The 121,896-nt window shown below is 41.3% G+C and overlaps 1 protein-coding gene across 6 annotated transcripts; it reads right to left on the reverse strand.

The window, feature by feature from the left end:
* Positions 1-22,962: 22,962 nt before the first annotated feature.
* Positions 22,963-114,550, reverse strand: LOC122698568 (nuclear body protein SP140-like protein). Of its 6 annotated transcripts, none has more exons than XM_043909742.1 (22): positions 114,365-114,548; positions 82,891-83,053; positions 81,326-81,494; positions 79,221-79,304; positions 77,710-77,760; positions 77,370-77,441; positions 73,319-73,462; positions 72,717-72,800; positions 70,495-70,641; positions 69,703-69,786; positions 64,659-64,712; positions 63,954-64,037; positions 57,591-57,644; positions 44,698-44,745; positions 43,331-43,435; positions 40,591-40,733; positions 38,043-38,081; positions 31,446-31,561; positions 25,793-25,913; positions 25,431-25,502; positions 24,778-24,921; positions 22,963-23,256 (listed from the first exon to the last, which is right to left on the reverse strand). In XM_043909742.1, the coding sequence occupies exons 1-22, from the start codon at positions 114,394-114,396 to the stop codon at positions 23,155-23,157; spliced, it is 2,112 nt and encodes a 703-aa protein (XP_043765677.1). In that variant the 5' UTR covers positions 114,397-114,548; the 3' UTR covers positions 22,963-23,154. The 6 variants fall into 6 exon arrangements, with proteins under 6 accessions (XP_043765677.1, XP_043765675.1, XP_043765679.1 ...); XM_043909740.1 differs by having other exon boundaries at positions 73,319-73,468; positions 114,365-114,546; XM_043909744.1 differs by lacking the exon at positions 72,717-72,800 and having other exon boundaries at positions 73,319-73,468; positions 114,365-114,549.
* Positions 114,551-121,896: the final 7,346 nt, after the last annotated feature.

Below are 121,896 nucleotides of genomic sequence, written 5' to 3' on the forward strand. Positions count from 1 at the left end.
AGGGAGGCCTGGCGTGCTGTGGTCCATGGGGTCACAAAGAGTCGGACACGACTGACTGACTGAACTGAACAGAACTGAGAACATTCAAGGCTAGGACGTTGGGTAAAGTCAGAGAGTATCTAGGGTGCAGAATTTAAGTGAGGGGATAAATTAGGAGTTTGGGATGAACACAGACATCCTATGATATATAAAACAAGCAACAGGGTTCTGTTGTATAGCACAGGGAACTGCCTTCAATATCTGTAATAGCTTATAATGGAAAAGAATCTAAAAAAGAAAAGATGCATATATTACTGAATCACTTTGTTGTACACCTGCAACACTGTGTATAATACTTCCATAGAATAAACAAATAGAAACATAAGGAAGCATTCACTCTCCTTCTTGTCTCTTGCCTTATTCTAGTCCTCACCTTAAGGAAATATCAAATAGCCAGGAAAAAAATCTAATGAAAGTTACTTAAGATTTACATAGTGAATATACTGAACATTACTGAGAGAATTTAAAGAAGGACAAAAGTGAAGATCTCTACCCTGGTGATGGATTAAAAGACAAAATATTTTATAAAGTTAAATATGACAGTTCTTTCTAAATCCCAGTAACAATCCTAGCTGGTTACTTTGTGGTAATTGGATGATGATTTGAAATTTGTGTGGAAATTAAAATAATTTAGAATAGCCAAGGAAATTCTGGGCTTCCCAGGTGGCCCTAGTGGTAAAGAACCTGCCTGCCAGTGCAGGAGACATAAGAGACATGGGTTTGATCCCAGGGTTGGGAAGTTCCCTTGGAGAAGGAAATGGCAACCCATTCCAGTATTCTTGCCTAGAGAATCCCATGACAGAGGAACCTGGTGGGCTAAAGTCCATAGGGTTGCACAGAGTCGGATACGACTGAAGTGACTTAGCACACAAGCAAGGAAATTCTGAATAAAAACAAAGATGGAAGATATGTTACCTGATTTCAAGACTTACTATGAAGCTACAACAATTAAGACAGTCTGGTGGTGGCGCAAGAATGGACAAACAGATTGACAGAATAGAAAAGACAATCAAGAAACTGTCCTGGACTTCCCTCGTGGTCTAGTGGCTAAGACTTCATGCAGTTTTCTCAGTGCAGGGGTCTGGTGTTTGATCCCTGGTCAGGGAACTAAGATCTCTCATGCTGCAACTAAAAACTGGTGCAACCAAATAAATAAATAATAAAAATATTTTAAAAAATAAAATTGGACTTAAAAAATACTGTCATCACATATGTGGTTCTTGATTCATGGCAAAAACTCCATGGTAATTCAGTAAAGAAAGAATTTTGTCAATAAATGATATGCATCAATTGAATGGTGAAAAAATTATCCTGACCCTTACCTCACACAATATATTAATTAGTTTAAGATGGATCACTGTCCTTAAAGTGAAAGCTGAAAACAATAAGTGTGATGGCATTGCTTGACCTTGGTGGTGGTATATGATGGCATAATTTGTTATATGTTTGTCCACTTCATGACAATTCATCCACCCAGATATGTGTGTTTTATGCTCTTCTAATCATTGAATTATAGTCCACAATAAAATTAAAGTAGAAGCAAAAGAACTAAAAAATGATTACATTTTACTGTGAGTAAATCACACTTTAATAGGAAAATAAAAAGGCAAAGTAAGTCAGGGCTGATCAGAGCTCGCGTCCGTGACACTGGTCAGTCACCAAGTCCAACCTGATGAACAGTGCATCATGTGAGCCCCACCCCATGTACAATTCATCCCATTCCGAGGGCGGTGTAAGAGGAAGTGGAGGGTTCAGTAGACAGGAAGAAGTCAGAAGAGTGGTGTGATGAGTATCTGACTCTATTTAGATTCAGTTTCAAGATCTGATGAGCATGCAGAAGGGAATGGAAAAACCCCAAGGCCTCCTGTCCCCAGGTTCTAGACAGGAAGCTCAGCGATGAGTACATCCAGAGCACCAGTGTGACTGATGTGTTGACTGGATAAGTTGCAAGGTGCCATTTTGTCCCCTCATGACAACTCAAACCTGCTCTTTGAGATCGTCTTTTTTTTTTTTCTGGTCTCTTGGTTTGCCTCTCCCCAGAAACAGACTCTGAGACAGAATTTGAGTGCAAGCTGTTCATATGGAGACCATCCCAGAACACACAGGTAGGAGGAGTGAGGAGGTGAGACAGGAAAGGGAATGAGCCAGTGAAGAGTGACTTTTCTGGCCAGGGATCACAGAGCCACGCCGACTGTGGGGCTTGGTACTTAACCAACAGCCTCCTGCTCCCCGCTGGCTGAGGACTGCTTCCAGATACGTGAGTTCTGTGGCTCGTCCGGTTTGCCTTGCTCAAGGCTTGGATAAAAGCCTTCAGCCAGAGTTTCAGGTATTGGCAACACGGCCTTCCTGCACAGGGTGATACCCAAGGGGTATGGGCATGAGCGTCCACTAGAACGGGTTAATATCTAGGGACGGTCCACAGTTTTTCCAGGCCTTTGTAGTCACAAGAGAAGACTCCTCTTAACGGTCAAAAAAAGCCTCATCGTATTTGATACTTTATTGTCCTTAAATCCTTCCTGTGCCATTAGCTGAGGCCTGCCGTGGTCTGGACACCAGCAGGAAAATGACCTGACTGTCTTTCTGTCTCCATCTTTTTCCTCCTTTACCAGCTGCTCTGGTTGGTCTCTGCAGGGCGGCAGTAGAGGAGGAGATGAAAGGGGCAGGGAAGGTGTGACCTGACTAGCTCCCTTGTAATTTGGCTCTGGCGGTCTCTGCATGGGGGAGATGTCAGTTGCTAGGACTAGTTTTCTCAGGGAGCATTTTTTTTGGCGGGGAGGGAGGTTGCTTTTCAGGGATTCTACCCTTGCTGGGTGTCTCACACCTGCAGTTCCCTTGAAGTGGGCAATGGCTCCCCCTGCTGGCCAACTGATTATCAGTAGGTGCCCCCTCCACCCCCACTCCCAACCTCCACTTTCTGTTTCAATCTCCTGCTGTACTTCGCTGTGGTTCTCTGGGCAGACTCTCTCTCCAGAAGACCTGGTCCAGCTCCCTTCAGCAAGTCCGGCTCTGGCCTCTGGGAGATGCACACGCATCTTTGTCCCGTCAGGCTCTCCAAGTTATAGTCATTCCTATTTCCACTCTGGTCATGCCTCTTCCTGCAAGCTGCCAGCTTCCTACGACTCACAGGGGGAGTTCAGCGACAACCTCCAATCTTTAGAATCTGTGGATGTTGATGCCAGCCCTGTGTTTTTCGTATCTAGCTTTCCAAAGGTCTCTCTTAAAGCCCCCCTCGGTGGCTTGAGGTGGTTCGTACTGTCTTGCGATGCCAGCTTGTCAGCTAGAAGCTTTGGGTTGAGAGGAATGCAAAATCCAAGTCACAGTGGCTTAAATGATGACGCTTCTAAATTGCAAGATAAGAGTGTTTCAGGGCAGACTGATCTTGTGGTTTAAAGATCTCTCCAAAGACCCAGGGGCTTTGCATTTCTCTGCTTTGTAGCTTACCCTCTTGGCTGCGTCTGAAGATGACTGTGGCAGATGCAATTTAGGTTTCCTGTTTTCTGCTTCACATCGAGCAGTTTATCTCCTTCTCCAGAGATCTCTCTGTCCCACCATTCTAAGGGAGGATGCTGGGAGTCATTCTGATTGGCCCAGTTTAAGACACCTGTTCATGAACCAGGGACTTACAGGTGAGGGAAGGGAAGATGCTGATTGTCCAAGCCTCTCAGGGTCTGACTTGGTAGGTACTGGAGACATATCAGTTCCTCTGCAGTACATGGTTGGTGTGAAGAAGGGGTGAATACGCAAATGAAAACTAAGTGTGGTTAGAAAGAGGGTGATGGGTGCTGAGTAGTCAACTGTATTCGTTTCTTAGGGCTGCTGCTACAAAGCACTCTGAACTGGATGGCTTAAGACAACAGAAATTCACTGTCTCACAGTTCTAGGTGTCTGAATCAAGAGGTTGGCAGGGGGAGCTCCCTGGTGGTCCAGTGGTTAAGACTCCACGTTCTCACCACTGAGGGCTTGGGTTCAGTCCTTGGTTGGGGAACTAAGATCGCAGAAGCGTGTGGTGTGACCAAAAAATGTTGGCCCGGACTTGCTGTCTCTGACAACTGTAGGAGAGGAGTCTTCTAGCTTCTGGCGTTTGCTGGTAACCCTTGACATTCCTTGGCTTGTAGATACGTCACTGTAGTCACATCGCTGTTCTCTTCCTGTGCATCTTCATGTTGTTTTCTGAGTGTTTTTGTGTTCACAAGAGGCTCTCTTCTCTTACAAAGACACCAGTAAGACTGGATTAAAAACCCACTCTACTAGTGTATGACTTCACTTTAACTTGCAATGACCCTATTTCCAAGTAGGGTCACCATCTGAGATACTGAGGATTAAGGCCTCAACATACCTTTTTGGGGGGCACCATTCAACTCATAATAACAACAAACATTTATGTAAAACTATTTTCACACACAAGTATTTAATTTGATTATATAACTTACTCATCACACTTGAATCAAAATGACATTTGTTTATTTCTCATAAGCAATTTCACTTCAAAGAAGAAAGCAAGAAGAAATATTAACCCTCTTGGAAGTTATTCAAAAGTTCATGCTATCTATTCTGAAGATAAACTCCAAAGAGGATTATCAAAAATATTTTTTACTGGCAATATCATTAGCATATCGGCAGAGCCTTCAAAGAATGGTATTGTGGCCACTCACTCATTTGGATAAGTACTTTCTGGTGAATTTGGGGGACAGTCACTGTCTTTATTTCCCTCTGAAAGGAACCTGGAAAAAGGTCAGAAGAAAATCTCTGTGGAGTGATTTCATTAGCTGCTCACTAAGAGCTTCTTGGGCTTGCCTGGTGGTTCAGACAGTAAAGAATCTGCCTGCAATACAGGAGACCTGGGTTCAATCCCTAGGCTGGGAAGATCCCCTGGAGAAGGGAATGGCAACTTACTCCAGTATTCCTGTCTGGATAATTCCATTGACAGAGGGGCCGGGTGGGGGGGGGGTGGGGGTACAGTCCATGGGGACGCAAAGAATCAGACATGACTGAGTGACTAACACACTTCTAAGAGCTTCTTAATTTATCTGCTTCCCTGTGGTTACCCTGAATGTCTTGTATATATCCATCTCTTCCTCTCTCATATTATCCATCTATCTATCATCTATGTTTCTGTCCAATCTATACATATTTAACCATTTAATTACATAAATAAATCATGTTTACTATAGAACAGTGGGGGTGTGGGTCGGTGGGGATATAATTTTTCTCTCCAAGGGATACTGAGCAATGTCTGGAGACCTTCTGGTTGTATTGGCATCTAGTGGGTAGAGGCCAGTAATGTTGCTAAACATCCTATAAGACACAAGACAGCCCCCACAATAAAGAATTGTCTTGCCCCAAATGTCAATAATGCTAAGTTTGAAACATCCTTTGTAGAACAATAGAAACGTTGAATAAACAAATGCAAAAATAGTATCTACTGGGGATTTTTACAATGAACATTTTGGCCAGATTCTTCCAGATTTTTTAAATGCACATAGATACATTTGGAAGTAATTACAGATGCATGAAGAAATACGATTATCATAAACATCCTGTTTTATAACCTTTTTCACATAATATCACTCCATTTTTAATGTCTGTCACATCATTTTTCTCATTAAAAAATAAACTTCAAGAAACAAAAGTTTTACATTCACACAGTTAAAAATGAGAATTGCAGAAGTGTGTTAAGTAAAAAAAGTTCTTCCACAGTGGTTATGTAGAACTTAATACATGTGAATTCTTTAAACACCGCAAATTGGATTATGCAATAGTACTGCTGTGTACTCTGCCTTCATTGCTTAATAATATATCTTAGCACAATTTCCACATCCACATATATAGATCTACCTTGTTCTAAGAAACAGGTAATATGGCTGCATTTTGTTGTTATTCAGTTGTCAATTCGTGTCTGACTCTTTGGGCCCCCATGGACTGCAGTATGCCAGGCTCCCCTGCCTCTCATCATCTGCTGGAGTTTGCCCAAGTTCATGCCCATTGAATCGGTGATGCCCACCTTTGGATGAAATGTTCCTTTGATATCTCCAGTTTTCTTGAAGAGATCTCTAGTCTTTTCCCTTTGATTGTTTTCCTCTACTTTTTTTTAGCATTGTTCATTGAAGAAGGCCTTCTTTTCTCTCCTCGCAATTCTCTGGAACTCCGTGTTTAGTTGGGAGTAGCTTTCCCTTTCTCCTTTGCTTTTTGCTTCTCTTCTTTTCTCAGCTATTTGTCCAACACTGCTGCATTGTGTGACCTGTGGTGTGGGTGGGCCTCATCCAATCAGCTGAAGGCCTGAATAACACAAAAGACTGACCTCTCTCAGGCAGGAAGAAGTTCTGCCAGAAAATGATCTCTGAACTTGAACCATAGCATTGGCTCTTCCCTGGGTCCCCAGCCTCCAACCCACTCTCCAGATTTTGGACTTGCCAGCTCCATAATTACATCAGTAATTCCTTGAAATGAAGTCTTTCTCTCTGTATACACACACACACAGCCTCTGTTCTATTTCTCTAGAGAACCCTGATTAAGACGTCAGGTCTCTGGTCTCAACAACACCTATAACTGATGGGAAGTTTAAGTTATATTATCCTCACACATATTATTTTAAGGAAAAGAAAAGTAGAAGAATATCTTGGTTATGTCTCCAAGAGTAAATGGTGGGAGAGGATTTTCCTGTTGAGCTCAGGGGCAGTGTTGATCCAACATACAGTTGGCAAAGATAGACTTCTCCAGAAGGAACACTACTGCAGAGGTCAGGCAGATAGCTCCAGCTTACAGTGGTCTAATCAGAGGGGCCGTGTTAGTCTCCTGGAGCTGCTATAACAAACCACCACACATTGAGTGGCTTAAAACAATGCTTGTTTTATCTCAAAGTTCCGTTGGTCAGAAATCTCAGCTGGGCTCAACAGGGACCTCTGCTGAGGGCCTCTTAAGACTGAAAGCAGGGTACTGGCAAGCTGTGTTCTTACTGGGAGGCTCTGGGAAGAATCTGCTTCCTTGCTCATTCAGGTCGTGGGCAGAATGCACTTCCTTGTGGTTGCAAGACTGAGGCCCCCATGTCCTCATTGGTTGTCAGCTGGAGGAGCTTCTCAGCTTCCAGAAGCTGCCTGCATCCCTTGACTTGTGGCCCTTCTTCTGTCCTCAAAGCCAACAGTGATGTTGAGTGATGTTGATGTGTTGAGTCCTTCTCAAATCCCAAATATCTCTGACTTCTTCTGTTTTCACGGGTTCATGTGGTCACACTGGGTCCACCTGGACAATTCAGCTTATCTCACTATTTTAAGGGCAGTTGCTTAATAGCCTTGAGTACATCTACAAATTCCCTTTTGTCATGTAAGGCAAAATAATTGAGGTTGTGACACCAGAGTGTGAAGGTCATAGGGGCCAAAATTCTGCCTACCTCAGTGACCTTGGAGGTAGGTTTTTCCCAGACTAGAGGACAGGCATGGTCCAAAAGTATGTTCAAGTCTTACTTCCAGGCTTCCCAGGTGGCTCAGTGGGTAAAGAATCTGCCTGCAATGCAGGAGACACAGGAGACGTGTGTTCAATCCCTGGGTCAGGACGATCCCCTAGAGAAGGGCATGGCAACCCACCCCAGTATTCTTGCCTGGAGAATCTCATGGACAGAGGAGGCTGGGGGGCTACGGTCCATGAGGTCGCAAAGAGTCGAACATGACTGAAGTGACTGAGTATGACCTTACTTTCTGGGAGATGGAAAAATGCTTCTCAATTTCAATGCACAATTTTCCCAACTTGGAGGGATCAAGGACTGTAGTCTCTGGCCCTTCCTCTGCTTAGAGCAATTTCTGCAAGAAGCAGGCTTCTTCTTGGTGCAGAGCCCGGGACAGGCTGGGTGTGATGTCATCAGAGAACTCATGGCTCCCGGGGCTCCTCAAACATGCTGATGCCTTTCCCCTGTGTCGTGATCCCAGGGTCACACCAACAGTGTGACTTGAACTTGCGAACTGCACGAGACGCTGAATGCATTTGCCATCAGGAGTTTATATCTGGATTTTTTTTTTTTCTGGTAGAATACCTTTGATCCAAAATGTCAGAGACAGAGTCACACTTCAGAAGGCTCACTGTTGTGTATGCTGGCAAGCAGCATGGCTCAAAGCCTCTGAATGGTAAATACTAGCAGAGAAGAGCAGTGATGACTGGGAGGGATCCAGACCAAGGGAGAAGCCAGAGAACCAATGAGGATGATGGGAGAAGGTTTACAGGGTACCTAGCAGAAGAAAGTTCAGTGAGCAGAGAGGCTGAGACTGAAGGGAGGCAGAGAGGAGCTGGGATGGAGTGAACCACCCTAGGAAAGGAGAGACGGAAGGAAAGAACTTGAGAGAAAGAAGAAATGAGAAATGTAAGAGGGAGAGAGAGAAGAGATTCTGGAGGTGAAAGGAAAATTTACTTCCCATGAATATGATACAGAACATGAAACTTTTCAACGAAAATCATCCAACACAGTCCATCAATTTCACATTCAAGCAAAGCCCCAAAACAGCCTCCCAGGCCCTCCGCCATCTGTCTATCTGCCTCCTCTCTGAGGCCACCTCACCAGCTCCCTCTTCCTTCACTGCCCTCCGGTCACATTGGTCTCTACCGTGGGGCCTTTGCACCAAGGCAAGTGGCAGACCCAGGGGCGAAGGTCAGGATAAAAGACCTAGGGGGCAGAAACAGAAAGATAAGAAAATATGGGGCAAGAGGAATATTTGAAAGAAAATGGCCAGGAATAGCATTTAACTGAAGTTTTCAGACGTTTGATGTCCATGGCCTTCAACCATCAGAGGCTGGTGGGGGCTCACAGCCAATCTGTGAGTCCCTCTTCCTGCCTGATGGAGGCTGAGGAAGATGGTCCAGCATCTCACAGCTTCCTCCCCACTCTCCTGGCCTCTCCCTTGTCTGCCTGAGGGATTTCTGGGACATTGTGGGAGCTGGCTGGACTGCAAGCAGCAAGTCTTGGAAATTCCGAGCTTTATTGTCCCCGGGAGCAATCAATGCATGGAGAACAGGAGTCAGCCCGTGGAGCTGCCATCTGCTCCCTTCATGAGCTGGTTCAGAAGCGTGGGCCATAGTTTCTCAGAGAGTTCTGTGGGGGACAGAGCCCCTGATGTCCATACTTCAAAAACGGGCCATTTGTTCTGTCTTTCCCTCCCCTGGGCAGTCTCTCATGTGTGTGTCCTAGTCCACTTCTCAAATAAATGATCTGCTCCCGGTCCTCAGAGGGGACACTTTAGCTCTACTCATCTTAAGTTTCCAATGGGGGATCTAATAAAAAGACAGATTAACAAAAGAAAAATGGTTTATTAACTCAACCAGGATGTGGGAGAAACCACCAGAAAAAGTAACTCAAAGTGGAGGCTTACAACCCTGGCTTATTAGCATCTTCAACAAAGATAAAAAACCTGCAGAGAAGCTAGAGGACAGGGGAAAGCAGGTTTAGGCTTCCTAGGGCGACAAACTGTGATAAGGTAAATAAATACATGGGAGGAAGCTGATGTTGTAAAGTTTGCTTGCAGATTCCACTGGGGCTGGTAACAGTCTGTGACCAGCCCAAGGATAATTTATATTCTATCTTTAGGCAGAAAGGGACTTCCTAGATGGCACTAGTGGTAAAGAATCTGCCTGCGGTGCAGGAGACCCGGGTTCGATCCCTGGGTCGGGAAGATCCCCTGGAGGAGGAAATGACAACCCACTCCAGTATCCTTGCCTGGAGAAGTCCATGGACAGAGCAACCTGGCAGGTTACAGTCCATAAGCTCACACAGAGTTGGACGTGACTGAAGCGACTCAGCACGCATGCATTTAGGCAGAAAAGCAGAGGGTAGAGAGAGCTTTTCTTGTGTTTGCTGCTTGTTAATTGCCTTCAGCTCAAAATAATTTTAATGGCAAAGAGGCATATTTGCAGGAACATATTCTGGTTCCCTTCACCTGCTCTGGGGAAACTTGAACTAGTATCTGGCCATTGGTTCCCAACTCTTTGCAAAACTTCTTACAATACAAGCAGATCTTAGAATGAATCTAGGACTGTCATGGAAGTCCAGGGAGAGGACGCTTTAGACTGGTTTGATGACCTTAGCTTTTACCCTGAGCAAGCTAGCAAGGACTGAGAATTTTAAGCAAGGGAGTGACAGCATCCAACTCATCCTTTAAAGGTTCATTCTAGCTCCAGGCATGCTCACTCACTCAGTTGTGTCTGACTCTTTGAGGTGCCATGGACTGTACCCTGCCAGGCCCCTCTGTCCCTGGGATTTCCCAAGCCAGAATACTGGAGTGGGTTTCCATTTCCTCCTGCAGGGGATCTTCCCGACCCAGGGACTGAACCCACATCTCCTGCATGGCAGCCAGATTCTTTACCACTTGAGCCATCGGGGAAGTCGCTGCCTATTTAACATCTCCTCCTGGAGCTCAGAGAGAGGAGCCTGGCGGGCTTCAGTGCATGGGGTCTCAAAGAGTCAGACATGACTAAGTGACTACACACGTACATGCATACATACATACCCACATATATTCAAATAAGCTCAGGTGAGACATTTGGCTAGGTACTGTGTTTGAGGATCATCTGCTCAGAGATGGTATTGAAAGCTGTGAGGCTAGGTGAGATCTCTGAGGAATAGTTAGGAAAGGGATGAAATCCAAGAATTGAACCCTGGGCCATGTCCTCACTTAGAGGCCAGGGAGATGTGGAGAAACCAGCAAGAGACTGGGAGAAAGCAGTCCTGGAGGAAGTCCACGAGAGAGTCAAGTCTCTGAAGCCAAGAGCAAGTGTAATAAGGAGGGAGTGGCTGGCTGTGTCAAACGCTGCCAGAAGTTTCAGTTAGATTAAGGATGAAGGTTGACCATTGGATTCAGCAACCTAAAGTTGGCTCATGACCTTGACAATGAGCCATGTTGGCGAGTGGTGGGACCAAGAGCCCTGCCGCACTGGTTCAAGAGAGAAGGGAGACGAGGAAGTGGAGAGAGTGAACAGAGACCTCTCTCTGTAGCATTTTGCTGAAAAGGCAAAGACAGAAATGGGGCAGTGGGTGGAGGGGCTAACGGGACAGGAAATGCTGATTTTAGGGAAAGAGATAATAGTGAGAGTCCCTTGGACTGTGAGTAGATCCAACCTGTCCATCCTAAAGGAAATCAGTCCTGAATATTCATTGGAAGGACTGATGCTGAAGCTGAAACTCCAATACTTTGGCCACTTGATGCGAAGAACTGACTTCTTGGAAAAGACCCTGATGCTGGGAAAGATTGAAGGCAGGAGGAGAAGGGGACGACAGAGGATGAGATGGTTGGATGGCATCACTGACTCGATGGACATGAGTTTGAGCAAGCTTCGGGTGTTCGTGATGGACAGGGAAGCCTGGCGTGCTGCAGTCCATGGGGTCGCAAAGAGTCACACACGACTGAGTGACTGAACTGATAATAGTGTGTTCCGATGCTGTTGGGAAAGAGCCAGAAATAGTGGAAAACCTGACGATGCAGGAGGTGGAGGGTAGGATGGAAGAAGAGATGCCCTTGAAGAGGTAAATAGGGTCCAGTGTGCCAGTGAGGGATGTAGCCTTAATTGAGGCACACGTGAATCATCCATGGTAACTTTGTAGGCAAGATAAATTATCACATGTGACAGCCCCACAGTAGACATTATAACAGGGTGCCAGGAAGGGACTGAAGCGGTTATCAGAACCGTTCCCTCCATGGATGACGCCACTGTGTCTGGATGATCTTGTACACGAAAATTTAGATCACAGGACAAGTGTTCCCTCCTCACAGTGCTGTGCTGTGTGTATTCAGTCGTGTCTGACTCTTTTGTGATCCCATGGACTTTAGCCCGCCAGGTTCCTTCGTCCATAGGGTTTTTCCAGGCAAGAATACTGGAGTGGGTTGCCATTTCCTATGCCAGGGGATCTTCCTGACCCAGGGATGGAACCCACGTCTCCTGAGTCTCCTGCACTGGTAGGCAGATTCTTTTCCACTGCGCCACCTAAGCTCCCAGTCTATAAAATCACTCTGTTCTATTTTCCTCATAGTCTTTTTTTTTTCCATTTATTTTTATTAGTTGGAGGCTAATTACTTTACAATATTGTGGTTTGTGCCATACATTGACATGAATCACCATGGATTTACATGTGTTCCCCATCCCGATCCCTCCTCCTGCCTCCCTCCCCATCCCATCCCTCTGGGTCTTCCCAGTGCACCAGCCCGGAGCACTTGTCTCGTGCACCCAACCTGGGCTGGTGATCTGTTTCGTCCTTGATAGTATACTTGTTTCAATGCTATTCTCTCAGAACATCCCACCCTCGCCTTCTCCCACAGAGTCCAAAAGTCTGTTCTGTACATCTGTGTCTCTTTTTCTGTTTTGCATATAGGGTTATCGTTACCATCTTTTTAAATTCCATATATATGCATTAGTATACTGTATTGGTGTTTATCTTTCTGGCTTCCTTCACTCTGTATAGTGGGCTCCAGTTTCTCCTCATAGTCTTATTCCTTGTTCTCTGTAACAACTCTTATTTCATTGATTAGTAACCACTGAGACTGCTTCTTTAAAAATTATTTACATGGAGAATTATTTACAGGAGATAGCCAGCATCATGGAAGGTATCTATAACCATTCTTGTAATTGATAAAATTATAAATATAATAATTTACAATATTTTGCATGAGATGTACAGCTAAATGATTCAGTTATATACACATATAACTGTTATGTACATACATACTGGCTTCCCAGATGGTGCAGTGGTAAAAAGTCTGCCTGCCAATACAGGAGATGTAAGAGACTTGGGTTTGATCCCTGAATCCAGAAGATCCCCTGGAGAAGGAAATGGCAACCAGATCCAGTATTCTTGCTTGGAAAATTCCCTGGACAGAGGAGCCTGATGGGCTACAGTCTATAGGGTTTCAAAGTATCAGACATGATTAAGCAAGCCTGCACACGCACAAACACACACACGCACACAGAGACAGACATACATACATTGTTGTTCAGTCACTCAGTAATGTCTGATTCTTTGCAACCCCGTGGACTGCAGCACTCCAGGATTTCCTGTCCTTCACTATCTCCTGTAGTTTGCTCAGACTCATGTCCATGATCAATGATGCCATCCAACCATCACATTCTGTGTCGTCCCCTTCTCTTTTTGCCCTCCATCATTCCCAGCATCAGGGTCTTTTCCAATGAGTCAGCTCTTCGCATCAGGTGTTCAAAGTATTGGAGCTTCAGCATCAGCCCTTCCAATGAATATTCAGGACTGATTTCCTTTAGGATTGACTGGTTTGATCTCTTTACTCTTTAAGGGACTCTCAAGAGTCTTCTCCAGCACCACAATTCAAAACCATCACTTCTTATGTGTTCAGCCTTCTTTATGGTCCAACTCTCACATCTATACATGACTACTGGAAAAATCATAGCTTTGAATATACAGACCTTTGTCAGCAAAGTAATGTCTCTGCTTTATAATATGCTGTCTATGTTTGTCATAGCTTTTCTACCAAGAAGCAAATGTCTTCTAATTTCATGGCTACAGTCACCATCTGCAGTGAGTTTGGAACCCAAGAAAATAAAGCCTGTCACTGCTTCCACTTTTTTCCCCATGTATTTGTCATGAAGTGATGGGACTGGATGTCATGATTTTAGCTTTTTGAAAGTTGAGTTTTAAGCCAGCCTTTTCACTCTCCTCTTTCACCTTCATCAAGAGTCTCTTTAGTTCCTCTTCACTTTCTGCTATTAGGGTGGTGTCACCTGCATATCTGAGGTTATTGATATTTCTCTCGGCAATCTTGATTCCAGCTTATGATTCATCCCGCCTGGCATCTCTCATGATGTACTCTACATATAAGTTAAATAAGCAGGGTGACTATACAGTGTTGACTCACTCCTTTCTGAATTTAACCCATACTTTGTTCCAAGTAAGGTTCTAATTGTTGCTTCTTCTCATGCATACAGGTTTCTCAGAGGCAGGTAAGGTGGTCTGGTATTCCCATCTCCTTAAGAATTTTCCACAGTGTGTTGTAATCTACACAATCAACTGCTGTAGCATAGTCAATGAAGCAGAAGTAGACGTTTTTCTGGAATTCCCTTGCTTTTTCTGTGATCCATTGGACGTTGGCAATTTGACCTTTGGTTCCTCTGCCTTTTCTAAATCCAGCTTGTACATCTGGAAGTTCTCAGTTCACATCCTGTTGAACAGACTTTATTTTTATTTTATTTCAACTTTCAGGATTTGTGATGTGAAGTTCTTTTGCTTATGGAAACTGTTTTCCTTGTCACGAGACTGGGAAACGCTTATCTCCGAGCATGTTGCTCCTGCTTCAGTGTTTGCTTGTACCTGCCTGATGCTTTTTGTGGATACAATTTCCTGGGGCTGGAGCCATGATGCCATCTTAGTTATGACTGTCAGTTTGAGAAACCCACCCTGTTCTCTGTGTGGGACTCCTCATGAATGCACGAAGAGTTTGGTTCTGTCTGCCAACCACACACGTCACAGGGGGAGTTCTCACTGGAATATGACCTCTGGTGTGAAGCCACTTTTCTACACACATCACCTCCAGAGGTCACATCCTGCACATAAACTTGTGCTGGACAACAGTTATGATGGTGCACAGATGGAGCCCTCCCCAATACAATGTCCATCCATAGCAACCCACTTCTCATCTCCCCTTAAAAGACAGCTGCGGTTATGCTCACCTTAATACCCAGATCTTTCTTCTCTGTGCAAGTCACCATTGAGACTTCTCTTGTAAGAAGCATTCCCAGATTCAAAATCTGTAAGGCAAGCCAGTGGAAGTCAACAGGCTCTGTGCTGAGGTGGAGGCTGTCCAGATGAATATGCAGACGCCATGTCGCTGCTCTGCAGCTTCAGATACCCCTTGGTTCACTGCGGGAGTCCTCTGAGGGAAGCTCACCTCATGGCATTCCCAGCCTAAGGGGGAAGTCCGGAGGGCAGGAATGTCTGGTCCTTGAGGACTTCTAGGCCCAAGGACATTCTCATGGACAACTCAGAAGTAGGGGTGGAAAAGAGTCAAGGACATAGGATCCTCACAATTTGAGCTAAGACTTCTCTGTCTAGGTCTTGAATCCAATTATGGGCATATGAATTGCCAAACAGGAAAACTATCTCATGCACCAATTCCTTATATTATTTCACTCCCTTTTATTTAGAAGGAAATAATGTCACCTCTGGGCTTCCCTGATAGCTCAGTTGGTAAAGAATCCACCTGCAATTCAGGAGACCCCGGTTCAATTCCTGGGTGGGGAAGATCTGCTGGAGAAGGGATAGGCTATCCACTCCAGTATTCTTGGGCTTTTCTTGTAGCTCAGCTGGTAAAGAATCCGCCTGCAGTGTGGGAGACCCAGGTTCGATCCCTGGGTTGGGATCCCCTGGAGAAGGGAATGGCCACCCACTCCAGTATTCTGGCCTGGAGAATTCTATGGACTATATAGCCCAGGGAGTCGAAAAGAGTCGGACAACTAAGTGACTTTCACGATGTCACTTCTAGGGCTTCCCAGGTAGCTCACTGGTAAAGAATCCACCTACCACATAGGAGACATGGGCGATGTGGGTTCCATCCCTGGGTGGGGAAGATCCCCTGGAGAAGGAAATGGCAACCCACTCCAGATTCTTGTCTGGGAAACACCAAGGACAGAGGAAGCTGGTGGGATACAGCCCATGGGGATGGCAAAAGAGTTGGACAAGATTTGCAACTAAACAAAACATGTCACTTCTAACCTTGATTTTGAGATCTTTGTTTGGAGGATTAAAAAATGAGTTCTACTTTTTCAGGACCGACAACAGGATGAATTATGAGAGGAAAAGTTTTCAGACATTTCTAATTGGAAGGACTGATGTTGAAGCTGAAACTCCCAATACTTTGGCCACCTGATGCGAAGAGCTGACTCATTTGAAAAGACCCTGATGCTGGGAAAGATTGAGGGCAGGAGGAGAAGGGGAGGACAGAGGATGAGATGGTTGGATGGCATCACCGACTCAGTGGACATAGGTTTGGGTGGACTCCAGCAGTTGGTGATGGACAGGGAGGCCTGGCGTGCTGCAGTTCATGGGATCACAGAGTCAGACACGACTGAACAACTGAACTGAACTGAAAGGGGACTGCGCAATAGCAACATTCAGCCACCAGAGGGCAGTGTAGACGTTCTGAAGGTTCTGGAGAGGGGAACGGGGTAGAGAAAGAACCCTAAAGAATGAAAAAAAAAAAATTACTTTTAATGGAAGGATAATTGCTTTACAGTATTGTTATGGTTTCTACCACACATCAACATGAATCAGCCATAGGTCTACCCGCATCCAACCCTGAAAAAAATGCAGATTTAAAGCGAAGTTTCCTCTGCTAAAATTGGAATTTTAAAAAAGTGACCCCGGTAGCATGGCTCTCCTTTCATCTTGCTGCGTGCGCTCCTGATGAAAACAGACGCCGGCCGCAGTTTGCAGCAGGTTCCTGGAGGATCCGGGGCTGATTGGTTGCTGATTGGAGAGGTCTTGGCGGGTGGGGTGGTGTTTAGATATAAGATGAATGGCAAGGGCAGCAGGTAGTGGAGGGAGGCCCTTGAAGGGGCTCAGGACAGCGGTTATTTACCCACTGGGTCAAAACCGCGTTTGATTATGTGCATCGCTTTAGAGGAATGTCTTGGCTGACTTTTGCCCTAGAAGGGGGCGGGTGCTTTGGGAAAGCGCGTGGCTGGCTCCCAGGGGGCTGAGCTTGCGTCAGCCGCTGACTTCCAGTAAGCAAGCTTGTGCTGGCGGGGAAGTCCTGACCCGTCCCCCGACATCCGGTGTTTGCTGGGCGAAAACCGCTCCTGCCTGATCTTCTGTTACCCAAGCGCGGCTTCAGTCGCTCGTCCCTTATCTGGATCCGATCATGATTCCTTCCTTTGGGGACAGGAGTTCTTCCTCATCCTGAAGGTCTTCACTTTTGCCATTAAGTCCACCTTGGCCACACCTAGTTCACCCCAGGATGAAATTTAGGGAAAAGAGGAGGAGAGCCCCTGGAAGGCTCCCTTCAAGCGGAGACCCAGTGCTTTCTGCCGGCGCTTGTTTGGAGTTTGTTGAAACTAGCAGAATAGGAAGCTCAGGTGTAGCTCTGAGAAGTTTCTGATATTTGTCAAGGCCTGAGTGATCTGTTAGGATCTCACTCTTCACTCTCTATGAGACCTTGCTGGGTGCCTCCCACCCTTTGGCCAGTTTCTGCTGGTACAGCTGTTGTCTAAGTGGAGAGACAGACTTTGGCGCTTGACATTTTGCCATCTTTCCTGACTCCCCCTCCCATAATTAAGCCTCATAATAAAACTGTTGCTGCTGTTCAGTCGCTCAGTCGTGCCCAACTCTTTGCATGGCTGTGGCAGGCCAGGCTTCCCTGTCCTTCACTGTCTCCTGGAGTTTGCTCAAACTCGTTCATTGAGTCAATGATGCCATCCAACCATCTCATCCTCAGTCCTCGCCTTCTCTTCCTGTCCTCAGGCTTTCTCAGCATCAGGGTCTTTTCCAGTGAGTCAGCTTTTCACATCAGGTGGTCAAAGTATTGAAGCTTCAGTTTCAGCCTCAGCTGAAGATTGAGGGCAGGAGGAGAAGGGGACGACAGAGAATGAGATGGTTGGATGGCATCATTGATTCGATGGACATGGGTTTGGGTGGACTCCGGGAGTTGGTGATGGACAGGGAAGCCTGGTGTGCTGTGGTTCATGGGGTCCCCCCTTTCCTCTCCCTGCTGGTGAACACTAGTTTGTTCTCTTTAACTCTGAGTCTGTTTCTGTTTTGTTATACTCATTCATTTTATTTTTTATATTCATGAAACATATAAGTGATGACATACACTCAAATGTCTTTCTCTGTCTGACTTATTTCACTAACCATAATACCCTTCCATGTTGTTGCAATATGGCAGAATTAAATTATTTTTTATGGCTGAGTAGTATTCCATTATATACACACCACATTTTCTTTATTCATCCACCTATTGATGGACACTTAGATTGTTTCAATATGTGGCTATTGTAAACATTGCTGCTTTGAACATGGGGGTGCATGTATCTTTTTGAATTAGTGTTTTCATTTTCTTTGGATATATACCCAGGAGTGAAGTTGCTGGGTCACATGGTAGATCTATTTTCAGTTTTTTGAGGAATATAATCAAAATTAATCAAAAAGAATAAAATGCATAAGAATAAACTTAACCAAAGAGGCGAAATATCTGTACCCTTTGTTTTGATTGGAGCATTTGGCACATCCATTGACATATTAATTATTAATAGATATGTACTTATTACCATTTTCTTACTTGTTTTCTGGTTGTTTTTGTAGTTTGTCTCTGTTCTTTTTTCTTTTAGTTTCTGCTCTTGTGGTTTTATAATCTCCTTTAGTGGTTTATTTGTGTTTCTCTCTTTTTTGTGTATCTGTTGTTGGCTTTTTATTTGTAGTTACTGTGATGTTCATCTATGTTGACCTGTAATTATGTCTACTTGCTTTATTTTTATTTTATTTTTTTTTTTGTCTACTTGCTTTAAATTGGTAGTAATTTAAGTTCAAACACATTCTAAAAGCAAGATAATGCTCAAAGTCTTTCAAACTAGGCTTCAACAGCACATGAACTGAGAACTTCCAGATGTAGAAGCTGGGTTTAGAAAAGGAAGATGAAAAAAAGATCAAATTGATAACATCTGTTGGATCATAGAAAAAGCACGGGAATTTAAAAAAAAATCTACTTCTGCTTCATTGACTATGCTAAATCCTTTGACTGTGTGGATCACAACACATTGTGGAAAATTCTTGAAGAGACAGAAATACCAGACCACCTTACCTGTCTCCTTAGAAACCTGTATGCAGGATAAGAATCAACAGTTAGAACCCAACATGAAACAAAGGATTGGTTCCAAATTTGGAAAGGAGTACGTCAAGGCTATACATCATCACCCTGCTTATTTAACTTATATGCAGACTACATCATGAGAAATGCAGGGCTGGATGAATCACAAGCTGGAATCAAGATTGCCAGGAGAAATATCAATAGCCTCAGATATGCTGATGATACCACTCTAAAGGCAGAAAGTGAAGAGGAACTAAAGAGCCTTGAGATAAGGGTGAAAGAGGGGAGTGAAAAAGCTGGCTTAAACTCAACATTAAAAGAACTAAGATCATGGCATATCTGGTCCCATCACTTCATGGCAAATAGATGGTAAAACAATGGAAACAGTGACAGATTTTATTTTCTTGGGCTCCAAAATCACTGCAGACTATTACAGCAGCCATGAAATTACAAGACATTTGTTCCTTGGAAGAAAAGCTATGACAAACCTAGACAGTGTATCAGAAAGCAGAGACATCCCTTTGCTGACAGAGGTCTGTCTAGTCAAAGCTATGGTTTTTCTAGTAGTCATGTACAGATGTGAGAGTTGGACTATAAAGAAGGCTGATACTTTCAAATTATGGTGCTGGAGAAGACTCTTGAGAGTCCTTTGAACAGCAAGGAGATCAAAACAGTCAATCCTAAAGGAAACCAACTCTGAATATTCATTGGGAAGACTGATGCTGAAGCTGAAGCTCCAATACTTTGACACCTGATGCAAAGAGCCGACTCACTGGAAAAGCCCCTGATTCTGGAAGAGATTGAGGGTAGGAGGAGAAGATGGTGGCAGAGAGTGAGATGGTTGGATGGCATCACTGACTCAATGGACATGAAATTGAGCAAACTCTAGGAGATAGTGAAGGACAGTGAAGCCTGGCATGCTGCAGTCCATGGGGTTGCAAAGAGTCAGGCATAATTAGCGACTGAACAACAGCAACACATTCTAAAAGGTCTATATTTTTTACTATCCCCATTTATGTTTTAGATGTTATATTTTGCACTTTCATGTTTATCCCTTAACTGTTTATTATAGTTATAGTTCATTTGATAATTTTTGGATTTTTCATCTTTATTTAGCTCATTTAATTGGTTGATCCACAGCTTTTGAATGTAGGATTTTTTCTTTCCTCTAGATTTTTACTTAAGGTTGTAGTTTTTTCTTTTTATACTTAGAGAAGACTTTTTAAATGTTCTTTTAGGGTAGGTTTAGTATTGATGAACTCTTCTAGTTTTTGCTTGGGTTAAACTGGATTAAAGATTTACTGAGCATGGCTCTGCCCATCAGAACAAGATCCAGATTCCCCCATATCAGTCTCTCCCATCAGGAAGCTTCCACAAGCCTCTTATTCTTATCCATCAGAGGGCAGACAGAATGAAAACCACAATCACAGAAAACTAATGAAACTGATCTCATGGATCACAGCCTTGTCTAACTCAATGAAACTATGAGTCATGCCGGGTAGGGCCACCCAAGACGTGCAGGTCATGGTGGAGAGTTCTGACAAAATGTGGTCCACTGGAGAAGGGAATGGCAAACCACTTCAGTATTCTTGCCTTGAGAACCCCGTGAACAGTATGAAAAGGCAAAAAGATAGGACACTGAAAGATGAACTCCCCAGGTCAGTAGGTGCCCAATATGCTACTGGAGAAGAGTAGAGAAATAACTCCAGAAAGAATGACGAGACAGAGCCAAAGTGAAAACAACACCCAGTTGTGGATGTGACTGGTGATGGAAGTCAAGTCTGATGCTATAAAGAACAGTATTGCATAGGAACTTGGAATGTTAGGTCCATGAATCAAGGTAAATTGGAAGTGGTCAAATAGGAGATGGCAAGAGTGGACATCAACATTTTAGGAATCAGTGAACTAAAATGGACTGGAATGGGCAAATTTAATTCAGATGATCATTATATCTACTACTGTGGGCAAGAATCCCTTGAAAGAAATGGAGTAGCCTTCATAGTCAACAAAAGAGTCTGAAATGCAATACTTAGGTGCAATCTCAAAAATGACACAATGATTTCTGGTCATTTCCAAGGCAAACCATTCAATATCACGGTAATCCAAGTCCATGCCCCAACCAATAATGAAGAAAAAGCTAAAGCTGAATGAATGTTCTGTGGTGACCTACAAGACGTTCTAGAACTAACACCAAAAAAAGATGTTCTTTTCATTATAGGGGACTGAAATGAAAAAGCAGGAAGTCAAGAGATACCTGGAGTAACAGGCAATTTTGGCCTTGGATTACAAAATGAAGCAGGGCAAAGGCTACAGAGTTTTGCCAAGAGAACACACGGGTCATAACAAACACTCTCTTCCAACAACACAAGAGATGACTCTACTCATGGACATCACCAGATGGTCAACACCAAAATCAGATTGATTACATTCTCTGCAGCCAAAGATGGAGAAGCTCTATACAGTCAGCAAAAACATGATCAGGAGCTGACTGTGGTTCAGATTATGAACTCTTTATTGCAAAATTCAGACTTAAGTTGAAGAAAGTAGAGAAATTCACTAGGCCATTCAGGTATGGTCTAAATCAAATCCCTTATGATTATACAGTGAAAGTGACACATAGATTCAAGGGATTAGATCTGATAGACAAACAATTAAAAGTTATTCATAGCCTGAAGGACTATGAATGGAGGTTTGCAACATTGTACACGAGGCTGTGATCAGAACCATCCCTCAAAAAAAGAAATTCAAAAAGGCAAAATGGCTGTCTGAGAAGCCCTTATAAATAGCTGAGAAAATAAGAGAGGTGGAAGGCAAAGGAGACAAGGAAAGATACATCCATCTGAATGCAGAGTTCCAAAGAATAACTAGGAGAGATAAGAAAGCCTTCCTAAATGATCAGTGTAGCACAAGCTGGAATCATGACTGCCAAGGAGAAATATCAATAACCTCAGATATGCAGATGACACCACCCTTATGGCAGAAAGTGAAGAAGAACTAAAGAGCCTCTTGATGAAAGTGAAAGAGAAGAGTGAAAAAGTCACCTAAAACTCAACATTCAAAAAACTAAGATCATGGCATCTGGTTCCATCACTTCATGACAAATAGATGGGGAAACAGTGGAAACAGTGACAGATTTTAGTTTGGGGGGGGGGGTTCCAAAATCACTGTAGATGGTGACTGCGGCCATGAAATTAAAAGATGTATGCTCCTTGGATGAAAAGTTATGACCAACCTAGACAGCATATTAAAAAGTAGAGACATTACTTTGCCAACAAAACCCCATCTAGTCAAGGCTATGGTTTTTCCAGTGGTCATGTATGGATGTGAGAGTTGGACCATAAAGAAAGCTGAGCACCGAAGAATTGATGCTTTTGAACTGTGGTGTTGGAGAAGACTCTAGAGTCCCTTGGACTGCAAAGAGATCCAAACAGTCCATCCTAAAGGAAATCAGTCCTGAATATTCATTGGAAGGACTGATGTTGAAGCTGAAACTCCAATATTTTGGCCACCTGATGCGAAGAACTGACTCATTGGAAAAGACCCTGATTATGGGAAAGATTGAAGGCAGGAGAAGAAGGGTATGGCAGAGTATGAGATGGTTGGATGGTATCACCACCTACTCAATGGACATGAGTTTGAGTAAACTCTGGGAGTTGGCAATGGATAGGGAGGCCTGGTGTGCTGCAGTCCGTGGAGTCGCAAAGAGTCGGACACAACTGAGCAACTGAACTGAACTGAACTGAACTGAAAATAAGAAATGACTAAGTCCTATGTGGGCTTCCCTGGTGGCTCAGAGGTAAAGAATCTGCCTGCCAATGCCGGAGACGCAGATCCAATCCTGGGGTCAGGAAGATCCCCTGGAGGAGGAAATGGCAATCTACTCCAGTATTCTTGCTGGGAAATCCCATGGACAGAAGGAGCCTGGTGGGCTACAGTCTATGGGGCTGCAAAAGAGTCAGACACAATGACTAAACAATAGCAACAAGTCCTGTGTGGGGAGGAGAAAAGAAGAGAAAAGTTTACTTAAGAACCTAATAAAGATTTAAGTAAATGGAAGCACAAAATATGATCCTTTATAGAAAGACCTGACATTTTCTTTTGTGAATATCACCCCTTATTACCCAGTAAGAGAATCTGAAAATTTTAAATTTTATTTAGAAAAATAAATGAGCAGGAATGTCAACAACAACAAGTTTGAAAAAGAAGTGTGTTATTTGCACAGAAACGGGCAGATGGTCAGTGAGGCCACAGGCACAGTCTTATGTAGCTGCTGGAGGCTCTGAAGGGACAACTGGAAATGGGCTCCATTATAAAAGAACGGCTCAAACTAAGTGCTGTTTGTACTTATTTCCTGGATGCCAAAAATGTCTTTGAAATCGTCCTCAAATTTGGCCTCTAGTTGAAGTCCCAGATTGATGAATTTTTTGTTCTGAAAAAGCAAAGACAGAAACAATATTAGACATCTGATGTTTCGGTTAATCCGGAGCTTTATTTTAGACCCCCAAATGTCAAGTGAGAATTGATCCAGTTGAGAGTAGTTTATGTTCCCTGATAGCTGGATTGTTTCTTTTTATCTGGAAGACATAGGAGCAAAAATGGCACTGTATTACAATCTAATTCTTCACCAGAAATTTGTTGATTAATTAAATTCTAGCTATTTGATTTTGAACATAGCACATATTCCACGTGACAATATGAAAATACAGTAAGATCTAAGGTAAGTTTATGGTGTCTTCCTTTATTATTCATTCCCACCCCTTGAGATAATCCGTATTAACTTTTAGATACAGCAGTAGGAAATGCGAATGTAAAAAGATCCAAGATTTTTAAATTTGAGAAAAGTGGTCTGCTCTCTTCCTTTAGAGGAGAGAAGTGCAAGTTGCCTTTAAAACGTGCTTCTAGGAACATTCCTGGTGGTCCAGCGGTTAAGACTTTGCCTTCCAAGGCAGGGTGTGTAGGTTTGGTCCCTGGTTGGGGAACCAAGATCCTAGATGCCTTGAGGCCAAAAAATCAAAACACAAAACAGAAACAATATTGTAACAAATTCAATAAAAACTTTAAAAATGGTCCATGTGAAAAAACATCAAAAAAAAATTTGCTTCTTGCTGATGAGAGGCCTGACCCCACTTCTGTGTGAGCACCAAGGCCATGAGAGTTCTGCTTTCCATCCAGAAATGCTGGAAATAGGGAGATGCCCAGGTGTGGGGGGAGGCCCCTGTACACACATTTCTGAGGGCCTGGATGCCAGAGGGCAAGTGCACAGCGGCAAACTGCACATGGACCTACGATGCCTCAGCATTCAGACTCTCCAGGATGGTCTCCAAGTCTGGGATGAGTGAGGATAGAAGCCTAGGCCAATGGCAGGGACTTCTGAGGCACACACAGTACTGCCAGGTCCAGTAAAAAAAAAAAAAAAGTACTTCCATATCCTGTGGAAGCTACTGGGTCTGCAGTCCACTTTTGCTTGGGCTTCCCAGGTGGTGCCTTGGTAAAGAATCCGTCAGCTGATGCAGGAGACACAGGAGTCGCGGGTTTAATCCCTGGGTCAGGAAGATGCCCTGGAGTAGGAAATGGCAACCCACTACAGTATTCTTGCCTGGAAAATCTCATGGACAGAGGAGCCTGGCAGACTGCAGTCCATGGGGTCACAAAGAGTTGGACATGATTGAGCACAGCGCCAGTGTTCTTTATGGCAAACTGAAGAAGGAACTATGTGGAAGTAAGAAGAACTATGTAGAAGAAGTAAACTCTGAGGTCCAAGGGTAATGCTTCCAGCGATCCCTTCTGATCTGTTATTATGTTCCCTACCATTGCCCACAGGGCTTGTGGAATACTGCCAGAATTTTTACTTGTGTGAGCTTGAGGGAAATTGTAACATTTACTTGATACAGGAAGTTGAAAGGCAAAATAACTTAACTGAAGAAGAATAGAAGCAGGGAGAACCACTTACCCTGTAAACTACCTTGTGGTTCTGGAAAATGAGATGCATGTCCCGCACAAACTCCCCCACTGTGTAGTACAAGGTCATCGTCAGCTTGTCCTTGATTTTGTTTAACCACATGGGCTTCTCAATGTGCCGAGAAGTGACTGTAGTCTGTTGACAAACGTGACAAATGGTAGTCATGGTTTCAAGTTTCCCTTCTATCGATTCCCACTGTTAAGGACCGAGTGCTTGTATTCCCCCAAATTCATATGCTGAAATCCTCACCCCCACTGTGATGGTCTTAGGAGGTGGGACCACTGGGAGGTAATTAAGTAATTGTGAGGATGGGGCCCTCCAAATAGGATTAGTGCCTTTATACAAGGGATCCCAGGGACTTCTCTCTCCCTTTCCACCATATAAGGACATGATGAGAAGTGGTTGTGTGCAACCTGAAAGAAAGTCCTCACTATGGCCTGATCATGCTGGCACCGTGATCTTGACTTTTCAACCTCCAGCCACCCAGTCTATGGTAGTTTGTTGTAACAGCCTAAGCTTCTAAGGGCTGACTGAGCTAACTAAGACATCCATCAACAAGGCAAAGAGATTGGCAATGGGTGCCCGTTAATTTATATCACAAATTTGACAAATACCAGTTTGCAGTTTTTATTGCTGTTACTTACATAATGTGGTTTTGAGACAAAAAAGGAGCTTTTTGGAGAGCAATAGAACTTCAAGAGGAGAAATTCACATTTCTGCCAAAGATAGACAAGATTTTTAAGTGACAAGCAGCTTGGAAAGAATGAGATTTTACATATGCTTAGATCAATGCACAACCCCCCAAACCTGCAGACCTCCCCAAACAAACACAGAACGGGAATTTTCTGTGGCTTATGGATTTCGGTGTCAGGTAATGTGATCAGAACACATCACATCAAGGCACAGCAGTTTGCCTTGGGCACTCTTCCTCCTGCTCCCTGCAAGATGGTGCTCCTTCTCTTGTGTAAACAGCAAGGAGGGGGCTTAGGTTTACATTTCAACTCACCAACTGCTCTCTAGGCACCATCTGCTTCTGTAGGATCTCAGATTCTTGATAAATTGGCTGGCTTTCTGAGCAACATTTCTTAAGATCCTCTATCTGGCAGAAGGTGCAACTCCATGGGTTCCTGAGAGGTCAAATATAAGGTCAGCAAAGCTGGGTTCTCTGTGACTCAACCATTGTCTCCATAGCTGCTAAAGTCCTCTGTTAGGGAGTAACTGGAAGTTTCCACCTGTACCCAATTTCTCTCTGACACCCCTCTTGCACTGGAGCCCCATTTGGGCTCAACTGCCAAAAACAGCTCTCCCATCAATAATGGTAGAAGACTGACAGTCTCAGTGAAGTACCGCAGTGGGTCAGGACTCTCATTCTCTTCAAAACTTAGGGTTCCTGTCTGAGCTACTGTGAGTTTGGTCATGAACTCTGCCTTTTAGAAATAAGAACTAGAAATTGGTATGTTAAGCATTGGAATCTTGGACCTTGATGATCCATCAACTCACAATAAGAATCATGAAATTAAAAAAAATCATGAAATCAGCCCTTCTTGTCAGCTTTGCTGAATAAGCACAGAGCATAAGCGATAGGCATTATTTTTTCTTCCAGTCATTGCTATCTCTGTGTCTAGAATCTGCACTGCAGAAACTTCTTGAAAAGGAAATCTACCAAGAGAGGGCCAGATGTTTTTCATGTGCCCCTAGATTTGTTCTCTACTCTCCTCTACCATGTTCTCTGTCCTGGGGCACTCTTGATAATCTGAAAAGAAGAGACAGTGATCCAACCTAGAGATGTCATTTAGCATCTCTCCTGGGCCACCTCAGAGGTTGCTCAAGGGGACCCGTTACAGTGCCCATGGTGCAAGGGTGGCCTGCACTATACAGGAGCTCCACAGAAAAATGAATCCTTCTACCTCTGCAGAATGCCCAGTTGCAGATGTTTATGCTGAAATCCTGTCAGTTCAGTTCAGTTCAATCGCTTATTGTGTCCGACTCTTTGCAACCCAATGGACTGCAGAATGCCAGGCCTCCCTGTCCAACACAAACTCTCGGAGTTTACTCAAACTCATGTCCATTGAGTCGGTGATGCCATCCAACCATCTCATCCTCTGTTGTCCCCTTCTCCCACCTTCAATCTTTCCCATAATCAGGGTCTTTTCCAATGGGTCAGTTCTTCACATCAGGTGGCCAAAATATTGGAGTTTCAGCTTCAACATCAGTCCTTCCAATGAATATTCAGGACTGATTTCCTTTAGGATGGACTGGTTGGATCTCCTTGCAGTCCAAGGGACTCTCAAGAGTCTTCTCTAACCCCACAGTTCAAAAGCATCAATTCTTTGGTGCTCAGCTTTCTTCATAGTCCAACTCTCACATCCATACATGACTACTGGAAAAACCATAGCCTAGACTAGACAGATCTTTGTTGGCAAAGTAATGTCTCTGATTTTTAATATGCTGTCTAGGTTGGTCATAACTTTCCTTCCAAGGAATAAGCGTCTTTTAATTTCATGGCTTCAGTCACCATCTGCAGTGATTTTGGAGCCCAAGAAAATAAAGTCTGCCACTGTTTCCCCATCTATTTGCCATGAAGTGACAGGACTGGATGCCATGATCATAGTTTTCTGAATGTTGAGCTTTAAGCCAACATTTTCACTCTTCTCTTTCACTTTCATCAAGAGGCTCTTTAGTTCTTCTTCATTTTCTACCATAAGGGTGGTATCATCTGTATATCTGAGGTTACTGATATTTCTCCTGGCAATCTTGACTCCAGCTTGTGCTTCATCCAGCCTGGTGTTTCACATGATGTACTCTGCATATAAGTTAAATAAGCAGGGTGACAATATACAGCCTTGACGTACTCCTTTTCCTATTTGGAACCAGTCTGTTGTTCCATGTCTAGTTCTAACTGTTGCTTCCTGAACTGCATACAAGTTTCTCAAAAGGCAGGTCAGGTGGTCTGATATTCCTATCTCTTGAAGAATTTTCCACAGTTTGTTGTGATCCATACAGTCAAAAGCTTTGGCATAGTCAATAAAGCAGAAATAGACATTTTTCTGGAAGTCTCTTGCTTTTTCAATGATCCAGCAGATGTTGGCAATTTGATCTCTGCTTCCTCTGCCTTTTCTAAAACCAAATTGAACATCTGGAAGTTCACGGTTCATGTACTGTTGAAGCCTTGCTTGGAGAATCTTGAGCATTACTTTACTAGTGTGCGAGGTGAGTGTAATTGTGCAGTAGTTTGAGCATTCTTTGGCATTGCCTCTCTTTGCTGAATTCCTGAGGTGGCACAATCCCTGGGAGCTTCATGGGAGCAGATGAGCTATGTTAAATTCCTCCCATTTTGGAGGAAAAATGCTCTATCTTCATAGGGATGGACATAATCCTGGTAGAGATTCTCCTCCTTGGCCCCAGAAATTCTACTACTTCTAAAATGCCTTCTCCTTCTATATGTTATCTCACACGTCATCACCTCTGACCAAAGATACACTTTACCACAAAGGAAATGCAGTAGTGGACTCACACCCACAGAATTCAGGGATCTTATCCTGAACCCTGAGATTCAAGATCTTGATAAAACTGCGATGATCATCTTCTGAAAGCTCAGAACAGTCCCAGTTTTGTCAGCTTTGTGATAGTCCCATTTTGTTGTTGTTGTTCAGTCGCTCAGTCATGTCCAACTCTTTGCGACCCCTGGACTGTTGCATGCTAGGCTCCTCTGTCCATCACTATCTCCCGGAGTTTTCTCAAACTCAAGTCCATTGAGTTGATGATACCATCCAACCATCTCATCCTTTGTCATCCCTTTCTCCCCCTGCCTTCAATCTTTCCCAGCATCAGGGTCTTTTCCAATGAATTGGCTGTTTGCATCAGGTGGCCAAAGTATTGGAGCTTCAGCTTCAGCATCAGTCCTTGCAATGAATATTCAGGACTGATCTCCTTTAGGATTGACTGGTTTGATCTCCTTGCAGCCCAAGGGACTCTCAGGAGTCTTCTCCAGCACCACGATTCAAAAGAATCAATTCTTTAATGCTCAGTTTTCTTTATGGTTCAACTTTCACATCTGTACATGATTACAGGCAAAATCATAATTTTGACTATATGGACCTTTGTCAGCAAAGTGATATCTCTGCTTTTTAATATGATGTCTAGGTTTTTCATAGCTTTTCTTCCAAGGAGCAAGCATCTTTTAACTTCGTGGCTGCAGTCACCATCTGCAGTGATTTTGGATCCCAAGAAAATAAAATCTATCACTGTTTCCACTTTTTCCCCATCCATTTGCCATGAAGTGATGGGACCAGATGCCATGATCTTAGTTTTATGAATGTTGGGTTTTAAGTCACCTTTTCCACTCTCTTCTTTCCCCCCCATCAAGAGGCTCTTTAGTTCCTCTTTGATTTCTGCCATTAGAGTGGTATCATCTGCATAGCTAAGGTTGTTGATATTTCTCCTAGCAATCTTGATTCTAGTTCATGGTTTATCCAGTCCAGCATTTTCCATATGTACTCTGCATACAAGTTAAATAAAAAGAGTGACAATATACAACCTTGTAGGAATCCTTTCCCAATTTTAAACCAGTCAATTTTTCCATGTCCAGTTCTAACTGTTGCTTCTTGACCCGCATGCAGGTTTCTCAGGAGACAGATAAGGTGGTCTGGTATTCCCATCTCTTTAAGAATTTTCCAGTTATTTTTTGTGTGTGTGTGATCCACATAGTCAAAGGCTTTCGTGTCATCAATGAAGCAGAAGCAAATGCTTTTTTCTGGAACTCTCTTGCTTTTCCCACGATCCAATGAATGTTGGCAACTTCATTTCTTTTTCCTCTGCCTTTTGTAAATCCAGCTTGTACATGTGGAAGTTCTTGATTCATGTACTGCTGAAGCCTAGTTTGAAGTATTTTGAGCATTACCTTGCTAGCATGTGAAATGAACACAATTGTATAGTAGTTTGAACATTCTTTGACACTGGAATGAAAATTGACATTTTCCAGTCCTGTGGCCCCTGCTGAGTTTTCCAAATTGGTGGCCATGTTGAGTGCAGCAGTTTCACAATATCATCTTTTAGGATTTGAAATAGCTCAACTGGAATTCCCTCACCTCTGCTAGCTTTGTTCATATTAATGCTTCCTAAGGCCCACTTGACTTCACACTCTAGGATGTTTGGCTCTAGGTGAGTGACCACACCATGGTGGTTATTTGGTCATTAATATCTTTTTTGTATAGTTCTTCTGTGTATTCCTGCCACTTCTTTTTAATCTCTCCTCTTCTGTTAGGTCCTTACCATTTCTGTCCTTTATTGTGCCCATCCTTGCATGAAATGTTCCCTTAATATCTCCAATCTGTTTGAAGAAATCTCTAGTCTTTCCGATTCTATTGTTTTCCTCTATTTCTTTACATTATTCATTGAAGAAGACCTTCTTAGCCCTCACTGCTATTCTCTGAAACTCTGCTTTCAGTTGGGAATATCTTTCCTGTTCTCCTTTGCCTTTCACTTCTCTTGTTTCCCCAGCTGTTTGTAAGGCCTCCTCAGACAACCATTTTGCATTTTTGCATTTCTTTTTCTTTGGGATGATTTTGGTCACTGCCTCCTGTACAGTGTTACAAACCTTTGTCCATAGTTCTTCAGGCACTTTGCATACTGGATCTTATCCCTTGAATCAATTTGTTACCTCCACCGTATATTTGTAAGGGGTTTGATTTAGGTCATACCTGAATGGTCTAGTGGTTTTCCCTACTTTCTTCTATTTAAGCCCAAATTTATTCAGATAACCATTATATCTACCACTGTGAGCAAAATTCCTTTGGAAGAAATGGAGTGGGACTCACAGTCAATCAAAGGGTATAGAATACAATATTCGGTGCAATCTCAAAAACAACAGAATGTTCTTGGTTTTTTCCAAAGCAATCTATTCAATATCATAGTAATCCAAGTCTATGCCCAACCACTGATGCCAAAGAATCTGAAGCTGATTAGTTCTATGAAGACCTACAGCATCTAGAATGAACACCAAAAAGGGGTGTCCTTTTCATTGTAGTGGATTGGAATGCAAAATTAGGAAGTCAAGAGATACCTAGAATAACAGGCAAGTTTGGTCTTGGAGTACAAAATGAAGCACAGCAAAGCCTAACAGTCTTGTCAAGAGAACATGCTGGTCAAAGCAAACACCCTTTTCCAACAACCCAGGAGATGAATGCACACGGACATCACCAGATGGTCAATACTGAAATCAGATTATGTTCTTTGCAGCCAAAGATGCAGAAGCTTCTATTATATCTTCAGCAAAAGCAAGAGCTGGAGCTGACTGTGGCTCAGATCATCAGTTCTTTATCTCAAAATTCAGCCTCAGATTGATGTTTCCATAGCAGGTGGTATATGTTTTAAACCAGCAAACATCACCCCATCAAAATGCATGGGTCCGGGAATCAAGTGAGGGAAGTGAGGGTTATTCCTTTCTCTATTATACCTAATCACCACTTGAAAAGTTTTCTTCTCATTAATCTACTGCTACTAGCACTGTTAAACAGCTATGTATCTTTTTTCTGAATCCTGATACGTAAGAACTCTGCTTCTGAATCAAGACATACAACAAGAGACAACTTTGCAGTCTGAGTGTGCATGATGGGAGAAACATAAGAAGGAAGGGCAGGAGGGAGCCAGGTCTCACTCACTTGATAGCAACTTTGGGTGGAATGTGGCAGTTCTCATGAAAGAACCTTGGACACTTATCACAGGATAACAGCTTGTTCTTTTCACCACACACCTCGCATTTTTTTGAGTCTTCTGGCTAGAAGGGGAGAAGATGTAGACATCATTGGGATCAGCAAGACTCTGGAAAGTCAGCCCTGTGGTTGGCACTGTAGACACACAGCCTTTACTTGTACCTAGGCGATACTTGTAAACTATTCTCAAAATGGTTTACTAGAGTTCAGGAGAAGACTTTCTGGTCTGCAGTGAAGTTCAGGAGGAAGTGGCTATGTGTTAAACTTTCAAAGTTTTCTTTATAGAGACAGAGATTCTGACACATGAAGACTTTCAACAACCACAGAAAAGGATAAATTAAAGATAATCTGAGAAATTTATTATTCTGAAGGCAAAGTCTGTCTCAGGAATACAGTGTCTCATCTAGTTGTCTATACTGCATCATTTACATTGACTCATTGAAGAGTGATTTACTGAGAATTTTTTTTTTATGGTCCTTTGGCCATGTTGCATGACATGTGGGAATCTTCTCTGACCAGGGACTGAACCTGCACCGCCTACGCTGGTAGCAGTGTCATAACCATTGGACCACCAGGAAAGTCCCTACTGAGACTTTACATGATAGAATAAACATCTGAGAGATCACTGCATCCCATTTTCCTTGTTGTAAGTTCTCTGTGAATTGAAGGACTTGAGGAGACATTCCTGGGCTATGGATTTTGTGCTGGAGAGCCCCTGAGCCTGCAACAGTGCCTCTGGTTGGAAAGACGATGGGCACAGATAATCAGGTGAATGCCAGGGCAGACAGACCTCTCTGGATCTGAAGCCTAGGGAAAGCTATCCCATGACTTAACTTGGCATCTAGGTGTGGAGGTGCCACCTCTCAATGGCTGGGAACTGTGGTAACGGCAACCACTGGAGTTGAAGGCCAAGGTCTTACCCTAATCTTCTGAGCCCATGGAAGACCTGGTGCTTTGTCCTGTGTAAGGAAGATGAAAGGGCCCACAAAGTCAGTTGGTGCAGGATTTTTCACCAGTCTCAATATGTGGGGCCTTTCAGTTCAGTTCAGTTGCTCAGTCATGTCCGACTCTTTGCAACCCAATGGACTACAGCATGCCAGGCCTCCCTGTCCATCACCAACTCCTGAAGTCCTCCCAAATCATGTCCATTGAGTCAGTGATGCCATCCAACCATCTCATCCTCTGTTGTCCCCTTCCCCTCCCACCTTCAATCTTTCCCATCATCAGGGTCTTTTCCAATGAGTCAGCTCTTCACATCAGGTGTCCAAAGTATTGGAGTTTCAGCTTCAACATCAGTCCTTCCAGTGAACACCCAGGACTGATCTCCTTTAGGGTGGACTGGTTGAACTTCCTTGCAGTCGAAGGGACTCTCAAGAGTCTTCTCCAACACCACAGTTCAAAAGCATCAATTCTTTGACACTCAGCTTTTTTTATAGTCCAACTCTCACATCCATACATGACCACTGGAAAAACCATAGCCTTGACTAGATGGACCTTTGTTGACAAAGTAATGTCTCTGCTTTTTAATATGCTGTCTAGGTTGGTCATAACTTTCCTTCCAAGGAGTAACATCTTTTGATTTCATGGCTGTAATCACCATCTGCAGTGATTTTGGAGCCCAGAAAAATAAAGTCAGCCAGTTTCCACTGTTTCCCCATCTATTAGTCATGAAGTGATGGAACCAGATGCCGTGATCTTAGTTTTCTGAATGTTGAGCTTTAAGCCAAATTTTTCACTCTCCCCTTTCACTATCAGAGGCTCTTTAGTTTCTCTTTACTTTCTGCCATAAGGGTGGTGTCATTTGCATATCTGAGGTTATTGATATTTCTCCCGGCAATCTTGATTCCAGCTTGTGCTTCATCCAGCCTGGTATTTCACATGATGTACTCTGCATAGAAGTTAAATAAGCAGGGTGACAATATACAGCCTTGACATACTCCTTTTCCTATTTGGAACTAGTCTGTTGTTCCAAGTCCAGTTCTAACTGTTGCTTCCTGACCTGCATACAGGTTTCTCAAGAGGCAGGTCAAGTGATCTGGGGGCTCTTAGCCAGATTTTATTTCATTCAGTGACATACTAGAGGGATGGGATGGAGTGGGAGGTGAGAGGGAGAGTCAAGAGGGAGGGGACATGTGAATACCTATGGCTGATTCATACTGATGTATGGCAGAAACTAACACAATATGATAAAGCATTATCCTTCAATTAAAAATAAATTTATTTAAAAAAAAGAAAAAAATTGACAGTGTTTGCATCTAAGTTTTGTGGAGTAACAAGCAGCACATGTTAAAACTGCAGAATTTATGGGGACTTCCCTGGCACCTTAGTGGTTAAGACTTCCCCTTTCAATGCAGGGGGTGCAGGTTCAATCCCTGGTTGAGGAACTAATATCCCATATGCCTCACGGTCAAAAAACCAAAACACAAAACAGAAGCAATATTGTAACAAACTCAATAAAGACTTTAAAAATGGTCCACACAAAAAAATTCTTAAGAAAAAAAAGCCTATAGAATTTATAGACCAAAATAAGAATGGTCAAGGAAAGACCCCATTGGTGGGCAAGGAGAATTAAATTTCTTCCTTTTTATTTTTGGTGATAATCTATGTGGCAATAACATGTGAATCTCTATATACTACGATTTCTATGTATAAGGGTCATGTGTCTGTTCTGCAGAAATGCCCAGAAAATGGGCACCTGTTCCCTCTCCTGGCTCACCTGAGTGGAAAGATAACCATGTGGTGGGAAACAGTTCATCTAATAGATAGCAGCTCCTCATCTAGATGAAGCTACCCTTTCTACACCATGGGCTGGAAGAAGAAATTCACATGACAGGACTTGCATGACAGTCTAGGTACAAAACAATCGCAGATTTGGGGACTGGCCCACCTGTGATGGGTAGCTGGGACTCTGGTGGGTGTTGAGGAGGTGGGGAGGTGGTGGGGAGGGCCATTCACCTCTTCCTTCTAGAAACACTCTTTATGCTTTGTTCCATGACACTCCATTCTCTTTGATTTGTCTAACATGTTTCTTCTTTTCAGCTTCCAAACCTGGAATGTTGGAATTCTGTAGGGCTCTATCCTGTTGTCCCCTGCCCATTTTCCTCTCCTAGATGACCACAATACTCCCATGACCTACCACATTCATCCCTAGGCTTTAAGACCTGTGTCTCTCATGTGTACCCCAATGTTCATCGCAGCACTGTTTATATAATAGCCAGGACATGGATGCAACCTATATGCCCATCAGCAGACAAATGGATAAGAAAGCTATGGTACATATATGCAATGGAATATTACTCAGCCATTAAAAAGAATACATTTGAATCAGTTCTAATGAGATGGATGAAACTGGAGCCCATTATACAGAGTGAAGTTAGCCAGAAAGATAAACACCAATACAGTATACTAACACATATATATGGAATTTAGAAAGATGGTAATGATAACCGTATATGCAAAACAGAAAAAGAGACACAGATGTACAGAACAGACTTTTGGACTCTGTGGGAGAAGGCAAGGGTGGGATGATCTGAGAGAATAGCATTGAAATATATATATTATCAAGCGTGAAACAGATCACCAGCCCAGGTTGGATGCATGAGACAAGTGCTCAGGGCTGGTCCACTGGGATGACCCAGAGGGATGGGATGGAGAGGGAGGCGGGAGGGGGGATAGGGATGGGGAACACATGTAAATCCATGGCTGATTCATGTCAATGTATGGCAAAAACCACTACAATATTGTAAAGTAATTAGCCTCCAACTAATAAAAATAAATGAAAAAAAAAATCCTAAGAAGAAAACGAACAAACAAAAAAATAAATAAATGGCCATATGCAAACTTCAAAAAAAAAACAAAACCAAACAAAACCCTGTGTATCTGGTCTCCTGGTCTTCTTTTGAGTACCTGAGCATCCAAACACTACTTTTTTTTTTTAATCATAAAATTATATGTCTTTCATCATGTCTGAAACCCATTGTGCCCCAGACCACAGTCCTTATCTTTCTGTCTTGAATGTGCTCCTCTTCTGGTGCCCTCTCCTCTCATTAAGAGCCCCACCATTTACCCAGGGGACTGGAAGTGAACATGGATTCCTTCCCTTACCCCATTCCAGACATCCAACCCATTACCAGGCCTGCTGATCTGAATTTTTAAATACTTCATCTCATTCTCAGTGCTTCTGTGAGGCCTGTTGCTACAAGAATGCAGAGCCTCTACTTATAATATAGTATTATGAGCCAAAGCAAAATGGCCTGATATTTCCAAATCATAACAGTCAAAATATTATCCTTGAGCCCAATGAGCTGAGGTGAATTGGAACACATGTTGATCGGTGGAAGCATTTGGTCTTAAAGAACAGTGCAAATAGCATCTCTTTCTCCAGAAAACACAGTGGATGCAAATCCTAGTTACTGAATCTTTAGCATGTAGTCAGTGGAGCAGGTATCCCCAGAAACCAGCTTTGTGAAGATCATGACTTCCTGGTTTGGCAGAGATGGCCAAGGTTACCTCTGCTGGAAGTTAGGAAAATGGAAGCTTTTCTATTTCCTTTTTTTCACCTCATAGCTTCTCTCTCACACACTGTCTTGGAGAGGAAGACATCAACTATCTGACGCCTTCCCCAGAATCCACACAACACAGACAGCGCTAGTCCATGAATGTCACATGCTACTTTGGAGGAGAGAATTTGCCTTCATTGGTGGCATTAAGGTCTGCACAGCCCCTCTGATGACATTGAAGGGCCTCTCCACAGTAGCAGCCTCTTCTACAGGGCACTCCTGCTTCCCAATCAGTGTATTCTTTAATGTGTCATCTCCATGAAGGAAGTAAAATTTACCTTGAAGACAGACCCCTTGAGGAAAGACTCAGTGTGAGTGGCTGTGTGCATGTGAAGGAGAGGTTTGGTTTTGTTTTTGCTTTGCCAGGTGACATATGACTATATATTCATTCCGAAGGGGATTTCTACATTAGGTCTATACTAGGTCAGCTAGAGTGACCATGAGATGTTTCCATTTTGCTCAATCCTTATTTCATTAAAGCCAGAACCCAGAAAAACCAGTGAAAACACAATCAGTTGCAAAAGCAACCATCATTAAAAACACTTTTTTTTGTGCCTTCCAAAATCATGCTTTTCCACCTCTAGCTCCATCTTTTATGTCTAATTTTAAGACAGTATGCCCCCTGCAGTGGCCTATGTGGGAAAAGAATCTAAAAAAAGAGTGGATATATGTATATATATAACAACCCACTTTGCTCTACACCTGAAACTAATACAACATTTAAGTCAACTGTACTCCAATAAAAACTTTTTAAAGAAAGACAGTACAGAAACTCACCTACCTACTAATGAGCTCCACTCCGAGAGCATGTTGAAAGTCCAATTTGTTGGGTAGTCCAACAAAGTTAGCCTAGGTACCCAGCTAACACAATCAACTCTATGGTACTGTGCTGTAATAAACTTGTAACACTTTTCACGCAAATAATACAGAAAAGGCATACAAACACAAAAAGTAAAGAAAACATTTTTAATGTACAGAAGAGTACCTTGAAAAGTGCAGGGGTACAGTACAACAGCCGGCACATAGAGGCTGGCAGAGACTGAACAGGCAAGAAGGGTTACTGACTGGAGGAGGGACTGGAGGTGGAAGACGGTAGAGCTGAAGGATCATCAGCAACAGGAGACGGAGGGCAAGCTGCAATTTCACTCACGCCTGACGTTGATGACACAGGTTCTGGTTCTTTGCTGGATTCAATTCTGTCTACTCTCTTTAAAAAATGATGCAGTGATGTCTGGGTAGTGGCTGTTTTTTTCTCATCATGGATGACACGGTAGCATCGGACTGCATTCTGAACGGCTGCTACAACCTTCTTATACCGTTCTACGCCCGAGTCCTGTGCCTCAGAAACTAAGGCTGCCTCTTCAGATAAAGAAAATCCCGTTACTATTTCCCGCCTCGTGCATCTCTTCAGTTCTGCAGTTACTTCCTTTTGTCTCTCTTCCTCCTTCCTCTGGGCCTCCAATTCCTGGAGTTTCTTAGCCATACCAGCTACATCACTGCTGCTTTTACAATTGCTTCCAGACATCCTGGACTTGAAATAAAGATACTGTACTCCTATCCTCTATACTGCACTGTACAGTAAAGTACACACAAGCACCATTAGCTGTGGAGGATTCACATACATGACCACACGCCAGACATGTGAACGAACTTATGTGATTGAACATGCGAATGCATGTTTGCGTCTTCGAAAGCTTGCAACTTTAACGTTCACATATAGGGACTTACTCATCTATTTTTCTAAAACAAATGTACAAGGTCAGTTCTGCCTCGTTATCTATTTTTAAGGATTATCTCCACCCTCTATCTCAAATATTTTAAGACTCAAAGAAGTCCCAGCTTCACACACATAAATGTTTGGAAGTAGCAAAAACACCATACTATAAAGTCAAGCTTCATCATAATTGGTTAATTTAGAAACTATGCAATAAAGCCAGAGAGATGGAAAATCAACAATATGGTAGGTGAGACAGAAGATAATAGCTACCTTTTTCCTTTTTCTTGATGGGTTTGGTAGATGTCCTTTCTGAAAGAAAAATGAAATTCATGCTGTGATGGGTCCTTGTTTCTACTTTGTGAGCTCAATAATTCCAACTGCCTTTCATTCATGTCCCACTGTCAACACAAGTTCGAGGGATCTTCATGGGAAATAAACTCCCTCTCCAAGTCTGTAATGCACTGCTCTCTGTTACCCAGCCTCAGATTTAAAGTCAGCTTTAAAAACTGTATCCTCACGCTTGCTCTCCTTATAAAGTCTTGCCAGAATTTCCTTTACAACCACTTCTACACCTGCCACTTCCTTTCCATCCCCCAGTATCCCTCTAGCTTGTGTATTTATACCTCGAGTACTATAGCTATTCTGTTGGTACATACCTAGTGAGTGATTGACAGGTGGCAGGCCTTATCAGTGGCCTTGGACACACACTTTCTTTGGGGAGACAAGTGGGAAAAGCTGGCACAGAATCGGTAAGAATGATAAAGTTTAAACTGTGCTCTCAGAATATTTCAGGATCCAGAGATGGGTAAGTATAGCAGGCTAAATAATGTCTGTTGTTCCCCACACTCCCCCATCCCCACCAAGATGTTCACATCCCAATCCCCAGACCCATGAATGTGCTAATTTATACAGTAAAAGGGACTTTGGTCCCTATTAGAGGGGACAGGAGGACGAGAGTCAGTAGTAGGAGATGTGATGACAGAACAAGAGCTGGAGTGATGTGAGGAAGGGGCCACAAGCCAAGGAATGGAAGCTGCTTCCAAAAAAAGCTGAAAAAATCGAGGGACAGATTCTCCCTGGAAGGCTCCAGGAGGAACCAGCCCTGCTGAACCTTGACTTGAGTCCTGTGAAACTGATTTCATGCTTCTAGTCGGCAGAACTATGTGATAATAGATTTATGTTGTCTTAAGGCACTAAATTTGTGGGAAATTGTTACAGCTGCAATAGGAAGTGAGCTCAGGGAATTTGCAAGGACTTCAATAGAGTGTGCTGTTTGTGCTGGGCTTTGCAGGGTGAGTGGGGTTGATCAGGTGGAAAAGTGATGGAGGTCGTTTGACGTCTCCATGGGTTAACCTTCCCCACCCTGTAATCCATCTTGCATTCCCTGATCAGATTCTTACCTCTACAACACTCTTTCAACTTAGTCAGTCAGTCCAGAACCCAAACCTCCCATGATTGCCCCATGATTAAATGAAGGGCTCAGTCTTTTTTCTTGGGCCTCAAGGCCTCCACAATCAGCCCTGTTCATGTAGGAAGCCTTATCATCTACAACTTCTTGACAAATCATACCATCCTTGCTATGCAGAATTTCTCAGTCCTACCATTTTGCTTGTTGGAAGTAGTCTTCTGTTAAGACCTAGCTCAGTGCAAACTGTCCCATGAAACTGGACTTAACTTCAAAGACAGAAACGACCTTCCCTCCCCTGAGCTGTGTCTTTTCCTGCCAGCGAATCTCATTATGCTACCCACGAGCTGTGCTGTCCTGTGCTTAGAAATGAGTAGTTGTCTTCGTGATTAGGGGTTGGGGCCACACTTTACTTTAGATGTATTCAATAACTATCTTCTCATCATTAGAGTGGCACAAGGAAGGACCATCTGGGGCATGTGATACAGAGCCAGGAGGCACAGGTTCATCTGTGACAGAGATCTGGCCTGTTTTGTTCACATCAGGGGCTGATAAGAGGATCAAAGAGATATTTTAAAATACATTTTAAGATATTCTTTTTCAATAATGAACTTCATAAGTCTATCCAGAAAACACTCACTCTGATGCATTATTTTCAGATACATAGTTCTATTATTATTGTTTTAAACATTCCCCTGACAAAGTCTAAGATCTTCCCCCACCAAATTAAATTTATTAAATTTAATTTACTTTCCTGTGACCAAATTACACAATGGCAATTATTAGTGGCAGCGCCAAGGTCACAATTTTTACTGTTCTACCTCCAAAATTGTAAGAGTTTGAATACTACTCAGCCATAGAAAAGAACAAAATTTTGCCATTTGCAGCAACATAGATGGACTTGAAGGGCATTATGCTAAGTAAGCGAATGTCAGAGAAAGACAAATGTAAGCATGGTATCACTTATATGTGGAATCTAAAAATATATATATAACAAACTAGTGAATATAACATAAAAAATGCAGACTCACAGGTATAGAGAACAAACCAGTGGTTAACAGTGAAGTGGGGAGAGGAACAACATAGAAGTAGGGAAGTGGGAGATACGAATAGTGGGTATAAGACAGACTCAAGCACGATAGGGGGAATATAGCTAATATTTTGTAATAAATGGAAGTGGAAAGTAACTTTTAAAAATTGAATAAAATTTTAAAAATTTAAGTGTAAGAGTTTACACACTTAGAGGATTGAGTTGTAATGAAAGCCAGTGAAGATAGCACCCACATGAACTATTAGGATAATATATGCATTGTGACCTAGGCATGGTGATTTTCTGGAAGTGTCCTGCTAAAGCTTGAAGCCGGTAACCCATGGCACAAAACCCTTGATTGCAGTGTTTTGACGCTAGAATACCTGAATCAAGTCTTCCAGGGTCCATCCATGACAGCGCACACTCCTCTTCCAGTTCTTGGAGGCTTCACGGCCTCCTTGTTTTTCAAACTCCTTGAGGGTGATCCACATTCCATTCTCATCCTTTATACACTTTTCTGAGGAGCCTGTGAGACCAAGACAAGGTGAGCTCCCTTTCTTGCCAGGGCATGCACCAGACTGTGAAAATCCCAAGACTTGACCTCCCACCGCATGAATCTGGGCCACCTGTTTTGGCTTCAGAACCGTCAACAGGAGAGCAGAGTCCCCTCCTGGGGACCCAGAGCAGTCTGAAAGGCAACGGTAGGAGCCAACTTCCTGTCCAGTGTGCATACTTTGGCCTTCATGCAATGAGAAGTGCAGTAATTACTACCCAGAGTGCGTTCTAACTCACTTCAGTCGTGTCCAACTCTTTGTCACCCCATGGACGGTAGCCCGCCAGGCTCCTCTGTCCATGGGATTCTCCAGGCAAGAATACTGGAGTGGGTTGCCATGCCCTCCTCCAGGGGGTCTTTCCGACTCAGGGACTGAACCCTCATCTCTTATGTCTCCTGCATTGGCAGGCGGGTTCTTTACCACCACTGCCACCTGGGAAGCCCCCAGTTACTACCCACATCTACTTAAAAAAATATTTCCTTATGTTCAAAAGAAAAAAAAAGAATGAATCAAAAGATGAGTAGGGAAGATTCTTTCTCTTCCCTTCTCTGAGACCTGAGATAGAACCAGGTTGAGTTTCTGAGGGGGCAAGTGAGGTCACACGGGGTCACCACAGCTACATCTGCCTTGTCTTGTACAAAAGTTGATCATTTCAGCTAATGGCAAGCAACTATTTCTCATATTTTGAATTCAAGCTATTTTATGTTAAAAGAAATTAGGAAATGCTATAAAGTGGGAAAAGATAAATTATATATGTGCTATGGCTACCTGATGCAAAGAACTGACTCATTTGAAAAGACCCTGCTGCTGGGAAAGATTGAAGGCAGGAGGAGAAGGGGACAACAAAGGATGAGATGGTTGGATGGCATCACTGACTCAGTGGACGTGAGTTTGAGTAAACTCCGGGAGTTGGTGATGGACAGGGAGGCCTGGCATGCCGCAGTCCATGGGGTTGCAGAGTCGGGGGCAACTGAGCGACTGAACTGAACTGATATAGTCATTAGGCAAACATTTATATATGGACTTCCCTGGTGGCTCAGATGGTAAAGAATATGCCTGCAATGAGGGAGACCCGGGTTTGATCCTGGGATCAGGAAAATTCTGTGGAGAAGGGAATGGTTACCCACTCCAATATTCTTGCCTGATGACTCCTACAGACAGAGGAACCTGGCAGGCTACAGTCCATGGGGTGGCAAAGAGTTGGACATGACTGAGCCACTACCATACACACAAAAGCAAAAAACCCATTTATATTGGGTTGGCCAAAAAGTTCATATGGAGTTTTCTGTAAGATATGGAAAAATTGAACAAACTTTTTGCCCAACCCAATACTTGTTGGTACCGAATGAACTGTATTTTGGGAGGAGGGAATCAGTTATGATAGATGAGCAAGATGAGCATTTGTATTATAACAATTATAATTTGTAAGCTTTTACATCTATTATGTCATTTTTTTCTCATGATATGGTGAGGCAAGTTTTATTATTATTCCCATTTGGGTGAAGACTAAGTTCAGTATGAGAGATACTACATTGGCCCATACAAAATAGACACCCTTGGTACAGCTGAAACTCGAATCCAGGTCTTCTGAACCTAAAGGCTGTGCTCTTTTTCAGTGAGCAAAAGGCCAGACAGACATTACAGGGAATCGACTGTGAAGGATGCTGTTGGGTTTCTCAAATGTGTACATCTTCCATCCTGTTATTGAAGCACTTGCCCTTGTATTGGGTGTAGATGGGAACCTGTGGGCACTTTCCATGGCAGGAGAGGAGATGGCCTGGTCAGCTAACGTTCATTAATTTAAAAAGTGTGGAAATGCCATCTTTCCTCCAGCCTCTCTGGGATGTTGTGTAGAAAAGAACCAACAGAGAAGAATTGAGCCTGCTTTCTTCAGAAGGTCTGTTTGCCAGATGGCCCGTGGCTGGCATCTGGGAACATGGACTTGGGAAGGGGGTCTCACTATTCCCAGAACTTAAGAGTGACTCACTGTGCCTGATATAAATGATATAGTGTGTGTGGAATGCCTGCTTTCCTTCCAAGAGTTTGGAATTTTGGCATGTGCTAGGCAGAGGGTACTTATGTAACTAAGTAAGTAAGTGAAGTTGCTCAATCATGTCCGACTCTTTGAGACCCCATGAACTGTAGCCTATCAGGCTCCTCCATCCATGGGATTTTCCAGGCAAGAATACTGGAGTGGGTTGCCATTTTGGACTCTTAGGCTCAGGGCAGCTTCCCTGGCAGACAACATTGCATATCGTTGCTGGAGAATTAAGTGCGTCATGGGGACCCCTCTGGGAGAAGACTTTGGAAACTGACACCTCTACGATGTGCTTTTTCCCCTTGCTGATTTGTTTTTTTTTTTTGCCTTTTCAATAGAATAAATAACAGCCACGAGTTCAACAATATGCTGAGTCCTTTCAGTCTTCCTGGTGAACCATGAGACCTGGGGATGGTCTTTAGAATGTCTTAGAAACATGTTCCTCCCCCCAACAAGGGTCTACAATCTGTACAATATATTATTTACATGGGAGTTTTCTAACTGAAAATTGTAGAATATTGTGAAGCCCACCTTTTTTCATTTTCTCCTTGTATAAAGTCCCCTTCGCTTTACCACAAGTCACAGGAAGCTGATCACTTTGAAAATCCGCATTTGTATCTTTGAGAGCTCTTCGACCTGCAAGGAAGCATGCGTTTTTTCATTCCATCTTGCTCTAAAATGGTCTCTCCTCCCCCATCTTGAGATCCTTCTTTATAACTTAAAATATAAGGGGAGGATTTCTCCCATGAATTAGGTATATTTCTAGGTCTTTCTTTTATGACAGGTTAGGTCCATAAAGCTAATGTCACTTTATATCCCAATCCTCTGAAATCCTACATACATGCCTCTTGAGGAAGGATCTGAATTCCCAAGCTTGCTGGCCCTACCTACCTATTGCACGATCATTTTCCTCCTGCTGTTTTGAAGGAAGATTTATAGTCATATCATCGCTTTGAAGTTATACAGATGGAGAAAAAGCCTCAATTTTTCATTTTTTCTCTCTGTTTGAGGGCTCAACTGGGTCAACAAAGCAGGATTGCAATGGGCCCCCAGCGGGTCAGTTCTGTCTTCCCGCCTTGCTTTCTGCTTTGCTTCACTTCTCTTTCATGCGAGCTTTCTCTGTGGCTAGAAGGTAACTTGCTCTAGAAGAAACCACAAATTGCTCAGAGAGAGGGCCTCTGTACACCCTTGGGTGAGGGTGCTGAGGTCTGATTCCTCTGAAGCAGGTGCTGAAAATCTTAGAATGTCAGTAGTGGGAACACCTTCTCTTGCCCTTCTGGCCAGCATTGAAGGGGATCCACTAAAGACCGATATTGGGGCTTCTCTCTGGATGGCGAGTGTAGGCTGTGGACAGTCCTTCCAGAGTTAATTCTATTAGAGTTGGGTGGGAGTAGGAGGCCATTCAAATTCACCTGCCACCCACCAATTTACAGAGGAGGCTATTGAGGCCAAATAAATAAATAAATAAATGACAGGCCAAAGTTATACAATTAAAGAAATTTTAGGAATTTCTTTGGTAACAGGTCCCGTTATCACTCAGAGTCCCCTTTGGTGGCTAGCCTATGGCTCTCTATGTAGGCAAGAGAAGAATGAGCTAAATATTACGTGAGTCATACTCTTTAGGTACATTTCTTCATATTTCCCTCCTTAAAAGTTATCACTGTGGTGAGGGGAGACCTGCTCAGGAGGCCTGGGGGTCTCTCACAGATCAACTGACTAATCAATGAAGTGGGTGCCTGTCATGTTGTTGAAACTGACCAGGACCTAGGACTATCTTAGTGTTTGTTCCTGGCTCTATAAGTCAATTAAGAAAATTGATTGATCACTAAAAACATGAATTATAAAATAGAAATTTGCATTACTTTAATTAAAAATGCATTAATCATTTATTTTTTTACCTCTTTTTCTGCCTGTTTTCAAAGACTCAGTGCAGACTGTTTCTCTCCCTGGGAGAAAGTAGAAAAATAACATAAATGTGTCTTTTAACAACATTGTGTTGCAAACAGTGTTTTGCAAAAATGTCATTCAAATGTCACTTTTCAGGAGTCTGTCTAGTACATCAAGAAAAATGTCAAATGCCTTGATAAGGAGTTAGGAGCTTTTTTCTGTAAAGGGCTATAGAGGAAAATATTTAAGGTGCTATGGACCACAATTCCTTTTGTGATTACTCAGCTCTACTATTTTATTGTGAAGGCATCCATAGACAATTCGTAAATGGTAAGATGTGGCTCTGGCTCTGTTCCACTAAAAATGTATTTATGAAACAGTTCATGGATTGAATTTTCCCTGTGGACCTTAGTTTGGGGGACCGTGGTCTAGACTTAGTTACAAAGATGATGCCTATCTGGGATATATCCTCTATTTCTTTTACTAACATTTCCCAGTCATTCCAAATAAAATTGAAACTGTGTCTTACATACTTCCCGAGTAACAGAGCAGCAATGCGAGTAGTGTAATGAAGTTGGACATCTGTCAAGTCTTTATTGTGCACCAGGAATGATCCTTAGAACCTGTCTCTATTGATTTACTTTATCTTTAGAGCAAATTTATCAAATAAAAACTAATACTATCCTCATCTTACAGATGAGAAAATTGATGTGCACATCTAAAAATACAAATTAAATAAAAGCACTGAAGATTTACTTTTATAAAGAGGCAGTGATTAAAGGCAGTAATATTAGGTCTCAAGGAAAACTTTATGCTCAATTCTGTAGGTCAGATAACTGCCACAAAACTCAACTTGAAAGGTTTTTGACCAAAAATGGCACAAAAATGAGCAAGGATGGAAAAAAAAAACCAAACTAGCTCAATGGCCCAAAGAAGGGAAGCTTATAAAATTGATTGTTGTTTTTGTTGCTGTTTTTCCACCACTAGGTCTTGTCTGACTTTGTGACTTCATGGACTGTAGCATGCCAGGCGCCTCTGTCTTCCACTATCTCCCAGAGTTTGCTCAAAATCATGACCATTGAATCAGTGATGCTATCTAACCATCTCATCCTCTGCTGCCTCTTCTCCTTTTGCCTTCAATGTAAAACTGATGCCTGAGTTCCTAAAGTTGTAGGGTTAGAGACAGCACAAAATGTTGACTTAGATATTTCAGAAAAATGTAGTATCTGATTCAATTGCTGATTGCATCCAAAAAGATCAGGCATGTCCATGTGCATGTGTAGGTCTGCCATCATTCAGCAGTGTCTGAATGTTGAAGTCAGGGATGCTTTCTAGCTAAAGGTCTGTGCCCATCATTCAGTTCCCATGGCTAGAATCCTAGAGTACTAATTTGGTAATGCTGGTTCTGGGAGAAAACAGCTCATATATGAAGCTGAGGTGGGCCTTGCTGGCCAGTTAGTCTCTTTATTATTATTTCACTTTACAGAGGAGTAAATTCAGGCAGAAGAGGCAATGTGACAGACTCAAGTCCACAGGACTACCTCAGGGGGTTGGGACGTGGGGCAGGACAGTTTCATCACTTGTGAGTTACATAGTGTTTTATAGCTACAACTATTTCCAGCCTCAAAAGTTATCAGTTCAGCACTGCAGAAGCCCTTGGGCCTTGGGCTCTAGTTGCAGATTCCACCACCATGCTACTTGTTTGAGATATCATCTTTGTCTCCCTGTCATGTTTTAGAAGTTGACTAAATCTGGTATATTTCTCAATGGTTAGTAGCTACAGAAAGTAATTAGAGAAATAAGTCTATTAATAAAAGTGTAGACTAAAACAAAAGAATTTAGACATTTAGTTATTAAAAATTTATTTATATATTATTCCTCTTGGTTTGCCTCTTTGAGGCTCTGTTACTCAGAATTTCAATTCTATGTCTCCCCCTTTTTCTGAGAAAATAGAAAAATATAAAACAAATGCTGCTGAAAAGTTGCATTGCATATAATAATACTTTAAAAAAATTCCATTTTATTGTAAGTTGTCAAGAGCCTACTGCATAAAGAAAAATAAATACTCCATAGCCTTGCACTTACCAAGCCTTTGATAGTTAACCTGGGTTCTTAGATTTCATGTTATTTACTCTCACACTAATCCAAATACTTTACATCTACATTTAAAAGAATTTAAGGCAAGTTTTATTTCTTGTATCTAAAGGAACACTTTGAGAATGATAATAATGAAAGCTGAAAATGAAGGAGAGTAAAAAATGCTGGCTTAAAACTCCACATTCCAAAAAATGAAGATCATGGCATCTGGTCCTACCACTTAATGGCAAATAGATAGGGAAACAATGGAAACAGTGAGAGACTTTATTTTTGGGGGCTCCAAAGTCACTGCAGATGGTGACTGCAGCCATGAAATTAAAAGATGCTTGCTCCTTGGAAGAAAAGCTATGACCAACCCAGCTGGCATATTAAAAAGTAGAGACATTATTTTGCCAACAAAGGTCCCTCTAGTCAAAGCTATGGTTTTTCCAGTAATCATGTATGGATGTGAGAGTTGGACTATAAAAAAAGCTGAGCGCCAAAGAACTGATGCTTTTGAACTGTGGTGTTGGAGAAGACTCTTGAGAGTCCCTTGGACAGCAAGGAAGGAGTTCAAACCAGTCCATCCTAAAGGAAATCATTCCTGAATATTCATTGGAAGGACTGATGCTGAAGCTGAAACTCCAATACTTTGGCCACTTGATATGAAGAGCCAATTCACTGGAAAAGACCCTGATGCTGGGAAAGACTGAAGGCAGGAGGAGAAGGAGACAACAGAGGATGAGATGGTTGGGTGGCATCACTAACTCAATGGACATGAGTTTGAGCAAACTCCTAGAGTTGATGATGGACAGGGAAGCCTGCTGTGCTGCAGTCCATGGGGTCGCAAAGAGTTGGACACAACTGAGTCACTGAACTGAACAGTTGTTACATGCTTATTATATGCCAGACACGAAATAAGACCCTTACATTTACTAATTTATCTTAAGGAGTTTTACTATCCCCATTGCCTATAAAGAAATTGAAGCATCCTGAAATTTAAAAAAATTAAGTTTAGCAGTCGAGATTTCCTTTGCTTGAGATGCAGAATCAATGCAATAATGCAATCATTTGGATTATCTAGGGATATGTGATGGTGACCTACACAAATAATGCATTGGCCATCATCTTAACCCTGAATGAAGGCTTTTGGGCTGAAAAAATGAAAGAGAAAAAAGAGCTTGTTCACGTAGGTTTGGACACATAAAAATAAGATCTGAAGAATTAACCAAGAGAAATTGCCCAAGTGGAATTTGTAGAAATAAGTTCACGTCATAGAAAATCTTAGGGTGAGAGATATCAAAAAAGGTTGATTGAAACCTTATCTCAGGAGAATAGGCTCTCAGATTTAAGAGGTGATGGGTTGTGAGAGGAAAGATGAGGGGGCTTGTGTAGGTGAATTTCTTGAATGCCATGTTCAAACACGCTGGTCCCCAAGGCGGGGCCATGAAATGTTCACCTCTCTTTCCTTTCTTCTTTTATTCTTTGTTTCCTTTTCTTCCCTTCATTCTTTCCACTTTTCTCTCTTCCTTACTTTGTTCCTTCTTTCTTCCTTTCTCTTTCTTGCACTGGACTATAGTTTGGGCCTGTTTAACCATAGGTATCTTAGGCAAACAAAAAATACTTTCTATTCCTCTATGTTTTTCTCTGGCACTGCTTGATTCACCTTTTGTCAAACCTGTTAGGCCAAATAAATTAAAGATACAAAAGTAGTCTGGTTTAGCTTAAGAGTTCTCCTTACTGGGAGATTTGGGGTTTAAGTCCACCTAATAATTGTTCTTTGTGAAGTTTCTCTCTCAATACACCACAGGAAGTGGAGTGGTTGTTCTTGGGTTTCATATTCAAATATACTATCTATTGGCACCAGAGACTTGCTATAGAAGTTCAGTGCTCCCCTCCCCTCAAGGCAAGTGAGGAGGCTTCCAAGATAATTAATCTGTGTCTCCAAGGGAGACAGAGGCAGAGGTGTTTAAAGACTCAAACCTGGGACGTCTATAGAGGGGTCTAGACAGTCTGAAGACCATGAAGAAGCATGGTTTTCATGAGCCTTCCCTGGGAAGGGAGAGGCTCAGTTAATTCTTGAGAGATACTGTGTCCATGAGGACGTTTTGGATGAAAGAGGTGACCCCAGGAGGGGTGTAGACCTCTGGGAGCTGGGAGACTAGGAAGGAAGTAGTAAGCCATTGGTTGGATTTCCTGCATCAGGGGAACTTCAGTTGGGAAATTCTCCCTGAAGGGGGAGGATCTCTGAAAAACCCACAAATGTGACTCATGCATCTGCCATTTCAGGGAGAAGTGAAGGGTTTGTTGTTAGAGGGCCATTCCTGCTTTTGACTACTTCCTTCTCTCCTTCCTCCCCAATTTGAATTAGCCAAAAGCAGTAGATACTGAGTGGCATTAGAGAGGATGTGTAGATGGTTGAAGAGTCTGGTCTTACCCAATTTCCCCCCTACCTATTTTACAGTTTTAATATTGTATCAGCTCAGTCTTTTTAATATTGAGTGAGAATATCACTGCTGCTGAAAAGGATTAACACAACTCTGGGGCTTATTTAAGACTTCATCCTGTGGCATAGAAAGAACTATTTAAGACAACAGGTTTGATAAGGAAGGAAGTAGGAGAAGGAACAAATGTGATCTGTGCTTAGACTTCTCATTCCAGCTATTAAATCAAATATGGCAGTGAGATTTAACAAAAACTCAGAGGACAAAATTCTTAGATCAGGTAGGTATAACCTGGGAAATAAACAAGATGGTAAAGATAAGTATGGTAGGCTTCCCTGGTGGTCCAGTGGTTGAGAATTGGCCTGCCAATGCAGGAGACTTGGGTTTGATCCCTGGTTGGGGAAGAAGATACTACATGCTGTGGAGTCACTAACCCCATGCATCAAAACTACTGAGCCTGTGCTCTAGAGCCTGGGGATGGAAACTACTCAGCTCACATGCTGCAACTACTGAAGCATGCCCAACCCACTCCAGTTTTCTTGCCTGGAGAATTCCATGGACAGAGGAACATGGCAGGCTACAGTCCATGGGATCACAAAGAGACATGACTGAGTGACTAATACTACTACTACTATATTTTAAAATGTATTTAATATATAATAATAATATATTCAAATATATATATATGTATTGAAAGGATTTCTTCCAAATGAAAGAAACGTATATCCAAATATGTTTTCAGCTCCAGAAGAAAAATCTTCTGTGCCATGTAACCCAACAGCAGTGTTTTATATGATATGATTTTAAAGAATGACCAAAAGAAATAAAGTAGAGAAGAAAAACATTAGTAGAATGGGAAAGGAGCAGGAAAAAGAAGAGAGATAAAGAAGAGAATACAAGGAATGAGAGAGAAATGACAATCACAGAACTCAGTACAGAGAATGGAGTGTCATTGTCTCTACGGCACCAACAGTGTGGTGTGTGCTATGAGTTTGGTTTAAGTAATTGTGTGTATATTGGGCATAGACCTGATGTGATACCAGGAGTCTGGCTTCTGCTTAATTGATGAAATTCTCTCTTGTCTGTTTCTCCTCATTCCATTGAGAGCTGTGTTCATCAGTTACAACAGACTTTTCTAACACTCTCTCCCTTACTCCCCACTTCCCACAACGCTGACTTGTCTCTGGCCACAAAGCTCTGGGTTGCATCCACATTCCAGCTCCTTTTATTGCCAAAGTGCCTCAGGTGACAAGGCCAAGCTTGAACCAACAAAGAGTCTGACTTTGCCTCTTTGAGGAAATCAGGGACTTGGGAGGAAAATGAGGAGAACAAGTAAGCAGATTGCTGTTTGTCACCCATAAGTATTCTCTCTTTTCTTTCAAAGGACCCTTGATGCCTGTAGCCTCCCCTTGCACTTAGCTCTGGCCATGTGACAGAGTGTGGGCCAATGGGATGTGAGCAGAATAGTCTGGGTCTTTCCATTAAAAGAAAAATGTGGGTGATATCCCTATTAACAGAAAGCAGTGAACAAATCCTTAGAGTTCTTGAAGAAGAAAACCAAAATAACAGAAGGCATAATTGAAGGTAAGTTCAAGAAAAAATTTTCCAAAATTGTTTAAAAAAATCAAATATACTTTGCGTAAGCACATGTATTTTCACTCTGTAGCAGAGAAAATAGATTCCAGTCAACCCTGAAATATATTCCAGCAAACTTACTGGACTTTAAAGATAAAGAATTGAATGGGCAGCTTGGGCCAAAAGACCAAGTCATTTTCAAGAGAGAGGAATCTCTTTGGTGGTAGAATTTTCCATAGCAACATTGAATGCCATAGAAGGTTTCAGGAAAATCCTACAAGACAGTTCTAGAAGTAAAGAACAAGCAAGTTATTTTCAGGTAGAAATAATAAAATCAAGTACTTTTGAATAGGGACATTTTGGAAATATTAGTCCCATGAGTATTTATTGAGAAAACTGCTAGAGGGTCCACTTTAGCAAACCAAGACAGAACTGAGAAATTTTGGCAAAAAGATTAAAATATAAATGGAAATGAGGTGACAGACCAGAGTGATAAGGGTATATGTCCTGAAAATAAAGATATAATGTAATACCAAAAAAAATTGCGGAGGAAGGCAGAAATACAAGTGGTAGAGCAAGCTCATTGTCTGTCTTACTGTTGGGAGTCAAGGGGTATTATTTGGATAAATAAAGGATAAATATAAAGCACTTTTAATATATGAGAGGTAAAAAATAAAGGGAACATATGGCCTAAATTGGGTAGGAGAAGAAAGAGACTGGACAAAGAAATAGGACACATGATAATTTTGCAAATCTACCGGATGGGAAATTAATGGGATCTGTCTACAGAGAGGATCAAAGGTACCATATAAAGGTAATTCTAAGAGTAATTACTACAACAAAAGAATAAAACTTTGTAAATATCATAAGTATATACTCCCAACCAAAAGAAATATGGGAAATGAACAAGAACTCAACCATTCATTTCTTTTAAAGGAAAGACCCCAAAGTGGCTCATGTTTCTCCTACTCAGGAGAAATGTGGCCGGGCTAACTGGGAGGCCAGTTGGGAGGGTTAGTCTCAGCTAAGCAATCCTATGCCCAGCTTTAACCACTACAACCAAAGTGCAAACCTTCTAAGTATCACAAGTACACACATGCACATAAATGCATTGAAGACAGAATGCAGAGTGTTGACATTTTTAATATCCAAGACACTAGAACAAGATGAATCATCAGTACAAATTAACATGACAGAAACGAGTTCAAACATTTTGGTCCTAACAATAAAAGGACATGGACTTAACTCACTTATTTAAATAATATGTTATGTAATTAAATTACAAAGTAAACCCCAACACTTAACCATATACAAAAGACTCAAGTAAAAACACATTTTTAAATGCTGAAAATCAATGTACAGGCAAAGGTAATTTTGGCATACATCAACGAAAAGAAACCACGGAATCCTGATCTGATTATCAAACAAAGTATAATCCAGGACAAAACGTTTTAAGCAAATAGAAATTACAGGAAATATCATGAGAGGTAAAAGCACTCTACTAGTAGACAATCTTATTTTTTATTACCCTCAGTCCACAGGTGATCAAGTGGACAAAATGAGAAGGCTATGAAAGACCCAAATAATACATTTTAACAAGGTTGATATGATTGATACACATTCAACTTCATACCTAGAAAATGGAAATAGAGAATGTACATTTTCTCCCACCCTCTCTGAAGCAACTCTTGGGTCAAAGAGTAAATATAAATCCAAATTGCAGGCTATCTGGCAAGCAACAATACTAAAATATTGCCTATAAGAACCCATGTATTATTTAATTTAAAAAACTAATTCTAGAAAGAATGAAACTATGTATATATACAGCCAATCTTCATTACTCACATATTCCAAATCTGTGAAGTCACCCACTCTCTAAAATTAATTTGAAACTACCAAGTCAGTTCTCATGGTGCTTCCATGGTCATTCATGGTGGTGTGCAGAGCAGTGAATAATTTGTGTGGAGCTAGACATGCGTGTGCCCAGCAGAGGCTGAGCAAGACAAAGCTCTGCCTCCTTGTTTCAGCTCATTTTGTAAACATTCATCCTTTTGCCATCTACTTAATTTCATGTTGTTCTCATTTTTGTGCTTTTTTTGTTGGTAATTATGTGGCTTAAAATGGCCTCAAGCCTGGTGTTGAAGTGCTGTCTAGTGTTCTTAAGACTGTGACGTGTCTCATGGAGAAAACACGTGTGTTAGATGAGCTCCAGTCAGGCATGAGTTATAATGCCGTTGGATGTGAGTTCAACATTAATGAATCAACATATATAATAAATTAGGTGTCTTTAAACAGAAACACTCATGAAACAAAGATATATATTTATTGGTTTATAAAAATAGGACCAGAGGCTCACAGGAACCAAACCCTCTATTTCTTTTGGAAGCAAAGTTTTGATATTAGCTACTTTGTGTTTGGGGTGACTTCATACAACCTCTATACCATGAATAATGAGAACTGGCTGTATTAGTATACACATTTATACACACACAATGTATTTTCAGAGTCCACCCAATTTTTTTCATTGTTTTTGATTTCAGATATTATACTTCTCAATCTCAGAATTTCTATTTGGTTCTTTAAAAAAAATATATGTATATAGTTTTGAAACATTTTTGTGAGTGGATGTGGAGGGACTAGGAAAAATAAAAGAGGAATCAAGCACATTTTTCTATACTTTTGACTCAAGCAACTGAGTAGAAATAATGCCATTTAGTGAGAGAAAGGTGGTGGATGACAGGCTTGGGAGTGAAATAAAGAAATGGGTTTCATGTGTCAAATCTGAGACTCCAAGTGGAAGTTTGGAGTCAGAAGTTGAACTTATGACTTGGCAGTTCAATAGAGGGACCAAAGGAGGTGAAATAAAATTGGTGGTCATTAACATATGGATAGAATTTATAGCTACCAGACTGGATGAAATACCTAGGGATGCAATCTCAGCTACATTCCAACATGTAGATATAGGAAGCCATATGAAGGGACCATCACCACCAACAGTACCACAACTATCAACTCTCTCATCAACAATACCAACAAATGACCAGGAAGGAGCTATAAGCAAGTAGGAGATCATCTTTAGCAGACAAGAGAGTGTGTCAAATACTCCCAGCTTACTCACCTGATCACAGTGATGCCAAGACCCACCAGGTGTTAGGAGGCAAGAAGCAGCTGACAACCTCCCAGTCAGAAAGACCATGACCAGACCTCCCTCTGATAGGCCACCCAGCTTCATCCTCTTGACTGGAGAAACCAGCTTGTTAGAAAGAGATCCCTTCAGGTCTAAAGCCCAGGATCCTGGGAGGAGGTCTGCCTCCCCATCCTCAATGCTCCCCACGCCTGCTGCCTACTCCTGCCTCACCCATGAGGTCAGCAGAGCTGTTCATCTATGGCCAATCTGTATAGTCCTCTTGGGAGCATGTGGTGTAGAGGCAGCCTTAAAATCGCAATGAGATCTACAGAGAATATACCTTAGCCAACAGCACTGATTATATCACTGTACATAACAAACAACCAACAATGGAAACTGACCAACCTTCTAATTTGTAGTTTCCTAACATTTCCTTATCCCTCCCTTTATTTCAACATTTTCCCCCCCAGATTTAAGTATAGAATCATATACTTAGATTAAACTTTTCAAACTGATAGAATTATTCATTTAAATTACTCTTCCAACACATTCTTAGATGCATCAAAAAGAAGCTTAACTATTTCTAGTGCAGAGTTTCTTCTCACCTGCCACGTGGTGTGAGTACTTTTAACCTGGGCCAAGGATAGTTGGAGGCATAAATCACTCCAAGTATTTGGGGTATGACATTGGCTTAATCTTGTGGAATTAGTCCTTCTTGGTTTCATCTTAGTGGAAAAATATGGAGGTTCCCACCTTGCATTTAGCACCTAAGGTTGCTAGATTGTGAGGCTGTGTCAATATGTATATTTGTCACTGGGAACCTCTATTGTGACCCGACCCTGGGCTATGTTGCAAATGAGACTCTTAACTCTTTGCCTCTGGGTGAAACTCAGAATTTTTTTTAAAAGGGAAGCTCTGAGTTCACTTCTTTCTTCTGTGGAAGTAGAGAATCATTGTAAATTATCCTGCCATGTTCTATAGGATGAGCTATGGGAATTTTATCTACAGCCCACAGCAACTCAGTCTTTAGCATGAGTGCTAGCTTGGCCAAAGTCTTTCAAAATCTTGGATGCCTTCTATACCTTTGTTTTTGGGGATACCCAAATCTGGCTTTTCCTTCAATTATGCTGAATTCCCACACAACACCAGTAATAATGCTCACTTTTGGAGTCTGTTTATATATCTTCACCCAAAATGAGTACCGTGAAGAAAGACTGAGTTTTAGCAGCCATTAGTAGAGATGTGGTCTGATTTTTCAGGAAGGAGAAGTTGTAGAAAGGTTGAGAGTGTGAAATGGGTAAGTTGAGAGGTGAAAATGGAAATGGGATGAGGCCCATAAGGATAAGGTCTGATAAATAGAAGGTGTATAAAGAAGGGTCCTCAGTATTTGGAGATCAAAGAACAATACAGAAAGTATTTTGATGATGCTGGGAATAATAATTAGCCTATAAGTAGTAAATACTTATTAAATACTACATGAGAGAGATAGTCTTAAAAAAGATGTTGTAAATATCCTCGCTTAAATCACTGAACAAATCATTTGCATTATATATTTAGGTGAAGACAAGAAAGGAAATCAGAACAGAAAAAAGATAAAGGATCTCAAACTAATTCAGATTTAGCAACAAGATGGAGACTGTAGTAGAAAAATCTATATTCATCATATTTTACTGTTTTTAGGTAAGATCCTTTCCAAATACTTTCTCTACTTCTGCCAACAAAATCCAACTCTATGGGCCTGTGTTTTGTACAAGGCTAACTAATCAAATTCCAGAGACCAGATTTTTAAAATGTAAGCCTTTGTACCTAACAAAGAATTACACAAAGAGAGCAAGGGGAAGTCCTCTCAACCTATAGCTTTAGAAGGAGAGACAGAATTCTGTACCATAAAACTAACATAAAGAATTGCCTTATATGGGAGAGATGTCCCATGTAAAGCATATGAATGGAGAGGACATATGTATATCTATGGCCGATTCATATTGATGTATGGCAAAAACATCATAATATTATAAAGTAATTATCCTCCAGTTAAAATAAGTAAATAAATTCAAAACAAGAATTGCCTTGACAGTATTAAATTGAGAATTTTCATAAGAAGGTAAGACATGTCTGTTTGTAACCATTACCAATATATTCTGTTCTCTGTAATATAAATTTGCCTTGAAAGAGTTATTTGGAAGGGTTTTGTAATACTCCCCTCATTAGAAAGTATTGCCACTAATTACAAATTTCTTAAGAAACTTAATTCTGATTGGTTGTCTTGATCATTGGAAGGCCTGGCCCTAATATTTTAAGTGACAGGTGGATCCTTAAACTACTATACAGATGCTCCTAAGATTTTATATTAAATCCAGAAAAAGATCCCTGGCATTCTGATTTCCTCATATGCAAATAGGCAATAAAATGACCATAGATTTCCTACTTAAAAAGATTTTGAGAGTCTTATCTCATTTAAATTTATTCCAGCTCTTTTGTAATGGGAAAAAGATATTCATAGATGGAAACAAATGTGTATAGTATATAAATTTTTTTAAAACGTAAGAAAATTTTTAGTGGAAGAACATTAAATAAGACATAAATAAATGGGTATGTCTCTGTTCTCCCTAAATTATTCTGCAAAATCAATGTATTTCTAATTAGAGTTTCCAAAGAACTTGGGAAGGAGATAGGGAGAGAATCTTCTTGAGCTACTTCTAAAATTCATCCCTAGCTTCAGTCTGTTGCTACTTCTGAGCTCTCCCTTTCCTCCTGGAATGTTTTATAAAAGAAAAGCTAATATTCAGACAAGTAAAGGTGCTGTGTGATCAAAGTGCCTATATATAAATAGTCAAAACTCATGGGATTTTGATGAAAATATTAAAAATTATCAGGTAGTTCAAATATTCTAGAATCAACTATAGAGCAATATTTTTTAAAAATCTAGAAATGGCTATTATAAATATGATAGGAAACCAAAGAACTAGAGAGAAAAAGACTAACAAATTTAACCTCCTAAAAATTTATAACTTCTTTAAGACAAAATATTCCATTAACAAACCTAAAAGAAAAACAACAAACGGGACAAAATATTAGGAACATATAGGACCAAGATGTAGTGTGCATGTATCTGATACAAAGATGTCTATAGTCATGCAATATAGTAAGAAAAAGAAAAACATCACAACAGGAAGCACTGACCGAGCATTCCATGACAAAGCGTTCTATGAAGAAGGAAAACAAATGACCAATAACAAATGGAATATACCCAACCACACTAAAGATGAAAATAGGGCATGTTAAAGCATCCTTTAAAAAAGGTTTTTTGTAGTTCAATTTAAAATGTTATGTATTTTAATTTTCTAGGTATGATATAATTTTTAAGAGAGTCAGAGTATGCATAGAATTACTCTATTTAGATAAATAAAACTGTATTACAAAAGGTGTTAGCACATGCATAGAAAAATTCTGCAAATGTATATGTCAGTATTTATAAGAAACATTTTAAACAAAGAATAAAAAGCAAGACATTCACATGAAGATATGAGCATTTTGAAAAATAATTACTTTAAAAGGCATTAATCTTTTTCTTATTAAAGGTATAGAAAATATAATAAATTTTAGCCTTAAAAATAGTTCATTTGAAAAAAAAAAATAGTTCATTTGTAACATGAAAACTGAGTAAATTCTTATGCAGTCTTACTTCTTTTCCTACTGTGTTTTCCCAAAGTAGAATTGCTTCCAATATCCATGGAATCTAGAAAGTAACAGGTGGTGGTCAGAAACTTTAAAAAACTGTAAAACTGAAAAATCTCTTCACAACTTACGTGCATCAGTTTCCTCATTTATGAAACAGGGATAACAACAGGTATGCCATTCAGATTTTACATTTTTTATGAAGATTAAGTAAGACCTTATTTGCAAAAGCTAATGAGAAATCACTATATAAATCAGTAACATGTTAGAAGGCCTCCTCCAAAACTATCTGGTGAGCTTACAAATAGTTGTCTGAGGTCTTTTTTTTCTGATAGGGTAAAGGATTGTTTGTCTTTTGAGGTCTTTCCAAGGTTGTGACAAAATTATCTTCCAGCAGAAGAACACATTTATTTCTTTGCCCCATGATATTGTCGATTTCACCAGTGTATTTCAACTACATCATCCAGGTATAATCAATTGGACCCATTCTGTTAAACAGAATTCTTTCCTCCCTGCAGTTCCTCAAAGGGTCAGGTCAAGTGAGGGCAGAGAATAGGGTTGTGATAGGACTGAGCACACTCTCTGTCAAAGTGTGTTTAGACTCAAGCGCATCAGAAGTGGGAGCTCTGATTTCAGACTCCTGACATCCTGCAACCCAAGGTCCTGTGACCTTCACCTTCTGTAACTGGTCCACCCACTGTTGGGAGCTGCTTGAAGTTCTCCTTGAACACTGATCACCTTCCACAGCTGCCCCTGGGTCTGGGATATCTATTCAACCACCTCTACCTTGAACTTGGGTGGCCTTACCCATCCTATCAATGCTTGATGACTTTTAGTCACTGCTTCTTGGCCTCTTGGAACACTTTTTGAAGAATATATGACACAGGAGCACTTCTAAGTCCGTGGAGCTCTGCTCCTAAGTTATGGCTTGTAAAGAAATTTTCACTTACACCTCCTCCCCTCCTCTTTCCCTGACTCCTACATCACAGGGTGGCTTTACCTCTGCCATCTCTTTCTCTTGTTGCTGCTCCTCACTGTCCTTATCCCTTCCTTTTCATCTACTTTTACTCTTCACCCCAAATATGCATTTTTATTTTTCTAATTTTTTCTTTATATACTTCTCCAATCTACTCATTGATGACATTTTTACATACATCTGTACTTACTTTTATGTGACATTATTCTTTTCCAAAAATACTGTTTGTTACATTTATATGTATATACATATTCAATTATTAAAGTAACTTTAATAGATATTCTCATATAAATACTGTAATAAATGAATTTTTGCCAGACAAATTTCCAAATGTTGAAACACAGAAGGTAGACTTTTTTTTTTCTGTTCACTCAACAAGCTTGCTGAGCATCTCTCACGTGTCAGGTGCTGAGGTAAATGATGGTGATGATGCAGGGCAGAAGACTACGGAAGCATCAGTGCTTATCAATCTTATGAGCAACCAGGGAACTGATGCATAAAGAGGGGTGCACATTGAAACACGGAGACTGTTAAGACACATTGTACAGTCTACTCTGGGGATGCAGAAGGCAGGAAGAACTAGCCTGGTTTGAAATGAGGGACATTTTCTAGAGGAAGAATCATGGAAGCAGGAGGTAAATTGATTAGGGAGAAAGGTGACCAAGATGACAGCCCCAAAGGGATGGAAGCTCACATATAAAAGTCTGGATTCAGCAAGTGCAGGAAACCAAGAAGAGTTCAGGGTGTCTGAACCAGAGTGAGACAATGAGAGGCAATGATGAGGATGGAGAAAGATGCAGGGGCCTCCGGTAGGGAGTTTGGAAGTAACTCAAAGAAGAATTAATTTATTCCAAAGGAAAATTACAGGGCATTTGGCTATTACATAGGAGAGCAACATGAACACATTCGCATTTTTGAAAGGTCAACTGAGCTATATCACTTAGACTGTGTTTGGTGGGAACAATATTAGAAGGAGAATAAACAGGAGCCTGTAGAACTAGTTCAAGTGAGAAGTGATACAGACATGGATAAGGGTGCTGACATGGAGATGGAAATAAGTGGACAGGCTGGAGACATTTAAAAGGAATAACTGATAGAGTTAGGTGACAGACTGTTGTTGTTTAGTCACTAAGTCATGTCTGATTCTTTTGTGACCCCCATGGACTGTAGCCCATCAGCCTCCTCTGTCCATGGGATTTCCCAGGCAAGAATACTGGAGTAGGTTGCCATTTCCTCCTCCAGGGGATCTTCTCAACCCAGAGATCGAACCTGCACCTCCTGCCCTGGCAGGCGAATTCTTTATCCCTGAGCAGCCAGGGAAGCTGAGGTGACAGATGGGTTATGTCAATTGAGATGTCTGTGTCATGGATGACTGAGAAGTTCAAGTTGAAAGAATGAATCTGTTAGTAAGAGTTTTAGAGATAGAGAACATTGGAGGAGCAGATACTGGTTTTCAGGGGAAAGACGATGCGCTCAGTTTTGAAAGAGTTTGAAGGTCTTTGAGAGATATCTAAGTGGAGAAGTTTAAAACCTTAGGACCTTGGCCAGATCTTTCTGATACTTGGATAACTGAGTTTGAAAGCACAGCAGACAGAGCCAGGCTGGGCTGGAAATGTGGGTTTAGGAACAATTTGATTGTAGATGGTGATTGAAGCTGAAGAGTGCATGAAACTCCATTGGCAACATCTCTTACAAACTGGGTGAGTTACAGGAGCCATTTTGATACCTGGGGACACCTTACCCTAAAAACTCACTGTCGTTGTGAACAATGTTGCTTTGGTCTCATGAGCATCTCAGATCCACAACTTCTCCATTTCTCTCCTCTCTTTCTTTTGCACTATCTTGATTCTCTCTCTACCATTTTTTTTCCTCATTTTTTAACCATTTATCTCTCTGTTTAGTTCAGTTCAGTCACTCAGTCATGTCTGACTCTTTGTGACCCCATGGACTGCAGCACGCCAGGCTTGCCTGTCCATCACCAACTCCTGGAGCTTACTCAAACTCATGCCCATTGAGTCAGTGATGCCATCCAACCATCTCTCTGTGTCTCATCTTTATCCCCTCCACTGATTACTTCCTGTATGCATCTCATTCCATCTGGTTTTCTATGCTTCTGTCTCTGGAGCTAGTGTTATTATTGAAGTGATTCTCTTTATACTGTCACATCCCTTTCTAATTTTTCTTTTCTTTCAATTTTACCTTGATCTTTTGGCTTTAAAATATTACAGTCTTTGCATTTATCTGTTTTTTCTTCAATGATATTTAGCTTCATCTCACAGTTTACCACTTTCATCATCACTATTTGCTTGCTCTTTTGACATTGGCCACTCTATTGATTATTATTACTTCTGCCATTCTCTATGAGTTTCCTGCCTCACAGGCCTATCAAACACAGACTTTATTATCATGTTTATGGTAAAGTTCCTAGAGATACCTTGAAAATTACCCATCTTCCTCTATAAAACTTCCCAATCTGGTGACATTTGGATCTTGTGAAACTTGAAACATACTCAAACATCTTTTAATTCGAAGAAACTTACTCAGAATATCTTTTCAGCCTAACTCTTCCATTATTGGGCTTCCCTGGTGGCTCAGAGGTTAAAGCGTCTGCCTGCAATGTGGGAGACCTGGGTTTGATCCCTGGGTTGGGAAGATACCCTGGAGAAGGAAATGGCAACCCACTCCAGTATTCTTGCCTGGAGAATCCCATGGACAGAGGAGACTGGTAGGCTACAGTCCACGGGGTCGCAAAGAGTTGGACATGACTGAGCGACTTCACTTCACTTCACTCACTTCCATTATTATTAAAGAAGGAAGAGTTTTTCCTCTGGGCAGACAGGGAAACAAAGAAAACTGATAACTAGTATCACAATAAGCTTTTCTATCACATGCTAATAGACTGACATCTCTTCTGACTCTATTTTTAGAGTTTTGAATCCACAGGACACTGAAGGGAAATAAAGAAACAACAGACTACAGATGATGACAGGAAGCTAATCTGTGTTCACAACTGAGATGGGTGGAGGAGAAATACATCTGCTCCAATGACCACTCTTCATATCCAGCAGAGATTTGCTCTCTTTCTACATAGCCACATCTCCTCCTTCTCTTCCTCTTTATGGTCTCCTTAGAAAATTTATCTCCATCACTTTGATTCTGTGAGCTTCTCTGCCCCTGATTTCTCTTGTCTTCTGTGTTGATTTCTCTCATATCATCAGTTATACTCTTTTTTTTTTTAAAGAATTATTCATTGTTTATTTGAAATTCAAATTTAATTGCAGGTCTTGCATTTTTAATGCTTATTTATTTGACTGCATTGAGTGTTAACTGTGGCACATGGGCTCCAGAGTGCCTGGGGTCAGCAGTTATCGCACGTGGACTTGGTTGCTCCGTGTCATGTGGGATCTTCCCTGATCAGGGATCTAGCCTGTGTCTCCTGCACTGCAAGGCAGACTCTTAACCACTGGACCACCAGGGAAGTCCAGTTATATTGTTAACATCTGTTCTTTTTTAATTCTCTGTTCATCCTTTTTCATCTTATCTTTTTAGGTGTTTTGTAGGCCATATAGCTGATTCCATTCCCACCCTCTTTGTTTATGGTTTCTGCTTTTTCCCTCTCAATCTGGATATATATATATTTCAATATTCACACTAATACTGGTGGTTAAATATATTCATCAATATATATACATATATATGCATATATGTGTGTATATGTGACATATACACATATACACACATATATATGCATTTATTTGTTGTTCAGTTGCTCAGTTGTGTCTGACTCTGCAACCCCATGGACTGCAGCACACCAAGCTTCCCTGTCCATCAGCAACTCCTGGAGTTTGCTCAAACTCTTGTCCATCGAGTCAGTGATGCCATCCAACCATCTCATCCTCTGTCGTCCCCTTCTCCTCCTGCCTTCAATCTTTCCCAGAGTTAGGGTCTTTTCAAAGGAGCCAGCTCTTCACATCAGGTGGCCTAAGTATCAGAGGTTCAGCTTCAGCATCAGTCCTTCCAATGAATATTCAGCATTGATTTCCTTTTGGATTGACTGGTTTGATCTCCTTAGTCCAAAGGACTCTCAAAGAGTCTTCTCCAACACCACAGTTTAAAAGCATCAGTCCTTCAGTGCTCAGCCTTCTTTATGGTCCAACTCTCACATTCATACATAACTACTGGAAAAACCATAGCTTTGACTATATGGACCTTTACTGGCAAAGTAATGTCTCTGCTTTTTAATATGCTGTCTAGGCTTATCATAGCTTTTCTTCCAAGGAGCAAGTGTCATTTAATTTCATGGCCACAGTCACCATCTGCAGTGATTTTGGAGCCCAAGAAAATGAAGTCTCTCACTGTTTCCATTGTTTCCCCATCTATTTGCCATGAAGTGATGGGACCAGATGACATGCATTTATTATTGTTAAATACACTTTCTTGCATCAGACACTGATACATTCCCCTGTGACTATGCCAGATCCCTTGTATCTCCTCTTTGGACTCTGATCATGCAACACAGCTCTTATCTTCCTGTTACATAAAATAGTCACTCCTTTTTATCCTTAAACATTTGTACATCCATTAATATTTCCTCATCCCAAAATGGGGAAGCAAGAGCTAGCCTGCCTAAGTCTTAAAGATTTTGTGATGACAGAGTAAGATCTTATTTGCTAAAAGAATTTAAAATACCATCAGACAATCTAATTACAATGTGTTGAATATGTGACAAAATCTATACTAAAGTTTTAGAATGGTTGATCTGAAGCCTTTATTTCTGTCTATAATTACACAGCAGGACCACTTGTCTTTTGATGTTTTTATAATTACAAATGGCATTAGGGTCAACTAGTACACCACTATAGAAATCTAGGATCTTGGTGTTAGTAGACATGACAGTAAGTGCTTGAAAAGATACCATCATTGTGGTAATTGTTTCTGCTAAAATAGGAGTATAAAAGTACACACATTTAGTGACTAGGGTTTCCCAGGTGGTGCAGTGGGAAAGAATCCGCCTGCCAGTGCAGGAAATGTGGGTTCAATCCCCAAATCGAGAAGTTCCCTTGGAGTAGGAAATGGCAAACCAGTCCAGTATTCTTGCCTGGGAAATCCCATGGACAGAGGAACCTGGCAGGCTACAGTTCATGGGGTCGCAAAGAGTTGGACATGACTGAGCGACTAACACACATTATTATATTATTATACTCATTTTGTTAAGCGTAAATTTATAATAATTTCCTGCCTCCTTCCATTTTCTAAAAATCCCAGAAGTAGTTCCCAGGATTAACTGGATACAAGGTAGACAAGGAGCTCAGAATGAAATGCATCTGGAAGTAGCTTTAAATTCAGACTCCTGACATGCTGCAGGCCAAGGCTGGACATCCTAATCTTCTTTACCTGACCCATTTCTTAGGGCGGAACTAGATGTTGCCTGAGGCTCTCCTTCGTTGCTCAAGTCTGAAGAATCACTACTGCACATCCCTGCAGAAAGAAATAAAAGTCCTTTACAATCTCAGTCTGTGTCCTAGGACCAATACAGCATGGAAGTCTTTAACAGAAAATTTGGAAAAGGGAAGCTTGTGTAAGAGGGTTAAGGATAATTCTCCCACCAGGTCACCCTGTGGCTCCATCTGACCTGGTGGTCAATGTTGCTCCAGGAACCACCCCCAAGGCTGGAAGTGGGCACAACTTTGCTATGGAAGGCACTCCCTTTGGTCACTAGCTTTTACCCTTTCCTCTTGTCTGTACATATTAACATTCCTGCTTTCACTCTGTTTCTTATCCAGAGAGACCGTGGAAGCAACAATTTCAACATCAGAGCCTCCATCAGCTGGGCCCTCAATGAGCACCCCTCCAACCTGGAAACTGCTTTATCCTTTTATGTGAATGAAGAATAAACTTGTACTGCGCTGCGACACTCAACTTCTTGAGGTTTCTGTGTTACATCAGTTAGCCCAGCTCACCTAATTCAAGATAAATGTGAATTATCTAAAATACTTACAAATTTGTAGCTTCATTTTCAATGATATAACCAAAAAGTTGAAGGAGGGTTTTGTAGCAAAGAAAGATATTTGTAACAGCATGAGTTTTAATTGTTCTTACGTCTCTTCCTACTGTTCATTCTGAAAATAGACATGCTTCCAATGGCTGACGAATCTAGTAAGTAAAGGAAAATAAAACCAATAATCTATATCAAAAAGAATTATGAGCTTATGAATACTCACATTACAGACAGGATGTAGGCTATAAAGATGCAATGATGAACATTACTGTCTCGTCTCATCTAAGGGAAAGAGATCACTACCAAATGGAGTGAAGATCCCCAATCCTTCAGCCTTAGTTGCAAAGTCAAAGAAGTTTCGAAAACCAGTATTTTTTCACAGGATTGCAGCTAACTAATTTGGACTTCGGCAGCCATGAGTTCAATAAAATATTTATCACAGTTGATGTGAATTCACACAATTTGCTGCAGCAACACTAACACCGTCTATTTGAGAATGAGATGCGGTCCCAAACTTATTGGGTTGTCTTGTAATCTATAGGATATACACCACACTGCCTTTCTAAAATAATAAAGCATTATTATTTTACATCTGGCTTTAAAATTTTTATCAATTTTTATTGGGGTATAGTTGCTTTATAACGTTGTGTTAAAGATTTTGAATAAAGGATTACAAACGTTTCCTAAGAGTCCAGATTGTTAGTTCTGTCTCTTCTGGTAAGTTTCTGTAAGTTTCCATATATGATGTGTAATGGGCTTCCCTGGTGGCTCAGATGGTAAAGAATCCACCTGCCAAGGAGGAGATATGGATTCAATCCCTGGGTTGAGAAGATCCCCTGGGGAAGTGAATGGATTCCCACTCTGGTATTCTTGGGGCTTCCCTGGTGGCTCAGGACGATAAAGAATCTGCCTGCAATGTGGTACACCTGGGTTTGATCTCTAGGTCGGGAAGATCCCCTGGAGAAGGGAATGGCCACCCACTCCAGTATTCTTGCCTGGAGAATCTCATGGAATGAGGAGCCTGGTGGGCTACAGTCCTTGGGTTCATAGAGTTGGACATGACTGAGCAACTAACACTTTCACTTTTATCAACAGGATGTGTAAAAGACCCTTAAGTGTTTATGTGCTGGAGTTTTCTCTTCTGTGAAATGAGGGAACAACAGTTTTCTGACTGATATTTTAGGCTGTTATGAACATAAAAGGATACTTTATTTTTGAAGATATTTTTGAATATGACTATAGGCCAATGCCATGTTGCAGGTATGTCATGTTGGAGTCCTACCCAGTACTGCCTTGCACTCTCCACGTGAATTCATAAAAGATACTCTTGAGTGCATGCATGCATGCTTGCTAAGTCACTTCAGTCTTGTCTGACTCTATGTGACCCTGTGGACCCTAGCCCACAAGACTCCTCTGTCCATGGAATTCTCCAGACAAGAATGCTGGAGTGGGTTCCCATACCTTCCTCCAGGAGATCTTTCCTGACCCAACAATTGAACCTAAGTCTCTCACATCTCCCCCATTAGCACGTGGGTCTTCACCACTGTGCCAACTGGCACTTTACCAGTGCGAACTGGGAAGACCAAAAGACCCTCACACCTGGAAAGATCAAAAGACCCTCAAACATTACCAATTCCAGTTTCCTCATCTATAAACCTGGGAGAACTTGGTTACCCTCACTCCCTGTTAAGGTTTTTGTAAAAGCAAAATGAAACTTTATTTACGAAAACCCTATGGGAAATCACTGTTAGCCAATGATCCAACTACAATTAGGGTTTGAGAGTATTTGGTCTGAAGCCATTTTTCCATCAATAATATAACAGAAGCACAAATTACTCTGTGAAGACTTTCTAAGTTGGGGACTAAAGATAATATTAACAATGAATAGAGGAATACCGTGCTTAGTACGCTCTATAGAATAAAAGCATGCTGGAGAATAGGTACACTATTTCCACTCTTTAGCATTAATAGCTGTGATGGTGTGTACTAAAAATATCATTTTACTAGCATATTTTTACTACATTTTCAATATAGCAACTGATTGGGCTCGCCCAGTTAAACAACAGTTTATATATAATATCTTTTTGCTTCTTTCCATTTCCCAACATGGCCAGAGAAGTTATATGTGGAAAGTGATATCCTAGAAATAATTAAATCAAGGCATATGGAGAATGATCAGAATAAGATTCATCAGGAAAACAGAACTCTGGATTTAGACTCTGGATATTTGTGGTCCAGGGCTGCAATCCTGATCTTCCTACTTGAGCCATCTGGGATGGAAAGATGATGTCTTCTTGGGTCTCTCCTCCCTCACTTGATGCTAAAGACTCAAGGTTATTGGCCTCTGCACAAAGGAACTTCTTGAGGAGTCTGGGGTGTGACCAAGGAACCCACTGGGCAGGAAATTCCCTAATAAGAAAACTCAGAAAGTCTTGAAAAGCCAAGGAAAGTGTGGCTTGTACATCTAAGTCACCTCCCATTTAGGTTAGTGATGCTCCAATCCCCTATCTCCAGAACAGAGACAATTCAAATGCAAGGGGAGACTTTGCTCTACTTGAAACTTAACCATCCTACCCTTCTCTGTCTTCTACTTCTGACCCCTTCTATTGTCTTTTTCACATGTCATTCATCTGGTGTTTCTCACATAGGGTACCTTGGAAACCTGTTCAAGACTGAGTCTCCTCTTCCCACCTCCTCCCACCCCCTGCCAACCTGGTGCCCTTGAACTATTTGCAAGCCTGGAAAATAATCTCATGTGTCTGAACCATAGATATGTTTGGGAACTACCTTTTAGAGCCTTTTACCTACTCAACTAAGGTGAAAGTAGAAGGTGGACTTCCCAAAAACTGAAGCAAATTTATATTTTACTTGGGGCTTCCCTGGTGGCTCAGATGGTAAAGACTCTGCCTGCAATGTGGGAGACACAGGTTCGATCCCTGGGTTGGGAAGATTCCCTGGAGAGGGGAATGGCAACCCACTCCAGGATTCCTGCCTAGAGAATTCCATGAACAGAGGAGCCTGGCGTGCTATAGTCCATGGAGTCGCACAGAGTTGGACACAACTGAGCAACTAACATATACTTGATAAATCTAGTGAGTAAGTAGATTGAATGTTTTTTTAAAAATGTTACTCTTTTGTAGCATCAAGATCAAGGAATATTTTTGCTTCTTTTTAGGACTTTTTCTAGTGTGTTTCTATAAATAGGTATGTTTCTAATATTGTCTGGGTCTAGAAAGTAGAAAGGGAGGAAAAAATCACCAATTTGTACACTACAGAAATACAGATCTTATGGCCACTCTGGCTGCCGCCAGGACTGAGGAAACAACATTTAGATAATTTTGAGTTCCAATTTTACAAAGGAAATAATGCAGAATCCAGAATGCCAGCTTTGTTATTCCCTTTCATCTCTCATGAGACTTATTAGAGACCTTGAAACATTTATGTGATTGTGTTTTCTCATCTAGAAACAACGATAGCAATGTTCATCCTGCTTACCCTTTAAGATTGTAAGATTGTTTGCAAAAGTCCTTTGAAAAATCACTTTATATGCCATGACTTGCTGAAGAATTGTCAAAAACACTTTGGGTTTCAGAATACCTTATCTGAAGTCTTTATTTCTGGTAACAGTAGATAGCTAGATGAGTTATCTTGTGACACGATTCAAGTTTGTGATCAAATAATAATATGAAAGTGAAAGTGAAGTCACTCAGTCATGTCCGACACTTTGTGACACCATGGACTACCAGGTTCCTCCGCCCATGGGATTTTCAAGGCAAGAATACTGGAGTGGGTTGCCATTTCCTTCTCCAGATAATAATATGACTTTCCAATAAAGGAATACAGTTCACATTTGAACAATATGGATTTGAGCTACAAAGGTCCAGATGAGACTCAGATTTTTTTTTTTTTTCCTGTAGAAAACACTACATCACTAGACAATCCACTGTTGATGGAATTCATGGATGCAGAAACTGAAACTCGAATACTTTGGCCACCTGATGTGAAGAGCCGACTCATTAGAAAAGACCCTGATGCTGGGAAAGATTGAAAACAGGAGGAGAAGGGGCCGACAGAGGATGAGATGGTTGGACGGAATCACCACTGACTCGATGGACATGAGTTTGAGCAAGCTCTGGGAGTTGGTGATGGACAGGGAAGCCTGGTGTATTGCAGTCCATGGGGTCACAAAGAGTCGGACACGACGGAGTATCTGAACAACAACGCATGGATGTGGACCTGTGTATATGGAGGCTGACTATAAGCAGATTGTCGATTGCACTGAGAGTTGGTGCACTTAACCCGTGCATTGCCAACCATATTTAACTTTCTGTTCTTGGTAGAAGTCACCATGTAAATCCAACATTTTGGGGCTTCCCTGGTGGCTCAGTGGTAAAGAATCCATCTGCCAAGCAGGAGACTCGGGTTCAATCCCTGATCCAGAAAGATCCCAAATGCGGCAGAGGAACTGAGCCCATGTGCTACAGTTGCTGAGCCCGTGCTAGAGAGGAGCCCTAATTACTGAGCCCATGTGCCACAATTACTGAAGCCCACACGTCCTAGAGCCTGTGCTCCCCAACAAGAGAAGCCACTGCAATGAGAGAAGCCCAAGGACCATCACTAGAACTAGAGAAAAGCCAAGGCAGCAATGAAGACCCAGCACAGCCAGGAATAATAAATAAATAAAATTATTGAAAAAAATCTAACATTTTATAGACATAGCAGGTAGTAGTTTTAAACACACTCATTACTTTGTTAATCTATTTCTATTATATAATAAAATGGAAAACATGTATTAATTAACGGGACCCATCAGTTAATAGTGGAGAAGGAAATAGCAACCCATTCCAGTATTCTTGCCTGGGAAATCCCATGGACAGAAGAGCCTGATGGACTAAAGTCCTTGGAATCGCAAAAGTGTTGGATACGACTGAGCAACTAAACGGCAACAACCATCGGATAATAGACCTCATCCTCAGATAGAGATTTCATATCATCCTGCATTTCCCATAACAGTAAAATTCAGAGGATACGATTCCAAGAAAAACTGGGTCCGTGGTTCAGAAGGGACTCCGAGTAAGATGCTCCAGAAACAGTAGTGCTCCTGCAGATTCCTGCAGCCCTGGCCTTGCTCTCCCCCTTCCTTACCAGTTATCCTTCCTGGTGTTGACGTGGAGGGTTCTGGGAACTCATCTCCATCACTGGATTCTGCAGAGTCCTCACTGCTGATCACTGCACAGAGGAACAAACCCCCTTAGGATCTCAGGGTGGAGCCCACGCAGCAGGAAACCCCAGAATGAGAGCAGCGGGGAGAACTAGAAGCTAAGTTAATTCAAGGCACATGGTCTGTGCTTGAATATGGGTGAGCTGCAGGCTGCTCCCAGTCCTGCATGGAAGGTGACGACGCTCACACACAGAGGGCAGCTCTGCCCATCCTGCCCACACTCCCCTCCCCCACCCTCCTGCTACCCCTCACCCCCACCCTAGACCTACCTCTGACCCTCTACTCCATTCTACCTCTTTCTTTCATTCTCATTTTACCTCTTCACTTTCCTCTTGGCCCCTTTCCCTTACTTATGCCTCTCTTTCCAGGAACGGTATCGCTTGACACCTCGCTTTGTCTTTATGTGTTTCTTTTCCATCTACTCTCTTGAATATCTTGGCTCTCTATTTTTTCCCCCCTTTTCTTTCTTTCTCATACTTTCCTCTCTTACTTTGGAAAGTCTCCTGGGCATCAGTATTTGTTACCCATCATCTGTCTTCTGATACTTCTCTGGTCCCTGGGGAACCTCTTCCGCTAAACTCACAGCACAAGATGCTGGTTCCCTGCCCTTCCTTCCTCTGCCCAAGGCCACCTGGACTGGCTGGCTGGACCCTGACGCCCCAGCCTCTTGCCTGGTTCCCTTGATCCCTGCTCCATTTTCTCTCTGTCAGCCTTACCTATTATGTTAGACACCTGCTTGTAGTTAGTCCTTGCTTGGGCTTGCAGTTGAACTTCTGAGTTAAAAAATGGCTTTTCCTTCTTTATATCCACTAGACGGACAGAACAGGAATTGATTTGTAGTCCATGGTTGGATGGCTTTGCTCCTGGATCAAATTTTAACGAATGAAAGCTTTTAATTTGTCTCCCCAAAAAAGGAGCTCACTAGCGTTGAAAGTGAAAGTGAAGTTGCTCAGTCGTGTCCGACTCTTTGCGACCCCGTGGACGGTAGCCTACCAGGCTCCTCCCTCCATGGGATTCTCCAAACAAGAATACTGGAGTGGGTTGCCATTTCCTTCTTCAGGGGATTTTCCCGACCCAGGGATCGAACCCGGGACTCCTGCATTACGGGCAGATGCTTTAACCTCTGAGCCACCAGGGAAGTCTTCGTCCTGTGATCTTACTGCAGAGAGAGGTTCCACCCCACCCTTCTCCTTTTTCCTGCTCAACTCTGTCCCTTCCTTCATGCCCTTCTCAACTCTAAATGGAATCAGAGCTTTCCTAGTGGCTCAGAGGGTAAAGAATCTGCCTGCAATGCAGGAGTCTGGGTTCGATCCCTGGGTCAGGAAGGTCCCCTGGAGAAGGGAATGACAGCCCATGCCAGTATTCTTGCCTGGGAAATCCCTTGGAGAGAGGAACCTCGTGGGCTACAGTCCAGGTGGTTGCAAAGAGTCCGACATGACTGAGTGACTAACACTCTTAAGTGGAATCAGTCACTTTTGTTCTGTCTATTCTTTCGGGGGCAGGGCGGATACGGATTTAGCTTCTTTTATCAACATTATGTGTGCAATAGTCATCTGTATCCAGTTAAATATATTTTCTCACTGTTGTGTAACATTCCATTACAGAAATTATCCATTGACAAATAAAACTAAAAAGTCTCCATTTGTACTGGCTCAAGTTTTAGACTACGACAAATAATGCTACGATAAACATTCTTTTGTGTGTGTTGTGATAATATACATTTCTGTTGACTTGTTGAAGAGTGTAATGCTAAGTCATAGGCTACCTGTATTTTCTACTTTGGAAGATTATACAAAACTGTTTTCCAAAAGCATATGAAAAGGCAGGGATGGTTGAGAGAGCTTGTCAAATTTAAGTAACTAAAAGGAGTTTGGTGTGATGGGAATGTAGTATGATGGGGAAATACACAGCTGGTAGGTATGTGTCAGTACTCCATACCTGCAGCTTTGATTTCATGCCGAGGGCCACAGGAAGGTGCGTGCATGAGTGCTAAGTCATGTCTGACTCTTTGCCATCCCATGGACTGTAGCCCGCCAGGGTCCTCTGTCCATGGGATTTCCCAGGCAAGAATACTGGGGTGGGTTGCCATGCCTTCCCCTAGGGGATCTTCCCAACCCAGGGATGGTATTGGGCTTTAAACAGGAAAACCATACGAACTGGTCTGCATTTTGGAAAGGTCTACTGAGCTAAAATGCAGAGAGTGAATCTGAAGGAAGTGAGACAGGAGGGAAGAAATGAGCAGGAGACTGTTCTTCTATTTGACGTGAGAAGTGACAGGATGTGGATTATAGCAAGCCTAGTGGTAAAGAACTCGCCTGCCAATGCAGGAGACTTATAAAAGACACTGGTTCAATCCCTGCGTCAGGAAGATCCCCTGGAGGAGGGCATGGCCACCCTCCAGTATTCTTGCCTGGGAAATCCCAGGGACAGAGAAGTCTGGCAGGCTACAGTCCACGGGGGTAGCACAGAGTCAGACATGACTGAAGAAACTTATCACGGGCATGGCAAAGAATGGAGAACGATTGGACAAGCTGGAAATATTTTAAAGTTAGAATTGATGGAAGTGAGAAGTAAAACCATGATTGGTTTAATCTGCTCAGTTTTGTGATTGTTAGTTACTTATATAGCAATAGATAGTTATAGATACAGCCTCTGAATTGAGACGTCCAACAGATTTTTTTTTTTTTTTTTTTTGGCCATGCAAAGGAAAACTTTTAGGCTCTTAGAAAAACAAAGATGTTAATTAGAAAATTGGTAAGATATGACACTTCCCTGGCAGTTCAATGGTTAAGACTGCATTTCCAATGCAGGGGACATGGGCTCAATCCCTGTCCAGGAAACTAAGATCTCACAAGCATGTAACATGGCCATTAAAAAAAAAAAAGATAAAATAAAAGTTAAAAAAAGAAAGAAAATAGGTAAGGTAAGTAATAATTACTTTCTTTGTTAGAAGGCAATGGGTTGGGTGTCTCCTCCCCAGCATCTGCATCATTTGATTGGATAGGTGTTGCTTCACAGAACTCTGAAGATAAAAAAGACCACAGCTGACATCCAACAGAGATTTGCTTTGCCCTATTTCCATTTTCTTGCATCTTCCCCAACTTCTCTTTCCTTCTTATTTGTCTACTTTGAGCCTGTCTGCATTTATTGCCACCTTCACCCCATGAAAGTGCTGCGCTTCATTGATTCTGGGGCCAACCTCTCCCTGACTCTTGTTTCTGTTTCTCTTCCTCTGTGGGTCTGGGACACTTCACCTTCTTAGTTTTTCTTCTCTCACTTTCTTCCTCCAGGTCTTTCCCATCAACATATCAGGGCATGTTCCTGCCCTCAGTGACTATGTAATTTCCCCTTTCTTTGTTAATAGATGTTTCCTTGAGTGGTACATGAATTCATTCTCTGTCACCAGTCAGGACCTCTTGACCCCTTCAAGAGGGTAAGGACTGAATCCCTGGGCAAACCACCCAGGACCAGCATGTCCTGGACATACCCTTCCCCCGTGGCGAGCATCTCTGCTCCCCAGGCAAAGCCAGCCAGCCTTACCTGATGGTTCAGATTCTTGGTCACATTGTTCATTTGCTTGTTGGCTTTCCAGTGCATCGTTCTGGTTGCTGGGTGTATCGTTCCTGTTTGCATTTATCTCTTCTGTTTCACTGAGGTGATCTGAGAGTCTATTTTCAGGGGAGGCTGTACCTAAACCACAGTTTGATTTATAAATATTTTATTTTCCTCCAACATCCAGCAGAATCCAACAGGAAGATACAAAGCACTCTGAGCTTTTAAAGCAGAGGGAATTTAATCCAGGGATTGGTTACACAGCTGATGGAAGAGTGGAGAAGACCAAGTGGAAGAATGTGACGACCACAGACCACCCAGGACCAGCACACACACCCTTCCTCCATGGCAACCATCTCTGGTCCTCACTGATTCCATCAACCCCTCCTACTCTTGTTCCCTCCAGCCTCAATAATGTATGAACACACAGACATATTTTTCACTGCAGTTTGGATTTTTCTCTCTTAGTGTTATTTTTCTGAACAAAGTAATTTACATGAAGCATGATTTAAAATTATTTCCCAAAGTTTTAGTATGAAATGTGGGTCCTGGTGCCTGTTTTGTGCCACATCCTCAGGCCTGGGAGCCTCCCCTTGGGGTGGGGGGCGGGAGGGAGACACAGCGCTCCTCTCACCTGGGCACGTCAGCCCACCTTGTCGGGTCAGATGCTCAGACACATTTACTGCTGTGTATCATTTGGGTCCTAGGTTGAAGTTTCTCTCTTTATATTCCTTGCTCCCCACCATCAAGATGCTCTGGGATTTCATTTCCTGGCAAGGTTGCCCCCAGACCCACGCTGTGAATTTCAGAGAACTTCATCGCCTCCTCCTGCCACACCCTACACACACACACACACTGAATCCTTTCTCTTCTGCTCATTACTTGTCACAATTCCATCCGCTTATCCTTTCCAGTTTCCATCAGCTGTACTAGCAGATGCATGGCTAATATGTATTCAACCATATGTATTTTCAACTATTAACTTTTTGAATAAATGTGATTTGTTAAAAGTATTGCTGTGTTTTTCAGCAAAGGAAACTGTAAACAAGAATGGGGGAAAATAATAGCAAAGGAAATAACTGACAAAGAATTAATTCCCAAAATATACAAGCAGGTCATACAACTCAATACCAGAAAAAAAAAAACCCAATCAAAAAGTGGGAATAAGACCTAAACAGACATTTTTCCAAAGGAGACATACAAATGGTTAACAAACATATGAAAATATGATCAACATTGTTCATTATTTTAAAAATGCAAATTGAAACTACAATCAGATACCACCTCACACCAGTCAGAATGGCCATCATCAAAATGTCTACAAACAATAAATGCTGGAGAGGATGTGGAGAAAAGGGAACCCTCCTGCATTGCTGGTGGGAATGTAAATTGATACAGCCACTATGGGAGATGGTATGGAGATTCCTGAAAAATCTAGGAATGAAGCCATCATATGACCCAGCAGTCCCACTCCTAGGCATATACCCTGAGGAAACCAAAATTGAAAAAGACACATGTATCCCAATGTTCATTGTGTCATTATTTACAATAGCTAGAACATGGAAGCATCCTAGATGTCCATCTACAGATGAATGGATAAGGAAGCTGTGGTACATATTTACAATGGAATATTACTCAGCCATAAAAAGGAATGCATTTGCATCAGTTCTAATGAGGTGGGCGAACTTAGAGCCTATTATACAGAGTGAAGTAAGTCAGAAAGAGAAATATAAATATTGTACACTGACACATATATATGGAATCTAGAAAGATTGTACTGATGAATTAATTTTCAGGGCAGCAAGGGAGAAATAGACATATGGACATGGGGTGGGGAGGAGGGAAAGGATAAGATGTAAGGAGAGAGTAAAATGGAAACTTACAATACCATATATAAAAGAGATAGCCAATGGGAATTTGTTGTATGACACAGGGAACTAGAATGGGCTGGCTCTGTGACAATCTACAAGAGTGGGATGGGGAGGGAGATGGGAGGGAGGTTTAGGGGGGAGGGGACATGGTGTACCTATGGCTGATTCTTGTTGATATTTGACAGAAAACCACAAAATTCTGTAAAGCAAATATCCTTCAATTAAAAAAAAAAAACTAAAGTAGCAAAAAAGTATTATTGTGCTTTCAAAAATCACTTTGAAAGTTCTTCTTTTATAAAAGCATATTACTAATTTAGAACATTCTTTTTAAAATAATACATCCCTAAGGGAAGCTACATAGTAAGAGCCTTTCATATAGGTAGTTCCCCGAGACTCCTCTATGTTCCTTATTTACTAAGGTGAGTCATGGAATAAAGACTTAAAATTTGTTATAGACTAGTGTGTTGTAAGCAGGGAAAACTATGATTTTCGATTTATCTTCCTGGGCCAGAAGGTGGCATTGCTTTTCTCACTACTTTCCCAGCCTGGGGAATCAGTAAATCCAATGAACACCTATGAGAGAAAAAAATCCCGAAGTGTACCATGAATGTAACAGTTAAAAGCTTGGACTCTGGCACCAGAGACAAATAAAGATGATGATTAAAGGTAGTAATAACAACAAGTGCATGGAACACCGATACAGCTCCAGACACGACTGTGAATGCCTTATACGATGTAACTTATTTAAAATCCATCACCCGCTGAAATAGGTGCTATTATCATGTCCATTTTATAGATGATGAAAATGAGGAACAAAGAGGGCTAGTCACTACCCCAAGATCTTGTAGAAGCTGAAGCCAGGCTATGGGCCCCTGAATTCCTGCTGTAACACTGCTCACAGCAGCACTCAATCCTGATTTTCAGTTGGGTGAACTTGTACAAATAATCGAATTCTCTAAGCTGATTCTTTTTCTTCTGAAAAACAGGGGTAATATATACACATTTTCAGGTTTGGGGGCAGATTAAATAAACTACTGGCTGCATCAATATATGGGATACCATCATCAAAAAAATCAAATCTTTATGATCAGTGTTTTCAATTAACAGTATATTTTTTGTACCAGTACTTTTTATTCAGGGAACAAACATGTACTGAATACCTTGTTGTTGTTTAGTTGCTAAGGTGTGTCCTACTCTTTTGCAACCCAATGGACTGTAGCCTGCCAGGCTCCTCTGTCCACGGGATTTACCAGGCAAGAATACTAGAGTGGGTAGTCATTCCCTTCTCCAGAGGATCTTCCTGACCCAGGGACTGAACCTGGGTCTCCAGCACTGCAGGCAGATTCCTTTTTAAAAAAATGAATTTATTAACTTTAATTGGAGGCTAATTACTTTACAACATTGTGATGGTTTTTGCCATACATCGACATGAATCAACCATGGGTGTACATGTGTCCCACCATCCTGAAACCCCTCCCACCTTCCTCCCCACCCCATCCCCTGGGTTGTCTTAGACCACCAGCTTTGAGTGCCCTGCTTCATCATCGAACTTGCACTGGTCATCTATTTTACATATGGTAATATACATGTTTCAATGCTATTCTCTCATACGTCCCACCCTTGCCTTTCTCCCCATAGTCCAAAAGTCTGTTCTTTACATCTGTGTCTCTTTTGTTGTCTTGCATGTTGGTCATCGTTACCCTCTTTCTAAATTCCATATATATGCGTTAATATACTGTATTGGTGTTTCTCTTTCTGGCTTACTTCACTCTGCATAATAGGCTCCAGTTTCATTCAACTCATTGAAACTGACTCAAACGTGTTCTTTTTTGTAGCTGAGCAATATTTCATTGTGTATTTGTACCACAACTTCCTTATCCACTCGTCTGCCGATGGACATCTAGGTCGTTTCCACGTCCTAGCTATTGTAAACAGTGCTGCTAAGCCACCAGGGAAGCCCAGTGAATACCTAGTGACTGTTAAATGCATTCCCATCCTTGTTCCATTTCATAGCCTCATGACAATCTACCTGTAATATCCCTACATTACAAATGAGAAAGCTGAGCAATAAAATTTAAATAATAACATCATTAAGAATGTTAGGGGTTAATTGAAGTTATGGGAGGACTCGCCCCCCATCGCCCCCTGCCCCGAAGAATGCCCATCACCTGCTTCTTCCACCACTCTGGTTGTAGCACTGGCCTCTGCCAGACATGACATCGAAGCCCCAAGGTCACTGCCTGATCAAACGAAACAGAACAGAAAACGGTGAAGTCAGCTGCTGGGGCGAAACAAACAGGCCCAGAGTCTTTGGGGACTGGCAGCAAGTGCATTTAGGGAGTCCGGAAGCAGCGACCTTCCCAGCAACTCAGAGTACTGACCCTTGGAGAAACTGCAGATGCAAAGACTGACAAATTTCTGATACAAAGAAGCAGCCGCTCCACCCCCAGCACAGCCTGGAAGGGGACATAAGCGGCAAAGCATCACAGAACAGAGCCAGCAACAGACCATCATAAGATGAGGATTCTCCACCAGACCAAGTCAGGCCTCCAGAAGTTCCTAGGGGGAAAAATTAAAAATTTATTTCATAAATTGAAGTAGGGGCTGTGCCACCCTCCCCTAATTCCCTTTTTCTTTTTTTTTCTTTCTTTCTTTCTTTTTTTTTTTTTAAATAAATAAGAAGCTTGAGACCCCCAGTAGACAACAATACAGAGACCATCTGGGCCTGGTGGATCTCATCCAATTCTTGCAGCCAGACCCCAAATCCTCAAGTGGAAGGCAGGTCAGGGGCACTCTTGGCTGAGAGGGCTTTGGCCAGGCCATCTCACTGCATGATCTCCACCAGTCATTCAGTACCTAGCGATGGCTTATCTTGACTTCCCAGCTGTGGTGAACTGGCCTTGGTCCCTAGAGGGGCCCTGACTGGTGACCTTACCTCACTTCCTGCAAAGTTCCCACCCCCTCTTCATCCATTCCCTCTCTGTACAGGTCTGTTTAATCTGTCTTGTTAGCCTCTCCCTGAGGATTCAACGTCTGATTCTCTTCCACTTTCTCCAGAATGGCAACCCACTCCAGTACTCTTGCTTGGGAAATCCCATGGATAGAGGAGCCTGGTGGGCTACAGTCCATGAGTCGCAAAGAGTGGAACATGACTGAGTGACTTTCACTTCACTTCCCTCTTTGTATATTTCCCTCCTTTTGTTTCAGGGTTCTGTCTGTCCCATTAGGCTACCAGGGAGTATCCAGGGTTGAAAACACAGGCTCTGGGTTCAGAATGCCTGGTTCCATCCTTGCTCATTTGGTCCCAGGCCAACTACATACATGGTCTCTCTAGATTTCAGCTTTCTTATCTGCAAAATGGGCACGTAAGTGATAATACCGTCCAATGGCACTACACCCACAACTGCCAGAAGAACCATTCAATCACATGAGCTGTTCTTAACTTGCTTGTTTTTGTTGTGTCCTTGACCCCTTTCTCCTTTCATTTCTTCTTTTTCTTCTCCGCTCTCTCTTAAATACCCACGTCTCCTCCGTATCTCTACCATTCCTCATCACTGAATCCCTATGACTGCCTTTCTCCTTGAATATTCCTGCTCTTGAACAACCTCCCCCACACTTAAATCAGTCCTTTCTTCTGCCATCATCAACCGCCTTCACTTTGACATTGACCTTGGGCCCATAATGATTAGCCCATCACACCTTCACATTGATCTTCTCCTATAGGATTCTTTCTAAATCACAATGACTTCCCGGCAGTCATTCTCTTTAATCTGGTTACTGACACCCTGGGTTCCTCTTCCTTTGACTTGGTATTTGGGGCAACAGCCTCTTGTCATAGCCACTCCTCGAGGACTTAGCCTCTGGTTAGATGCTCATACAAACACCCCTGCCTGCCTTCTCTGTGGTCCTTCATTGTTTCTTCCCTGATTCTCAATCTTTTCTCAGGACTCGGGCCTCCCCCTCCCCTTCTCCTTTTCCTCTTAGCGAGGGAGAATTGGTTTGTTCTTGATCTCAATCACCTTGCTCAAGGCTCAGTCGGATGGCAGGCCTCTCCTCCCTCTCTTCTCCATCAATCTCTTCATAACTAAGTTTCTCTTGGATTGCTGAAGAGAGGGAGAGCAAACACAATTAGAGATCTCCACCAGAGACCAGAAACATCATCTCAGAATTGCACGTTTAGGTATTTTCAGCTCTCAGGTCACTCAGAGCCCAGTGGATCCCAACCTTCATGGTAAAGCTCCCCCATCATCCTTGGACAGAAAAGAGAAACTCCCAGCAAGGGAGCAGTTATGTTCCCTGCACAGAAATGAGCCACTCAAACATAAGGACAAAGGAGTCCTGGGAACATCCTAAGGCTGTCAGTCATGTACAATAAATGTCACACCATGCGAACAATACATGTCAAGATAAATAAGAGAAGTGAAATGTGTTAACTGCACTGTTCAAAACATAAGAAAGAAACACATTTCTTCTGGAGCACAACTAGGATCCTAGAGAAGTGTGTGTGTGTGTGTGTGTGTGTGTGTGTGTGTAAAAGAGAAAGCCCAAAGGCTTTAAAGAGGGCTCTAGATAAGAGGAGGTTTAGGCTTAATTGTGTTGGGGAGGATGCTCAGTTTCCAAAGAGACAAACCAGAGGGGGTGGGGGGGGGGGGCGTGCTGGAGTTGCTAGTCAGAGCTCCCAGAGTGGTCCAGATCCCACAAAAAAGGACACTCTGAAGCTGCATGCAGGGATTGCCTATTGTGGCACTGCAGGGCATCCCCACGACTCCTGGACCATGGACCCAAGAGGCTGCCAACAAGAGGAGGCCAGGACAGCAGCCCAGAGACCCTGCATGTAGGTAACTTAGCAGATGTAGGAGGAAGGAAATAAACCAAGGAGCCTAGTAGGTAGATCACTGCCAGGAGTCTAGGAAGGAGACATGGTGGGAGGCTGCCTCAGAGCTGATGGCAGGAGCGCCTCCTGGGAAAATGCCCATTAGGGGGTGAGATGGACAGGACTGTGGGAGCCATGGGTACTCCTTTGTCTTCCCCAGAGCATGGGTCAAGTTCCAGCAAAATCAGATGGCTAGTATGAGGAGGACAGTGGCCCAAAGCCCAGAAAAGGTGAAGGAGGCCTGAGGGCGGGGGGACTTCAGCACATGAGACAGGGATGAGGGGGGAACCTGGAAACAGGAGAGATATCATGCCCTGGACCACTGTCCCCATCCTCTGGAGTTTAGTCACTGACCCAAGCTCTTGTGGACAGCAGTGACCTCTGCCAGGGGCAGGGGGTTGGCAGCAAGTGTAGATATGAGTCACCATCATTTAAAAAGGATAAATTATAACTTCTCAGCAAAAGTCAACATTTAGTTATACACGGCACCAAAAATAACCCCTGGAAGAGAATAGCCTTTGTGATTATTTGAGGAGAAAATATGATTAAAACCATTTTTCCTTTAAGGGAAAATTTGATATAAGTTAACTTTTGTGCTAATTACTCTAGAAATTGATGAAAGTGGCCTTTCTTCTGTGTTACCAGGTCAACCCTGGGTTTGAGGGCTTATAATGACCTGCGACTGGGAGGGTCTACCTACGGACTGTTCTTGGGTCTTCTTTGAATCACCACATTCTTGGGTTGTGGTGATTCTTATATCTGGCTTGTCCCTCTAGGCGTCCCTGAAAGCTATGATTCTGGAGTTTTTGAGATACTGACCCTGTTGATCATTGTTTCTAAGCCAGGATGGATCCTACACCCACAGCTAGACTTGAGATGGGTAGTAATCAGCTCAGTGGACTGCTGTGTAGGCTACTGCTGGCCTGTCATTTGTCCTTCTATCTAAATCGGATGGCACTGCGGCTCTGGTTCTCCTGGGAGTCCAAGTGTCTAGTTAAGCAGACCTCCAGGTTGGTGTTGTACCACAGCCTTTATAACATGAGCTTTGAGAAGAACTTGGTGGCTCAGATGGTGAAGAATCTGCCTGAAATGTAGAAGACCTAGGTTCAATTTGAGAAGACTCAAGTGTGCTCTGTTAACTGTTATAGCCCCGCTGCTCAGCACCAGTTATGGCACGTGATGGGAGCTCAATATATCCTTGTTGAACAGAATTGACCTTGAACATCAAAAGGTAGAAAATAAGCTAATTACCTTTTTCAAAGCTTTGACGAACATGATTTAAATCAGGATATTCCTGCATGTTGGCGTCGCTGAACAATGCTTCCAGAAGCGAATTGTTAAATGTCTTCTCCAGCTCACTGAGAACCTTGTACACCACTCTTGGTACAGGAACCAGGTTTCTACAAGAATCTTGACAGTCCTTAAAAACAATGAATGAAGAAAAGGATAAATACAGACTTCCAAGTTACAAGAGAGCCCTAGAAAGAGATGTCAAGTTAGTATATTCCAATTTCCATACATATTCCATACATAATACATATGTATTACATATGGAATATTACATATTCCATACACACATGATATATGTATTCCATACATATATTCCAATTTCCATATCTTTTCATGTAGAGGTTTAGCATTTCTGCATATTTGTATGACTACTAACTGAAACAATAAATCCTCTCTTCTTAAAACTATCAATTTGTGAATCTGATCTCCTCACCCTAACTTATATTAGATGTAAGAAGGCACAATTCTGAAGATTAAAAGTGGGTTTAAAGTTAATGAATATGTAGCTAAGAGCCTGGTCAACTCTTTGAGGAATAGACTTGGCAAGTGATAAGCAACTATTCTGTTGACTGGACAACTCCTGCCCCTTCACCAATACTGACTTGGCCTGTGGGGAAGAACTCAAGGAAGCCAGGTGACAGTTCTCCATTTTGTGAACTTGGCCACAGGGAAAGCACGTTCGGAAGACAAGCTGAAGACTTGCACCTCTGTATCTCCAACAATGCCTATCATTAAAATTAACTCAAAGCCCGAGACTCCATAAAGAGCACAAATAAATACATAATTAAGGAAATAAATAAATGGAAAAACAAAAACCCCTGTTGGGGAAAGAATAGCAAGCATCTATTCCCAAATTTGTCCTAACAAGACATCAGTTCCCTGTGGGTTTCAATGTTCTCAGATCTAAATTGCTTGGTTTAGTCACTGTGACCCCATGGACTATAGCTCGCCAGGCTCCTCTGCCCATGGGATTCTCTAGGCAAGAATACTGGAGTGGGTAGCCATTTCCTTCTCCAGGGGATCTTCCCAACCCAGGGATCAAACCCAGGTCTCCTGCATTGCAGGCAGGTTCTTTACCCACTGAGCTATGAGGGAAGCCCAACTGTTTAAATTGATGTTCTTCAAAAAGAAATGCTGTGTCAATTATTATTTCACTAAATCATCTCATTTAAATTATTCATGAATTTATTACACTTACTTTTAATTCTTAGTTTACACTGTACTATGTGTATTAAACATCTGTGGAGCACAATTGTTTTAGATCCAGCCTGCCTGACTCCAGTGGTCGCCAAGAGCACCATCCCTTCAATTAGAGGAAGGACTGTCTCCAGTGATGTATGTTTCTACCCTCTCCCTTTATACCTCACAACAATACTTGAGCATTTGCAGCAATAGTTAAAAAGTCTTCTATTCATAGGACACCCCTCAGTGAGCTAGCTGTGTCCTGACTTTTGTGTTTAGGATAACAAAGCATAACTTCGTTTGGGGCTGGTTTACCAGATGGTGACATAAGAAACCTCACTTACTTCATACATTTTATTGGTGATGAGTTCGCGGTCACGAAGGCACTCAAAGAAAGGAAATGTCTTTTTAATTGCAGTTGAAATCTCCACTTTATGTCTTTTGAAGTGCCTGAATATAGTCTCAAAGACAAGCCTTTCTTCCATGTTCTGAGTTTCTGTAGACATCCTAAGGAAGAAGAATATCATGTGAAAATGGTCATCAAGATTCTGAGATGCTTGTGGAGGCTGTAACATTTTATATATAAAGGATAGATTGTGAAGAACCAACATATATAAAATAAGTGGTTTCAGTAAAGAAATAAAAGCAATTGAAACAACAAACAATGATATAGTTGAAGAAAAGTGTGGAAGTTAATAAAGACTGAAGTACAGGACTAAAGAAGTCCATTTCAGTATGTCACAATCAAAACCATCATAAAGATATCCGCCTTTGTCTGGTGTATTTGGGTCCTTTTCAGTACTCAAAATGCATCAGGGAATAATCACTTTATTGCATCAACTTCCTGTAAAAAAGGTTTCTGGTTAAACACTGCCAATTAAAGAGAATCATTTATCTTCTCTTTATTATTGTCACCACCTCCCACTAAAAATGCTAATAAAGGGATTAGATTTACAATGACAAGGAGAGTGGCAGGGGGCAATGAGCAGATAAAAGATTTCTATCAAAATTTATGAGACAAAAAGTGATCAGAGGATCGCTAACCACTATTGTAGGTGGAAAACACTCCCAGAGGTCAGGAAAGCAACCAGTGAGTCCTGCAGAACCCTGGAGACCCAGTGGAGATCACAAGGGAGACATGTGGAAAACCCATGTGCTATTTGAAAAATTAAGAACAGAACATCACACCTTCCACCCTCAGTTTCCATCCTGACCACTTGTACCCAGACAGCTGCTCAGAGGGAAACAGTGCTATCCTTTTTGTAACCATATGTTAATTTTACTTGTTACTGGACTTCACACAGCCTTCCCAGGTGGCAGTAGTGGTAAAGAACCTGTCCGCCAGTGCAGGAGATGCAAGAGATGTGGGTTCAATCCCTGGGCGGGGAAGCTCCCCTGGAGAAGGGCATGGCAACCCACTCCAGTATTCTTGCCTGGAAAATTCCATTGACAGAGGAGGCTGGTGGGCTATCATCCATAGGGTTGCAAAAAGTCAGACATGACTGAGCATGCAGGCATGATTGGACTTCATATTCCCTGGTGGCTCAGATGGTAAAGAATGTGCCTGCAATGCAGGAGACCTGGGTTGGTAAGATCCCCTGGAGAATGAAATGGCTGCCCACTTCAGTATTCTTGGCTAGGAAATTCCATGACAGAGGAACCTGGAGGGCCATAGTCCATGGGTTTGCAGAGTTGGACGTGACTGAGTGACTAACACTTTAACACTGTATGCATGAAAACAATACATCACATGTGCTTTGTGTCTGACTTCTTTTGCTCATCATCCATGTTAGATGAACAGAAATTTAGTTCTTTTATTGTTGAAGATATTCCATTGTGTGGACCTACCACAATCTACCTATTCATTTTCCTGTTTATGGACATTTGGGTGGATTCTAGTTTGGGACTAGTTTGAATAAAGCTGTGGTTCTTGTACAAGTTTTTTGGTGGCAAGATGTTTTCATTTCCCTTCAGCAAATAACTAGGAGTGGAATTGTTGGGTCATTGTGTAGGAGTATGTTTAATAGTTTTAGAATCTGTCAAACTATTCCAAAATCTGTTAGAAATAGGTTTTCTAGTTTTAGCCATTTTAGTCTGTAATATGTAATATGGTATTTCATATAGTTTTAACCTGTGTTTTTTTAATGACTGATAATATTGAGCACACTTCCATTTGCTCATTGGTTACTCATAATCTCCTTTTTTGAAATGCCTTTTCAAGCCTTTGGCCCATTTATATTATTGGGTTGTCTTTTATTATTTATTGATGTGTAGAAGTTTGTATATATTATAAAAGAAACATTTTGTTTAATATACATACTGTGAGTGAAAAAGCTGGCTTAAAACTCAACATTCAAAAACTAAGATCATGTCATTCAGTCCCATCACTTCATGGCAAATGGACGGGGAAACAGTGACAGACTTTATTTTCTTGGGCTCCAAAATCACTGCGGACAATGACAGCAGCCACAAAATTAAAAGATGTTTGCTCCTTGGAAGAAAATCTGTGACAAACCTAGACAGTGTATTAAAAGAGCAGAGATATCACTTTACTGACAAAGGTCTGTACAGTCAAAACTGGTTTTTCCAGTAGTCATGTATGGAGGTGAGAGTTGGACCATAAAGAAGGCTGAGCATCAAAGAATTGATGCTTTTGAACTGTGGTGCTAGAGAAGACTCTTGAGAGTCCCTTGGACTGCAAGGAGATCAAATCAGTCAATCTTAAAGGAAATCAACTCTGAATATTGATTGGAAGGACTGATGCTGAAGCTGAAGCTCCAATGCTTAGGCCACCTGATTTGAAGAGCCAACTCATTGGAAAAGACCCTGATGCTCGGAAAGATTGAGGGAAGGAGGAGAAGGGGATGACAGAGGATGAGATAGTTGGATGGCATCGTTGACTCAACGGACATGAGTTTGAGCAAACTCCAGGAGATAGTGAAGGACAGGGAATCCTGGCATGCTACAGTCCATGGGGTCACAAAGAGTTGGTCTGAATCTACAGCGTATAGAAAGACTTGAAGTCAATTAGGAAAAATATTACCTTCGATTTTCTACATCTTTTGGTTTTCCACATATCTTTTAAAATTGATTTGTCAATGTTTACAAGAAAAGCCTTTTTGAGTTTTATAGATTTTAGATTCATTTGGTGAAAGGTGACATCTTAACAACATTGAGTTCAACCCATTTGTTTAATTTTCCTTAATCTTGCCAGAAGTGTTTATAGCTTTCAGTATCAGGTGGCGCAGTGGTAAAGGATCTGCTTGCCAAAGCAGGAGGTGCAAGAGATGTGTGCTCGATCCCTGGGTCAGGAAGATCTCCTGGAGTAAGAAATGTCAATCCACTCCAGTATTCTTGCCTGGGAAATTCCATGGACAGAAGAGCCTGGTGGGCTGCAGTCCGTAGGGTCACAAAGAGTTAAACATGACTGAACACACACACACACACACACACACACACACACACACACACAGGAGTCATACACTTCTTTCCTTAAACTTATTCTTAGCTATTTTATTCTTTGGGAGCCTACTTTAAGTGATACTGCTTTTTAAATTATTTCTAACAACTGTATGAACATAGAATTGATTTTAAGAAACAGTAGCCATGTGTTCATGACCTTCCTAAATTCATGTATTCCAGTAATATGTTTGTAGACTACTTTTGGATTTCATGGAAAAAAATAACCATGCCATCAGAAAATAAAACTCTTCTGCGTCTTCCTTTCCAAAACAGTTTCTTTTTTCTTTCTTCCTTATGTTGTTTCTAGCCTTAGAGAAAATGCATTTAATGCATTTAATGCATCAAGTATGTCGTCATACACAGATACACACACGTGACAGAGGAAGTTTCTGTTTGTTACTAGTTTGCTGAGAGTTTTATCATAGTCAGATATTGAGTATTGTGAAATGCACCTATTGTGGTGTTCATATGGTTTTCCTTCTTTATGCTTTAATCTGGTGAGTCAGATGCATTGATTTCCAGCGCCTCCTCTTAAGTAGAAACAGATAACCACAGATCAGCAGACTTTTGAGGAAATTCTCCAACTTCAGGAAGAAAGAATAACACTAAAAAGAGAAAAATGTTATACCCCAGGAGAAACAGAGATATTGTAGGAAATAGGAGAAACTTCCAAAACCTCTAATATTTTTAGAGAGATTTGAGAACACACATTGCACCCCTGGTTACAAAGAAAAAGGAACTAACAGAGAAAGAGAGAGTGGTATTAGATGTTTTTGAAAAATTGATTTTTAGAAATTTACTAAGATTTACTAAAATGGTTGTAAAATAAAGTTGGGAGGACTTCCCCAGAAAATTAAATAGATTGTTGTTCTTGTTTAGTTGCTAAGTCATGTCTGACTCTTTTGTGACCCCATGTATTGCAGCCTGCCAGGCTCCTCTCTCCATGGGATTTCCCAGGCAGGAATACTGAGTTGGTTGCCATTTCGTTTTCCAGGGGATCTTCCTGACCTGACCTGCATTGCAGGCAGATTCTTTACCATTGACCCACCAGGGAAGTCGAAAATAAAGAGATTAAAAGAACACAAAAGAGCAAATTTGAGAGACAATACAGGAGTCCAGGGCTCCCAGTGTAACTCAGCTTTTAAAGAATCCACCTGCAATGCAGGAGACCCTCAGTTTGATTCCTGGGTAGGGAAGATGCCCTGGAGAAGGAATAGTCTACCCATTCCAGTATTCTTGCCTGGAATATCCCCATGGACAGAAGAGCCTGGAGAGCCGTAGTCCATGGAGTCACAAAAAGGCAGACACGACTGAGTGACTAAGCACAGCACAGCACATAGGAGTCCAAGATTAATTTAGGGGTTTAAGGATGGAAGTTTGTGACATTGTACAGGAGACAGGAATCAAGACCATCCCTAAGAAAAAGAAATGCAAAAAAGCAAAATGGCTGTCTGAGGAGGCCTTACAAATAGCTGTGCAAAGAAGAGAAGTGAAAAGCAAAGGAGAAAAGAAAAGATATACCCATTTGAATGCAGAGTTCCAAAGAATAGCAAGGAGAGATAAGAAAGCCTTCCTCAGTGATCAGTGCAAAGAAATAGAGGAAAACAACAGAATGGGAAAGACTAGAGATCTCTTCAAGAAAATTAGAGATACCAAGGGAACATTTCATGCAAAGATGGGCTCAATAAAGGACAGAAATGATAGGGACCTAACCGAAGCAGAAGATATTAAGAAGAGGTGGCAAAAATACGCAGAAGAACTGTACAAAAAAGATCTTCATGACCCAGATAATCATGATGGTGTGATCACTCACTTAGAGCCAGACATCCTGGAATGTGAAGTCAAGTGGGCCTTAGGAAGCATCACTACGAACAAAGCTACTGGAGGTGATGGAATCCCAGTTGAGCTATTTCAAATCCTAAAAGATGATGCTGTGAAAGTGCTGCACTCAATATGCCAGCAAATTTGGAAAACTCAGCAGTGGCCACAGGACTGGAAAAGGTCAGTTTTCTTTCCAATCCCAAAGAAAGGCAATGCCAAAGAATGTTCAAACTACCGCACAACTGCACTCATCTCACACGCTAGTAAAGTAATGCTCTATGTGAACCATAAACTTCCAGATGTTCAAGCTGGTTTTAGAATAGGCAGAGGAACCAGAGATCAAATTGCCAACATCTGCTGGATCATCGAAAAAACAAGAGAGTTCCAGAAAAACATCTATTTCTGTTTTATTGACTATGCCAAAACCTTTGACTGTGTGGATCACAGAAAAGTCTTCAAGAGATGGGAATACCAGACCACCTGACCTGCCTCTTGAGAAACTTGTATGCAGGTCAGGAAGCAACAGTTAGAACTGGACATGGAACAACAGACTGGTTCCAAATAGGAAAAGGAGTACGTCAAGGCTGTATATTGTCACCCTGCTTATTTGACTTATATGCAGAGTACATCATGAGAAACGCTGGGCTGGAGGAAGCACAAGCTGGAATTAAGATTGCCAGGAGAAATATCAATAACCTCAGATATGCAGATGACACCACCCTTATGGCAGAAAGCGAAGAGGAACTAAAAAGCCTCTTGATGAAAGTGAAAGAGGAGAGCGAAAAATTTGGCTTAAAGCTCAACATTCAGAAAACTAAGATCATGGCATCCAGTCCCATCACTTCATGGCAAATAGATGGGGAAACAGTGGAAACAGTGGCTGACTTTATTTTTTGGGGCTCCAAAATCACTGCAGATGGTGACTGCAGCCATGAAATTAAAAAGACACTTACTCCTTGCAGACACGACTGAGCGACTGAACTGAACTACTTCTTGGAACGACCAACCTAGACAGCATATTAAAAGGCAGAGACACCAGCCCAGGTTGGATGCATGAGACAAGTGCTTGGGGCTGGTGCACTGGGAAGACCCAGAGGGATGGGGTGGGGAGGGAGGTGGGAGGGGGGATTGGGATGGGGAATACATGTAAATCCATGGCTGATTCACGTCAATGTATGGCAAAAATCACTACAATGTTGTAAAGTAATTAGCCTCCAACTAGCAAAAATAAATGGAAAACAAAACAAAACAGAGACATTACTTTGCCAACAAAGGTCCGTCTAGTCAAGGCTATGGTTTTTCCAGTAGTCATGTATGGATGTGAGAGTTGGACTATGAAGAAAGCTGAGCACCGAAGAATTGATACTTTTGAACTGCGGTGTTGGAGAAGACTCTTGAGAGTCTCTTGGACTGCAAGGAGATCCAACCAGTCCATCCTAAAGGAGATCAGTCCTGGTTGTTCATTGGAAGGACTGATGTTGAAGCTGAAACTCCAATACTTTGGCCACTTGCGAAGAGCTGACTCATTTGAAAAGACCCTGATGCTGGGAAAGATTGAGGGCAGGAGGAGAAGGGGATGACAGAGGATGAGATGGTTGTATGGCATCACCGACTCAATGGACATGGCTTTGTGTGGACTCCAGGAGTTGGTGATGGACAGGGAGGCCTGGTGTGCTGCGGTTCATGGGGTCGCAATGAGTGGGACACAACTGAGCGACTGAACTGAACTGAACAGAACAGCAACCTTATTAGAGTCAAGAAAGATACTCAAGAAAATGCAGAGGAGGACCATACCAGGAGAATTATTTAAGGAGTTATGAACCCTATCGAATAGAATAACATGGATTTCTTTAAAAGACTTAGAAAATTGAATTTAAAAGAACCAAACCAGAAGCTACATAGAAGCCCACACACCACAAGGAAGATCCAACACAGTAAAAAATAAATAAATAAATAAAAATTTAAGAAAGAAAACCAAACCAAGGCACACAATGATGAAATGTCAACACCTAAAAAAAAAAAGAAGAACTTAAAATATTCCAGAAAGAATTAAGAAACTGGTCACTTATTGAGGATGATGGCAAGAACAACTTGAGACATCACATCAGTAACAGATCTAGATCTTCAAAATGCAGAGTGAATCAGGACAACTCCAGCCTGCAGGGCTGAGAAATTTCACTCTACAAACATCCATTCTGAGTGTTGTCCCCAAAATTTTCTCTATTTCCTTTATGCTTATGTCAATATATACATTTAAGCTTTAAAAAACACAATTTACACATGCTCTAAAATTTTTATACAATCATTCTTTTCCTTTCCATTCACACCACTGTGCCACCAGGGAAGCCAATACAGATAAATGCCATGAATGACAGCAATGTCATAAGCGAATGGAGAAGGGAATTGCATATACTTTGCTATAAGTACATGTGCTACAGGGGAAGTGCTATAAAATGTGTATTATAATCTGTAGACAACCATCAAAAACATTTTAAAAGAAGCATAATTAATATGCTAATAGAAGACTAAGATGGAATCATATAAAATGCTAATTAAAATTAGAGAAGTCAGAAAAAGAGCGGGGAAAAAAGAGACACAGAACAAACAAAAACAATAAGTAAAGAAGAGTTAAAACATGGTAATGTAACCCAGTATATCAATGATTACTTTCAGTGTGAATGGCCTAAATACTCCAATTAAAAGCAGAGATTGTTTGTAAAGCACAGGAAGCTCAGCTCGGTGCTCTGTGATGACCTCCATGGATGGGAAGGGGAAGGTGGTGGGAAGAAGGTCCAGAGGGAGGGGACATATGTATACATATGGCTGATTAACTTCATTGTATCATAGAAACGAACACATCATTGTAAAACAATTGTATTCCAATGAAAAACCAGAGATTGTTAAAATGACAGAGAAAATGAGACCTTATCTTATATTGTCAATAAGAAAAAAACCATAAATATAAAGACACACGTTAAGAATGGAGAAGGAAGGACCTCCCTCATGGTCCAGTGGTTAAGACTTCGCCTTCCAAGTAGAGGGTGGGGTTAAATTCCTGGTCAGGGAGCTAAAGTCCCATGTCTCATGCCCAAAAAATTGAAACACAAAACAGAAGCAGTGCTGCAACAATTTCAATAAAGACTTAAAAAATGGTCCACATTAAAAAAAAAAAATCTTAAAAAAAGAATGGAGAAGAAGATACCATGTCAACACTAATCAAAAGAAAGAGTACCTATATTATTTCCAGGGAAAAAAGACTTTAGGACAAGAAAAAATACAAATTAAGAGAAAGAGAGCATTACATATGACAAAAGGGTTAGTTTTCCAAGAAGACATAACAATGCTTAATATGTTATTTACACATAATAAACACATAGCATCAAATTGTGTATGGTAAAAATTGATAGAACAGTGACAGAAATAGACAAATCCACTATTTCAGTTTGATACACAAACAGCCCCCTCCTTTTTTAAAGTAATTTATAGATCAAACAGGTACAGAAGCCATCAGAATATAGCTGACCTGAACATCCACTACCAATCAACTTGATCTATTTGATACTTTTAGAATATTCCATGCAGAATATACATATTCCTCTGGCTGATTCATGTTGAGGTTTGGCAGAAAACATCAAAAATCAGTAAAGCAATGATCCTTCAGTTAAAAAATAAATAAATTTTAAAAAAGATTACATGGAATAATCACCCTTACCAAGAGAGAATCCACTCTGGGCTATAAAACACATCTTAAATGTAAAAGAATAGAAATCATAAAAGTACATTCTTAGACAAAAAGAAATTAAACTACAAATAAATAACAAAAGAAATGAAAAATTCCCCCAACTACTTGGAGAGTTAAAAATACACTCAGGTAACACATAAGTCAAAGAAGAAGTCTTGAGAGAAATTTTAAAATATTTTTAACTGAATGAAAATAAGCCTACAACTTATCAATATTTGTGGGATGCTGAAAAAGCAGTGACTACAAAGAAACATATTGCATTGAATATACATTATTATGTATATATTAGAAAAGAAGAAAGATGTAAAATCAACAATATGTTTCTCCAACTGGAATGTGGGGGAAGAAAACTTAAGCCTAAAGCAGTAGAAGAAATGAAATAAAGGAGCAAAAATCAATGAAATTGGAAATAGGAAAAAAAAAGAGAAAATTCTACAAAACCTAAAGCTTGTTCTTAGAAAAGATCAATAAAATTGATAAACTTCTACCCAGGCTAACTAAGGAAAAGAAGAGAAAGAAATCACAAATTACCAATATCAGAAATGACAGTAGAATTTTCCCAACTGATTTATGAATATTAAGAGGATAACAAAGGAATAGTATGAACAAATCTATTCCCACTAATTTGATAAATAAAATTGACCAAACTCTAGAAAGACACAAACTACCAAAACTCACACAAGGAGAAATGGATAATTTAAATAAGCCTATATTCTTTACAAAATTTGAATTAGTAATTAATAACTTTGAAAAAACTAAGTACTAGGCCCAGAGAATTTCACTGGTTAATCCTACCAAACATTTAAGGAAGAAATGATACCAATTTTCCACATTCTTGTGCAGAAAATAGAAGCAGAAGGAATACTTAATTTCTTCTATGAGCTCAGAACTACTGCAATACCCAGAGCAGATAAAGACAAGCTACAGGTCAATATCTCTCATGAACACAGATGTAAAAATCAAGAAAGTATTAGTAAATTACAGCATGAACAAGTGTAACTTATTCCAGATATGCATGGCTGGTTCAATATTTGATATCAATCAATGTAATATTTGATATCAATCAAGGTAAAAGAAAAAAATCTGGATGATCTTATTAACTGATGCAGTAAAATCATTTGACAAATTCTATCACTTTTTCATGTGAAATTCCCTAGAGCACTAGAGATAGGAACATCTTCAAAATGAGGAAGAAAATCTATTAAAAATTCTGTTGCTCGTATCATATTTACTGCTGAAAACCTGCACACTTTCCTCCTAGGATCAGAAACAAGGGGGAGATGCTCTCTTTCACTATTCTTATCCAATACTGCACTGGAAGGCACAGTTAGCACCAAAAAAAAAAAAAAAAAAAAAAAAGAAGAAGAAGAAGAAGAAGAAAAGGAAATTCAAGGTACAGAGTTAGGGAAGGAGTAAAACTAACTTTGTTTGCAGATAAGATGATTGTCTATGTATAAAATTCCAAAAAATTCACATGCACACAAAATCTGGAACTATTAGTTAAGTATAGCAAGGTTGCTGGACAAAGATCAATTGCTTTTGTATATACCAGCACTGAAAAATTGGAATTTGAAATGCAGTAAGAAAACATCATTTACAATAGCACCAAAAATATAAAATATTTAGGTGTTTGTTGTTGTTCAGTCATTGAGTCATGTCCAGCTCTTTGCAATCCCATGGACGGCAGCATGCTAGGCTTCCCTATCCTTCACCATCTCCCTGAGTTTGCTCAAACTCACATCCACTGAGTAGGTGATACCTTCCAACCATTTCATCCTCCGTCACCTGCTTCTCCTCCTACCTTCAGTCTTTTCCAGCATCAGGGTCTTTTCCAATGAGTCAGCTCTTCGCATCAGGTGGCCAAAGTATTGGAGCTTCAGCTTTGGCATCCCAAGCTGATGTGGAAGTCTTTCCAATCAATATTCAGAGTTGATTTCCTTCAAGATTGACTGGTTTGATCTCCTTATAGTCCAAGAGACTCTCAAGAGTCTTCTCCAACACCACAGTTTGAAAGCATCAATTTTTCAATGCTCAGCCTTCTTTATAATCCAACTCTCACATCCACACATAACTACTGGAAAAACTACAGCTTTGACTAGATGAACTTTTGTCAGCAAAGTGATATCTCTGCCTATAAATATGCTGTCTAGATTTGTCATAGCTTTCCTTCCAAGGAGCAATTCTGTATGTATTTTTTTAGATTTATACCTAAGTATTTTTAAAATTAATTTAATTGAAATTAAAAATTTTTAGGTATGAATCTAACAAAATATATACAGAATTGAAATAAACAGAAAATTATTCTAGAAGGAGACAAATTTAACTTTGTGAAATAACATAACTGTAACTAGTTTGATGTAAAATTTTGAGTTATATAAACAAACAGTGTTGACCTTACTGGTAAAGGAAAATTTGTATTATTTCTTTTAAATATGAAAAATTTGAACATATGATTTCAGATTCAACACTAAAAAATATAGAAATATAGATTAGAATTATTTTGAAAAGCTGAAAGCAACCACTGGTTGAGTGAAATCAGACTCTTCCAGAGCCTTGTGAAGCACTGAAAAGTAACATAAAATGGAAATATAGTTTGCATTTTTAGAGAAGACAAAACAAGAAAAACAATAGAATTCTAAAAACTAAGAAAAAAGCATGAAAAATATATCATTAAGAACAATAGATGTAAATGAAAAATTATGTTGAAAGGCACAGGATCAAAAATAGGATCCAACAAGAGACAAAAAATTAGACACAAAATTTGTTAAAATCAAAGATAGGCAAGTTATGGTATTCAAATATAAACAAAACCAAAATAAGGGTATTAATATCCAACTCAAAGCAAAATTCAAAAGACAAATAATGGGGCAAAGTTTTCAAGAATACTGAGAATCAGTTCGCTTCTAGCTTTTGACTCTTCACATATTCAAAAATGATCAAAATATATAAGCCCCAAATAATTAGCAAAAATGTTTTATTATTTAATCTTATAACCTAAAAACAGAACATTTTCCCCCAATGTCCTTTAAATGCAGATCAATACAGATCACAGTCTTGAACATAAATGAAGTCACAAAAAGTTATAAGAAGTAGAAGCTAAACAGACTGCATAGTAAGAGAAAGTAAACCACCCAGAGGTTTATGAAACAAAACAAAAATTACTGTGTTGGGTCAAAGATGATATTTTGTGGTTTAGAGGTTATTTTTTTTTTAAAGTGGAAGAAAATGGAAAATAGTACACTGAGAATGAGTAAAAATAGTTTAGCATCAGGAAATCTCTTTATACAATTTATTACCTCGACAAACAAAAGGAGAAAAAGTATATAAGTATATCCATAATAATTTTAAAAGGGAATTTCTTAAGACCTAACAGCCATTTTATAAAAACTATGTGAAATATACAGATACTGAACACAATATGAAGTCTCCAAAAATAAGAAATATTACAGCAGACATTGAAATGATGAAATAATTTTAATAGAAAAAAAGACAGGGATGCCTACTACCATCATTGTTATATGTATATTATATATATACATATTTTTAGAAGTTTTGATAAGAAGATGAAGTGATTGGTATAAATACTAAAAGCATACATACATAGAAACCCCAGAGTCCTAACTAAAGTCCATAAGAACTAGAAAAAGAACTTGCCAATAATGTGCATGAATAAAATTTATAGATGTTATTTGGAGCACCATAAATTGAAAAGAAATAAAGTAATATTTCAAATGTAATAGTAAATACACATGTGTTTATAAACACCTGAAAATATGAAGAGAAAAACTATAAAATCTTATTATTGATTTATGTAAAATATTATAAGATTTATATAAAATCTTACTGAAAGTATTAAAACAAGATCTAAATATAAAGAGATAATATAACTTGCCTCCAATCAGGAAAGCATAGTAATTTTAAAATGTCGATCCTTCCAAAATTATTGTAAAAGTGTGATATACTTGCAACTTGTAATCCCATTGAAACTGTTTGTGATTTAAATAGACATTTCTCCTAAGAAGATATACAGATGGCCAAAAGGTACAGAAAAAGATGCTCAACATCACTATTAGAGAAATGGAAATCAAAACTACCTTGAGGTATCACCTCACACTGGTCAGAATGTCCATCATCAAAAATCTACAAATAATAAATGCTGGAGAGGGTGTGGAGAATGCAACTCTTGGTGGGAATATAAACTGGTACAGCCTCTATGGAGAACAGTACAGAGGTTTCTGGAAAAAACTAAAAATGGAGCTACTATAAGATCTAGCGATTCCACCCCTGGGCATATATCCAGAGAAAACCATAATTTGAAAATATACATTGCAGCACTATTTATAATAACCAGGACATGGAAGCAACTTAAACATCCATCAACAGAGGAATGGATAAAGAAGAGGAATACACACACACACATATATATACACACACACACATATATACACACACATTTATAGGTACACATATGTGCATATACACAATGGAATATTACCCATCCGTTAAAAAGAACAAAATAATGCCATTTGCAGCATCATGGATGGACCTAGAGCTTGATATATTGAGTGAAGTAGGTCAGACAAAGATGCCTACTGTATGATATCAATAATATGTGAAATCTAAGAAAATGGTACAAATGAACTTATTTACAAAACTGAAACAGAGTCATAGATGTAGAAAATAAACATGATGCAGGGAAAGAGGGGAGGAATAAAGTGGGAGACTGAGATTAACATATACAAATTACTGTATATACAGTAGAAAACTAGTGAGTGTTTGTGTGTATGCTTGGTCACTCAGTCCGTGTCTGACTCTTTCTGACACCCTGGACTGTATCTCACCAGGTTCCTCTGTTCATGGAATTTTCCAGGCAAGAACTGGCTTGGGTTGTCATTTTCTACTCCAAGGGACCTTCCCAACCCAGGGATCTAACCCACTTCTCTTGTGTCTCCTTTACTGGCAGGCAGATTGTTTATCACTGGGCCACCTAGGAAGCCTAGATAACTAAGAAGGACCTATTGTATAGCACAGGGAACTCTACTCAATTCTCTGTAATGACCTATTAATATATGGGAAAATAATTTAACAAAGAGTGGGTGTGTGGATATGTATAACTGATTCCCTTTGCTATACAGCAGAAACTAAAAACACTGTAAATCAACTCTACCCCAACAATTAATTTTAAAAAAGTAGAAAAAGATTTAATATATTTAAATGTAAAAAACAATATAGACATTAAAATACAATGTGTAAATGTATTTTCAACCAATATGACAAAGGCTTAATATATATGATATACAAAGGCTCCAGCCTACTGATAAAATATGACAAATAATTCCAAAGAAAATGGACATGAACTGCTTAGAGAAGAGACAATAAAAATCTCCAATAAACATATGAATACATACAAACTAAAATGATAATGAGAAACCATTTTTCACCCCTTAGATCGGCAAAAATAACTTCTTAAATGACATTGAAATGTGGGAGAAGATTCAAAGAAACATACATGCATTGCTGGAATGAGTAAGAATTGCTATAGCCTTTTCAGAAAAGATCTAGCAATATCTAGTAAATTTTAAGACATACAGATTGACCCAGAAGTCCATCATACTGTTGGAATCTATCCTGTGAAAATAAAAACACCATTATGCATATAAAAAGCTCCACAACTTTCAATGGCTCCCTATTTTCCCCCAGAGTAAAAGCCAAGTCCTTAGAGTGTTCAGAGGACCTAAAATGATCCAGCCCTTCTCTCCTCTCCTCTATCTCTTCTCTCTGGGGTACCTCACTGTCCTCTTTGTTATTTCCTGACGATACCAAGCATACTACAGTTCTAGGAATGAGATGCTGGCTCTTTCCTCCATGTGATATGTTCTTTGTCCAGACATCTATATAATGAATGACTCTCTCATCTTTTTAAAATCCTTATTCCGTGTCACTTCAATTAAGACCATTTTGATCAACCTACTCAAAACCACAACCACAGCCCTCCCACCCAAACTACATACTCACAACCTCTTAATCTGACTCTATTTTTATTGTCCATGTCCTTATCACTTCCTAACATACTAAATTACTTATTTATTTTAATTAGTGCTTCTTATCTTATTCTCTGTCTTCTCCCAAAATACATATGCCATAAGCAAAGGAATCTTGTCTGCTTGGTCCTTTGATTTTTCTTGAGTACCTTATGCACACAAGGCACTAATAATAGCAAGAATAAATATGAACACACTGGTGGTCAAAATAAATTTTAATGTAAAAACAGACATAAAATATAGAAATATGTATGTAGAGTAGAAAACAAAATCCAGTTATATTCTATTTTTAAGGGATATGTGAAAATTAAACCACTCAACGGGATTCAAACCCAAGGGATTGGAATAGATATATCAAACAATTAAAGCTAAGGAGCACTGAGTATTGAGTAGAGTTCCCTGTGCTAGACAGCAGGTTCTCATTAGTTGTCTATTTTATGTATAGTAGTGTTTATATGTCAATCCCAATCTCCCTATTTTATCCCTTCCCCTCTTTCCCTTTGGTAACCAAAAGTTTATTTTCTATATCTTTGCTTCTGTTTTGTAAATAAGCATTTGATATTTTTCAATGCTCACTATTAGCACTCTTCTAAGTGCTTGGCCTGTGGTTTAACACACTTTAACTCTTCTATGCAATGGGTAATTTTTTTGATCAACAACATTCTACAGGTAGGAAACTCAGGCTGCCTTACCTCCACAATGGCAGACCTGGGGTTCAAAACATTCCTCCCAACCTTGTACCTATCCCTTCACCTTTTACCCTTCCTTCTATCTGGAGTTAGATACTACACTATTAATCATTACACAATACTGTCTTTCAAACATGGAGAAGCCTCAAAGATGACAAGACTACAAAAGAAATAACAATAGACTATTAAGTGAAAAAATCTTAATCATATGTGAAAAGATCAGAATAAATAACAGACAAACAAAGACCTTTCCTAATCCATCCTCTGAGAAATTTTCAAAGCTCCTCCTCAACAATCCTTAGCTGGGAGCTCAGCTTTTGCTCTGTGATGATTTAGATGGGTAGGATGTGGGGAGGGTGGGAAGCAGGTCCAAGAGGAAGGGGATATGTGTGTACATATAGCTGATTCACTTCACTGTATAGCAGAAACTAACAAATCATTGTAAAACAACCATATTCCAATTTTTTTTAAGTTAAAAAGAAAATTAAAATATAAATTACAGAGACTTCTGTGGTCCAGTGGTTAAGAATCCACCTACCAATGCAAGGGCCACGGGAAGATCCCAAATGCTAAGGGACAGTAAGTCGGTGCCCCACGACTACTGAGTCTGAGTGCCCGGAGCCCATGCTCTGCAAGAAGAGAAGTCACTGCAATGAGAAGTCCGCACATTGCAACTAGAGAAAACCCACACGCAGCAATGATGACTTAGTGCAGCCAGAAGTAAATAAGTAAACAAAATGAAATTTTAAAAATATGGAAATTACACATGATTGAGCAATAAATGCTGATGAAAACAATACATACATACTCCAAGTGGCACAAAGGTGGACATCCATGGCCTAAAGTGCATTTATTAAAAAATAGGAAACACTGCATGCTAAGTTAAACTTGATTTTTTTGAACTTTTTATTTTGCACTGGGGTATAGCCAGTCACTGAACTGAACAACTGAACTGAACTGAACTGATAGCCAATTAACCATGTTGTGATGGCTTTAGATGAACAGCGAAGGGACTCAGCCATACATATACACATATGTACATATACACATATGCATTCTCTCCCAAACACCATTCCCATCCAGGCTGCCACATAAAATTGAGCAGAGTTCCCTGTGCTATGCAGTAGGTCCTTGTTGGTTATCTATTTTAAATGCAGCAGTGTTTACATGCCCATCCCAAACTCCCTAACTATCCTTTTCCCCAATCCTTATCCCCTGACAACTACAAGTTCATAAATCTGTCAGTTTTTTTCTGTTTTGTAAGTAGTTCATTTGTATAATTTTTTTTTAGATTCCACATACAAGGGATGTCATACGATATTTCTCTATTGAAAAGTAAATTAAACTTTAAATCAAGGTGTTAGAATAAGAAATCGAGATAATCTCCCAAGAAAGCTGAAGACTAGAATAAAGAAAAGAGAAATATATAAATATAATTTTCTATAAATATAATTTTTAAAACAGTATTTAATTAAATCTCAAACAAAAAATAAAAGTAATGGAACCAAAAGAATCAAAAGGTTCTTGGACAAGAACAGCAAAATGGAACATTTGATCAAGAGAATGAAAGAAAAGACATAAATGAACAATGCTAGGAATAAGGAAAGGGATATGTCTTTAGTTAAAGAAAAGATTAAAATTTTATAAAAGAAATTCTTATATAATTTCCTACCAATAAATTGACAATCTAGGAAAAATTGTTATTTTTTAAGAAAATAGAAATGATCAAAACTGAGAAAACTTGAGAAATAAATAGAACTAAAACAAATAGGATAAATGTATAATGTCCTTCCAGACCTGTCCTAAACCTGCCCTCTCCCCATTTCTCTCCCAGAAATCGGTTTCAAAGAGTTGAATGAGAAATTTCCAGTCATCCTTCAAAGATCAGAACATATTTGTCTTAAATCATTAAAATAAGTTAAAAAAAATTTAAATCACCACAAATCATCATGAGGCTGCTACATTTCTGCTATCAAATCCAGATAAACACAAGATAAGTGATAACTGTAGGTTAATGCTGCTTATAAACATGTAATTAAATCCCCTCATAAGATATTAGTGAGTTTGGTCCAAGGGTAGGTGAAAAAATAGTGTGATATGACCACATAATAATCATCTCAGGAATTCTAGGACAGGACACTTTAGAAAATCTTTTTATGCTTTTGGTTAAACCTGGCAGATTGAACATATCTGCATTATGTCCTTCTGACATGAAATCATCTGTCAGAAAGTGACATGGCAGAAAGCAAGGATGAGGGAACAGAAAGAAGGAAGGATGAGAGGACAGAAGGAAGGACATTGAACACACGTTAAGCAGACACTTCTGAAGATGAGGTATGAATGTATATTGTTGTTTAGTCACTCAGTCATGTCCAACTCTTTGAAGCCCCATGGACTGTAGCCTGCTAGGCTCCTCTGTCCATGAGATTTTTCAGGCAAGAATACTGGAGTGAGTTGTCATTTCCTTCCCCAGGGGATCTTCCCAATCTAGGGACTGAACCCTGGTCTTCTCAGCATCTCCTGCATTTCAGGCAGATTTTTTTTACCACTGAGTCACTGGGAAGCCCAAGCAGTAGCCAGTTTCACACAGTGAAGGATAAGAAACCTAATTGGACCTCTCTTACCATATGTAAAAATTAAGTCAAAATGGATTAAAGACTTAACTGTAAGACCTGAAACTACTGCAACATAGAGCATGGGGACTATTGATAATAATACTGTGTTGTATACTTAAAAATACTAAGAAAGTATTTTTTCAAGTTTTCATCACAAGAAAAATATTTGTAACTATGTATGGTACTGAATGTTAAATGGACTTATTGTGGTTATAATTTCATAATATATACAAATATCAAATTGCTATGATATACCCCTGAAATTAATATAATGTTATATGCCAATTATATATAAATTTTAAAAATCTATAAATAATTGCCAAAATTTGGAAGCAACCAAAATGTCCCCCAGGAAGTGAATGGATAAATAAACTGTGGTACATTTAGAGAACAGAATACTATTCAGGCCAGAAGAAAATACACGTTATTAAGTAAAAGAAGATAATCTGAAAAGGCTACATGCTGTATGATTCCAACCATATGATAGTCTGGAAAAGGCAAAATAAGGGCGACAGTAAGAAGATCAGTTGTTGCCAGGGATTCGGGGAAGGGATAAGTAGGCAGAGTACAGAGCATTTTTAGTGCAATGAAATGACTCTGTATGAAACCATGATGGTGGTCACATATCATTATATATTTGTCTAAGCTCACAGTGTACAGTGGACTTGAATTTGAGCAAACTCTGGGAAACAGTAAAAGACAGAGTCGCTTGGCATGCTGCAGTCCATGGGGTCACAAAGAGTCGGACATGACTTAGTGACTGAACAACAGTGTACAAGAATGAATCCTAATGTAATCTACGAACTCTGAGTGATGATGCGTCTATGTAGGTTGAAAGTGAAAGTCGCTCAGTCATGTCCAACTCTTTGTGACCCCATGGACTATACAGTCCCTGGAATTCTCTAGGCCAGAATGCTGGAGTGGGTAGCCTTTCCTTTCTCCAGGGGATGTTCCCAACCCAGGGGTCAAACCCAGGTCTCCTGCATTGCAGGCGGATTCTTTACCAGCTGAGGCACCAGGAAAGCATCAATGTAAGTTCATAAAATTGTAAAAAATGTACCAGTCTGTTGGGGAACATTGATAACGGACTGTGCTAAGCATGTTTAGGCTTCCCTGGTGGCTCATTGGTAAAGAACCTGCCTGCTAATGCAGGAGATGTGGGTTTGATCCCTGGGTCGGGAAGATCCCCTGGAGCAGGAAATGGCAACCCACTCAAGCATTCCTGCCTGTGAAATCCCATAGAGAGGAGCCTGGTGTGCTGCAGTCCATCGGGTTGCAAAGAATTGGACATGACTGAGTGATTAAAAGACAACAACAACAACAATCTCCACTTTGATGATGCTAGCAGGTTTTTTACACTTAGCCATGTAGGAACTGATTGCAGATCTGAGTCACATCTTGAAACATACTCTTTTTCTAACTTTTCCATCTATAGGATTTAATAAGTACATAAAACAGCCCCCATGAGGTATATGCTCTTATCATCCCATTTTACAGATGAAGAAACAGGTGTACAGAGATGTTAAGAGATATCTGCAAGGCCACATAACCACTAAAGAACAGAATGAGGCTTTGGACCAGAGTCTAGACCCTTTAATCATTACATAATATTGCCATCTAGGTAAATGACAACTCTATCCTTTAGTTTCTTTGGCTAGAACCTTTGCAGTCTTCTATGACACTTCTCTTCCTCCCATACCTAATGTTTTATCCATCTTCAATAGTCCTTCACTTTACCATAGAAACATATCCAGTATCCCACAACTTTTCTTTGTATCCACTGCTCCAACCTGGTCCCAACCACAATCATACCAGGCTACTGCAGTGACTACCAACTAGTCTTCTTGTTTACACTCATGTCATATTGCAGCTCTTCTCCAAACTCTAAATACCAACAGAAATCTTTTTGAAACTGAAATTCTATTATTTCGCTCTATTGAAAAACCCTCTAATGGCCCCCACAATCTATTCTAAATTGTTGACCATGACCTATGAGAAACAACATGATCTATCTTTTAGTACCTTTCCGATCTCCTTTTCTACTCTCCTTTTAGATTACTGCCTTTTGGCACTGTAATCGCCAAATTTTCTTCTTACATTCCAGGCATGTTTCTATACCTGACTTTTCATTGACTGTTTCCTCTACTTAGAACATTTCTTCAGGAATTTGAATGGTGCTTTTCATTCATTCATTCATTCATTCATGACTTCCATTAAATATCAATACTAGCCTCTTAGGAAACCTTCCCATTACACCCTATTCATGTACCCCATAGGTTTTTTTTCTTACTACCTTCTGTCATTAAATTATAAATTTATTTGTTCATCTGCTTATTCTTTGTCTTGAATGTCATTTCCGTTAGGTCAGAGACTTGGTCTGCTTTGCTCACCATTATATTCCAGCATCTAATTAAGTGCTGGGAATATGGTGTCAGGAAATATTTGTGGATGAATGAATCAAGTATTAGTATAATATATAGGAGAATGTGGCTAGAATTCTGAGTATATGAAGTAAGTAAGTTTTAGTTGCTCCGTAGTGTCCAATTCTTTGTGACCCCATGGACTGTAGCCAGCCAGGCTCCCTCTGTCCATGGGGATTCTCCAGGCAAGAATACTGGAATGGGTTGCCATTCCCTTCTCCAGGGGATCTTCCTGACCCAGGGATCGAATCTGGGTCTCCTGCGTTGCAGGAGATTCTTTACCGTTTGAGCCACTGGGGGAGTCCAGTATATGAAAGGCATTTTTAAACAAGACACAAGGAGGATAACATTGGTAGACACGAGTATATAAAAATGGACATGGATAGGTAGGTTATGACCAACCTAGACAGTATATTAAAAAGCAGAGACATTACTTTGCCAACAAAGGTCCGTCTAGTCAAGGCTATGGTTTTTCCAGTAGTCATGTATGGATGTGAGAGCTGAACTATAAAGAAAGCTGAGCACTGAAGAATTGATGCTTTTGAACTGTGGTGTTGGAGAAGACTCTTGAGAGTCCCTTGGACTGCAAGGAGATCCAACCAGTCCATCCTAAAGGAGATCAGTCCTGGGTGTTCACTGGAAGGACTGATGTTGAAGCTGAAACTCCAATACTTTGGCCACTTGATACAGAGAGCTGACTCATTTGAAAAGACCCTGATGCTGGGGAAGATTGAGGGCAGGAGGAGAAGGGGACGACAGAGGATGACATGGCTGGATGGCATCACCGACTCAATGGACATGGGTTTGGGTGGACTCTGGGAGTTGGTGATGGACAGGGAGGCCTGGCGTGCTGTGGTTCCTGGGGTCGCAAAGAGTCGGACACGACTGAGAGACTTAACTGAACTGAACATGCACCTTAAGGTTCATAGCAGCATTATTTACAATTGCCAAGATATGGAGTCAACTTAAGTGCCCATTAGCAGATGAAATAGGATGAAATACACACACACACTAATCAGAATATTTGTCATTAAAAATTTTGCCATTTGTAACACTGTGAATGGACTTAGAGAGTATTACGCTCAGTGAAATAAGTCAGAAAAAGACATATACTCTGTGTTATCCCTTATACCTGGAATCTAAAAAATAAAACAGATGGATATATATAACAAAACAGTAACAGACTCATTGATATAAAGAACAAGCTAATGGTTACCAGGGAGAAGAGGGAAGTAGGGAGAGGCAAGATAGGGATATGCGATTAAGAGACACAAACTTCCCTGTGCAAAATAAATAAGTAACAGGGATATATTGTGATATATTGTATAGCACAGGAAAATATAACCATTATTTTATAATAACTTTAAATGGAGTATAATCTATAAAAGTATTGAATCACTGTTATACACGTGAAACTAATATTATAGTGTAAATCAACTGTACTTCAATTTAAAAAAATTAAAAACTCGATAGCAGGATTTAGAAGAAGATTGAATGAATTAAAAAAGCAAAATTTGTGAACTGACTAACTAGAAGACAGAGAGCTAAATAAAAGCTATGCATTTACCCACAGTAGAAATTCTTTCCAAATTGGAGTCAGTCCTCTCAAACTCTGCTATTATTTTACCAAGTTTATGTAATATTCTAAATCTTTTGTTATCATTTCAACAATCTCACAGCTTCTTCACCAGGAGTACATTCCATCTCAGGAAGCCACTTTCTTTACTCATCCGTAAGAAGCCACTCCTCATTTGTTATAGTTGTATCATGAGATTGCACTATTTCAATCACATCTTCAGGTTCCACTATTAATTCTAGTTCTCTTGCTGTTTCCACCACATCTGCAGTTACTTCCTCCCCTCGTAGTCATTCATGAAGGTTGGAATCAACTTCTTTGACTGGTTGGAAAGAATTTGATTGGTTGGAAAGAATTTCTACTGTGGATAAATGCTGCCAAACCATTGCATGCCACAGACAAATTGTTCATGAAAGGAAGAGTCAATTAACGTGGAAATTTCATTTTTGTCTTATTCTAATAAATTTTGAAAGTCACTCTAACCTTCAGCAACCACCACCCTGATGAGTCAGCGTCTATCAACATATAGGCAAGACCCTCCACCAGCAAAAAGATTACAACTTGTGGAAGGTTCACAAGGTCAGCGTTTTTTTAGCAATAAACTATCTTAAATTAAGGTATGTACATTTTTAGGCATGTTATTGTATACTTAATAGACTACAGTATAGGGTAAATGTAACTTTTATATGCACCGGGAAACCAAAAAGTTTGTGTGACCTTATTGTGATATTTGCTTTTTTTCTGTAGTCTGAAATGGAACCTGCAAAATCTCTGATGTATGCCTGTATTGATTGTTATTTCTAATCTCTGATAGAACTTAGTATAATATTCTGTGCATTAAAATAAATAAATAAATAAAAGACATGCAACCTAGGTATAGACATTTAAAAAGTGGGAAAGTGCAGAAAATCATGAAAGAAATATGTGAGAAGCTGTCAAAAGGTCTAGTATAATTATTATAGTCCTGGAAAGAGAGAGGAGGAATCTGGGGGGAGGGCAGAAGAAATATTTGAAGAGATAATGGCTAAGGTTTTCCAAAAGCGATCAGTCACAAATTAAAGCAGGCATCAAGTCATAAATTAAAGTGACTATGAAAACGCCAATAGGATAAATGCAAAACAAAAACAAAATGCAAACAAATCTAGGCTCATTACTGTTTAAACGCTAAGAGAAAAATCTTAGAAGCAATCAGAGGAAACTTCATGAACCACAATCAAATCTCAAGCCATAAACTTTGAAAACTGGCAGATAACCAATTAATAAATCCTTCAATCAATGACAGCGAGTTTCTGGTGTGGTGGAGCAGGATTCAAAACATCTGTCTCCCACCAACTCCCACAAGCAGTAGTGTTCTGTTGAAAAAACTTAGGAGTTGGAAAGAACATTTTAAAATGTTATCAATCATTGAAGAGATGAAACTGCAGTAAGGATTTGCCAGCAAAAGGAAAGGGGGAAGGAGAAACCAGAGAGGTAAGCAAAGCACAGAGACACTTTTGATTTGAGGGTATTTGCTGATCCCAGAAAATCAGAACCTCAAGTTTGAGAGCCTTAAGGGGTGAGATGGACAGAAATAAAGTCTAGAGTCCACACAGGGTGCAGAGTCCAATAGGAGTCCTGTTCCTGACCTTGATATCTTCATAGAGAGAATAAAGTGAAGAAGGAACAGCTCAGGGTTTACTGAATTGCATTCCCGGTGAAATCACCTGGATTCCTCCAGGTTCTCTCAGTCTCTGAGCTTGTACCTAAGAGATCCCAGACTGGGGTGTCTTAAAGGCACCTGGATGTAACAAACAGAAATCATTTCCAAAGCCTAGTACCTTCACTGCAGACCCAAATTTTATGTATAAATAATTTTCCAAATATAGTGCTAGTATATAGTCCAAGATAACCAGCTATATAAGCAAAATAATCCTGTGAATAGAGCATAAAAAGGAAAAAACTAGTAACTTGATAGGTGGAGAAGCCTGGCAAACACCACCTAATTCGAGTGATCAGTGTCAACACCCCTGGTGATAAGTCAGTTGACATGTCCCCTCATGGGATGTGATGAAAAGGGCATTTCATCTCTGTGGTTTTCCTTCATAAAACCTGTAACCCCAGCGTACTTCTGAGGAAGACATCAAGACCAACCCAAGTTGAAAGACATTCTACAAAATGCCTGCTAAGTGTTCTTCAAACTGTCAAGGTCATAAAAGACAAGAAAAGACTGAGAAACTGTCATAGACCAGAAGAGAATAGGCGATGGGACAGTTCAATGCATTGCGGTGCCCTGGATTCAGTCCTGCAACAGAATATGAACACTGGTAGAAAAACTGGTGAAACTGAAAAATGTCTGGGTTTTCATTAGATATATTTAGTGTTGATGTTAGTCACTCAGTCATGTCCGACCCTTTGTGACCCCATGGACTGTAGCTCGCCAGGCTTCTCTGTCCATGGAATTCTCCAGGCAAGAATACTGGAATGGGTTGCCATTTTCTTCTCCAAAGGATCTTCCAGACCCAGTGATCAAACCCGAGGCCCCTGCATTGCACGCAGATTCTTTCTCGTCCGAGCCACCAGGTTTAGTTAATAGTAACCTAATAATCTAACACTATGGGGTTTTTCAGTTTTGATAGAAGTACCACAATAATATGAGAGGGTAACCTCACAGGATGTGAAACTGGGTGTGCAGTGTTTAGAAACTTCTGTACTACCTTTGCAACTTTTTTGTAAATATAAAGTTATTCCAAAATAAGAAGTTTACTTAAAAAATGAAATTTGTGAGTGAGAACTGGCAGAAACAAAAGAAAACAGGGCCACAATCACTTCATATATGGAAAGTATCAGATGTCAAGTATAAAACTTCTTTAACCTGTATAAGCCTTTTTATTAAAAAAGAAAACCTACAGCAAACATCATTCATAATTGTACAATGATAAAGGCCTTCCCCTTGGAACTAGAATCAAAACAGAGATGATTAGAGCTACTACTTGTGTTCACCATATCCAAAGTCCTAGCCCACACAGTAAGGCTAGAAAAAGAAGTAGGAAGAAAAAGGATTAGATTAGAAGTAACAAAACCGCCATTGTGTACAAGTTTTATAAATTTACGTCCATACAAAAGTATATATCTCTATACAAGTTATTCGACTTTTTTGGCAAAGTTTCCATTTATTTTTATATCTTAGTAACAAGCAGCTAGACAGTTGATTCTGAAATTACATAGATATAATTGCAGAAAGATGTCAAGTATCTATGAATAAATTTAAAAGAAGTGTAAGACTTCTAGGCAGAAAATTTTATTAGAAAATATTTTTAAATTAATAACACAAATGCCATATAATGCCATAGAAGACAATATTGACATACATATTCAACACAATCCTAAACAAAACCTCAACAAGATTTTGACAAGCTGATTTGGAGATGCTAAAACCAAAACACTTTGGAAAAAGAAAAGAACATGGGAAGATTTACTCTACCATTTCCAAGAGTTCACGTGAAGCTTTTGTTACTATGACAGTATGGAGACACATAAGGAAAGCCTGTCATAGGTCAACGGCAGAGAAGAAAGAGCAGATAAACAGCACCCTGCCTATATGGCCACTTGGCTAATGAGAAGTGGAGCACAGCAGATCAGTGGGGAAAGGGATGGTTTAACCGATCAAAGGACTCTCAGACTGAAACTGACAAGAATTAAAGTAGACAGGAAGTAATTTGGTCTCAGATATCTAAAGAAAATATGGGTAAAAAAACAAAAACATTTACTCAAGACTGTGGGTGACCAGCGAGCTGTCCATGTCAAGTCAGAGTGAAATGGGCTGTAAAATCATGGCAGGCACATGAACAAGAAAGTTAAACAACATGTGAAACCAAACTGCAAACAGAATCAATCTGGAAAGATAACCCAGAGGATGAAGAAAACATCCTCAAAGCACTGAACATCACACAAAGACCTAAACAATAAAGCAAGAGCATGAAGATGAGGTGATAAAACAAAATGTTTCCAGTTTGGAGAGCTGTAGAAACAAATTAAGATTCCCCAAATAAATGCAATCAACTTAAAAAAAAAAAAAAACCAAGACACCAGAAACTACTAAAAATTAAATAATTCTCATGAAGAAAAGTTTGAGACTAGTATGAGCAGAAAGCAAAATGCTAAAGATATGAAAGTTGAAAGACAGATAAAAGCTATGAAGGCTAAAACTGCTACAATGAAAGAATAATTTTATCCAAAAATTGAAAAAGAAAATAATTTTGGATATACTAGAGGAGAACCTTACCACAAAGGTAGAATTGAATCTATCACCTTAAGAACACAAGGACTATGGTTAAAGACAGTGCACATGGAATTAATTCATCAGTAACTTTCTGAATGGCTTTATTTATTCCAAATAACAAGGGCGAATCTATTTTATAAAATCAATAGAATAAGAAGCCTATACTTGAAGTTTAAGCTTTAATAAGAAAAAGTCTCCATGAGCAAAGTTAAAAGGCAAGAAAAGTATATTCATAACCTTCAGAATATTTAGCAAATTCTTATTGTTAAAGAAAGAATGATCACCTGAACTCACATTGGCAATAAATTAACCAGTAATTCATAGAAAACACAAAAATTTTTCAATCTCTCATATAATTAGGAGAATCAAGTTAATAAGAGTCAGAGATACCTGGAGTAACAGGCAAATTTGGCATTGAAGTACAAAATGAAGCAGGGCAAAGACTAACACAGTTTGCCAAGAGAACATTCTGGTCATAACAAACACCCTCTTCCAACAACACAAGAGAAGACTCTACACATGAACATCACCAGATGGTCAATACCAAAATCAGATTAATTATACTCTTTGCAGCCAAAGATGGAGAAGCTCCATACAGTCAGCAAAAACAAGACCGGGAGCTGACTGTGGCTCAGATCATGAACTCCTTATTGCCAAATTCAGACTTAAATTGAAGAAAGCAGGGAAAATCACTAGACCATTCAGGTATGACCTAAATGAAATCCCTTACGAATATACAGTGGAGGTGACAGACAGATTCAAGGGATTAGATCTGATAGAATGCCTGAAGAACAATGGAGGGAGGTTCATGACATTGTACAGGAGGCAGCGATCAAGACTATTCCCAAGAAAAGGAAAGGCAAAATGACTGTCTCAGGAGGCCTCACAAATAGCTATGGAAAGAAGAAAAGCTAAAGGCAAAGGAGAAAAGGAAATATACCCATTTGAATGCAGAGTTCCAAAGAATAGCCAGGAGAGAAAAGACAGCCTTCCTCAGTGATCAGTGCAAAGAAATAGAGGAAAACAATAGAATGGGAAAGACAATATTTCTCTTCAAGAAAATTAGAGATACCAAGGGAACATTTCATTCAAAGATGGGCACAATAAAGGACAGAAATGGTATGGACCTAATGGAAGCAGAAGATATTGAGAAGAGATGGCAACAAATACACAGAAGACTATACAAAAAAAGATCTTAATTACCCAGATAACCACGATGGTGTGATCACTCACCTAGAGCCAGACATCCTAGAATTTGAAGTCAAGTGGGCCTTAGGAAGCATCACTACAAACAAAGCTAGTGGAGGTGATGGAATTCCAGTTGAGCTATTTCAAATCCTAAAAGATGATGCTGTGAAAGTGCTGCACTCAATATGCCAGCAAATTTGGAAAACTCATCAGTGGCCACAGGACTGGAAAAGTTCAGTTTTCTTTCCAATCCCAAAGAAAGGCAATGCCAAAAAATGTTCGAACTAATGCACAATTGCACTCATCTCACATACTAGTAAAATAATACTTAAATTTCTCCAAGACAGGCTTCAATAGTACGTGAATTGTGAACTTACAGATGTTCAAGCTGGGTTTAGAATAGGCTGAGGAACCAGAGATCAAATTGCCAACATCCACTGGATCATCAAAAAAGCAAGAGAGTTCCAGAAAAATATCTACTTCTGCTTTTTTGACTACGCCAAAGCCTTTGACTGTGTGGATCACAATAAACTGTGGAAAATTCTGAAAGAGATGGGAATATCAGACCATGTTACTTGCCTCCTGAAAAATCTGTATGCAGGTCAAGAAGTAACAGTTAGAACTGGACATGGAACAACAGACTGGTTCCAAATCAGTAAAGGAGTATATCAAGTTTGTATACTGTCACCCTGCCTATTTAACTTATATGCAGAGTACATCATGAGAAACGCTGGGCTGGATGAAGCACAAGCTGGAATCAAGATTGCCGGGAGAAATATCAATAATGACATATATGCAGATGACACCACCCTAATGGCAGAAAGCGAAGAGGAACTAAAGAGCCTCTTGATGAAAGTGATAGAGGAGAGTGGGAAAGTTGGTTTAAAGCTCAACATTCAGAAAACTAAGATCATGGCATCCAGCCCCATGACTTCATGGCAAATAGATTGGGAAACAGTGAGAGACTTTATTTTGGGGGGCTCCAAAATCACTGCAGGTGGTGACTGCTGACATGAAATTAAAAGATGCTTGCTCTTGGAAGAAAAACTATGACCAGCCTAGATAGCATATTAAAAAGCAGAGGCATTACTTTGCCAACAAAGGTCTGTCTAGTCAAGGCTATGGTTTTTATAGTAGTCATGTATGGATCTGAGAGTTAGACTATGAAGAAAGTTGAGTGCCGAAGAATTGATGCTTTTGAACTGTGGTGTTGGAGAAGACTCTTGAGCGTCCCTTACACTGCAAGGAGATCCAACCAGTCCATCCTAAAGGAGATCATTGGAAGGACTGATGTTGAAGCTGAAGCTTCAATATTTTGACCACCTGATTCAAAGAACTGACTTCTTTGAAAAGACCCTGACTCTGGGAAAGATTGAAGGCGGAAGGAGAAGGGGACGACACAGGATGAGATGGTTGGATGGCATCACCGACTCAATGCATGTGAGTTTGAGTAAGCTCCAGGAGTTGGTGATGGACAGGGAAGCCTGGTGTGCTGCAGTCCATGGGGTTGCAAAGAGTTGGACATGACTGAGTGACTGAACTGATATGAAGTTGACAAGATGCCACTCTTTATCCACCACATCTGCAAAGTTTGGGTGTGGGGGGTTGGCTTGTCTAAATTGGGGTTGTTGTTTAGTCGCTAAGTTGTGTCTGACTCTTTTTCAACCCCATGGACTGTAGCCCTGAAGGCTCCTCTGTTCATGGGATTTTCCAGGCAAGAGTACTGGAATGGGTTGCCATTTCCTTCTTCCAGGGGATCTTCCTGACCCAAGGATTGAACCTGCCTATCCTGCATTAGCAGATGGATTCTTTACCTCTGAGCCACCAGGGAAGCCTAACTTTTGGTAGGAAGATATATTGGTTCTGCTACTTAAGCAGTGTGGCAGAATCTATAAACAATTAAATATGAGTGCCCTTTGCCTCAACACTATAACTTTTTTGGTTATTGACACAACACAAACACTTGCATATGTGCAAAAATATAATATTTATTTCTATAAATTATCTTTGTTATCATAGCTTGTTGGTAAAAGTGAGCAATTGAAAATTACCAGAAGTTCTGTCAGTAGAGTGGTGGAGTGGTTTTAAAACTATGGTGTAAGTCAGAATGGCCATCATCAAAAGGTCTACAAATAAATGCTGAAGAGGGTGTGGAGAAAAGGGAATCCTACACTATTGACTGGAATGTAAATTGGTATAGCCACTATGAAGAACAGTATGGAAGTTCCTTAAAAAACTAAAAACGGAACTACCATATGATCCATCCATCCCACTCTTGAGCATGTGTACAGAGAAAACCATACTTCAAAAACATACATGCAACCCAGTATTCATTGCAGCATTATTTACAGTAACCAGAACATGGAGACAACCTAAATATCTATCAACAGAGGAATGGATAAAGAAGACGTGGTATATACATACAACAGAATATTACTTTGTCAGAAAAAAATGCAATGCCATTTGCAGCAACATGGATGAACCTAGAAATTATCGTATTAAGTGAATTAAGTCAGAGAAAGACAAATATCATATATCATTTATACGTGGAATCTAAAATACAAATAAACTTATTTACAAAACAGAAACAGACTCACAGACATAGAAAACAAACTTACAGTTTCCAGAGGGGACATGTGGAGGGGGGGATAAATTAGGAATTCTGGAGTAACATATACACAATACTATATAAAATAGACAAACAACAAAGACCTACTTGTAGCAGAGGGAACTTTACTCAGTATTTTGTAATAACATATATGGAAAAAGAATGAAAAATAATATATATGTGTATACACACATATATGTATATGTGTGTGTACATATACATATATACACATATATGTACAACTGAATTATTTTGTTGTACACTTAAACTAACACAATATTGTAAAACTACTACACTTCAATTAAAGAAAAAAACAAACAACAACATAAAACCATGGTGTGTCCATTCCATAGAATAGCATTATATATGGCTGTTAAAAGGAATAAGGCAAACATATGATTATAAAGAAAATCTCTATGATTTTCACTACTAAACTAAGTGAAAATGAAAAAAGGTATTTACAGTATAATTCCATGTTTTAAAAAACAGGGCTTAAATTATGTATTTAGGAAAATGAGTTATATACATAAGTGCATAGAAACAAATCTGGAGGGTTATGCCTGAAACTCTAATAGGACTGGGATTGGAAGCTGCCAGGGGGTGAGTTGTGAACAGGACTTTTTCCATCTTTCCACTTCCGTATTGTTTGAAATTTTATGAGCCAGACTCCATATGCATTTCTTTTGTATTAAAAAAATTAAAAATTTCAAATATTATGTAATGTTATTTCTGCTGCATTACTAGAGAAAGATAGAAACACTACTTTTTTCCTTATAGAGATGTAACCTGTTCCAGAACAGAAAATGAAACCAAACGTAACATTACTCAGCCTGTGCTAGCCCTGGGCAGTTTAAGGCATTTCTCTTCTTTTTGTTTCTTTGCTCAGGATGGCTGGAGGAGGAGCGCAGGACCCCCAGTCAGAAACGAGATTAGTTCCAGAGCTGACAGAGGTGCCGTCCACAGGACAGACACGAGCCCACACCACCCAGGGTTTCAAAATAAGTCAGGGGGTTACCCTGAATCTCATGTTTTCTAAACTGTCTTCTTCAAAATGATCTATGCAAAGGTAGAACTGATGTGAGGGAAACGAGAGTGATCTGGGGTCACTAGGAAATAATGCGTCATAAAGGACAAAGGTCCCTTCAGGCAGACCTGCCAGCCGAGCAGTATTTTCAAAACAAGCAGTCATGTGTGTTGTGGAGGCAGGACCCAACCAGCAGGCACCCTGCTGCAGTTAAAATCCCATTTCCTCAAAACACATTCCTGTCCGCCCTTATACGGCAGGCGAAGGTTCCCCTACACCAGGTGGAATGCAAAGGTTCAGTGCAGAGTCCAAAGACAGCACTGAACAGCAGCTGGCCACAGGGAAAGGCGGAAGGAAGGGGGAGAAATACTGACCTGGTGCTGAGCTCTCTGCCCTCTCCGGCCATTTTCCTGCCCAGCCTGGCCTGGGCCTGAGCTTGGCCTCCAATTCAATTCTTCCAGTCTCCCCAGCCTGGGTTCCGAGAGGCCGCTGGAGCCCTGAGCCCTAGCAGGAAGTCAGCTCTGGGTCTCACCCAGGGCCCGTGGCTCCACCCATAGAGGGGAAAAGAGAAGTGAAAGTACTTGCCAGTGAGCTGTGCTTGGCAGATACCGGCTCCCTCCCTCCACCCGCAGCTCCCTGGTGCTTCCAGCCATCAAGACATGTGGTCCCAGGGATGCAAGACAAGGAGTGACCCTCAGGGCCTGGAGGGCCAAGGGAGGGGCAGGGCCAGCCCCCAGGGGGCCACCTGTTTGTGCAAAGACAGCAACAACATCTGTGTGATCCCAACTGTCCTCAGGCTTCTGCCTTCTCAGGGCAGTTCAGAGTTTGGTATTGGGTCAAGGGCAAACTCAGGTGTGCCCCTTCCCCTTTGCTGAGATGATTGTCGGGGGAAGAGGGAAAGACGAAGACTTCAGATCTTCTCTTCAGCCTGTAGGAAAGCCTGGACCAACCAGGTCAGGTCCCAGCATTTGGCCACCGAGCAGGAGTGAGCCCAAATGCTCAACTTTATAAAGTGGAGAGAACAGTTTTAGCATTCCTGGAAATCAGCCAGGGGTAGGAGAAGAACCTCCAAAGCTCTGGGGCCGGAGACTGGAGCCCAGCTGGTGATGAGGGTTGACATCTTAGGTGCAAGGCTCCAAGGTGCCCCGACTATAGGGTTGCTTCACCAGCATAGCCAGGGGTGATGAACAGAAACCTGGGACACTGTCATGGGAATGCAGAGGCAAGAGGCTTCTCTCCAGACGGAAAGGGAGGTTAGAACCCAGATCATGTAGAAATGAATGAGCAGGTAACCCCAGCTGAGGGGGCGACCCTTGGCCCTGGAGTTGTGTCTGTCCATAGATTATTCACTCAGATTCTGTGAATTCAGAATTTCACTCAGATTTCACTCATCCTTCCACAAAGGATCAGAAGTGACCAGATCGCGAGTCAGCATGAAACCAAATCATGTGTGAAGATAAGAGGAGGGTTTCTACTCTCTGTTCACTTCTTTCTTTTCACTGTGGTCAGGACAGACCCCAGAACTCCAAAGAGGACATCTTTACTGGTGGGCTGGGTCTCAGTGGTGCCAGGTCCTGCACAGGAGTAGACTCCATCCTCCACCCCACCCCCACCTCACTCTGGGTGTAGCAGGATTATTGAACTGAGCCTCTACTGGGCAGAACTGTCCTCCGCTCCTGACTCCATGGGGCACAGGGTCCACACAAGGCTGGCACAGACCACACCTGCCTTGTCTAGGGTCCCCCCTCTCTCTCCTCTCTGTCCCTGGGCGGCTGGTAGACCAGGTCATCGCCATGCTGCATGTTGACATAAACCTGCCAGCTTTTCTGTGGGCTTGCTTAGGGTCACCGAGATGAGAACCTGGAATTAGAGGCCGCTTAGCTGAGGCTGGACCATCCACAGGATAGACACTCCCGAGCTGGGGCTGCACCTGGCTCCTGGAGGAGAACTTCCCGTGGGTCAGAAAAAGCTGGGCCCGCACCATACCCATGAGAGCAGTGGGGGTGTCTGAAGCACCCCAAGTCCTCAGCGGAGAAAGCAGTTTCTTTGATCCAGGAAATAACGCCAGACCCTCTCAGGTTTGGGAAAGGAAAGGACCAACTTCAGATGCTGGTTGGTCCTATGATAAACCATAATGGAAAAGAAAAAAAATATATATATATATATATATGAGAATGTATATATAAATGGGCATCCCTGATGGCTCTGATGGTAAGGAATCTGCCTGCAATGCAGGGGACCCGGGTTCAATCCCCGGGTCGAGAGGATCCCCTGGAGAAGGCAATAACAACCCACTCCATTATTCTTGCCTGGAGAATCCCATGGACAGAGGAGCCTGGTGGGCTATAGTTCATGGGGTCACACAGAGTCGGACACATCTGAGTGACTAACACACTTTGATATATGTGTACGACTGTATCACTTTGCTGTAAGGTAGAAATTAACACAACATCACCTATAACTTCAATTAAAAAAAAAAAAGAAGGATGTTGAACTCCTCCTACCGACCCTGTTGGAGTGATTGAAGGAAATAAGGAGACGCGTGGTGCATGTTCCGTGGCTGCGAGGAGCACTGAAGTGGGAGTGTTTCTGCTATCACAGGAGGATCCCGGTTATCAGACCTGGAAACCCACAGAGCAGGAGAGGCCGTGGTTGAGGAGCGACCACGGGGCACAGGATTTGCCAGGGCAACGGGCTTCACAAGCTTCACCAGGAGCAGCTTCCGTTCAGACTTGAGTAGTGGGGGTGGTCTCCACACTGGGAGAGCCCCGTGGGAACCTGAGGCCTGTCCCTGAGACGAGACAGTGGGATCTGGGATTTGAACCTGCAGGGCAGGAGGAGGCAGCAGCCACCGTGGCCGCTGGGGCCAGAGGATCAAGACCCCAGGCTCCTCTAAGGGAGCTGAAGTGAAGGGGCGCAGGCACCTGGGACCCAGGTGGTAACGCTCAGGCCGGCTCCAGGGTCCCCTTCCAGGGCAGCACTTCAGTCAGCGGGGCTTGCCTGGACCCCCTGCTCTTCCCCACTGCTGGGAGACTCTGGTTGGGGGTGAGTGGAAGGGGTGAGTCAACTCCTTGTTGGGCTTCTCTGCCTGCAGAGGCCGGGGCTCTGTCAGCCCCTCCAAGGTCAAGTGCACGGGGCCAGGGGCTGGGGGAGTGAGGTGGGGGTGGGGTGTGAGTTCTTGGAGCTGTGTGACGCTGTGTGGATGAGCCCAGTTCTGAGGTTCAGTTTTAGGGATCTCTTTATGTGTCACACATTAAGCCGCAGCACCGGGCTTTCCAGGTGGTTCAGTGGTAAAGAATCTGCCTGCCAATGCAAGAGATACAGGAGATGCAGATTCGATCCCTGGGTCAGGAAGATCCGCTGGAGAAAGAAATGGCAACCCACTCCAGTATTCTTGCCTGAGAATTCCATGGACAGAGGAGCCTGGTGGGCTACAGTCCCTGGGGTCACAGAGAGTTGGATAAGATTGAACTTACACACACACACACAAACCACAACTCAAAGCCCAGTCCAATTTTTATCATGAAGAAAGATGGTGTTTTGAATTCCTCACTTTTTTGTCTGTCTGCAGGTTTGGAACTCAGGTGAGAAAAAGGGATGCACTTTTGGGGTCTCTACTCTCACCCTAAAGCGGGTCCAGCACATGGGTATATGTCACCCTCCTTGGGTTTCTGTTCACATGTGCCCCCAATGAGTGGAGAAGCCAGGAGCAACGCCCCTTGCAGTTGTGGTCATGACAGTTATCCCTGAGTGAGCTCCGTGGCCATTTGGTGTCGATATTTCAGTTTTTAGAAACTGGGGTGAGGTGGAGCCCCCTTCGCTCACTGAGTAGAACCTCAGTGACTGTGCTAAGGGGTGGAGCTGTGGACTTGTGAGGCTGCAAAGTTTTTAAGAAGCCAGAGGAACTGTTGGGCTGGAAATGTGATCCTTTCTACAGGGAAGACAGTGAATCCTTGGAAAGCAGGATGCGCAGAGACATCTAAGCAGAAGAAAGGATTTCAGGCTGAGGGTGGTAGGGAGTGAGGGAGAGAAGGGGACCACTGGGCCCCACTGGTAGTCCATCTGGGTCTCTTTCAGAAGGTCTGGGGGTCATCTGCGAGAAACACCCCCGAGGAAACCCTTGGTCCTTGTGCAGTCCAAGGAAGGAAGAGGCTGGCCCAGGGCACAGTCCCGTCCACAGTTTCAGTTGGCATCATCACCCACAGCCCTTCAGCAGGAGCCCTGGGCCTGAGCTCCAGGGAGATGGTTGATGTGGCATCAACAGCTCAACAAGGACTGATTTCTCCTGTACTCTGGTTACCTTTGAGCAGCGCTACACTCCCTGCGACCCACTGAACCCACCTCATGCCTCTCTGCTGTGACCACCCAGCTCCAGACACAGCATGTGAACACAAAGCAAGGAAGGAGCCTGTCACTGCCTTCACCTTTCTCATTTCAGCACCCAGTGTCCGCATCCCCTGGGACTGGGTACCCTTTTCCTCCCTGACTTGGGCTCTAGCTGGCTGCACTCCCCACCTAGTGGTCTTGCCCGGTATTACAATCTCCTTGGAACAGTTTTGTTGCCTATTCAGAGAAACCGCAGCCCTGAAATTAAAAGACGCTTGCTCTATGAAGAAAACTATGACAAACCTGGACAGTGTATTAAAAAGCAGAGACATTCCTTTGCCAACAAAGGTCCATAGAGTCAAAACTATGGTTTTTCTGGTAGTCGTGTATGGATGTGAGAGTTGGACCGTAAAGAAAGCTGAGTGCTGAAGAATTGATGCTTTTGAACTGTGGTGTTGGAGAAGACTCTTGAGAGTCGCTTGGACTGCAAGGAGATCCAACCAGTCAATCCTAAAGGAAATCAGCCCTGAATATTCCTTGGAAGGACTGATGCTGAAGCTGAAGCTCCAGTCCTTTGGCCACCTGATGTGAAGAACTGACTCACTGGAAATCCCCTGATGCTAGGGAAGATTGATGGCGAGAGGAGAAGGGGATGACAGAGGATGAGATGGTTGGATGGCATCACTGACTCAATAGACATGACTTTGAGCAAACTCCGGCAGATGGTAAAGGACAGGAAAGCCTGGGATGCTACAGTCCATGGGGTCTCAAAGAGTTGGACACGACTGAGCGAGTGAAACAGACCAGCAGAGAAACTGAAGCAGAAAATCTCATCTCAAATTGTAACTGTCTAAATCCCTTGAAATTAGTAGTAGAAGCACCATTATTTCCTCCCAAATAAAGGTGAACTGACTTAAGAACTGGGTCCTGATATAAGTTTGATATTTGACGGTTCATGAGCACACAAATGCATTTATGGTCTGGACAGGAAAGTCTTGGCTTAACTGGTGAGGGAAGCCCTGAGACTTTGTCCCTCCCGTTCCCTTGCAGGCTCTGTCTTCCCAGAGAGCTGCATTCTGTCCAGGAGCCTCAGGGTGACTGTTTCCTCTCCACCTCCCAGAGGAGAACTGCTCAAACCTGCCCCTCCTCACCTGAGGCTCTGATCTCAGGGCCTGCAACCACTGGCAGAAGCTTCCTGAGATCTCTCTCACACATGTGGACCTCACTCCATGGTGAGCAGTTGAAAGCAATTCACATTATTAAACAAGCTGCGAAAATGAATAGTATGGGATGAATTGTTAAGAGACAATATGACACTTTAAAGAAGTTCTGTGTTTCACAAGGAACTCTGCTCAATGCTATGTGGCTGACTGGATGGGAGGGGAGTTGCGGAGGAATGGATACACATATATGCATGGCTGAGCCTCTTTGCCATCCACCTGAAACTATCACAACATTGTGAATCAGCTGTACTCCAATGTAAAATAAAAAGTTAAAAAGAAAAAAGATAAGTTATGCATTCCAGGCAGGCAACTTCATCGCCTGAACCCCGGGTGTTAGTGGAGTTGTTGTCACCTTCCTCCACCGTTATGATTCTGGGCTGCCAAGAGAAGGGGAACCCAAGTCTTAGCTTAGTCTTAGCTTCATTGAAAGGCAACACTGAATCAATGGACATGAGCTTGAGCAAATTGTGGGAGATGGTGAAGGACAGGGAAGCCTGGAGTGCTGCAGTCCATGGGGTCGCAAACAGTTGGACACAACTTAGTGACTAAACAACAACAGCTTCACTCAACTATGGCTGACTTAGAAACCCAACCACTTGACTGCAAAAGGTGAACCTTTCACGGGTTTTCCATGTCTGATATTCTGGGGATAGCTGGTGGGATCTCCAGGTCTCCTGAGTGAGTCCCGATGGCACTGTCTGCCATCCCTGGCAGATCTGGGATCAGGCAGTTCCACACTGGACTCGCTGCCCCCAGGGGATATGGCTGTAAGGGTCTGCCTTGCACTTGGGCAGTGGGAGGAACATTTCTTGGAATCTACCTCGGTCTGGGGTCTCCCAGGGAGCTCCAGAATGTCAGTAGGGCAGGGTACCACATGGAGTGAGGGTGGACCAGAGAAGTAAACGGTTGAATGAACAGTGAAGCTTGTGCAGAGTTCCCACATCTATTAGTAATATTTCTGCAAATCCCTCCACGTGACAGCCTTTGCTTCTTTTGTCTTCTAAGTGTATACTTCTATCAAGTGGAAGATCCATGGCGGGGAACTCAGTACTACTACATAGAACAGAAGCAGTGTGATTGGAAAGAACAGCTTCATGAAGGCTCAATGGTTGTAAGATAGGAGGTGGGTTGTAAGGATCAGTTAAATTGCCCCTACCCAGAGGGGTCAGAGGCTTCCCCTGGTGGCTCAGATGGTAAAGCATCTGCCTGCAATGCGGGAGACCTGGGTTCGATCTCTGGGTCGGGAAGATCCCCTGGAGAAGGAACCCACTCCAGTACTCTTGCCTGGAAAATTCCATGGACAGAGGAGCCTTGTTGGCTAAAGTCCATGGGGTCTCAAAGAGTAGGACACGACTGAGCAACTTCACTTATTTCAGAGGGATCAGAGGGATGCACACACAGAGGAATGCTGAAAACTTGGGGAGGGTTTATACACCAAATCTGGGGTTCTTCTCTGTGACTCTCTCCTGTGACTTCCCCCCAATCCTTCTCTCCAGAAAGCCTGATTACCTCGGGCCTCTCTCCTGGTTCTGCTGACCAGAGAGAAGGCGGGCTTCCTGTAAGGCTCTGGCCACTCCGTGTAGAGCTGTGACTGCTCCCAGAGTCAGTTGACAATAAGCAGGAAATGTTTTGCTCTGGGCTGCATCCCATGAGTTTCGATTTTCCTCCAAACCAGCCTACTTTTGTTCCCTTTCCAGAAGCCTTAGGCAGTTGCATTTTGAAAGTTGTCCAGAGTTTCTAGCTGCTACCCACAAGAAACTGGTTGGTTGTAGCTCACTCTTGAGATTTAAAGCAGAACTCTTGGTCCTCTTCCCTGGCAGACCAGTCCTGCCCACTCCCTGGCCCAGGCCTTCTTCTGGCCGTGTCAGTGGTTCCAGGGCCCCCCCGTCCCCTGCCCACCCAAGGAAGGGATGCTGCTGTGTGGTATGTCAGACAGAAAACACACCTATGTTAGGAGATACGCAAGCCAGAACTATGCACATTCTGTACCTCTGTGCTCATGGGAACACAAACACATGCCTTCTTAGAGTGTGCTTGTGTTAACAAACAAAATAACAGAGTAAACAATATGCTTGGGGGAAAGATATGAATTATTCTAGAATACCAGTTGGAGTTAATACCCACCTATACAGATGACACATACAGGGTGTTGCCAAGATGACTAAGAATATCTTTTGTTGTCATTAAAGGAGGAAATTGAGTGGTTGTTATCCAATCTGGCTTTGCTCTAAGGACTTATTTACACAACCATCTGTTTCCAAGGGCTTAGGGCCACAACTTTCCCACTGTCTCCTTCTTGCTCTAAGTTCCCTGTGCACATAACTAAGAAAGGAAGATCGCCTAACCTATGTGTGGAT

Source organism: Cervus elaphus, chromosome 8 (genome assembly GCF_910594005.1).
Source record: "Cervus elaphus chromosome 8, mCerEla1.1, whole genome shotgun sequence".
In the NCBI taxonomy this organism is placed as follows: domain Eukaryota; kingdom Metazoa; phylum Chordata; class Mammalia; order Artiodactyla; family Cervidae; genus Cervus; species Cervus elaphus.

Coding starts and splice junctions, on each gene's coding strand:
- LOC122698568 (XM_043909740.1), bottom strand. CDS start 114,396: ATGGCCGGAGAGGGCAGAGAGCTCAGCACCAG. Junction 77,761..79,220: donor CCGACTGAGCCTTGAGCAAG/GTGATTGAGATC, acceptor TTTTCCCCCTAG/GAACTTCTGGAGGCCTGACT. Junction 43,436..44,697: donor GAAAACAGGCAGAAAAAGAG/GTAAAAAAATAA, acceptor GCTTCCTTGCAG/GTCGAAGAGCTCTCAAAGAT.